This window comes from Haliotis rufescens, unplaced genomic scaffold (assembly GCF_023055435.1).
Source record: "Haliotis rufescens isolate VD_foot unplaced genomic scaffold, xgHalRufe1.0.p SCAF_17, whole genome shotgun sequence".
NCBI lineage: Eukaryota > Metazoa > Mollusca > Gastropoda > Lepetellida > Haliotidae > Haliotis > Haliotis rufescens.
In genome coordinates, this window is record NW_025963857.1 from 19186661 (window position 1) to 19309159 (window position 122499).

General features: G+C 41.4%; 4 protein-coding genes across 9 annotated transcripts; 2 read left to right on the forward strand and 2 right to left on the reverse strand.

Moving 5' to 3' along the window:
- The first annotated feature begins 4118 nt into the window (after nucleotides 1–4118).
- LOC124138009 (endonuclease/exonuclease/phosphatase family domain-containing protein 1-like) lies at nucleotides 4119–72400 on the forward strand. 6 transcript variants are annotated; one of them, XM_046504516.2, is made up of 9 exons: nucleotides 4119–4217; nucleotides 40660–41777; nucleotides 53056–53107; nucleotides 53935–54042; nucleotides 54784–54912; nucleotides 61555–61693; nucleotides 63369–63422; nucleotides 65778–65918; nucleotides 68309–72400. In XM_046504516.2, the coding sequence occupies exons 2-9, from the start codon at nucleotides 40810–40812 to the stop codon at nucleotides 68494–68496; spliced, it is 1779 nt and encodes a 592-aa protein (XP_046360472.2). In that variant the 5' UTR covers nucleotides 4119–4217; nucleotides 40660–40809; the 3' UTR covers nucleotides 68497–72400. The 6 variants fall into 6 exon arrangements, with proteins under 6 accessions (XP_046360472.2, XP_046360474.2, XP_046360476.2 ...); XM_046504518.2 differs by lacking the exon at nucleotides 4119–4217 and adding an exon at nucleotides 11705–11826; XM_046504520.2 differs by lacking the exon at nucleotides 4119–4217 and adding an exon at nucleotides 20424–20557.
- Nucleotides 72401–77356: 4956 nt separating this feature from the next.
- LOC124138015 (ankyrin repeat and protein kinase domain-containing protein 1-like) lies at nucleotides 77357–79700 on the reverse strand. Its single transcript, XM_046504526.2, has 2 exons — nucleotides 79600–79700; nucleotides 77357–79220 (listed from the first exon to the last, which is right to left on the reverse strand). The coding sequence occupies exon 2, from the start codon at nucleotides 79213–79215 to the stop codon at nucleotides 78313–78315; it is 903 nt and encodes a 300-aa protein (XP_046360482.1). The 5' UTR covers nucleotides 79216–79220; nucleotides 79600–79700; the 3' UTR covers nucleotides 77357–78312.
- A 2413-nt stretch (nucleotides 79701–82113) lies between these two features.
- Nucleotides 82114–87156, reverse strand: LOC124138012 (ankyrin repeat domain-containing protein 50-like). Its single transcript, XM_046504522.2, has one exon. The coding sequence runs from the start codon at nucleotides 86925–86927 to the stop codon at nucleotides 85827–85829; it is 1101 nt and encodes a 366-aa protein (XP_046360478.2). The 5' UTR covers nucleotides 86928–87156; the 3' UTR covers nucleotides 82114–85826.
- A 5073-nt stretch (nucleotides 87157–92229) lies between these two features.
- On the forward strand, nucleotides 92230–114179 carry LOC124138013 (sodium- and chloride-dependent glycine transporter 1-like). Its single transcript, XM_046504523.2, has 15 exons — nucleotides 92230–92287; nucleotides 102437–102564; nucleotides 103231–103362; nucleotides 103664–103828; nucleotides 104513–104630; nucleotides 105493–105625; nucleotides 105764–105898; nucleotides 106358–106461; nucleotides 107440–107564; nucleotides 107689–107801; nucleotides 108781–108921; nucleotides 110628–110727; nucleotides 111330–111430; nucleotides 112703–112864; nucleotides 113027–114179. The coding sequence occupies exons 2-15, from the start codon at nucleotides 102444–102446 to the stop codon at nucleotides 114104–114106; spliced, it is 2730 nt and encodes a 909-aa protein (XP_046360479.2). The 5' UTR covers nucleotides 92230–92287; nucleotides 102437–102443; the 3' UTR covers nucleotides 114107–114179.
- Nucleotides 114180–122499: the final 8320 nt, after the last annotated feature.

Below are 122499 nucleotides of genomic sequence, written 5' to 3' on the forward strand. Positions count from 1 at the left end.
TAACAACAGCTAATGGCTGGTGAAAGACAGGAGCTATGCGGGGTTTAAATTAAGAACTGTAATCGATCGTATCTAGCCTAAATACTGATTTTAGATCTTAGGAAAAATGTCAGTTTTGAACGATGAATGTCATAAACGAAAACCCGTCGTTCGAATGTAGTGCAGGAGCTGCATGTCCTGGTCGGGCGTTGAGTTGTTTCTCCCCTTTACAAAAAATCTCGCTTTGTCAATTTCGTAATCTTTTGAAGCCCAGGTGTATAATTTCGAATACACGCTTTTAAGTTGTTTGTTTAATACAACATATTTTTATTATTTTGTCAGGTACAGAGGTATGCGGTATACATGCAGATCACGTTCTCATATAAACTTGCGTCGTAGGGTGGCCCAGTCTTCTTAGGCGCCGCAATTCGCTGTGCAGAGTTGCATCCCTTGGGCACGCCAGACACCTATGATTGTGGGTTCGAATCCCGGTTAGCCCCGATTATGTTTCTAGGTTTGTCAGCACCATACCCGTGCTCGTGGGTTTCACAGGATTTGTAGACCTGCATCACTTCGGGCTTTCCTCCCACATTAAGCTGACACGCCGTGATATGACTGGAATACTGTTAAAAGCGACGTTAAACACAACTCACTCACTCATATAAACGTGCAAATATAGGCCAATTACAGTGTATTGATTTACAATGTGTGAATTACACTTGATACATGTTTACAATTATGTTTCTATTTGTTCAGAGGTTCGTAATCAGGACATAGTTGTGATGATTAACTGGAATTTATATTGGTTGGTAAAACTCTCGCCTGTCACCCCTGCCTCGTAAATATAATAAAAATCATAACCCCTGACTAGAAGTATTAACGAAGCATGTACATGTATGCAGTTTAGGGTAAGGGAAAGGGTTAGGGTGCCCTAACCAGTGCAGGCAAAATTCGAAACAGGGTTTACGGGCGGAAATCTTTCCTGTTTTTGCTTATAAACAGGGGGAAAAACACACAAATTGTTGACTTTATTCTAAAAGAAAGGAGGTAGAAGGACCAGTCGTTTTACAAAACACATGCTAAACACCTTCACTAGCCAGCAAATAAACAACCAACGTCAGGCCTTTTTTCAGTGCTTGTCTTTTATTGCTTTTTTTTCAAATAATTATTATTTATCTTTTATTACTTGGTTTACTGGTATATAGTTCACAAAAATAATATTGCAAAAACAATATATTATTAATTGGTCACTGAATAGTATAATCAGAAGAGTAAGAGAACAAAAATACGAGAATAGCTTTACAACTATTAAAGCACTGCCCCTGAACCAAACATTTATTTATGCAAATTTAATTATACTTTGCGTGACACCTCTCGGCGGGAATAAAAACCACGTAGCTTCTCATATTTTTATTTTAATTATTCAGCGTATCGGTAATCAAATACAAAATACAAATACCACCTTTATTTACAATGAAGTGAAAAACGGAGATCTGGATACAGACTTAGTAATCGGCATTTGGAACATTGATTTTGTATTTCAGTCATGTCTTTATTATCTTCATGGAACAACGAATCTTAAACTTTCACTGAGAAACAATATCAGATCACCTTCTTTATATTTGAAAACAGTTAAAACATTGTTCCAGTTCGAAAACGTAAAATGGTATGGGTTTCTACAGGGTCGCAATCTTGCACTCCAAATCCATTACCAATTGTTGCTTTTCATTTCGTCCAGTTTCGATGAACTGTGCACAAATTATGTAGGCAAGTTGATTGGTTGGTTTATTGTTTAAAGGCGCTCTCAACAATATTCCAGCTATATGACGGCGGTCTGTAAATAATCGAGTCTGGGCCAGACAATTCAGTGATTAATATCATGAGCATCAATCCACACAATTGGGATCGATGACATGCATCAACCAAATCAGCAAGCCTGACCACCTGATCCCGTTAGTCACCTCTTACGACAAGTATAGTCGCCTTTTACAGCAAGCATGGGTTGCTGAAGGCCTATTCTACCCCGGATCTTCACGGGTCTGTAGGCAAGTGTTAAGGTGGAGATATGTATATGGTTTCTAAAAATATATGTTTATTGTATGCAATATTCCAGCTAAATGACGGCGGTCTGTAAATAATCGTGTCTGGACCATGCAGACAAGCAAGTGATTATGAGCATCAATCTACGCAAATGGGATGCGATGACATGCATCAACCAAGTCAGCGGGCCATCTGAAAACCTGGTCCCGTTAGTCGCCTCTTACGGCAAGCTTGGGTTTGCTGCAAGACGAATTCTAACCCGGATCTCAACGGGTGCTGTTCACCCTGTAGCCCCAGTGGTGACATAAAGTGTATTCTGACTCCCATATACACTGTATAACGTATAACTCCCGCACTTTAAACAGATCTACAATATCCTTAACACTAAGGTCGCTTTGATCGCTAAGGAGATAACTGCCCAAGAGGAGAGGGAGTGACGCAGCGAGACTTTTCCTAAAAAGCGGCGTCAACCGAAACTCACTCACTCAGTGTCTAGGCTGTAATGCTGCAAAATCATATATACTGTAATGATTTAATCTCAACTATAACAACCCTACCCGTACAAATAAAACATGTCTGAAATAGTGAGCATCACCTCCGAAGTCTTCACGATCGAAGCTCACGTAAAATCACTCCTCGAGAAACGTATTTCGCATCATAAGTAGCTTTATTTTATATTCTGTTTCATGTTAAGTTAATGATATAATTTATGACATTATATTTTAATATGTCTTTCTCTCATAAATCGCAAAGCGATTAGTTCTAAACATGTTTTATGCACAGGAACTCGATAGCGTGTATACCATAATTTATCCGTATAGTAAAAAATCACACCCCTCTATATACATAGAGACTCTATGTATATATATATGGGTGTGTGTTTTTCTCTCTACACGAATATATTATGTTATACACGCTATCATCGAATTCCTGTGGTTTTATGTGGACCATTTTGTGAGCTGTTTCGACCAATCTTGGCTGTTCCCTCCAATGCCGGTGACCACTTTCAAACTACATGTTCTAAACCGCTGTGTTGGTAATAACAAAAACTATTCTTCACACTTATTTTGTCTCTAAGCTGAACATTACGCTGCTGCAGATTATCTATTTCACGGAGTCTTGAGTAGCATGCGTTGATCAATGCTCTGTCTGGGCAGTGGTGTAACCGAGTGGTTATAACGTTCGCTCGTCACGCCAAAAGGCACTGGTTCAATTCCTAACATGGTACCTTGTGTGGAGCGTTTTTCTGGTGTTCCCGGATGTGATATTGTTGGAATATTATGTGAATGCATGTTACTGTAACATTGCCCCAGGTAGTCGGTTTGTTCTACGGCGGTCTTAAGTTAGCCTTGCTCCAAGGCTGTACTGAATGATAAATCCATGGGTATATAGTAAGTCTTACCTTATAATAGGCAAATCTAGATACGCGGACGGACGCCAGTCCCTTATAGGAACAACTTGTTCTTATTATTTATATAATCTAGAAATTATGATTGAAACTAATACATAATTATTGCTTTTAGACTTGTGCAAGTCTATTCGTAAACAAATACTTCATGCTTGCCTTTCAAACCTAACTAAAATGGTGATCGGATAGGCAAACTGTGTGACCTAGATCATAGCACCGTACCCCGATTGTAATTTCTCGTGTTTTCAGTCATTTGTTTGCCTGGTTCAAACTCGTTTATCTACAAGCTGTCGTTAGATATAGCTTGAATACTGCCACGGGGTTAAACAACAGTCAGACACTCACCATGTCAAAATACGGGAGTTAGTAACTGGCTATGGATTATAGGGGTGGGGATGGTGGTGGCGGTCAGTCTCGAGAGAACTCAGATATGATTTTACTGAGAATGGGATGGCGGTAGGATTGGTCTTAATTTGGACTCAACTGTATATATTTTGACGCCCCCTACCCATTTTATGTAACAGTTTTCCATGGACCCCTCATATACATGTAACAGATATACCAGTCCCTAAATAATGTTCAAATTTGTTTTAAAAATATTTTAAAATAAGGACCGTGCCATGTTCCTATCAAATATCAAAATAAACACACCACAGCAAGTCTAGAATATAATTCTGTATACGCATGCGTTAGGTGACCTTTGACCTACAGAGGTAGTGTACTACGTCCGATCGCGAACAAGATTAAATGGAATTTCGCAGTTTGTAGAAGAACGTGTTAACACAGTAGCGTGAGTATGCCTGAAAATATTCCTAGAGATCGTATTTTGTTATAATTTCACATCCCATTTGTCCTTTGTACACTTTTGAAGTTTGACAGCACACTGTGTAGTGACTAGTAGTAGTGTTGAGAGCGAACCTTGTGACATGCCACGAGAAATAACGATAGTCCCACTGGACAAACGAAAAACATAGGTCTATCCATATGAATGATTTCTGACTTATTTGGTCTCACGGGGGCGTAGTCGCAGGTCGGAGTGTAAGTCATACTATTTGTTCGACGAGAACAGGTGTCCGTGAAAACCCAAGTCAGATGGTGGGTTGTGATTCAGGGGCAGATAACTGCGGTTGCCTTTGTAAGTGTTAGTAATTTTAGGATCAGCACTTTTCATTGAGGATAGAGTGAACCACATCAATTAGAAGCTGTTAGTAAAACACTAGTTTCATGACCCATGTACTCACACTCACCTCAATTCTCTCCCAGTTTATTATTGATGTAGAACATTTCATTTTAAACAAATTTGTTGGTGCTCCAAAACATTAAAATGATTATACCAGTGCTCCAGATAAGCTTTTGGTGTTGTGGGTATTTTACCCATGCATTTTAAAATCATTGGGTATCAGTAATTCTATCTGCGTATTCAAATTTCTGTTACCCACTAGTTTTTACACATGTGGGTATTTAAGTTAAATATTTAAAACACTATTCATCTAGTCCCTACAAACTGGTGTCATGTGGGTTTGAGAGCTTAATAGGACTCAAAAATACCACGATACTTCCACAAGAAAGTGTGATGGCCAATGATCATGATGTAACTGTCATCGTGGAGTTTGGCAAGGTTGACGGAATGCTCGTTTATAATTTCAAAATAAGTTGCTGATTTGCTAATCGAATACGCAGGGTTACTTCACAATATTTTGATGATACGCACAAGTTTTATTTATGTAGCGTATCTGTAATGTTAGTTGCGTATTTGATACGCTTGGATTATATTTTACTGTGTATTTCTGCTTTTCTGATGCGTATTTCACGCAGATACGCATCTTATCTGGAGCTCTGTATACTATGTTCCAATGTTTTCCATTTTCAAAAAAGTTGTGGACATTATGAGTGCCTTGCGTCACTAAACAACCTTGGCTGTGTGTTAATCTACATTCTATTAGCTGTTCCCAGAGGTTGTCAATAATGTGCTTTTTACTTATTCCGTCAATACAGGTACAAAATACAATTTCCAAGTGTGCTTTAATAAGTTATGGATTTATGCATAAAGGGGAAAAATTCAGCATATGCAGATGTCTAACTTTACCCAACCTTTTGGTGAGATATTTTAGACAATGGGCATTAAACAAAACAGGAATCCATTCAGCTAAGAAACACTCATCATGCAAGTGAGGTAATCAAGGTATTGAAAACATAGACGATTCCGACTTGCCCCTTGTTATCATGCCAGATAACTTATTTATGAACTGTTGCTGGATACTAGTAAATACTTCATGTCAGTGATTTTCTACAATGCAGTGATAAAGGGTGTGTTGGATTCAACAAACAGCAAAACAGTGGAAGACAGTTATGTTTTAGAATTTCTGGACAAAGTTTTGTCCTGTGTTTCTGGCGCAATAAACCAGCTTGAACTCAAACTCCATTAGTATTCAGTAAAATGAATATAATTCTTTTTACATAGTAATTCTGTTTACCAATGTTCTGGTTTTAATGGTGCTGAAAATTTCACTGTCGCCTTTATCAGGCTGAAGAGCAAGAGGTCCCAGGTTTCGAACCCTGTTAGTGTTATTTAGAATAAAGCTTTATTACCCCGAGGGAAATTTGGATTATATTTGAAGTGAAAAGAGTATACATACACTCATTACAAACAATACAATTTCAGACCAACACATATATCTACACTCATACATAACACTCCATGCAAACTTACATAACACTCCATGCATACAAACATACACACAGAACATACATGCATAACATAAAGCAACAAAATATGCACTATTAAAGAAGATAAAATATGAATTAACACTAGCACATAAGAATTAAACAATGATTAAGAGACAGGTTGACTTGGTTCATCATTTAAAAATAAAATACTAACAGGAACAAATGAAGATTTGGCTCTATTTGATTTAAAACAAGGTACACGATATCTTCTTCCAGATGGTAAAACGTCATAACAAGGGTATAAATAGTGATTTGGTTGGTCTTAAATTCTATTTGCAAGCTGTAAAATTGTTGATTGTAAAGAGAGTCCAGACTGTTGAATTTGCATCCTGAGATTTTGCTAGCCACTGTAGTTATTTTAGTTATTTAACCCAAGGGCTGACATTAGTACAGGTCCTAAAAGTGTTGTCGCAAGCATAGCCTGCAGTTCACAACCCTGTGCTCTAAACAGAATCCGCTCATCAGTTGGTAAATGAACAGATGACGGAAACAGTACTCACGTATATATCTTCCACTGAAACAGGAGTTGAAAAACTTGCGGCGTCACCTTTGGCAAGTGATCTTGTTCATGCATGCCTCTGTCCACAAACAGTAAATGGGTACCAAGGCGTTAATGTGGTAATGGTAATGGGAATGGGTAATCTTCTCGTGCCTGACAGGCAGCTTTGGTTGCATATTTCACATGTAGCTGGGAAGTTATGGAATGCAAAATATACGGACCTCTGATCGGGGCAAGAAACGCCATGAGCACGCACAGATATATGCGCTATATACGTTGTAAATATTCTTTATAATATACTTGGCAGTGAGCGACTGAGGATTCTTGATGACAGAAAAGTGATATGTCACTGCAACCATGATAAGGAGAACGACTGCCGTTCAAGTTTACAGTGCAGACCTGATAGAAATAAACTAGCAAAGTGTGTTTCAACTAGCAATGTGACGTATTGTTCCTGAAGACAGTTGGAAGATTTTAGGATTCGCTGATTTACCTCAAATACACAACAACAAAATAAAAAAACAAAACAACACATACCCTACTAAATAAATATATAATAAATAAAACATTTCATTTCGTCAGTGACAAAAGGCTGATCTGATCTGTCGAGTGACAGATCCGCCATATCTCACTGTCGAAATGAACTATCCTCAATTTATTAAAATTAAGAATGTATGGCGTGGGGAAATTAGGCTTGGGGGGAAATTCCACTCTCTGACACCGGCTCAAAGCTACCAGTCAATGACTACAATTATTGGATTTTCACTTGTCCTCAACACAATTTAGTTGCCTCAGGCTTGCTGACTAGCTTGAATTTCAAAGGCGGAAGGTACAGGGGTGACTAATGGGAACAGGTGGTCAGGCTCGCTGACTTGGTTGATGCATGCCATCTTATCCCAATTGCGTGGATCGATGCTCATGATGTCAATCACTGGATTTTCTGGTCCAGACTTGATTATTTACAGACTGCCGTCATATAGCTGGAACATTCCTGTGTGTGGCATCGAACAACAAACAAAACCATTCACCAGGTATGAAGGTGGATTAAAAGTAGTATTTTTCATCTTGCTGGCACACTTTGAATCCAAAGAGTGCACCCTAACACCTTTGTCAGTGCCCTGTAGCACCCTGTTCAAATAGCTGAGCACAAGTTTAGACGATATATTTCGCTGTTTGACTATGGATAAACAAATAGGAATCTGATCTTGCATTTATCTGTACTCAAAATTATGATAAGTTTGCATCTCTACTGTTTATCATGTTTGCATATTACAGATGTGACATTGACTTCATTATAATATGTATTATCATGGCATCTGTCAAAATTAACATGTTTTGAAACACTGGATACCATGTCCCTTGCAACCAAGTGATAATGATAGCAGGTTAATAAAACACAGATTAAGAGTAAAAATACATTAGTATATTACAGATAAGACATTCCAGGGTTGCCTCCCTTTGTCATGAGAGGATACTCTGTTCATGGGTTTAAATCCCAGTTCCTACTGATTATCGTATGATCCTTGGTTTGTTGGCACTCTACCCATGCTCTGTGATTTCAAGAATGAGGTTATCTCCAACAAATCATGTCGCATACGCCCACACTAATAATCTTAGACAGTGTAAATATAACCATTTCACTTTACCCATGTGGGGATTCCCGGAATCAAACCAGGGTCTTCGGCATGATCTGCAAGCACTTTAACCACTAGGCTACCCCATCGCCACACCAATCAAGAGGAAACAACTTTGATGCTAACGTCAATGTTAAAAGACTACATTAAAATACAAATCTGAATTTAGGAAAAAAAGAGCAATAAGGAATTCTCAATACATAACATGTACAATGTATATTTATTTTGTTTCTAATTTGATTGCCAATAAACCCCTGCCCCCTAAATACCCTTGATGATTGATGAATGAACTCAAGTAGATCCGTCCCAGTCTGTTGTGTTAGTTCATTGAGAGATATGGCAATCAGTGCTGAGGGTCTGTAAGATAGTGCTTGTGCTGTAACAGAGGTCAAGGGGGGTAGGGAGTTGACAGGACATACAATGTAGAAGTGTCCAGTCTGACCTGTTGGACAAGCCACTTATGGATTATGATTATTATCACATTCATTCAATCGATTCATCATTGTTCCTCCAGGACTTTCAACCTTCAGAAAATAGGTCAGAAAAGGTTGTCGCCAGTCGGTCAATTAATACTCAGGATCACGTGGTTTGGGTCTGTGACTTTGCTGATCTCACTGTGCCCCAGTCGTATGGATCACTGTTCATGCTTTGAGTCACTGGTATGCCAGGTCAAGATTCAATAATATACAGGCTGGTGTGGGTAGCTTGGGTGGCACAGTTGTCTAAGGTATCACGATTTGCTGTGCAGAGTTGCATCCCTTGGGCACGCCAGAAACGTGTTTCTGGGTTCGAATCCCAGTTCGACCCGTTTATGAGTCTAGGTTTACCACAAAAGTAGTACACATCTGAGACCTGCATCTCTTCAGGCATTCCTCCCACAATGACATAAAGCTGACACGCCGCGATACAACTGGAAGACTTATTTTACAGTTCAAAGCGGCGGTAAACCCAACTCTGGGCGGATCAGGCCGGAGGTGTCCAAAATATTAAAATCTTCTCTCAGATAATTTTACTGTCTACAACATACTGGATTTGGTTTTCAAAAGGGGGAAGGAGTCCAGATGATTTTTTATGAAATGGGAAATTAGTTCATAGTTAGATCATATACTGAACAAAATGTGTTTGGGATCATGAATATTTTGGGGGTATTTTTGTGAAATCATTGTTTCAGCTACACCTGCTCAGAGCCCAATATTTGTCCCCAAGTCTGCAACAAATGTCATGAAAAATTCCTAAATAGGAATAAATAATTTCCCAGTTCTTGTTTATGATATATATAACTAATACCTGGTAACTAATTTTATGGCTTTGTTGTGAGAATCTCTATTTCACTAATAACAGGGCCAATAACTACAATGTTAAAATACCGCTGAAGTATAAATCCTTTGATATCCTTTAAATAATGTTAAATAACTGAAGTCAGAAATATTGTTTTGTAGTCTGATTCTAACGTAGTTAATGTAGTTAAAGCTTATCTATGATCTTTACATTTTACTGCTGAGCATCCTCCTTAGGCGACGCTGCTTGTCCTAAGAGGCAACTAACGGGATCGGGTGGTCAGGCTCGATGACTTGGTTGATGAATGTCATCGATCCCAATTTCGTGGATCGATGCTCATGATATTAATCACTGGATTGTCTGGTCCAGACTCGATTATTTACAGTCTGCCGTCATATAGCTGGAATATTGCTGTGTGCAGTGTTAAACAACAAACCAACCAACCTTCTTTAGTACAAATTTATCTTTAATAAGTCCTAAATGTTTTAGTTTGTGGAAGCTATCAGTGTTTACTTGATCACTTTCAAAGAGAATTACATTTCTAAATTTGATTTGAAGAGGTTCATAGAATTTTGAGCAAGAGGCATTTTCACTATTGGATTTGGGAAATAGGTGTGCCATGATCACATGTTTAATAGAAGATGCCCAGGACATTTATGATGAGGCCAAAAGAATATCCTCCTCCTGGTACGCATCATGTAGAAGCCTGTCACATTCCAAGCCTCTCAGGAGCTGGTAATATTTATACTTGGACATTTATTTATGTACAGAAAGAGGGTACAGTCCTAATTCACCGAGGCATCCAATATTACTAGTCTTTTTTGGCACTCCCAGGATCTGTTTTGCTATTTTGATTGTGATCTCATCACTTATAAATAATCTTAGTAATCATGGTGATGACAATTCTGTGTAAGAGTCGAACATCAGAGCCCTGCTTATCTCACACTTCAGATAACTCATGTATGTATTTTCAGTGGTCCAAGGGATCATCAGTTAACAAGGTTTAACTGTTGTTAAGTTTCCAACTAACCGTCCCTCACATAAGCTGTGTTACTGCATGTCCTCAGATACAAATATATCCAATACAGCCCAAGCAAGTCTATAATGTTTGGCAAGTCTAGATTACTGCATTATCAGGAAGAGAATCTCTGGGCTCCTTTTTATTATATTTTTGTTAAGATAATTTAACAACTGTTTTTTCTGTAAGATTTGTTCATTTCAGAGACTAGATGTTAGTCTAGTCCTCTAGTCTGTCATACAGACCCTGACACAAATATATTCAATACAGCCCATGCAAGTCTCTAATGTTTGGCAAGTCTAGATTACTGCGGTATCAGGAAGATAGTCTCTGGGCTCCTTTTTATTATCTTTTTATGAAGATAATTTAACAACTGGTTTTTTTTCTGTAAGATATGTTCATTTTAGAGACAAGATGTTAGTCTAGTCCTCTAGTCTGTCATACAGACCCTGATACAAATATATCCAATACAGCCCAAGCAAGTATATATGTTTGGCAAGTCTAGATTACTGCATTATCAGGAAGAGAATCTCTGGGCTCCTTTTTATTATATTTTTATTAAGATAATTTAACAACTGTTTTTTTTTCTGTAAGATATGTTCATTTTAGAGACTAGATGTTAGTCTAGTCCTCTAGTCTGTCATACAGACCCTGATACAAATATATCAAATACAACCCATGCAAGTCTATAATGTTTGGCAAGTCTAGATTACTGCATTATCAGGAAGAGGATCTCTTGGCTCCTTTTTATTATATTATTATCAAGATAATTTAACAACTGTTTTTTTCTGTAAGATATGTTCATTTCAGAGACTAGGTGTTTAGTCTACATGTCCTCTTATTGTATGTTCTTCAATTAAAGGACAATTGCTGTCCGCCCGAACCCATTTCACCATGTTCACGCGGAGATAGACATCATTATTACTCAGATCAAAGTCCATCCTTCTTTATTCCTGTTTTCAGTTCACATTTACTTTATCACAGACAGCATTCAGGATAAGATGTCAACACAGGTTGACTGCTGGTTTGTGTTCTCTTTGTACATGTTGTAAGGAGCTTGCTGAACTAGATATTTTATCCCTTGCTGAGAGGCGGTGGGGCATGATGAATGGGTGATGTTGGGAGCTTTGTGACTAAGTGTGTGGGGGTGGGGGTGCGGACGGTGCACTGACACATTATCGACATTACCGGGATAAAGTACTCAGAGTCTTGGAACATGGATGCTTGATCATGGTGATATGTGGTATGTATTTTCTTTGAAAAAATGAGATTTTGACATTTGTTTAGTGAATGGTTTTATGTTGTTTAGAAAATGTACCATTTCCTTTGGATGGGAATGTTTTTGTATTGAGAGACATCACCGATATGTTGTGCTCTCCTTGCAATGGGAATATTTTTGTATTGAGAGACGTCACCGATATGTTGTGCTGACTCCTTGTGATAGGAATGTTTTTTGCATTGAGAGACGTCACCAATATGTGGTGCTGACTCCTTGTGATAGGAATGTTTTTTGCATTGAGAGACGTCACCAATATGTGGTGCTGACTCCTTGTGATAGGAATGTTTTTTGCATTGACAGACATCACCAATATGTGGTGCTGACTCCTTGTGATAGGAATGTTTTTTGCATTGAGAGACGTCACCAATATGTGGTGTTCTCCTTGTGATAGGAATGTTATTGTATTGAGAGATGTCACCAATATGTGGTGCTCTCCTTGTGATGTTCTCATCACAGAAGTATAATGTTGGAATATTTTTCATCTGTGTTTGGGTTGTCATGTTTTTGGGGAGAACAAACATTCCAAATATTTAATATAATGTGACATCTGTCTAAACCAGACTTCTGTGTGACCCAGAGTTTAGTCCAGTTTAGGCAGAAACTGGATTAGTGGAATACAGATGTGACATCTGTCTAAACCAGACTTCTGTGTGACCCAGAGTTTAGTCCAGTTTAGGCAGAAACTGGATTAGTGGAATACAGATGTGACATCTGTCTAAACCAGACTTCTGTGTGACCCAGAGTTTAGTCCAGTTTAGGCAGAAACACGATTAGTGGAATACAGATGTGACATCTGTCTAAACCAGACTTCTGTGTGACCCAGAGTTTAGTCCAGTTTAGGCAGAAACTGGATTAGTGGAATACAGATGTGACATCTGTCTAAACCAGACTTCTGTGTGACCCAGAGTTTAGTCCAGTTTAGGCAGAAACACGATTAGTGGAATACAGATGTGACATCTGTCTAAACCAGACTTCTGTGTGACCCAGAGTTTTGTCCAGTTTAGGCAGAAACACGATTAGTGGAATACAGATGTGACATCTGTCTAAACCAGACTTCTGTGTGACCCAGAGTTTAGTCCAGTTTAGGCAGAAACACGATTAGTGGAATACAGATGTGACATCTGTCTAAACCAGACTTCTGTGTGACCCAGAGTTTAGTCCAGTTTAGGCAGAAACTGGATTAGTGGAATACAGATGTGACATCTGTCTAAACCAGACTTCTGTGTGACCCAGAGTTTAGTCCAGTTTAGGCAGAAACACGATTAGTGGAATACAGATGTGACATCTGTCTAAACCAGACTTCTGTGTGACCCAGAGTTTAGTCCAGTTTAGACAGAAACTGGATTAGTGGAATACAGATGTGACATCTGTCTAAACCAGACTTCTGTGTGACCCAGAGTTTAGTCCAGTTTAGACAGAAACACGATTAGTGGAATACAGATGTGACATCTGTCTAAACCAGACTTCTGTGTGACCCAGAGTTTAGTCCAGTTTAGACAGAAACTGGATTAGTGGAATACAGATGTGACATCTGTCTAAACCAGACTTCTGTGTGACCCAGAGTTTAGTCCAGTTTAGGCAGAAACACGATTAGTGGAATACAGATGTGACATCTGTCTAAACCAGACTTCTGTGTGACCCAGAGTTTAGTCCAGTTTAGGCAGAAACTGGATTAGTGGAATACAGATGTGACATCTGTCTAAACCAGACTTCTGTGTGACCCAGAGTTTAGTCCAGTTTAGGCAGAAACTGGATTAGTGGAATACAGATGTGACATCTGTCTAAACCAGACTTCTGTGTGACCCAGAGTTTAGTCCAGTTTAGACAGAAACTGGATTAGTGGAATACAGATGTGACATCTGTCTAAACCAGACTTCTGTGTGACCCAGAGTTTTGTCCAGTTTAGACAGAAACTGGATCAGTGGAATACAGATGGAGATGAAGAAATTGCACACATAAATAAGGTTGTAGAAAATATACATGGTAAATGTGGTCAGGGAGGGACACAGCCTCTAGTTCGTTAGTCAGAGACAAGTAAAAATTGAGGTGGAGTTGTTTTATCCCAAAATCTAGTTAATTTATATAACCACTGAGTTATAAGCAGCAGACTAGGTTGTTATGACCCTTGGTCTAGACCCTGGTGTCTCTGACATGAACAAATCTTGAAGAAAAAAAACAAGTTGTTAATTAATCTTGATAAAATATAATTAAAAGGAGCCCAGAGACCCTCTTCATTTCTTCAGGGGCACGGGTGGCCCAGGCGTCTTAAGGCGCCATGACTCACTGTGCAGAGTTGTGTCCCTTGGGCACGCCAGAAGCCTATGATGGTGGGTTCAAATCCCGGTTTGCCCCGATAATGTTTCTAGGTTTGTCAGCACCATACCCGTGCTCGTGGGTTTCACCGAAGTGGTCAACGTCTGAGACCTGCATCACTTCGGGTTTTCCTTTCACATTTAGCTGACACGCCGCGATATAACTGGAATACTGTTAAAAGCTGTGTTATAAACCCAACTCACTCACTCACTCTTCATTTCTTCAGAGCTTGGAATTTCAAATAAACATGTAAATATAATGATTGTAAAGAAACTGCAGTAATCAGACTTGCCCACTATTATAGACTTGAGTGGACTGTTTTGGATATATTTATTTCAGGGTCTGTAGTGGTAGAAATCCAGATTAGTCAGGTCCATGTTTGATAGATTCCTCTTCTCTACCCTGCTGTCACTTTGTGTAGATATTAGGTGTTAATCGTCATGATCATGTTCAACAATATGTTGTTTCCAGCAGGGATATCGACTCCTTGTACATCTATCTGATTACCTAGTGAAAGAATAATAAAGCCGTCACATCACCTAGAGAACTGCAGACCAGGCGGTGTGGATATTGTTCCATTTGATGTACATGATGTATGAAGTTTTGCTCCATAAATATTTCTAAGTGTACAGGGGGAATATTTCTGGACTAGAATAATAAATAGAGATTATTATATGAGCATGGATATCATTCTGATTTTACAAAATGAGTGTCAGGATTCCTGTACTAACCGAGCGAGAGAGAGGGTAAAAATACATGTTTCTTACCTAAGTTTTGTAAAATCAGTAAACCACACATCCAATTCTGGACCAAACCAGTGTCCGAAATAACTGCCTTCCCACCTGCCCGTGGCTGGTAACTTTTCTGTTGGGCTGCATGAAGTTTTCCTCCAACTACCCGACTGTCTTACAGCCTATTTTAAGACTACTTATGTATTCAGTTTTATTATCATGATTATATCTCCTTGTAGATTCTCAAGTGATTGCAATAATTCAACTGATTCAAGACGCGATTTGTCTCTTATTTTTTGCGATTTTTCAATATTTATGATGTCTAAAATCAGGCAGATAACTTTGAAGATCGGCAGGAAGTACTTATGGGACACCTGCCTGGCTGTCTAGTTGGCTTTTATAATTATTTCAAACACTGAATACAAGTGTCTACAATTAAGTTGGGATTTTTTCACTCAGTGTCTTCCCTGCAACCTATGCTGATCATATGAAGTGACTAAATGGAGGGGTGGTCGTGCTCGGTGACTTGGTAGATTGTCTGCCATCGGGGGATGTTGCTCTGATCGTAACTTCAACCACTGATTGTCTTCCCCAGACTCAATTATTGTCAGGCCTTAGTCAATTACCGTAAGTCGGAAAATCCTGAGACCGAGTGTGGTATTAAGCAAAACAAAAACCAGATAGATTAGATAGCGTATGTACTGAGATGTCAACGATGTTTTTAAACAGGGTGACTGATAATACTTCAGTGTCACGGAATCACAAAAACTAATATCCTTGTAAAGATGAAATAAGTTATCGTATGATAAGGTAGAAATGATGTTCAGTTTATCAACATGTTCGCAGTGGTCCACTCATCGTGATCTTTTGAGCCATTGAGTATTAACACAAATTATCATAACAATGGATATTGACAGTATTCTTCACGTTCCGTATTTGACGTAATAAGCGCTCGTCTCTAATAAGCGCCCACGGCAATATTTGCTAATATATTGGCTCACAATCCCAAATAGCACCCCGTCCGAATGATCAATGTACACAAGATTTATTCATTCGCATATAGAACGCACTCATGTGTTATATGCACCCTTAATTATGGGCAATTAAATTCTGGAAAAATATATAAGTCGTATATAAACATTTCAGGCTGTCAGCATAAACCACGAAATGTATCTTTCAACTCTGTTTTTTTCACCGAAATGATATTCTAATAAGAGTCCCCTATTTCTAATTTTGAGAGTGCCCTGGGCACTTATTATGTCGAATACGGTATTCAATGTATTTTACACTCCCTTGGTTCCAGTCTATTGTCTATTGTTTATTTCAATGAGTTGACATTTTAATAAATGATTCTGTTTAACATGTTTAAATGCTGTACTTTTAATTTGTATCAGTTCGTGTGCTGCCCCGAGTGTGTAACATATCGCACAATCTCACAACAGTGATATATTTTATTTTAGCACCTTGTTTATCATGTGTTTATGCAATATTCACAGCAGTAGACTGGAGTTCATGTATGTGGGATGCCGGTAAACATGGTAAATCAATCAGTAAATAGACATCAGGAATGAGCTATAAACACAAGTTGAAAGGGATACACTCAGGCTGATTACACAGAGGGTTGTTATACCATGTATGCTATTGGTGTTTTAAAAAAATTTGGAAAATGGTGATTTATTTTTTGTATTTTAGGAAAATATGCAGCTAATGTGGAACTCCGTATTCAAAAGTCAATTTAGCTTTTTGACATTATGAACTAAACTATGTTTGTTTGTTTGTTGTTTAACACTGCACTCAGCAGTAATTCCAGCTATATGACGGCGTTATATAACCAATCGAGTCTGGACCAGACAATCCAGTGATTGACATCATGAACATCGATCCACGCAATTGGGATTGAACTAAACCATGACCATGATGACTTATATCATGTTATATATGAATCAGGGTATGAAACTCCAAAAAATTTCAGCCAGACCACAGGACTGGCTAGCTGAAATACTTGCCAGCCCTGACCAAAACCTGCCTGCCCACCATAATCATATGTTTCTCAGGATAATTTAATTAAAACTTTAAATTGAATTCATTGAACATGAAGTAATGCAAGAAAAGAAATAGCAAACACTTTTAGGTTAGATTTGTATTTAATATCCTAGAATACATCATGTAAATAATGCTTATCATCGGGAAATATTTAGAATATTTTTACATATGAAATATAACCCGACCGTCGGGCAGGGGGATTTGAAAATCTGGCAGCCCGAGTTGAAATCAACCCGTCTTGGACGGTCGGGCAGGCAGGTATTTTGAACACTGATATTGAATGTTACAATAACCTACATACATGTTATTTCAGTAGGTTATTCTATATTAAAAAGTGTTAACTCAACCATGAATTACTTTAGTGACCAAATAAAACTGTTTTTAAGCAATATGGTCACTGTAACAATTTATTGTTGGAGTCTTTTGGATTAATTTTTCTTATAATTTTGAAGGAAATAGGGTTACTGGATCTGTCGTCCAACCAGTACAAAATGATAGCCTTAGGTAAATAACAATGGAGGAAGTTTGAACGAAGGATAAAATGAGGCTTTATCATCATCCCACTTTCCTGAATGACAAGGCTGATCTAGATAATGAAATGTATTTCCGAACATGAAATCAGATTAAGTACTTCTCTTGCCTGTTGACAGGACCATGTCGTGAAGTGAGTGACTTCGACTCACTTGCCGCCCCTATCACTAGTAACAGTGATAACAGGATGTCTCTTCATATTTATACATGACGGATAGAGCTGGATATAGACCAGCTTGTATTTGTGATTCGTAAAGTTTATTTGTGTCTGTTTGTTTTTATGTGCACAGTGCTAAGGTATGAAAATTCTATGCCATTTCCAGATATGACAGTCAGTGTTCAAAGCTTTTGTGTCTACTACAGCCTGAACTTGTTTTTAGGAATTAGTATTTTGACATTCTTGACAACTTATTTACAGGAGCTGTGGGTTTACGTGGCCACCAAACCCAAAATTTGAAATAAGAACAAATGTTTTGGCCAACTGTTTTACAGTTATAGGTAACAAGGAATTTCAAGCAGCAAGATTTAATCGCCCCTGTTTGTAAGAAATGGTGGATATTATCAGTGTTCGAAATACCTGCCTGCCCGACCGTCCGAGACGGGTTGATTTCAACTCGGGCTGCCAGATTTTCAAATCCCCCTGCCCGACGATCGGGTTATATTTCATATTTAAAAATGTTCTAAATATTTCCCGATGATAAGCATTATTTATATGATGTATTCTAGGATATTAAATACAAATCAGACCTAAAAAGTGTTTGCTATTTCTTTTCTTGCATTACTTCATGTTCAATGAATTCGATTTAAAGTTTTAATTAAATTATCCTGAGAAACATATGATTATGGTGGGCAGGCAGGTTTTGGTCAGGGCTGGCAAGTATTTCAGCTAGCCAGTCCTGTGGTCTGGCTGAAAATTTTAGGAGTTTCATACCCTGATATTATGGCAGGATTGAGAAAACTGCCACTCAAAGATACAAAAGATCATTTTTATTTGTACACAGTTGAAAATACTTTATGTTGTCATTCAACGTCCCCACATAGGTACTGAGCGCAATGTGCGAGGCTCCCTTTGGCGTCCAGTGTCGGGACATGGCATTGGATATTGAAGTGTTTTAAAACCATACTCACTTACCAGCTTACTTTTTTAAACGATTTTATTTACTGAATGCTTAATGAAACTCATTACTGAAACATACAGGTCTGTCATTTGAGGTTAGAGGGCAAATCCTATCAATTTGATTGTGGGAAATGTTCATTTAGACAATAGTATTTTGATATAATGCTTAAAACTGATCTTACATTTTTACATTGGGCTATGACTGAGCATGCATGCGCGTCCTCACTTAAGTCAGCTGTGCCCAATCACCTAACCTCAGCGTGTTTATTCATTCTGTTGCATAAGCTGCTCTAATCATATAAGTGACATGTCACGTACACTTGAGTACCGGCCGGCCTAGAATCGTATTTATTCCAAGGCACATTTGGCCCAGTGATCTGGGGTGCCAGAATTCCCAAAACAGAATTGTGCCCCTTCGTCCCATGAGGATCTGCTGACGTTAGGCTTGAATCTAAGATTATTATTGACTATGATCCTTGGTTTGTTGTGGATTTTACCACATTGGTAAACATCTTGATCTACATATAAGTATAAGTTTTTAACCTTGCACATCTTTCTCTCTTTCGGGGCTTGGTTGGCCCAGTCGTTGAAGCTGCTACAGTTAGACCCTAGATTCAAGTACTAGAGTGGTAAATCTGGTTTGTTTGTTTGTTGTTTAAGCCGGCACTCGGTAATATTCCAGCTATATGAAGGCAGTAGGGCTGGGACAGGTAACTCGGGTACCTGGGTCGGGTTGGTACTAAGTAGGACCCGGGTACCCACAGGACTATCCGGACCCGTGGTTAGTCACATGATTATATTGTTTAATGGCAAAAATTAACTCTATGGTTACACTATGAGTGATAAATGTGCACATTTCTTTCTGACTTTGCACACATTCCTTCTGACTTTATATGTTTGCATAATGATAAACGTCAGTCAACTTCAGTGTATGCATGACCAGATTGGTGTATCTAAATTTATTTTGACAGGAGAAACTATTCTGAATCGACCCCGTAGGGTCGGGTAATAAGGGGGTGGGCACCCAGGTAGTAAATTTGGACTCGTCCCAGCCCTAGAAGGCAGTCTGTAAATAATCAAGTCTGGACCAGACAATCCAGTGATTGACATCATGAGCATTGATCCACACAACTGGGATACGATGACATGCATCAACCAAGTCAGCGAGCCTCAGACCACCGGATCCCATTAGTCGCCTCTTACGACAAGCCTAGTCGCCTTCTGTGGCAAGCTTTATCTGGGTTACTGAAGACCTATTTCACCCCGGATCTTCACGGGTTCAGTAAATCTGGAGAACAACAAGACCCCCTTAGGGCTATGTCTTAAATAATGATGATGCAACGTTAAGTTTTAATTCACTCATGCTCTCTCTAAGTCTAACACAGTGTTAAGTGTTCTAACACTGTTCGTGTTCTCAAAACTCACATCATGCCATGCTGATGGCTTATGTCATGCTGGAATATATGTCACATGAAATGGATCCAAATAAAGAACAAATATTGATACATTAAAAATAGCACATAAAAAGATAACATCAGCTGATAGTCATTTTCAAGTAAAAGAATTGCCTGTAATGAAGTAAGTAGATAGACAAGTATTATATGTGTTTGTGAATGTCCAGCTCGCCACTGTAATAAGGCGGAGTTATTCTTTATAATGCAATCTATTTTAAAAAAATAATTCAAAGTCCATTGTGGGTGTGTTTGTTGGAATTTCAATTGTGGTGTTGAAACTTAAAAAAGGTACTCCTCACTATAACATGAATGGAGATTTTTATGTCGCCCTGGTTTGTTGTTATAGTGAAGGCATGAGGCCACTGCTCAAAACACCTGATCGGAATAAGTGACTGTAGACTACACTTTGCCGGGCTGGCCATATGTGAGGTTCATTCAGTAAATTCTCCAGTCAGAAAAAAAAGTTGTGAAGCATTAAATGGACCACGGCGATTTTTAAGAATCAGGTAAGGTTGGAATCCAAAATGTCCTGAATATTTTGTACAAGTTAAGTAATGATCAGGATGATACTGAAGAATATTTCATCAAAGGTTGATAACATCGTGACAGTGTCATCATGTCATTTGACATCTAAATAGAATATTTAATGGTGGTTGTCAAATGTACTGTTTATCTCATTGAGTGGCCTCCTCCTTGATATTCAGCTGGAATATTGCTAATTGATGAGTAAAACCACTCACTCACTCACTCACTCACTCACTCACTCACTCACTCACTCACTCACTCATCTAGTTACCTGATTCAAAATATTATGTTCACAAATGGCAGAGATCAAAAGCGTATTTGACATCTGTCATTAAATATTCTATTTAAAAAATAATTAGAACTGATTTTGCCTTACTTCTCAAACTAAGTGCTCCTACTGAAACCAATTCTGGACCAAACCAGTGTCCGAAATAACTGCCTACCCGCCTGCCCATAGCTGTTAACTTTTCTTTCGGGTTGCATGAAAATTTCCTCCACATGCCCGACTGTCTGACAGATAAGTTTAAGGCTACTTACGTATTCAGTTTTATCATAACTCCTCGTAGATTCTCAAACATCTGTTTGCATTATTTCAATTAAATCATGACATGATTTGTCGTGATGTTTTATATGTCAAATTGTAAAACTTATTTGATACTTACTAAGCAATCTGAAGAAAAACATATTCATACTTGTATGGAGTGTATAATCGACCCTTAAACCCAACTCACTCACTCACTTTTACCAATTTTAAGATGTCTTTTGAGCCATAATGTGGCAGTGATCACCTCTTTGGTCATCCTGACCTTGAGACATGACAAGTGACCTTGAACTTGGGACAGTGGATATATTGATTTCTCCCTTGAGAGTGATTATATCAGTTTATCGTCACTCGGCATATACAGGGGATTTGTTTCAGAGATAGATGTAATTGTCATTGCCAAGGATATAATAAACATGACAAATAAATTTATCCCAATGAGACCAGCAGGGAGTGGATATTGGACCATGGTACCTTGTCCGACTCTGGAACCCTGAAGTCTAAACCAAGGTTAAAGGGGGTCGTAACCTGGTTGACTGTGTGTGTCATGATGTGGATTTTTGCAGACTAGACTGGTGAAAAGAAAAAACATACACTTGCAAACTAATTGTAAGGTTTTGACAAAAAAGAAAGGAATAAGATGTAAGGAATTTCAAAACTTGTTCTTAGTAATATGTCTTGTCAATTTGCAGTATTTGTTTTATTAATTAAGACATCACAGTTAATCACATAGCCATAATAAGTTTTACTCTTGTCTAACAAAATGCATTGTCCTCCCAACATGTCCGACCATAAGGGGGCGGTGGGGCAACCTTGTGTTTAAAGCGTTCATTCGTCACGCCGAAGGTCCAGGTTCTATTCCCCACATGGGTACAATGTTTAAAGCCCATTTCTTGTATTGCTGGAATATTGCCTAAAGTGGCGAAAAACCAAACTCACTCAATCACTCCAACCATACAGTCCCATAGTGAAGAACTGTGATTCAACCGTTAAGAAGTTTAGCCAAATGCAGAAAATAATACATGTCATTTAACCATTTTGTAGGACAGGAATCTAACAAGAATCCTGATAAAAACAGGGTTCTATATATATATGTTTGTCTTGGAGGTGTTGAAGCCAGACGTGGTATTCCCTTCATCTCATTCTAAGCAGTCAGCAGGGAAACTCTATCTCCTCGTGATGGACTGGCAACTGCTGCACTGCAAGAATGCAGCTCAGAGGGAACTGCATTTCAGTGGTTGCCACCTGTTGGGGTTCTCTCTGTGAGCAGGCAGGCTTGTCCACTGGTGGGGGAAGGGGTGGCTTTAATCTGATATGCTGGGAGTAATTCGAAACAGTTGCTGTAAACCATACGGTGCCACATATGGAGAGGAGATCAGCAAAACTTACTTTGAATGTGGCCGGAAGAATGTTCTGAGCTGCCAGACGGATGACACAAGCCTTGGATTTACTGGGGTCTGAGTGTGAGGTGGGTAGAAGGTGTTTTTTGTGTGTAGGATTGTGGTCTTTTCGGCATGTCAAGTGATGGTGTTAAATGAATATTCTCACGTTTGGTCTGGTTACCGTGGCGATTGGTCAAATGTAATTGTCTGCAGTTCGGACTTCTAAGGTTATATACCTGAAGATATGGATCATGGCATATTTTCAACAGTCCCGTGGCTGAGATAAAGTTATATCTATCATTTTCATGATTTGACTAAATTTTGGAATGAGTGAATAATTAGTGACTTGATAATTACACTGCGAGAGGTGATAGATGAGAATCATGATTATGTGGGAATGGGTGGTATGGTGGTTTATGGCACTGCAATTCAGTTTGTTACAAAGAGTTGCTTCCCTTAGCTGCAGCGCCACATATTATGGACGCTGACATGCCATGACAAGACTGACGAAATTTCACTTTCTATGTCCCTGTGGGGATTCCAGGTTAGAATTTGTCTCGAACAAGCTACCTATGCTGGTCCTAAGAGGCGACTAAAAGGGGTGGTCAAACTCCCTGACATGTTGTTGGGATGTTATTATACACCACTGGAATGGATCGTTGTCAGAATATCAATCACTGGATTGTCTGGTCCATACTCGATTCTTTATAGAGCACCGCAATATAGCTGGAATATTACAAGACATACTCTAAAGATCTGTGGTTCTATTGAGGACAAATAGCATTAGGACATTTCCAAGATTTTATACACTTTTAATCACATTCATCTTTTTTATGACTAAATTTGAAAAAAATCATCAGAACATTTTGGATGACAATAAATGTCCTAGAAAATGAACCAATCTAAAACTCTGAAATCTGAATCCAAAACGAGAAATGCCCTGAATGCTGACACAATAATATTATGTCTAGATATAGGTAATGTCTGTTTAGAAATCTATTTACGTTTGGCAAGTACTTCAGTATAATTTGCCCCTCACAGCATTTTCTGAGACTTGTCTGGGTAAATACTTTGGCAGTGTTGTTGTTTTCACATGGCAACACACTCTCATGCTTGGCAGGCATCCTACTGGGAAAAGCATCAAGTCTACTGTTTTTGACATGATTTAAGCCATAAGTCACACTGGTTGTGTGATGTTTACATGGTAGTGAATGGTGAAAGGGGGTTGAATGTCACGTCCCAAGATTATTGCACTTATATAGCAATGTGCATGCATGTGTGTGTGCATGTGCATGTACTAGTCCAAACTTATGCCATTTTAGTGCTAGCCCACTAAGATACCTATAATGCCGAAGTTAAACATGAATAACCTACTCAGACACAATATACTGACACCAAGCCAACCAGTCTTTGTTTTTGTCCCTGGCCGAGGGCCAGGCAGGATAACAACAAGTACCATCTTTTAATGTCTTTTGGTATGATGCGGCCGGGGATCGAACTCCGGCCCTTCTGCTCTCCAGGTGGACGCTCTACCACTAGACAACGGAGGCAGTTGTGTGGCAGACTGACATAATTAACACCTGCTTTTGATGCATAATCAGATAGATTCCTCAGTTAAAAGTCTGGATCCAGTTACATTATAATTAAGCTTGTCGTGAGTCTTCAGGCAACTAACAGGAGCAGGTGGTCAGGCTCTCTGACTTCCCAGTTGACTATCAATAGCATAACATTCTATGTCCTGTAGCCTATATGTTTCTGCCGTTCTATATATGCTATATGCCATCTTCGATCTCTGAAATTTATAAACAAATGATTCAGGGTTGTGATTCACCTGAAAAAAATGTAAACTTTTGAAAAACAAGCAAGGTTCAGGATACAGATCATTTTGCACCCATACATCATGTACATAGTACCGGGGATACGTATCGTATCTCAACCCCACTGTATTGGTACTCCTCTAATGATCAAGCTGATTATGTGTCATCATAACCTGTCTGTGCGGGGGCTGCTCTTCTTGTTTCACAGGGGCTGTTACTTACTGGCCACAGTGATACAATTCAATATTGCTGACTGTGGCATTGTATGATAGCGTGGGACGCACCAGGATGTGAGATGTGGACAGGATCCTGGTGTGGGAGGCAGTCATTCCTCCGATGCTAGGTGGTTACTATCTATTGCATGGTTGGAATATATTAGTGTTGGCTTAAATGTACTGGCAGGACAGTAAGTAGAGATTCATTATGCAGTTGATGTATTCTGATCATGTTTATTATGTTTATCTTGTTTATAAGGCCAGATGTTTAGTATTTCTTGTTCAAGGATTATTTTCATAAAAATTATGGTTCGATATTAAATGTTAGGGAAAACATAAAGTAAAGACATTTTTGCTGTTGTGATTTCTGAATTTGATGCATTTAATACACTTTTATTTATTTTGGTGTGGGTATGTTTAATATGTTTAGGGGGCAATCATGAAAGTTGTCATGATGTCTTTTGTGTAATGTAACAAAGAACTGGCCATTGCAACCCTGTCAATGAGAACAGAATAATAAAAAAAAACATTCACAATTAAACAAGCATTTAATAATTATTTTAGGCACGATTTCTAGTTTTCTGTAAAACATCCAAGTTTTAAAATGGCCAGTGATTATTCAATAGGACAACAGCTGGTTTATAGAATAGTTTATGATTGAATAACTGCTTTAATAATCAAAACTTTTTTTAGTATTTTAGTAGTATGACATGGCATATGATTGAAACGGAGTAAGGGTTTATGTATGTACGTGTCATTATCAGGAATGTGCTGATTCAGCAGTCTGTGACTTTAACCACTCTTCCGAAGCATGAGTGTAGAAAAACTTTTTTTGTCTGGTTAGTTTTGATAATGTATGTCTTTTAGTTAGACTAAAATATAATGGATGTGAAACAAATATCAGTGGACCAGTTAGATGAGACAGTCAACTGACTGTTCATGATATTTTGGGACAAAACCATTATGATCAGACAGTGTGGTGGATTTCAGATGATAACGGTAGGGTGTGACAGAGTAGTTGTATGGTGATCAAGTGATGTGGAGATGATTAATACAATTTGTGGAACTATGTATTGATTATTCAGAACAGAGAGTGTGTTGTATCACATTGTAGAGTTCATTAGTGCATTACTTGTGGTGCATGCTGGGCGGGAGTCATCGACCATGACCGTGAGGCTGTGAAATATGGTTGTAATTTTTATGAAACCAAAACCAGTCTAGATTATAAAAAAGGACATATAGCCAGCTCTATCCGCACATGAATTCAACATCAGGAAAATATATTTTCAGAGGAGTGAGTATAGTTTTCACCACTTTTAGCAATATTCCAGTAATATGGCAGAGGACACCAGAAATGGGGTTCACACATTGTACCCATGTGGGGAATTGAACCTGGGTCCTTGGTGTGCATCTTCTCGAGGCAAGTGAGTTAACTGACTATAAAAGTTCAGTTTCCACCCTTGCAGAACTAGGCTGGAATTCCTGGGCTCGATCGGAGCGCCACCAGTGGCTATTACGAGTTATGTGGCTTCTATGCCTCTCCTATGGACCAATCAGATTCCACCTCTCGTATCACTTGCATTTGTTTCAAACAAAACGACGGCGCCCAGTCAAGACGATCTGATCGATAATCAAGATCTTTATTTTGATAAAAAACGTGTCTTACATCGCGAAATGCATCAAATCACGTGAGCACCTTGATTAAAAACATGAAAAGATTTAGAAAATATCTGTTGACAACGAGTTAGCGGTGCACATGTTTTGCAAATCCTGCAATCAACAGAAATCTGCACAATAGTTTACGAACCGGATTTCGATTTCGGTGCACGATTTTGATTGAACTATGCATAGACGCGTTAGTCCAGCCAAAATGTAACTCCATAATAACAGCCTAGTTCGGCAAGGGTGGAAACTGGACTTTTAAAGTCAGTTAACTCTCTTGCCTCGGGAAGATGTTGGTGTGATGAGCAAACGCTTAAACCACTAGGTTATTATTTATCCAACCGCCTCATTTTAGAGGAGAAAAATATATTGTGTAATAACAGATTTTATAGACCACCCGATCCCGTTAGTCGCCACTTATACCACAAGCATAAAAGGCGACTATGCTTGTCGTAAGAGGCGACTAACAGGATCGGGTGATCAGGCTCGCTGACTTTGTTGATGCAATTGTCATTAATCCCAATTGCGTGGATCAATGCTCATGATATTATATTAATCACTTGATTGTCTGGTCTAGACTCGAATATTTACAGGCCGCCGTCACATAGCTGGAATATTGCTGAGTGTGGTGTTAAACAACAAACCAACCAACCAACTAGGTAGGAGGCTTCAGCCATAGATACATGACAGCGATTCCTTAATAGGAAAAAGTCTTCAAGAGATTGGTTTGGTCTGCAAATATTTAATTTATCATGATTATTGCTTGTGTATTTTGTGAGGCTAGAGTTAAATGAAATTTATTTAAATGTGTTGTTTAATTGAAAATACGCTCTTTCAACTTGTTTAATACTTAATATATTTGTTAAAACATTAATTGAAGATGTTTTTTAGTATAATTATGTGAAATCAATCAAGATAACATCTATCAGCATTTTGTTTTGCATGTGGAATATTACATTAAGAAACAAGAAATCCCACTGGTCTGGCCCTAGGATTGCTTGTCACGACTTCACTTCAGTTCCAAAAGCTTTGAAGAAAAAAGGAGGGAAATAGTAGACCATATGTGTAAACTCCAGGAAATCAGATTGTTTGCCCGGGCTTATCAATAAGGGTGCCATAGATGTGAACCGAAGAACCGGGTCTCAGGAGGGAGATAAACTGGCAACATGTGTTACATTCTGGCTAAATCATTGGATCATATCGCCTGGTGCCTGATTTTGGAGGTCAATGTCCTGTTCAGATTACCTCAGGTTTGCAAGTGACATTGACTGCCTTGAAAATCTGGTTATAAGATATGCTCTCGGCATGCTCAGTGTCATGCATAGCTCATTTCAAATTTGTGCCCCCCTCATCGTGCTTGTTTGAAAATATAGACAAGACAACATGGGTTTGTGTTTAAAATCAAATGCATGTTTAGAAGATTAGATTTGTTTGTTGGTTGTTTTATGCCACACTCAGCAATATTCCAGCTGTATGACGGCGGTCTGTAAATAATCGCGTCTGGACCAGACAATCCAGTGACTGACATCATGAGCATCGATCCACACAATTGGGATACAATGACATGCATCAACCAAGTCATCGAGCCTGACCACCCGATCCTGTTAGTCGCCTCTTTCGACAAGCATAGTCGCCTTTTATGGCAAGCATGGGTTACTGAAGACCTATTCTACTCCTGATCTTCACGGGAATACCTCAATGAGTGTGTAGGTGATTACGAAGAGATGAATAATTTTCTTTTGCATTTTACGTTTATTACGGTAAGTTTGATTGGATAGAAGATGAGAAGTTATATGCATAAAATATCATCTTATTAAACATTCATCACCTTGGTACCCTAGGCTATAACTAATTATCAGTAGTGGGTCAGGTAGCAGCGTAACCTTGACATACATCTTGTGTGTAGCGTAATGTGTGTGTACACCATGAATGCTTGCAGCGTTAAGAACATGTGTACTTAGACATGTTAGAAGCAACACACACACATAGATTTGTGATCTATTTAGCTTCATGCAGTCATTATGCATGTACATATATATATTAACTCAATACACTTACTGACGCAATTGGGATGGATGACATGCATCAACCAAGTCAGCAAGCCTCAGACCACCCAATCCTGTTAGAGGCGACTCATGGGATAGGGTGGTCAGGCTCGCTGACTTGATTGATGCATGTCATCCATTCCAATTGCGTGGATCAATGCTCGTGATATCAGTCACTGGATTGTCTGGTCCAGACTCGAATATTTACAGACCGCCGTCATATAGCTGGAATATTGCTGAGCGTTAAACAACAAACAAACAAACAAACCAAATTACTAATGTATTCCCCTGATGAGGGGCATTGAGTAGCCCTAAAGGTTGTTACATTGTTTAATAATGTCAAAGCGGATTAAGAACTTTGTTCAACACTAAGCCCACTAGCCCAGGGCTAATACAAACATGTAAGGGGCATTTTATCTTTACCTTGGGAAGTAATTAGCTTTTAATTTTCTTTCTAACCCTGAATCTGCTGTGTGATAAATGTCATATACCATGCATGGATATATATTTATCTTTACCTATTGTACTTTAATATATTCCCAGTACATTGATACTGGTGGTGAAGCAGTCTCAGTGTACTTGATGCAAGCTAAGTAATGCATGCTTGTCATTGATTGCGGTTCCCCATGAAGATCCTCAGGTTAGAACTGGTCTTCAGCAAACCATGCTTGTCATAAGAGGTGACTAACAGGATCGGGTGATCAGGCTTGCTGACTTGTCATTGTATCCCATTTGGAAAGATCAATTCTCATGATTATTAATGATATGACTTGATTATTTTTTTACCGCTGTCATATAGCTGGAATATTGCTGAGTGCTGTGTGCTGTGTTAAACAACAAACAAAACAAACATTTTGGGATCTGATATATGATACTTTCTGTGAAACACTTTATTCGTGGCAATGGTATGAGTGCCCATGATCCCCATGTAGATGCCATATTGTCTGCATCAGAAGGAGAGGCAAATACAGCCTGTGTTGAAATGCCAAGCTCCTCTGTTGTGTAACAAACTGAAAATAGATCTTGCACACTTTCCTGCAAACATACATACATACATGAGGATGCCATTACACAAATAATCACCACCTGTAGAGTGTAGACTTGCCTCGTCCTCCTGCTGCTCAAAAGGAGGCATCGGTGTAACATGTGGTGGTATGTCAAGGTTTTACGCGGCACAGAAATGAGCATCAAGTAGGCACAAATGTACCGAATGACGCAGAAAAAAAGTACATTGTGCGTCCAATAATATTCATTGTACCAAATTCTTTGCAAGAAATATAAAGCTCCTGTCAATAAGGTAATTATTAAATCTTACAGTACAGTACACTACCGATTTCATTACTTTACTGGACCATTTATTGGATTACCGTATTCGATGTAATAAGCACCCAGGTCGCTCTCAAAATTAGAAATGGGGGCTCTTATCAGAATATTATTTTGGTGAAAAAAAAGAGAGTTGAAAGATAAATTTCGTGGTTTATGCTGACAGCCTGAAATGTTTATATGCAACAGATATATTTTTCCTGAATTTAATTGCCCATAATTAAGGGTGTATATAACACATGAGTGCGTATTATACGCGAATAAATAAGTCTTTTGTACATTGATCAATTGGAAGGGGTGCTAATTGGGATTGTTCACTAGCCAATATATTAGCAAATAACGCTGTGGGCGCTTATTAGAGCGGGGCGCTTATTACGTCGAATACAGTACTTTATTTTTCCCTTGAAATTAGTAATTGTGGGTCATCTAGACCCTTAGCTTTGTAGGGCAACGTATGAGCCTGGTACGTGTTTATACGTAAGTGGCAACTACGATTTGTTTGTTTGTTTGTTTGGTAGTTTAACGCCGCACTCAGAAATATTCCAGCTATTTGACGGTGGTCTGTAAATAATCGAGTCAGGACCAGACAATCCAGTGAGTGATATCATGAGCATCGATCGAAACATTTCAACTGCACATGTTGGTTCAAAATGTCTGCATCATCATGATCATCATAAGCATCATAAGCACTGTTTTACACATTCTACCAGCTAGCCTGACCATCTTACGACAAGCATAATAAGTCTCCTTTTACGACAAGCATGGTTGCTGAAGACCTATTCTACCCCGGATGGCGACTTCGAGGATCGGGTGGTCAGGTTGGCCGCTGGTAGAATGTGTAAAACAGTGCTAATGATGCTTATTATGATCATGATGATGCAGACATTTTGAACCAACATGTGCATTTGTATGTTTCTTTTTTACCTTATTCAGCACTGAAGGGATGCTGTATAAGATGAAGTTAATTCCACTTGGAAATGCCACAAAATTTTGCTTGTTTTCTAAGATTTTAAGATTTGACATTTACGACCAAATGAAAATGATGTGTAATAAATGTAATTTTGAGAAAAATGATATTCAATGCTTGAGGTATAAATTTAATAAAATATTAGGAAATGATGAAAATATATTCTATAACAGTTCTAGATGTGCACTTTAATTTTGGTCAGTATCATGTTATTTACATAAATAGATAGACTTGCATACGTCTCTAAGGCAATAATTATTAGTTTTAATCATAAGTTCTAGATTATGTAAATAATAAGAACAAGTTGTCCCTAATCAAGAGACTGGAGTCCTTACTCCTATCCACATATCTAGACTAATGTCTATTAGGAGGGGGCGGTCGGGTAGCCTAGTGGTTAAAGCGTTCGCTCGTCATGCATAGAAAACCCAATTGTATTAAAACATATTTTTCTAAGTCTACAAGTATCCACTCTATTGTCAGGACTCAGGGGATAGACAGAGGGGAGGGGGGGTGGGGGGGCAGCAGGTTAGCCTAATTGGTTAAAGCGTTACCTTGTCATGCTGAAGACTTGGTTTCGATTCACGACATGGGTACAATGTGTGAAGCCCATTTCTGGTGTCCCCCGCCGTGATATTGCTGGAATATTGCTAAAAGCGGCGTAAAACCATACTCACTCACTCACTCTATTAGGAGGATAGAATTACCACACATCCATGGATTTTTCTTTCAGTACAGCCTTGGAGCAAGGCTAATAAATAGATTACTGACATGACAACGGATTTGCTTAGGTTTCAAATTATAAACCATATTCTTGATTCTATATACTTTACTTCAGTAAATGCAACATTGTTTCCATGGAAACTGTGCATTCAGTATTATGCGGCAAGTTTTTCCTGTGTGTAAATATTATAACCTTTCACCATAAAGGAAGGAATGTGTCCCAAGTCTACATACCTACCCACGACTGTGAGGCAGCCACAAACTATGTATAGTGTTACTGTGATGGTGATGTCAACATGCAATATAACAGACTGTTCAACCTGAAAGGAATGTAGAGCACTGCCAATGACTCTCCAAATCTGTTAACACGCATGCTGTGCTCATGGGTGTTTAGTTGTCATTTGTGATCTTTCAGTCCACGTTGTCAAATCTGCCCACTTCATTCTGGTCATCCTCCACGTAATTTTGCTGGGATTTTGCTAACAGTGGTGTTAAATCCAACTCATTGACTCTCTCATCCTCCAACTGCAAGGTTCTCGACTGATGCAAGTGATGCCAGGACATATTGATTGTGTTTGAATCTCACTTTCTCCCCGATTTGTTTTCCTTGGTTTGTCAGCACCAGATAATTGGCATACACCAATACACCAATACAGACTGCGATAGAAATGAAACATTGTTCAAGGCAGCGTTAACACAACTCACTCACTCACTCACTCACTCACTCACTCACTCACTCACTAGAATGTGGATCAGGAGATCTGGTGACCTTAGAAGACTATTGATAGGATGACAGTAATTGACTCCCTCACTCACTCACTCACTCACTCACTCACTCACTCACTCACTAGAATGTGGATCAGGAGATCTGGTGAGCTTAGAAGACTATTGATAGGATGACAGTAATTGACTCCCTCACTCACTCACTCACTCACTCACTCACTCACTCACTCACTCACTCACTTACTAGAATGTGGATTAGGAGATCTGGTGAGCTATTGATAGGATGACAGTAATTGAATACAAAAAGGTCTCTTTGCTTGAATTTCAGTTAGTCTGAGTGAACTAGAACAGCTGATGTATGGAGAACAAATTCTCAGTCTCTGGCGACTTGAATTAGCCACTTCACTTTGTGTGTCCAGGACAACTTTTGACCAGCTGCCTTAAAAATTTGTTTTTTTTAGAAACTGTTCCTGCATGTCCAGAGAATTTCGTTCACGAGTCATCATAGATTGTAGTTGGTTCTGCTTGAATGAGACAAATATGTTTTCATTTTCTGTCAGTTTTATTCCATCCCAATTTGCCGCAAAACTGAATCTTCGAGAACTGGTTCAGAATTATATTATCAGTCAATGAGGACTACCATTATTGGATTTTTACTTGTCCTGAGCGCAATTTAGTAGTCTCCGGCTTGCGGACTAGCATGAACTTTTGAAGGCTGGAACAGGAAAATAGATGAGAGGCAAAAGTATATTTGCTGTATAACACCATGTCATGTTACTGAGCAACCGTTTGATTTTCATTAGGAGGGGTAGGGAGGACAGGATTATTTTGTAAAAAGTAATCAAACATTTTTTAGATATGCCTTGCATTGGTGGTGGGGGGGTAGGGGAATAATGTGCTCATTTTTGCAATCAAATGTCTGAAGAAAACAGTTTGTTATTTTTATGTTTTTTATAAAACTAATTGAGCACCTATTTTTGTTGAATTTTTTTTTTAAATAATTGAGCTCAATAACATTACAAAAAAGGTGAATTTCAAACAAATGGTTGTTTCTTTCCAGTAGGCTGGGTGATGGTAACAGTACTCACTGTGTTATACAGGTCAAAAACATCCTGTAATAAATGGATGTCGTGGTAGTGTCAACAGGAACCTAACTTGCCTCTAGGACAATGTGGGGATGGTTCGTACTCGTCTAATTTTACACACAGCTTGTTGTGGACTTTAGACATCTCACTTTAATTAGATAGTTATCAGCATATGACAGTGTTGTGGGAATCCTGACTCTCTGCAATGTGGCCACAGACTCGTGAATCCAGGGTAGAATAGGTCTTGAGTGGGTGAGTGAGTGAGTGAATACGGTTTTACGCCGCTTTTGGCAATATTACAGCAATATCACGGCGGGGGACACCAGAAATGGGCTTCACACATTGTACCCATGTCGGGAATCGAACCCGGGTCTTCGGCGTGACGAGCGAACGCTTTAACCACTAGGCTACCCGACCGCCCCTGTCTTGAGCAATCCATGCTTGCCATAAAAAGCGACTGTTTGTCTTAAGAGGCAACTCAGGGGATCGGGTGGTCAGGCTCGCTGACTTGATTGATGCATGTCATTATCATTAATTATATGCCAATTTACGTGGATCGATGTTCATGATTGTCTGGTCCAGCCTCAATTACTTACTGCCTTCATATAGCTGGAATATTTCTGAGTGCGGCGTTAAACAACAAACAAACAAAAACAATATGGTAACAATTGTGAGTTAATAAATTGTTGTCCTTCCCTGCCTTTAGTAATATTCCAGCTGTATCAAAACAGGTGTGTAAATAATGAGCTTGTCCCATGAAACCTGTGGTTGACATCAGGGGCAACAATCCACACCATCAGGGTATGACGACACACTCGGCTAGGTCATACAATGTGACCACCTGATTCTCTTATGGTCCTGTCTGATTTGAGCCCACAGATTCAGGGTCAGTATGGTACATATATATCTGATGCTGAGTGAGTGAGTGAGTGAGTTAGGTTTTACGCCACTTTTAGCAATATCAAGGCGGGGAACACCACAATTGGGCTTCACACATTGTACCCATGTCGGGAATCGAACCCGGGTCTTCGACGTGACGCCCCGTATCTGATACTAAACTAAAGCTAACACTAATGAACTAATTTTCTAAATGAAAATTGTTATTTGTGAATTTAAAGTTGTTAGTATGTTATTTTGATACTGTTAGTTTAATGAGTAGAGGGGCAGTCACTAAATAATATTTTGGCTGTATTCAAGAAAAGGTCAAAGCCATTGTCAGCCTAAATGTGGACCAAATTACTAATCACTAGATAACCAGATAATTTTCCCCGTCAGTGAAGATAAATATTTACAGACTTATCAACATCAATTATTTCTACTCTTATCAAAGGTCACATGGTCAAGGTGTGATCTAAGTCATGTTTCATCTCTCCTTGATTAACATTCATGTTGACGAAGTATTATATATAAGCAGCAGTTTTCGACAGTAGGTTAAGGGGTGTTTACCGAACCCTTCATGTTACATGTTAACCATCTAAGGGACCCACGATTAGAATGAGTGAGTGAGTATGGTTTTATGCTGCTTTTAGCAATATTCCAGCTAATAATATCATGGCGGGGAACACCAGAAATGGGCTTCACACATTGTGACCATGTAGGGAATCGAAACCAAGTCTTCAGCGTGACAAGGGAACGCTTTAACCACTTAGTCTACCCCCCCCAAAAGATTGGAATATTTAAAATATTAAATCCTCAGGTTAGACTTAAAGACCCCTCTGTCTGTCCCCTGAGTTCTGACATTGAGCATATACTTATCATGCTTATAGACTTATATGAAAAAATATTTTTAGAAAAATATGTCTTAATACAATTGGGTTTTCTAGGAAAGACTAGGCCCCAAGAAGCTGTTTGTCTTGAGAGTCAATTGAGGTAGATCTATTTGCTGGGCACAGTGACTTGGCTGACCGGGTGTCATCATGCCCCTGTTGTGTACATCTTTCCTGTTAAACAGATGGTCCAGGTTCAATTACTTGGCATGCTGTGATGTGGCTGGAACATTCATGAGAATTTTAACCTCTCTTGAAATGCAGTATTATTACCCCATGGGGAAAACATATGGGTGTGAATGTTATGATATTTGAACAGTGTGCACAATTGCTTTTCAGTTATTCCAGGCATTTGATTGGCACAATTATCACGTGTCTCAGTCCGTCCACTCCCTCCCTCCACCCTCCAAACACACACACAAATTCATGTGCCCCCCACACCCCATCCACTGCAATCATGTATCTCTCCTACCCCCATCTCCCTCCCTCCGCCCTCATCCCCACTCCCACCCCCATCTCCCTCCCTCCACCCTCATCCCAACCTCCCACAACAATCATGTATCCCCTAACACCACACAACCACATTCATGTGTCTCCTACCCCCCTTCTCCCTCCCTCCACCCTCAACCCCCACGAGATTCCACCCACCACAACAATCATGTATCTCTCCTACCCCCATCTCCCTCCCTCCGCCCTAAACCTCACTCCCCACACCCCAACAACCATGTATCCCCCAACACCACATAACCACATTCATGTGTCTCCTACCCCCATTCTCCCTCCCTCCACCCTCAACCCCACTCCTACCCCCATCTCCCTCCCTCCACCCTCATCCCAACCTCCCACAACAATCATGTATCCCCTAACACCACACAACCACATTCATGTGTCTCCTACCCCCCTTCTCCCTCCCTCCACCCTCAACCCCCACGAGATTCCACCCACCACAACAATCATGTATCTCTCCTACCCCCATCTCCCTCCCTCCGCCCTAAACCTCACTCCCCACCCCCCAACAACCATGTATCCCCCAACACCACATAACCACATTCATGTGTCTCCTACCCCCATTCTCCCTCCCTCCACCCTCAACCCCCACCCCCACAATATTAATGTATCCCCCAACACCACACCCACAACATTCTTGGGACTCCCACACCCAAAACACAGCAACCATGTGTCCCCCCACACTTGCACATCAGCAATTCTTCTATCAAGGCGAACAGTGCACCTTTAACAGACTTAATTAGCAGGTGAGCCAGAAAGTATAATGGCTGCTGGGAGTTCACAGAGGAATTCATTAGATCTACACTTGTCCATGAGTTGCTGGCCTGGTGTTGGAGGGCTGGTACAAGCAGGCATGACCAGAGTAGTGGAATGAGCACGGTACAGTCACTAGGTCGGGCGTCATGGGTCACTAGGCACAGCAAGCCCTGCTGGAAGAACCAGCTTGAGTATGAAAAGCGGAGTAAGCGTGCTGCACTTGAATTAAACAGCACATGTTACAGCTCAATAGTGGCTGTTCAATACACCAGGACTCACAGTGCTGTATGCTGGGACGTACGTACGTGTTATGGGGTGTTGACACTGCTGCAGTTGGGCTTGGCTTTGTATTGAGACAGTGTAGCTTGTGCAGCACACTGTAGACTGTCAGGTGTAGCGGATACATTATCAGCAGGTTGTGGGGACCATCAGGTGAGTGGTCAATTTCAGCAGATCTGTGTTATCAGGGGTAATCTTTGTTGTCAGTTGCAGCAGAATGAGTGTTGATTTGTTACATGTACCGGTACAATGCAACAGGGTTTGTGTTAGATGCTAGAAATTTGATTGCTACCCATGCTCAGAATGTAGTCCATGTGTGGAGGTATTATGATTCTGTTCCCTCAGAGTGTGGACTGATGGACTCCCATTAATAATAATAATATAATGATAATTATAATTATAATAATATTATTACCGTATTCGACGTAATAAGCGCCCCGCTCTAATAAGCGCCCACGGCGATATTTGCTAATATATTGGCTAGTGAACAATCCCAATTAGCACTCCTTCCGATTGATCAATGTACACAAGACTTATTTATTCGCGTATAATACGCACTCGTGTGTTATATGCATTCTTAATTATGGGCAATTAAATTCTGGAAAAATGTATCTGTCGCATATAAACATTTCAGTGTGTCAGCAGAAACCACGAAATTTACCTTTCAACTCTCTTTTTTCCACCAAAATAATATTCTTATAAGAGCCCCCTATTTCTAATTTTGAGAGCGCCCTGGGCGCTTATTACGTCAAATACGGTATTATTAATAATAATAATAATAATAATAATAATAATATTATTATAATAATTATATAATATAATTTTAAATAAAAAGTCTGATGATTTATTGGTTGAACGTATCGCATGTACCAGATTATTAAAACACAACTACCTCCATGAACCCTGATGTCTGTGGATAATATAACAGAGACATCTTGTCACCTCATAATCCTAAGTTCAGTCAAAAATATATGTTGACTTAGTTGAAGACCAGCAGAGTGCAGGTATGTAGAATTAACGGAGTTAGTCTTGTGTACATTTATTATTTCATACTGAAAGAATCAAATGTAAAAAGGGAGATTTGTTGCAATAATATGTCAGAAAAAAGGTATTGATTCTTATCCACTATTATAAAACGAAACTGTTGTAAGCCAGTAATTTCTAAATAATTTTACGGGCTCATTTGATTGCCAGCATTATTCCTTTGTCCCTACATTGGCCAAAGCGTGGAAGCGGTACTTGCAGGTAGTCATTGTTATCCCGATGGAGCCACTATTCATGGCCGTTATGGTTTGATATGCAAATTACTATGACTCACATGTGTCGATGCATGGTCTGTGGAGTAGATTATGGAATATTTCAGAATGGAGACAGCTCGCTTATTGTTGTGTTGCAGATTTACTGTTGTGTCTTGAGGTGGTAATCAACAATAAGAGAGTGTGGTTTAACGCTGCTTTGAACGTTATTCCCGTATGAATCACGGTGTGTCAGCTTGATGTGGTAGGAAACTCCTGAATGATTCTAATCAAAAGAGAGCACACCAACGGATGTAGAGGGCGCCGTTGTACAAAGCGATCTTAGCGCTGAGGTGATTGTAACTACCATCCCTTAACACACCAACTGATGTAGAGTGCGCCGTTGTACAAAGCAATCTTAGCGCTGAGGTGATCGTAACTGCCATACCTTAACACACCAACTGATTTAGAGGGCGCTGTTGTACAAAGCGATCTTAGCGCTGAGGTGATCGTAACTGCCATACCTTAACACACCAACTGATGTAGAGGGCGCCGTTGTACAAAGCGATCTTAGCGCTGAGGTGATCGTAACTGCCATACCTTAACACACCAACTGATGTAGAGGGCGCCGTTGTACAAAGCGATCTTAGCGCTGTGGTGATCGTAACTGCCATCCCTTAACACACCAACTGATGTAGAGGGCGCCGTTGTACAAAGCGATCTTAGCGCTAAGGTGATCGTAACTCCCATACCTTAACATACGACAGTCATAGCGCTAAGGTTGTTTTGTACAACGGTACACTGTTCTAGATTCAGAACAGTGAGCACGGGGATAGGGCCTGAGGTACCAACTGTGTAACATTTTGGAGGATGGGGAAAAAATAAAAATGTGAAAACAAATTTTCCTCAAGTTTTACCCCAAAAGGCATGCTGGGTGTCCTTAAATAAGATGTGCTGTGAAAATAATTATATTGTTTTGCTCCATATTCCACTGGAAATAACTGTTTGTGTTTTGAAGCAGTGAACCAAAATATATGCTGTTGCTCACAGAACTGTAGATGCTCTCTAGATAAGCGAGCCTAGACCAGACAATCCAAAGATTGACATCATGAACATTGATCCACGTAATTCGGATACAGTGATATGCAACAACCAAGTCAGGGTGCCTGACCACCCGATCCCATTAGTGGCCTTTTGCGGCAAGCATGGGTCCCGCCAAAGACCCAAGTTTGATTCTCCACATGGGTCCAATAAGTGAAGCCCATTTCTGGTGCCCCCTGCCGTGATATTGCTGGAATATTGCTGAAACTCACTCACGACACTTACTCACTTACTCATCTTCAATAAAATGTTATTGATCATGATAAATTAATTATAAGATTTTCATCCTGGCTCAGCATGAAGATCTGTTTATTGTCCCCTACCTCCTGTCATGGAGACCTGGTGACAATTTACGCCATTTATACGCAGTCTTACCAAACATTCATGCTTCAGTCGTCATGTAGTAGCATGATCAGATATCATTATTAGTCAATTATATGACGTCTCTACATACTTAGCGATAAGGCCAGGCTTTTTTTATTTTTAGGATTACGGATTTTTCAGCCCAAAGTCCCGGGTTGGAGGAGGGGGAAAAAAAGGCGAGATGCATTTTTTTAAAATGCAGAATGCCTTTGGCATACTTTATGAACATATTCTGTGCTCAAAATTTTTTTTATTAAAAGGTGATGATAACAAATGAAATAACTGACTACGTGGCTATCGGCTGGGGAAAAAAAATGGAAATCTGGTTTTATTTTTTTTACATTTTCTCAAACAATTAGAGTCGGCGGGTTTGTAATCCGCAAAATATGTAACACCTGGCCTAACCCATGTCTTGTTTCGTAACATGATGTAGCCCAGTCGTCTATGGTGTCACAATTCACTGTGCAGAGTTGAGTCCCTTTAGCACGCCCGAAACTGTAATGATTTATAAATCCTGGTTGGCCCCGATGATATTTCTCGGTTTGTCAGTGCCATACCCATGCTCGTGGCTTTCACCGAGTATTAAATTTCAGTCTTACCTCCAACATTAGGCTGATATGCCTTGATATAACTGGAATACTGTTAGAAGCAGCATTGAAGCCAACTTACTAACTCTTAACATGGGGGACACGGGTGGCCCAGTCGTCTAAGGCGCTGCAATTCACTGTGCAGAGTTGAGTCCCTTGGGCGCGCTAGAAACCTATGATTGTGGGTCCGAATCCCAGTTCACCTTAATTATGTACCAAGGTTTGTTAGCACCATACCCATGCTTGTGGGTTTCACCGAAGTGGTAAACGTCTGAGACCTGCATCACTTCAGGCTCTCCTCCCACATTAAGCTGACACGCCGTGATATAACTGGAATAGTGTTAAAAGCGGCGTTAAACCCAACTCACTCCCACTCTTATCATGATGAAATGTTTAACATCAGGCATGACAACATGCAGCAGGAGGCTGTATATATTTTCACAGATTCCCGACTGATGAAATGATTACAACTGCACCTGTTGCATTCCAATAATTTGTCTGTCGAGAATAGACTTGTCAAGCTGTGAACCACATATATATCGACAGTTCACATCCATTTTTTTCTTTTGTCTGACATTATTTTTAACAAATTGGTGAAATTCTAGTAACTAATTCATTGTGGCCTTATTGAGTATATTTTGTAAAGAATGAGAAATTGTTACCAGTGATTGAATGGGTTTCATTCTTCTACTTTGAGGTCAGCCATATTGGTGGACATCTGCTTGTTGTGAGTTGTCATTGTTTGATGGAGGTATCAGCAGCTATAAAACAGATACTGTATTCCCAGTCATGATATACACACTAAGACGGGGAACGCACAAGTTTCACCGAAGTGGTAAACGTCTGGGACCTGTATCACTTCGGACTTTCCTCACACATTAAGCTGACACGCCGTGATATAACTGGATATAACTGGAATAATGTTAAAAACGGCGTTAAACCCAACTCACTCACTCACTCTGATCTTGTTTTCATGCAATAATATTTTTTTTTAATTCTGCCATTTCAGAAAATGGCCCAAAGCAGGAACAAGACTGTACAAGGACATGAACATATGAAGGAAACAAAACAATAGGACAGAAGACTAATAGAAAATCCTCCCAATGAAGGACGTCACATGACCAGCTGAGATTTGCGGCCATATTACAAACAGAACAAGATGGGTGCAGTAAACAGTTGCTGCATACCTCGACGATCGTTCGAGGAATGCAGGGAAAACAAGATCAGCACACCACGTGTCAAAGGTCATCGACGCAATTTAAGCGCTACATTTAATTTTTCATTCGGTGACGATGATAGCGGGGATACAAATACCACCTTGCTTAACATCAATGTGGCTACGGAGGAAGAGCTTATGACATTGCCGGGGATTAACAGATCAACGGCACAAAATATTATCGACTACCGAAGACAGATTAGCAATTTCAAGAAAATTGAGGACCTTGCCTTGGTATCGGGAGTTGGTGCCACAAAATTAAGTCATATTCGATCCGAGATTTGTGTCAGTAGTAAACGTACTCCCAGCTTACACAGCAATTCACCAGATGGCAGTAAGTCGGATCTGAACAGCAGCACAACGTCAAGCTACCGTGAGAGGAAGAAAACAAACGGGATGTCCCCTGTCAAGGTCAACGTGAACTCCGCCAATGTCTTCCAGTTGATGAAGGTCAAAGGTCTTGGTCAGAGTCTTGCTGAAAATATTGTGATATATCGTGACAAGAAGGGTCCGTTTAAGTCTATCGATGATCTAGTCAAGGTGAAGGGCATTGGCCCCAGTATACTCAGTGCAATACAGCATAGTTTGACATTAGATGACAGCGATGCTGCCAAGAAACCGTCTAGTGTGTACATAAACGGAGGATTGCCAAATAATAGCAATACTGATAGCCATTGTGAATGTAATGATATTGGAAGAAATAGTTCCAGAGCTTCCATGGATAACTTGGTGGATATACTCGGTCCGCTTTCCAAGAAACCCTTTCGGGCGGAAGTAGTGCCATTTAATTTTAAGTGGAAAAACAGACGAGTGTTTCGTATTGCCAGTTGGAATCTTGAACAGTTTTCTGAGGAAAAAAGCAGGAATCCAGGTGTGCAGGAAGTGGTGGCCTTGACCTTGCTGGAAAATGGGTAGGTAATTTAATGATAATTATTGTCACAACAATAGTTGTGTCATTACAGGCCACACATAATAACATGTTATTCCACTCGAGAAATAACAGGCAACTATGCTTGTCGTAAGAGGCGACTAACAGGATCGGGTTGTCAGGCTCACTGACTTGGATTATACATGTCATCATATTCCAATTGTGTGGATCGATGCTGATGATGTCAATCACTGGATTGTTTGGGCCAGACTCGATTATTTACAGACCATCATCATATAGCTGGAATATTGTTGAGTGTAGCATGAAACAACAAACAAACAAACAAGGGAAATAATACATTATGCTGGAACTGCATTCAGTCTGCCTCAATCATAATGTATCATAATGGTTTCCAGAAGACTGTCATATTATTTTGAAACATGTATAAACACTTGCCATGATAGAAATCGTATTCCTGACTTTAGCCAAGCATTATATCTGATAAAGAATTTTACAACATAGAGATATATATACCTCAGACAGTGTTAAGATAAATGAAAAATGATCAATACTTAACTAAGATCAGATAATGATATTATCCTATCTCCTCCTCCACCTCCTCCTACTCATACTCCTCCTCCTCCTCCTCCTCCTACTCCTCCTCCTCCACCTCCTCCTACTTCTCCTCCTACTCCTACTACTCCTCCACCTCATACTCATACTCCTCCTCCTACTCCTCCACCTCCTCCTACTCCTACTCCTCCTCCCCCGACTCCTACTCCTCCTCCACCTCCTCCTACTCCTACTACTACTCCTCCACCTCCTACTCCTCCTACTCCTACTCCACCTCCTCCTACTACTACTCCTCCTCCACCTCCTACTCCTCCTCCACCTCCTACTCCTCCTCCTCCACCTCCTCCTCCTCCACCTCCTCCTCTCCTCCTCCACCTCCTCCTACTCCTCCACCTCCTCCTACTCCTCCTACTCCTACTCCCCCTCCTACACCTCCTCCTCCTACTCCTACTCCTCCTCCTCCTCCTCCTACTCCTCCACCTCTTCCACCTCATCCTACTCCTCCTCCACCTACTCCTCCTCCTCCTCCTCCACCTACTCCTTCTCCTCCTCCTACTCCTCCACCTCCACCTCCTCCTCCTACTCCTCCACCTCCTCCGCACCCTTCTTTTCTGGGGCATAACCTCTCGATTGGTCAATAGGAGGGACAAATAAGGGACATATTAGCAAACATTTCAGGCTTATAGCATGAAAGGAAGCAAGAGAGTTGCTACAATTGTGAAAGCTAGGTCCAGCATGCCTAGAGCAGGGGGGTAACACAGTGTATATGCCCCATGCATGAGTACACTGACACCCTGTAGGTAACCCAGCCACACCTCATCCGTGTTTTTTTTTAAAGGTAGGTCACAGTCACGGTGTACACATGAAGCAAGGGGCTGTGGGGCTGTGGGGAAACTACTGAATGATAGAGCTTGGCATGTTCAGTCCTCACCCTTTAAGTCGTTGGTGTGAATGTCATTATGTTCATGACATGCATCGCCTATCATGTATTCCTATTCATGGTACACCTGTACAGCTTGCACAAATTTCAATGTGTTAGGAGCAAGTGAGTGAGTGAGTTAAAAGTTTAACGTCGCATCAGCATTTTTTCAGCCACATAGTGATTTTGGGAGCAAGTGAAAAGTTTGATGTATAAATATCTTAATTCTTTAAGTTTAGGGGTGGGGTAGAGAATAAATTAGAAAAATGAATCCAACTCAAGTCTAGAATGCCTCATCCTGAAATAAAGCATTGTTCTGGGCTCCATTTGGATTATATTTTTATATTTTTTAGATGTATGTTTTTCAGTAAGATGACTATATTTCTGAGACTAAATGTAAGTCCAGGGATGGGGAGGTTCACACTGGTTTTCCATCTGACAAAATCAGTTGGTTTTTTTACATTTTTAGTGTATTGTAACCATGGTAACAGTTCAAGTCTTTTCCATTTTTAGGATGATTACATTCACCTTCCAGTTGATAAAAGTACAAAATGTCCGATAGGGAATAGTTTGACGATAGCCCTGGCAAAATGTAGTTAGATACACGTATGAAGCGATCTGGTCATGCACACGCTGAAATTGACTGAAGTTTTATCTTGATTCAAACATATTAAACTTCAGAAGCAGGGGTCCGGAGAATTTAAAATCCCAATCGGACATTTGCATTTAGGCCACGCCCCCTTCAAATAGTATATTTTAGTACGACTTCACACACATAACAAGTTGTTACGTAAATGTTCCCTCGTTATTGCGCGCTTTGGTTATAGTGTGCGGTAAAGCATGGCTCCCAAAATTTATTTCCAATGGCATGATGTTTTCCCCCATTTCAGAAAACATTATCAGCTAATTTCCGGCTTAGTTTAAATTACGAGAAAATACACACGGTAATCGTAATCTCTGCATATAAAACAATGCCTTGGAGAGCAGGAAATACATTTTCAATGGTAAATCATGTCTCGTGATGTTTTATATCAAATTTCATACTTTTATTGACCAAGTTTGTTTTACCTGTTTATTCACCTGAATTCGCTGAAGGGATAAGATAACGCTCATCAATTTTTTTTACCCCGAAGGTAGCGTCGTTTGTTTTTTAAAATGTCCGGACAGAAAAATTTAAATGTCCGGTAAGCAATATTTTAAACTGGACATTTGAGATTCCCAATCGGACATGTCCCGTGCATATGACCGTTGCCGGACCCCTGGTCAGAAGGAATGTACAGTAGCATGGAGTTCTAGATAATTTTTGTCATTAATCAATATATCACGTGACTAACCACTGGTCCGGGTTACCCGTCCCAGCCCTAGTGCTTGAGTTTCTTTTAATGAAGAGATCTATGCAAATAATCAAGTTCGTCATTATCAATGATCATTTGATCATATTTGAAATGCTGTTAGGTTAAATGTTGAAAGAAGTGTATTTGAGTGCACAGCGCATAATTCAATACTCTTTTTGTTACTATAGCAATAAGCACACAGGACCAGTCTGATAATGAATCTCAAGAAAACTGCACCGTCATCAAATAGGCAGATACTCTTTATGTTATAGAGTTAGGAAAACGTGGAGGACTCCATCAACCCAGGACGTGCTGTGTCGTGATGACCTTTAATTAAACACTTAGAATAGGTCACAAGAGTTGTCGGATGAGTGTCACGCTGAACTTGCTCCAGTATTTACTGTTTCAGTATCTGATCCTCAGAGTCAATAAATTATTAATTAACGGTGCACTTTTATGAAGCTATTTCAAGCTTCCAGTTGTTTTATTTATACATGAAGGGTAGCTAAGAGATAGATATCAACCATGTTTGGTTGGAAGCAATGTCTCCGGTGGTGAGGATTCAAAATTGGACAAATGGGGGGTGGGGTGGGGGGGCTGACCCCCCTGAGGGGCTGAGGGGTGGGGTGGGGGTGAAATAGGAGTAATTTGGCGTTATTGCTTTAAACAACTTCTTCTCTGGAACGAAGAGATAGATACCAACCATATTTGGTTGGAAGCATTCTCTGATGACGATGATTCAAAATTGTACAAAAAATGGTGGGGCTGACCCCCTAAGGGGCGGAGGGACAGGGTGAAATAGGAGTAATTTGGCGTTATTGCTTTAAACAACTTCTTCTCTTGAACTGAGAGATAGATATCAACCATATTTGGTTGGAAGCATTCTCTGGTGGTCAGGATTCAAAATTGTACAAAAAATGGTGGGGCTGACCCCCTAAGGTGCGGAGGGACAGGGTGAAATAGGAGTAATTTGGCGTTATTGCTTTAAACAACTTCTTCTCTTGAACTGAGAGATAGATATCAACCATATTTGGTTGGAAGCATTCTCTGGTGGTGAGGATTCAAAATTGTACAAAAAATGGTGGGGCTGACCCCCTAAGGGGCGGAGGGACAGGGTGAAATAGGAGTAATTTGGCGTTATTGCTTTAAACAACTTCTTCTCTTGAACTGAGAGATAGATATCAACCATATTTGGTTGGAAGCATTCTCAGGTGGTGAGGATTCAAAATTGTACAAAAAATGGTGGGGCTGGGAAATATTGGCAGTATTATATACATGTACAATGCATATGTATATTTTGTCATGATTGCGTAATTATCCAGGTGAGCGATACAGGCCGTATGGGCCTCTTGTTTTCTATAAAAAAAAATTGAGCAAACATGCAAATAGTAATAAATTTGAAATTTGAAATTTTTTGGTTTATGATTTATTTGGGTCAGATTGGTCAGATACATAAACTGAAATTTAAAAACATGTCCCTAAGCTACTACTATGAAATAGTGTGATTATAAAGACATGATAATTTTCTGGACTGTTGACATGCTGATGGCTGAGAGCTGGTCTGTAATAAAACAGCAATGTTGCTGAATTTTATTCAAAATATACTTTATCAGGACATCTTTCCTTAAGATTTACAGTTATTTCAAGAAGGCATTTGTCAGGAAAGGAATCTCAAGACAACTCTGACATGTTCTATTTCTTCTATTTTGCATCCTGTTGGTGGTACATGTACTTGGCATTAGGAGTGGACTATCTGTGAAAAACGAAATTCATTTGGTCTGACCTGAAAGTTATGAATACAGATTGCCACTGGTGTCTTTTTCTCATGTTGATATCAAATATATCAATGCTCATCAATTAAAGTTTTAAATTATGAGGTAGTTTTAACCTTTTTTATCGACAAGTGTTGATATATTTGATATTTTAAAAATAGGCAGATCTAAAATCATTCTTCCCATTTTTTTAGTAATAACAATGTTAAAAGTAGAGCAACCAGCTGAGATTAGTGATGTCATTTGATTGTGATGTCATGGTAACTGATCTCTGCAAAGTGATATCTCCCGTTTTGGTTGATAAATCAGTACTCTTTATGCAGATCATTTCAGTTCAATAGGTATAGTATTTTGCATTATGAAAATTGCTATGTAAATTCAACTCAGGTGCCTAACAACAGCTCAATTAAGTGTTTCATCATGTGGAAAATCAGCAGTATTTAAGTACATGTCATGAATATATTGTATAGTGACCTAATATATCACAGAGCTCCAGATAAGCTGCGTATCTGTGTAAAATACGCATCAGAAATGCAGAAATACGCAGTAAAACAAAATCCAAGCGTATCAAATACGCATTACAGATACGCTACAAAAATAAAACTTGTGCGTATCATCAAAATATTGTGAAGTAACCCTGCGTATTCGATTGGCAAATCAGCAACTTATTTTGAAATTATAAACGGGCATTCCGTCAACCTTGCCAAACTCCACGATGACAGGTACATCATGATCATTTGCCATCACACTTTCTTGTGGAAGTATCGTGGTATTTTTGAGTCCTATAAAGCTCTCGAACCCACACGAAACCAGTTTGCAGGGACTAGATGAATAGTGTTTTTAAATATTTAACTTAAATACCCACATTTGTAAAAACTAGTGGGTAACAGAAATTTGAATACCCCGATAGAATTACTGATACCCAATGATGTTAAAATGCATGGGTAAAATACCCACAAAGCCAAAAGCTTATCTGGAGCTCTGTATCACCAACTGTAGCAGAAGCTTTTGAGTGTACCTGTTGCATGAATTATGGAGCAGGTACTCTGTGTTTTGGTGTTATGTGCAATCCACATGCAATGTGTTCTGTAGAAGCTTACCCCAGTCAGGCATTTTGTCATGAAAGATTGAAATTAACGAGCTATTGATCTATGTGATATTGGACAGTGTCTTCAAATGATGCTGCCACATCTTTGGAATTTGTTTTGAAAAATTAGTTCGTTTCACAGTAGAAAATGGTCTTGAGAATGATATTGGATTAACTATTCTTTATAGAGAGAATCAAAGAGAGGTGGTTAGCCTATTTTCATGTGATAAATGCAGCTGTATTTCTCATGATCAAAGTAAATTTTCTACTTTCCTAGCAGAGGAAGAAGTATTAAGGTAGATTTATCTAAACCTCATCTGTTATCCCTCTTTTGGAAGTTGTCTGGTATTGCCATTTGTAGCCAGTGTTCAAGGACAATTTCAGGGCGGTTGGGTAACCTTGTGGTTAAAGCGTTTGCTCATCATGCCTAAGAAAATTAATGATTACTCAATAGTCGGGGTGGGTGGGTGTAGATTCATTGTTAGAATAGGTCCCCTCCAAGCTATGCTTGTTGTTCACATCAAGGCAACTAGGTGGATTGGTTGATGATGCTTTGTCACGTGGTTGGTTGCAGGGCTTTGTATTCTCATAATATCAATCACAAGTTGTCCGGTCCAGACTTGAATATTCCTTGCTGAGTGTATAACTTATAAGTCAACAATGGAATCAACAATAAATGTATGCAAATAATAATTATGGAGTCACTCTTACGTCTCACAAATGATAATGACCCATGAAGATCCGGGGTAGAATAGGTCTTCAGCAACCCATGCTTGCCGTAACAGAGGCGACTATGCTTGTCGTAAGAGACGACTAACAGGATCGGGTGGTCAGGCTTGCTGACTTGGTTGATGCATGTCATCGTGTCAAGTTTTCCTTGAGCTTCTAGTCAGATGACATTACTTATATAAGCCTGTGTTACCTACATACCTATATACAGAAAGTGATTGGTACCATCTCTGCTGGTGAGATGGCTGGTGCGTGCATCTGGAACAAGACACTCTACCCTGTAATATAAGAACATGGCTCTATTTCACATGAAATCAGAATTAACAATGTTTTTCTTCTAATATCAACTACAGGTTTATCTGGTCAAGACTTAATTATTTACATTTATTTATATATACTTATTTATAAATATAGCCGGAATGTAGCTAACAAGGCCATACCGACCTGTCCCAAAGTTGTTATTCCATATATCATGTATGGAATATTCAAATACAATTTGCTAATTTAGTTGTACAAAATGGCTAAACTATGACATCAATAGTATTGTACATCATAAATGAGACAAAAACACACCTGTGATTAGTCTTATAGGTCTTGTAACCATGGTAACTCTGGAGCTAGACTTGCACAACTCTCTATGGCATTTATGATTATAAGATTAATCGATTCCAAGATTATACAAAAAAGAAAAACAAGTTGTCCCCATAAAAGACAGGCATCCTCAGAACTGTCTGCTTATCTTGACTTGCCTGTTACGTGGATAGAATTTCAATACAAACATGGACTAATCATTCAGTTTAGACTTGGAGCCAGGCTTTCCTGTTGGGCATGCTGGGAATTATTTTGAAATGTTTAGAGGCCGATATTCAGCCCCAAGTCTGCAGCAAATGTCATTAAAAATACTCAAAATGGAATTTGATGTTTCCCAACTTATGTTAATATATATAACAAATAGCTAATATTTTTGGCTTTTTAGAAATAACCTGTTTTCACTGATAACAGGACCAATAAATAGGAAGAGGTTGTGATGTTTAGTTATTGATATTGCATTGAATGCAATGTCAAAATATAATGTTAAAATAGGCATACCTCTTAATTTATGGAAAAAGGAAACTTTGAACAAAATAACGATTTTTTTCCAATTTGCCTGCCAGGGACACTTAGTTAAATATTAAGTCAACAACAAGAGTCAACTCTGTAGCCATAATCCACACAGTGTTCATATGGGGACAGTGTCCTCCATATATTCCCCATGTTTATAAACACCATGATATGTCATGTATATATATACATGAGATAACTACCTGAGATATCAATGTTATCATACACCTGCATGAGGTGGGTTATCACTGTTATCATTCTCATAGTGATAAGTTTGATTGCATTTCATATGTTGGCCAAGAGTGTCTGGTACAATAACCTCAGCTGATTGTAGATCTGTGTGTGGTATGTCATCATGTCGTCTGCTGCTGCTTGTTGACTTTTTACCAGGGCAGACGCAATGCATGTAGCATGTGTGTTGATATCCAGACTTGTTGAACAAGGTCGTTGCAACCCAACAATACTTGCACAGTGCTATCTGCCTCAGGATTGTGCATGTAGAATATCACTCGTGTGTTGACATCATAATCTGCATTTACCCAGCTGTGTCTGTGGTGCAGATATTCTGGTATAATTTCAACCTTGGTCAGGCCATGTGATAACTTGGGAAGTGTGGTCAAAACAAATTTTATGTCTAGAGGGAGCACGGGTGGCCCAGTCGTCTAAGGTGCCGCGATTCGCTGTGCAGAGTTGCGTCCCTTGGGCAGGCCATAAACCTATGGTTGTGGGTTCGAATCCCGGTTCGCCCCGATTATGTTACTAGGTTTATCAGCACCATACCCGTGCTCGTGGGTTTCACCGAAGTGGTAAACGTCTGAGACCTGCATCACTTCGGGCTTTCCTCCCACATTAAGCTGACACGCCGTGATATAACTGGAATAATGTTAAAAGCGGCGTTAAACCCAACCAACTAACTAGACTGAAAATGTCCTTTTATATGCAGTAAACTACTGTTATAATGAACTCAAAGGGACCATTAATTGTAGTTCATTATAACCGTAGTTTGTTATAAGCATATATACAGCATAAAAACAGCAAATGTCCGGGACCAAAAAACATTTGGTTATTTCCGTCAGTTCGTTATAAACGTAGTTTACTGTACTACTGAAAAGGAAGTACATAACACCCGATTCTGTCCTTAATTTCTATAGTTAATCTGTCATTTGTATAGTGTACGTTCACAGCCCATTCACAGAACAAGCATCTTACTTGTTGAGCCTGCCTATATTTTTGTAGAAGTGAAAAAGAAATAGAAAAAATATTATTCTGATCGATTGAAAATATGAATCTTGAATACCATTTTGCATTGTTTTGTTGGTTTATTTTTTTTAGCTTTTATATAAAGAGCTTTTTTTACGAAATCAGATTGGGGCTTATACATGTTATGGGCAGCCATGTTCTGAAAAGCTTCCTGTAATCTTAAGTTAATGCCATTACCAAGATTATAGTACATTCACTTATTTTGTACAGTTAAAGATCAAGCGATTCGTTGCATGATACATGAAAACTTGACACTATCATCAATTGGAATAAATATAAGTATGACATTTCTTGTAGATGGTAGGGCTGGGATGAGTCCAACTTTACTACCCGGGTACCCACCCCCCTATTACCCAACCCTACCTGGGCACCCCCTGTAGGTCTAAGGAGATGTCTCAAATGTCCGATTGGGAACATTTTTAGCATAGCCCTGGCAAAATGTATTAAGATATATGTATTAAATAATCTGGTCATTCATACACTGAAGTTATATCTTTATTCAACTATATGAAAAATGAGAAGGAATGGGTGCACAATCAGAAAGAAATGCAAACATTAGTAACATTGTCATCAAACAATATATCACGTGACTAACCACGGGTCGGGATAGTCCTGTGGGTACCCGGGTACTACTCAGTACCCACCCGACCCGGGTACCCGAGTTACCCGTCCCAGCCATAGTAGATGGCTTGCTACCTCAGGCACATATGGGCAGGTATTAATAGTTTACAATTAGTGCTAATGCAATCTTATATGCTACTCATTACAAGTTAGAGAACAACCACAATTGGGAGGCTGTGTGTTGCAATGCCCTCCATCAATGACAGATTAACTATAGTCATATGAAAAGAATCCTGTGTTCTTTAACATCTTTTGAGTTGTACTGATTTGTGTCACTTTTCATCAATACATGACCTCATGATATGATATTCTTGGCATAGTCATGTAATGCACTAAATATTCGTTGATTCTTTACACCCTAACTGACTATTTTTGAAATTCTTCAGACTTATATATAAGTTGCATCCATGCATTCACTGTATTCAGGGAGCCACAGACTCAAACACCTGATGCATTAGGTATACATGTATATTTTGTCATTATTGTCATCCACCTGTGAAGATCTGGGTTAAATCAGGTCTTCAGCAACCCATGCTTGCCATTAAAGGCAACTACCGTATTTTCTTGAGTATAGTGCGCACCCATGTATAATGCGCACCCCCCTCTAGCGGGTTCAATATTTTGGAAAAAAAGAAATTTGAATATTATGCGCAGAATTTTTTTACACCGTTCCCTTTCAGCGAAGTCCGGCAAACGAACGGATGCTGAGAAACTTTGTCAGTACAAATTCGAAATTTGAGATAAAAAATCACCAGACATGTTTATTTACCGTTTAAATAGTATTTATTGTTCTGCTAGGCATTGTTTTATATTTAGGGATTAAGATTACCTTGCGTATTTTCTCGTAAACTAAGCTGGAATCAGAAATCAGCTGTACACACGTTTTCTTGGAATCGACCGGTGATTCGGTCAAGACACACCCAATGATATAACTTTATAAGATTTTTAATGCAAGGATCGGCAACAATTGTATCTGAAACTATTTTATTTATCAGGAATAATATATTCCATTATTTTCTTAATAATATGCAACCTTTACTAAACATATTTAAAATAATAATAACCCTAAGCGAAGCAGCTGATCGCTATTCTCGGGTATTATTTTTTACATGGAACATGTCTGACCAGTCACCGTCAAGGCTCATGCGCACGTGATCACGTGATCGCGAGAATTTCATGTTGACATAGAATCGTCAAACAAAAACAAATATGACTTTTAACGAGTCAAAGTATGTCATTTATGATATATGTATCCATTCTCTGCCAACTAAAGTTTGTTTCAAGGCGTCAATAGCGGTATTCTGACCGTGGTTGCTGTTAATAACGGTGAGTTGTGCGATCTTCCGATCGCTTCACACACGATTTCGCCGAAATTAATAAAAACAATATTATAAGGAATTTTGAATAAAATCAATGAAATAAGTTACAAACATAAGTCCAGATATACAAAGAACACTTTTTATAGCCAGACAGTGTAATTACATAATTATTTTGCGTACTTCAGTATGGATTTGTTGACATGGTATTCCCGGTGTTTCGTGCTCACGGTAATGTCTTTCCATGGGGGAAAAAACATCCAAACTCATAATTCGTGTATAATGCGCACTCCCTTCTACACAGCTGTGTTTTTTCGAAAAAAAGTGTGCACTATACTCAAGAAAATACGGTATGCCTGTCGTTAGAAGCCACTAATGGGATCGGGTGGTCAGACGCGCTGGCTTGGATGATGAATGTCATTGTGTCCCAATTGCATAGATCAATGCTCATGATGTCAATCATTGAATTGTCTGGTCCAGACTCGATTATTTACAGACCCCCATCATATAGCTGGGATATTGCTGAGTGTGGTGTTAAACAACAAACAACAACATTATTGTCATCCAAGTGAAATATGTTTTCTGAAAACATTTTCTTGTATTCAACAGGTTTGGTATTGTAGCGCTCCAGGAATTAGCCAGTGAAAAAGCCTTAGAAAGAGTGAGTATTCGTTATGTACCTTTTTTAGATGATTTACTGTAGATTTCTGAACTTGGTGAGTAAATAAGGAAACGTACAACTTTATTGATAACTTTCCGTTTTTTGCATTTAGTGATGTTTCAATGTAGATTCTTACATCGTTTTCAAGCTACAGTCCAACCTGATAATGCTGTAAGAATCTACGTCAAAACGTCACTATATGCAAGAGTTGTTATCCATAAAGTTATACATTTACTTACATTGCCAGACTCAGCAGGTCATGTTTTGTGTACTGATGTAACCAGACTCAGCAGGTTTTGTGTACTGATGTAACCAGACTCAGCAGGTTTTGTGTACTGATGTAACCAGACTCAGCAGGTCATGTTTTGTGTACTGATGTAACCAGACTCAGCAGGTTTTGTGTACTGATGTAACCAGACTCAGCAGGTTTTGTGTACTGACGTAACCAGACTCAGCAGGTTTTGTGTACTGATGTAACCAGACTCAGCAGGTCAGGTTTTGTGTACTGATGTAACCAGACTCAGCAGGTCAGGTTTTGTGTACTGATGTAACCAGACTCAGCAGGTTTTGTGTACTGATGTAACCAGACTCAGCAGGTCAGGTTTTGTGTACTGACATTACCAGACTCAGCAGGTCAGGTTTTGTGTACTGATATTACCAGACTCAACAGGTCAGGTTTTGTGTACTGATGTAACCAGACTCAGCAGGTTTTGTGTACTGATGTAACCAGACTCAGCAGGTTTTGTGTACTGATGTAACCAGACTCAGCAGGTCAGGTTTTGTGTACTGACATTACCAGACTCAGCAAGTCATGTTTTGTGCTGTAGATCTGTGATGAACTCAACACTCCTACATCAGCGAACAACAAGAAGTGGGCAGGTCACCGTGGCAACTGGAGGTGTTCAGTCTCAGAAGCCACTGGAAGGATGTACAGAGTGAGTGCAGATTACTCCCTGGTACAAACTGCTTGAAACAAATAACACTCCCTTTATTGTTTTAATTGAAACTGAACAAATGCTTATTTCTTGTGTGATTTGACAGATTGATTTTATCATGCTGAAAAATTCATCCAATCAAACTTACGGTAATAAACGTAATGTGTTACAGAATGCAAAAGAAAATTATTCATCTCTTCGTAATCACTACACACTCATTGAGGTATTCCCTTGTAGATCCGGAGTAGAATAGGTCTTCAGTAACCCATGCTTGCCGTAAAAGGCGACTATGCTTGTCGTAAGAGGCGACTAATGGGATTGGGTGGTCAGGCTCACTGACTTGGTTGATGCATGTCATCGTATCCTAATTGCATGGATCGATGCTCATGATGTCAATCACTGGAATGTCTGGTCCAGACTCAATTATTTTTCAGACCCCCGTCATATAGCTGAAATATTGCTGAGTGCAGCATTAAACAACAAACAAACAAACAAACAGTGAGGTATTCAAATAGTTACAGTTATTGTATTATTTTTTCCCAATTCACTTACTAAGTATCTCTAAGAAAGAAATTTGAAATATGCATATACAATGTACCTGACCACCAAGAACATTTTATGAACAACAGAAACTTGAGTGCTAAAGCATATCACAAGGCTCCCTTTGTTTAATATGAGAAAACAGTTCTTTCTATTCAAATCAAATCAAATCATCCTATTTCAATATGATGTGTGTTTCAGAGCATGGAGTACAATGCGTTTTTGTACGACACATCACAGAATATTGAGCTAGTTAGCTGCTCTCTGTTGAAGAAACCAGAGTCAGGAACATTTCCCTTTGTGAGGCGGCCGTTCTTGGGGGTGTTCAAGGTGGGTATTGATTCGCAACCATATCAACAACCAGATCGCCACACTTGTTCGCTTCAATGATCCGATGATTGTGTTTTTCAATCTCGGAAATTTCTTTGTTGATACGAGTCCCTGTCAGTCTGTAGTAGGTCACAGTAGAGATGTCTCTGGATAACAGGGGGGCCATTGATTGGAAGGTGAGGTGAGGTGAAACGTCGCGTCCAAGATTTTTGCACTTATATAGCGAAATAGCGTGTGTGTTTGTATGTGGCTGCTTGTACTAGCCCGGACTGATGCCAATTTATAGTGCTAACCCACTGAGATACCATCGCAGTTTAACATGAATACCCCACTCAGACACAGTATACTGACTCCAAGCCGACCAGTCCTTGTTTTAGCCCCTTAATGCCGAGCTCTAGACAGGTACAACAAGTACTATCTTTTAACGTCTTTTGGTATGATGTGGCCGAGCGGTCTATTGATTGGAAAGTTTAGTGTTGTTATAAATATTAAGAACAAAATTAATGATCTTTATGTGTACCGATAAAAAAAATGTCCATTTTAGACCTATAATTAATCAACTTAATACTTGGCTGATACGTTAATGTTTATTAAATATTGTATTTTCTGCCTTCTCTTTGAATACCTGTACCATCATATGTAACAAATGTAAACATTTCTGTGGCAGTGAATAATTTCTTTAGTGTCGATATTCATAACTTTTGTCTGGTCCAGACTCAATTATTTACAGACCGCCGTCATACAGCTGGAATATTGCTGAGTGTGGTAGGAAAATACAGTAGTAGGTGATTATCTAATTCTTAATTACTTATGCCATGAATGGTGTGGTTGTTTCAAGTACTGTAGACAGTATTTATGAGTGACCCCCAGGGACACTGGTCAGTGCACCAGACACAACAATGCAGGCTGCTGTATAGATGTTATGGATAGTTATGTATGAAAGAGACTGTCCAGAGAGGTAGGGCTAAAGGGTGTGCAAACCCCCTACCACCTTCCCGACACTGCACCCCCCAAACACACTGCACCCCTCTAACACACTGCACCCCCCAAACACACTGCACCACCCTAACACACTGCACCACCCTAACACACTGCACCACCCTAACACACTGCACCACCCTAACACACTGCACACTGCACCACCCTAACACACTGCACCCCCCTAACACACTGCTACCCCCTAACACACTGCACCCCCCTAACACACTGCACCCCCCTAACACACTGCACCCCCCAAACACACTGCACCCCTCTAACACACTGCACCCCTCTAACACACTGCACCCCCCAAACACACTGCACCACCCTAACACACTGCACCACCCTAACACACTGCACCACCCTAACACACTGCACCACCCTAACACACTGCACACTGCACCACCCTAACACACTGCACCCCCCTAACACACTGCTACCCCCTAACACACTGCACCCCCCTAACACACTGCACCCCCCTAACACACTGCACCCCCCAAACACACTGCACCCCTCTAACACACTGCACCCCTCTAACACACTGCACCCCCCTAACACACTGCACCCCCTAACACACTGCACCAAACTAACACACTGCACCCCCCTAACACACTGCACCCCCCTAACACACTGCACCCCCCTAACACACTGCACCACCCTAACACACTGCACCCCCCTAACACACTGCACCACCCTAACACACTGCACCACCCTAACACACTGCACCCCCCTAACACACTGCACCACCCTAACACACTGCACCCCCCTAACACACTGCACCCCCCTAACACACTGCACCCCCCTAACACACTGCACCCCCCTAACACACTGCACCCCCCCAAACACACTGCACCCCCCTAACACACTGCACCACCCTAACACACTGCACCACCCTAACACACTGCACCCCCCTAACACACTGCACCACCCTAACACACTGCACCACCCTAACACACTGCACCACCCTAACACACTGCACCACCCTAACACACTGTACACCCCTAACACACTGCACCACCCTAACACACTGCACCACCCTAACACACTGCACCCCCCTAACACACTGCACCCCCCTAACACACTGCACCCCCCTAACACACTGCACCCCCCTAACACACTGCACCCCCCTAACACACCGCTAAATAAGTCAATTTATCATATAATGGGTAGGTTTCTCGGCAGGATAAAGATAACGGATAAAAACGATATCCGTTGGGGTCATATGCGGATAGAGATGCAAATATCAAACTGAAAGGTCAAGTAGGGACTACTTTCAGTATTTACAAACAACATGGCGTCACCCTTGTCATTCGGCGATCGAGTCAGAATTAACCATCGGGAATCTGGATAAACTAAAGGGATAATTGCTATCATTATTAAAAGAACAGTCTAATATACTGAAAATCAGTGTCTAACTGTGATATAGCTAAGGCATTTTATAACTTTTGGCAACTTTGGAGATATAAATTTCGAAACAATTTTGCGAGGGCACTAGGCCCAGCCAAGCGGGATCAGTAGCCATATCTGTGCTTGTCGACCTCTGCAGCTTGAAACCTTTTCCACAAATTGAAATAGTTGGATTTGGCCGAAATATGTTTGAATTGTTACCTTGTTTCGTTTTGTCACTCTGTGTACATCTGACTGTGGTCACTGTACTTGACGTTATGACAGGACAGACCGACTGTCAACAACGCCTGAACGTGGCTGTGACTTCTCAAAGACTAGGGTTAGAGTAGTTTCCCTTTGACAAAGGGCAGTTACTCTAGCGGACAGACCGATGGATTGCCGCGAAATGCAAGTAAAAACAATTATTGTTGTTTTGCGTATATGTTGCTTCGCCACTGTATAAGAAACAGATTTTAGTTGGAGCTATATTGGCTACTGTCACAGTCCGACTGACACATCACTTACCCTGTGACGTAATAAATATTAATGCGCGCATTCCAGGAAAACTCGCAATGTTTCGGTAATGTTTGTGAGAGAGGGAGAGCTATTTTCAAGCACAGAATTAAAGAATGACATTATATGATAAAGAGGTTATCACACGTGTGTTTGGGAATGGTAAATATCCTGTATTAGGAATAAACACTATGTATTTAGCTCCCCAAGGCTCGCTAAATACAATGTTTATTCCTAATGCAGGATATTTACCATCCCCAAACACACTCGCGTGATAACCTCTATGTATACAAGACGTATTTATTTGTGTATAATATGTGTGTTATATGTCTCCTTAATTATGGGCAATTAAAATCTGGAAAAATATATCTGTCGTATATAAACATTTCAGGCTGTCAGCATGAACCAGGAAATTTACGATCTTTCAACTCCATTTTTTTATCACTTAAATAATATTCTAATAAGAGCTCCCTGTTTCTAATTTTGAGAGCGCCCTGGGCGCTTATTATGTCGAATACGGTAACTATTTACCTTCTTCACTTATGTGTACACTGCATGCCAGTTGCAACAGGCCAAATGTAATCAGTCTAACCAGGGTCTGTCTGCAGTGTAAATGAGGCCAGCAATGAATTCTTATGCAGCATGGGATGTGTACAAAATGCTGTAAATATACATAGCGAGATCAGGTCTTGGACGTGTGTTAATTTCATTGAAATTGATTTGATCCTAATTTGAATTCTGTGAAATTATGGTTACTCAGAGGTATGAGTGTTCACGACAAGGTTTTTGTGAAGTTGGAGAGTAATTAACTCTTTTATGGCTATAACGATCAATGAAAGTCATCAACAGCCAGATAATGGCCTACTTGGATTTTTTCTCTCTTCCCAAGAATTTATTTCCCTACAGCATGACGCTTTGTCAATAGTGTTTATTACTGTTTAGAAATACAGCCTAAATATGGCAGCATTTCAACAGCAACACAACAGCTACATAACAGAATATGTACAGCAACATTACAGCAGCATAATAATGTGGGTACAGCAACATAATAGTATATGTACAGCAACATCATAGCATATGTACAGCAACATTACAGCAACATATTAATATATGTTCAGCAACATAATAGTATATGTACAGCAACATAATAGTATATGTACAGCAACATAATAGCATATGTACAGCAACATTACAGCAACATATTAATATATGTACAGCAACATTACAGCAACGTCATAGCATATGTACAGCAACGTCATAGCATATGTACAGCAACGTCATAGCATATGTACAGCAACGTTACAGCAACATAATAATAGATGTACAGCAACATTACAGCAACATAATAGTGTAGGTACAGCAACATCATAGCATATGTACAGCAACGTCATAGCATATGTACAGCAACATTACAGCAACATATTAATATATGTACAGCAACATTACAGCAACATCATAGCATATGTACAGCAACATTACAGCAACATCATAGCATATGTACAGCAACATTACAGCAACATTAATATATGTACAGCAACATTACAGCAACATTAATATATGTACAGCAACATTACAGCAACATAATAATAGATGTACAGCAACATTACAGCAACATAATAGTGTAGGTACAGCAACATCATAGCATATGTACAGCAACGTTACAGCAACATTAATATATGTACAGCAACATTACAGCAACATAATAATAGATGTACAGCAACATTACAGCAACATAATAGTGTAGGTACAGCAACATCATAGCATATGTACAGCAACATTACAGCAACATTAATATATGTACAGCAACATTACAGCAACATATTAATATATGTACAGCAACATTACAGCAACGTCATAGCATATGTACAGCAACGTTACAGCAACATATTAATAGATGTACAGCAACATTACAGCAACATCATAGCATATGTACAGCAACATTACAGCAACATTAATATATGTACAGCAACATTACAGCAACATTAATATATGTACAGCAACATTACAGCAACATAATAATAGATGTACAGCAACATTACAGCAACATAATAGTGTAGGTACAGCAACATCATAGCATATGTACAGCAACATTACAGCAACATAATAATAGATGTACAGCAACATTACAGCAACATAATAGTGTAGGTACAGCAACGTCATAGCATATGTACAGCAACATTACAGCAACATAATAATAGATGTACAGCAACATTACAGCAACATAATAGTGTAGGTACAGCAACATCATAGCATATGTACAGCAACATTACAGCAACATTAATATATGTACAGCAACATTACAGCAACATATTTATATATGTACAGCAACATTGCAGCAACATAAAAGTAAGATATATTTGTTGTAGCAGGATCACTCAGGGTACGTGGGGTTTTATGCATCCTACATTAGGTTTTATACCACAAACTGAAACGCCATGTACCCCTCGTGATCTTAGTACAACTTATCATGTGCAGCAACATAAAGCACATGTACAGCAGCCTTACAGCAACAACATGACATCTGTGTACTATTATTGCAGCAACATCGCAACATCACAACATCACAGCCGCGACACGATCTGTGGCAGGCACCCCCTGACTAGCCTCCTGCATGAATCATGAGGTGTTGATCTTATCATGTGCAGGGCATTGTCAGCTGCATGCAGGGCTATGTCAGACCTGCTCATATGTACATGACATAGCGAGTGTCAATACCTGAACATTATGTTGCCAATAAACCTCGTAACTAATGATGAGCAGTGGGAAATATATGCCCAGTTAGTGCAGACCGATACAGTTAATTGTCGTCACTGACTCGAGTGTGCAGACAGGTGGCGGAAATAGCTGTCAATAATGCAGCGAGTTGCTCCAAGATCAATAGGTAGCTGAGGTAGGCCTGCAAGGGCAGTATTGTGAGGCCTTTTGCTGTTTATTAGTTGCTTTACAAAAACTTTGGCCTAAAATTCAATGTAGGTGGTCAAGAAAAAAGAATGAAATTGAAAACAGAGTCGGCCCGGAAACGATTGTCAGAAGTCTTTTCTTTTTTGCTGATTTCAGGGTTCTTTGGTCGGTTGGTGTCCTGATGATTCCGTAATGCTGTTGAAAAGCTAATTAAGCAGGAAAATTTAAAGAAAATGTTTGAAATCCTATATGTTTTACTGCTAGGTATTTGTGTTAAATTCAATGTTAATTCGTTGACAATGCGATCATTGTCAGAGTTAGCTTAAAGGCATCTACTTTACTATGACTAACAGGAGTGAAAACATGTGTTTGGAAACAACTCTGAAGGAAGGAGTAGACACAATCACTCCCATGCTAATTGTGATACCAGTCAGGGCCCCTTTCAGCTTCTAGCTTTGGGCATGCCTGGGTGATTATGTTGATAATGGTTTTACAACTTCACAATACTGGAATCATGAATCTACATTAGCGACCCACTCAAGGGTGATATAGATTTCAACGCAAAAGGTGTTGGCTGAGAGAGATGAATCCATCTCACGCGCAGAGGGGGTGCTAACCGACTAAATGATGCACTTTACGCAATAATGCAAACCACTGAACCAAGGTTGTCTCCCCTCATCAAAATCCAATTGGCCAATGTTGGCATGTGCACGTACCAGGTAGTTACAAAGAATGACAATTGACTGAAACAATGGACAAAACACACTCGGGTGGTATATTGGGATAGAAGATAATGACAAGTATTAAGGAAAAAAGTAATTGAACTGTATTTATGTCAGTAACTGTATAAATGTCTGATCTCAGATAAACAAGAAGTTTGACTGTGTGGTGGTCAGCGTCCATCTGAAGGCAGCAGGACTGCAGGATGAAGCGCTGGACAAGACAAAACAGGAAGTCCGCCAAGTCCCGGCCCTCATTTCTGCAATAGAGCAGCAGGTTCCAGGTAAGACCACTCTCACCAGGGAACAGGATTCGGACACACCTGTCACAGGAATAGAGTATATGGGTGTATGGGGAAGGTTCGAACTAATGGCAGCCTTGCAGAAACTAAACTTAAATATGTCTTTAGCAGGGATCCGGATATATTTTTTTGCCAATCGGACATTTGCATTTTGGTCACGCCCACCTAAACTCATGTGTCACTTTCATAACATATAGTGTTCCCTCGCTATTGCGCCCTTCAATATAGCGCGACCTCGGTTATAGCGTGCGGTAACACATGGCTCCCAAAGTTTACTTACATTCTAAATAAACTCAAGTGTTACACTGACACAATGTTTTTCCCCATCTCAAAAAACTTAATCAGCCGATCACCATGAGCACGTAACACCAGAAATACCAGTCAACAAATTCGAACTTAAGTATGCAATATAATCCCATTATTATTCTCTCTGGTTATAAAAGCGTGTTCCATGTATATCTGCACTTATGTTTGTAATATTTTATTCATATTTTATTCACAATTTCATTCAATATTGTCACGTTAATTTTGGCTAAATTGTGTATGAAGTGATCGGTAGATCGCACAACTCACCGTTATTTACAGCAGCCACGGTCAGATTACTGCTACTGACGTCTAGAAATGAAGTTGAGTTGCCAGAGAATGGATACATATACCATAAATGCCACTCTTTGACTCATTAAAAGTCATATTTGTGGCAAGGTGACTATTTCAGGCTGTCATCATTCATTTTTCGCAAACGAAATACATATAGCGCGGGAAGTCCCTACGGTGCCAGTATGGCATACAGTCAATACCCCACAGGTAGCCATGTGTGCCCCCATGCTTGCCGTAAAAGGCGACTATGCTTGTCGTAAGAGGCAACTAATGTGATCGGGTGGTCAGGATTGCTGACTTGGTTGATGCATGTCATCAATCCCAATTGCGTGGATCGATGCTCGTGATATCAATCACTGGATTGTCTGGTCCAGACTCGATTATTTACAGACTGCCGTCATACAGCTGGAATATTGCAGAGTGCGGCTTTAAACAACAAACAAAGCATGTGTGCACCTGTATGTACCTGCATTTGAGATGAGATGGGTAGTGTAAACAATAGCAGATTATACAGTGTGGCTTCAGAGAGATTAAATATACTACTATGAGAGAATCAAGTATTCTTTAACTTCTTTTGTGTAGTATATATACATTGAACAAATATTAACTTTAATCCCCTTATGTGATTGGTCCAGGGGACAAGCTTTTATACCATTGGTAGATGATTTCATCAGGATGATGTTGTGATGTGATGTTTCAGGGATTTTAGTGCTGCTTCATTCAGTATAATGCCTCCCTTTATTTAGGCCAGACCACAATAATTTCAGATTTCATTGGTCAATATGCAATAGCAGGAAGCAAAATACAAAAATATAAAATTTTGTTGGGCTGTTATTTTCCTGGACAAAAGTTGTGAAATTAAAGTTATAAACAAAATAAAGAAGATTAGATTAAAAATTAAATAAGAGGATATTTGTAGAGCATGTTTATGTTTATATGTAGATATGAAATATATGGAGTAGACAGGATATAAATTGGTTGGGTCTAAGCACTTATTTTTACCTGTGATGTGTATTCCTGTAAGCCGGTCAGTTGAATGAATGGTTGATTTCTGTTGCAGGAGAAAATGACATCATCATCGTAGGAGATTTCAACCTGTCCCCAGATTCTGAAGGTAAGAACGACTGTGTGGTATGTACACAGTGAATAGTTGTAGGTCAGAAATTTATACTCCCCAGGGAGCTGAGAATGACAATGGACTCTGACTGAGCACACTGATCCATTGACAGGTAAATATGATGAAGGGTTATGAGCATACCCACAGGCATGGTATGTGGCACAGTAGAAATGTACTCATTATTATTATTATTATTGTTATTATTGTCGTTATCATTATTGTCATTATCATCATTAAGTGGGGTGAACTTTAGCTGTAGATGGGACTCTTTAGCCTCTAGTACTGTCCCCCATGGAGATTGTGGGTTAAAATAGGTTCCAGTTTCTTTATGTGCTTGTCATAAGGTGGTAAATAATTGGGTGGTCATGTTCAGTGTTTTGGTCATCATACCCTGATAGCGTGAACTTTGCTAAGAATGTTTTTTGTTTTGGGGTTTGTTTTTTTTTGTCTTGTTTGTTTTTTAACGCCGCACTCAGCAATATTCCAGCTATATGACAGCAGTCTTTAAATAATCAAGTCTGGACAAGACAATCCAGTGATTAATATCATGAGCATCGATCCACGCAATTGGGATCGGTGACATGCATCAACCAAGTCAGAGAGCCTGACCACCCGATCCCGTTAGTCACCTTTTACGACAAGCATGGTCACCTTTTACAGCAAGCATTGGTTGCTGAAGACCTATTCTACCCCGGATCTTCACAGGTCTGCTCATAATGTCAATCATTGGGTTGTCAGATTCAATTTTATACAGACTGCCTTAATGTAGCTCAACTCATGTTGACTGCTGCATTAAGTAACAAAGTAAAACTCAAAGTATTGGGTTAATCCTCCTCCAGGCAGCTGCAGTTTCTAAAATAAAAAATCAAGTAATTGGGTAAACAAGGTTCCCGGAAAATGTAAATAGTATTAAATATTTTTGACAAACATTAAGCAGTATGTGTTATTATCTACAAATGTGTGATTTATTACCACATTGGAGATTCTGTGGCAGAATGGTAGAGCCATCTAGTGAGGAAAGGGGCATTCTGTGGCAGAATGGGTCCATAGTACCCCATGCTTGCATTTGTTAGAGCCATGTAATGAGGATTGGGGGATTCTGTGGCAGAATGGGTCCATAGTACCCCATGCTTGCATTTGTTAGATCCATGTAATGAGGATTGGGGGATTCTGTGTCAGAATGGGTCCATAGTACCCCATGCTTGCATTTGTTAGAGCCATGTAATGAGGATTGGGGGATTCTGTGGCAGAATGGGTCCATAGTACCCCATGCTTGCATTTGTTAGAGCCATGTAATGAGGATTGGGGGATTCTGTGGCAGAATGGGTCCATAGTACCCCATGCTTGCATTTGTTAGAGCCATGTAATGAGGATTGGGGGATTCTGTGGCAGTATGTGTACATAGTACCCCATGCTTGCATTTGTTAGAGCCATGTAATGAGGATTGGGGGATTCTGTGGCAGTATGTGTACATAGTACCCCATGCTTGCATTTGTTAGAGCCATGTAATGAGGATTGGGGGATTCTGTGACAGAATGGGTCCATAGTACCCAATGCTTGTTGTTAGAGCCAAATAATGAGGATTGGGGGATTCTGTGGCAGAATGGGTCCATAGTACCCTATGCTTGATGTTAGAGCCATCTAGTGAAGATGACGTGCCTGATTGTGTGTAATTGTACCCAAATCTGCTCATGTCGTCATCCACAGGTTTGCCTTGTATATTTACAGGACTCCCACAGTAAAGGTCGGGGGTAGAATTGGTCCATGCTGTCGTAAGATGCGACTAATTGTATCAAGGGGTCAGACTCGCAGACCTGGTTGATGCTTGTCATCGTATCCCAACTGCATATATTGATGCTAATGGTGTCAATCACTAGATACTCTGGTCCAGATTTGATTATTTACACACTGCTGTCATATGGCTGCAAAATTGCTGAGTGCAGCTTTAAACAACAAATAACAAAATTGACAGGACACAGTGACATAGCTACAATATTGCAGACAATTGATGACTATTGATTAAAACATCATCACTTCACCAAGCCTGTGGGGGGCGGTCGGGTAGCCTAGTGGTTAAAGCGTTTGCTCGTCACGCCGAAGACCCGGATTCGATTCCCGACATGGGTACAATGTGTGAAGCCCATTTCTGGTGTCCCCCGCCGTGATATTGCTGGAATATTGCTAAAAGTGGCGTAAAACCATACTCATTCACTCACTCACTCCAAGCCTGTGGATTGTAAATTGCAATAATCAGGTTGGCAAGCTGAGACATGGAAGTTTCAAGTTGTTCAGGGGTCATGTTTTTGTCTGTTTTCATCAGGAATTTTGATTAAGCTCTGTTTTTGTTTTAAGACTACAAACTGCTGACCTCAAATGGCTACACCCCCTGCATTCCTGCCACCACCCCCACCAACATCAGCAACCGTAACCCCGACGGATCCCGCTGTTACGACAACATTTGGATCAACAGACACACCAAAGAAGTGTATACAGGTAACTGGAATCGGTTTTCTTCTGCCTCATGAAACCGACCCATCAGGTTGGTTTGTTTGTTTGTTGTTTAACGCCGCACTCAGCAATATTCCAGCTATATGACGGCGGTCTGTAAATAATCGAGTCTGGACCAAACAATCCAGTGATTAATATCATGAGCATCGATCCACACAATTGAGATACGATAACATGCATCAACCAAGTCAGCGAGCCTGACCACCCGATCCCGTTGGTCGCCTTTTACGACAAGCATGGTCACCTTTCACGGCAAACATTGGTTGCCGAAGACCTATTCTACCCCGGAATCTTCATGGGTCCCGACCCATCAGGGAAGGTCTGCTATCACTAATGTGTCCTAGAGGGTAATATGTCGATCAAGGCAGGAACTAGGTCACGGTTTCTTGCAGAGTCAATTTGTGATTTTAGCCACTAGTCCGACGCTAAAGAGTTTCATAAGACTTGCATTCAGCAGTGTTCCCCTGGCTTTTGAAACTGCCTGTCCCGGTGGACAGGCAACACTAAACATTACCAGTCTCCTCTAATTTTTGTCAGTCACAACTTTCAACAAATAATAATATGTATGTAAATTACCTGGTTTTAATTCTTTTAACATCATTTTCGATGCAATGACGTCATTTCTGAAGTAACTTAGATCTACATGTCATTCACACAATGTTCAGTCACAAGTTTCTTCGCTTTTTTTAAATTATTTCGAGGCTTAGTCGCTGCAAATATATATTTGACCTCGAAGCAAAGCAATATGTTATTTCCTTGCACTATAGCACAACAAATAGACATTGGGAAACCCTGATGGTAACAGTCAAGCTGACTTTGTTCGAAAAATATGCTGATATCGCGATGTTTTGTTCAACATCAAAGATTTATGAGGTCCTTTTTTCATTTGAATTACCGGTCCAAACCTGATTTTACCGGTAAAAAACTGGTAAATGGAAACACAGTTGTTCAGTATAGCGAGCTCAGCTTGAAGAGCCCACGTGAAGAGTGATGAGTGACAGGTACTGAGATGAAAGTGACCAGTGTTTGGTCCTATTTACTGGTAACACTGAACAGATTTGTCAGGCTTGTCAAGCCTCTTTCTTTCTGTGTCAACTTACAAATATAGGCTGTCTCTGAATGCCACCATTATGCGCCACCACAGCCACTCATAGCAGTTCAAGGGAAATAACTCATTGTATATCCTGTAAGAAAAACAGGACTTGGAAGGTAGGGCTGGGATGAGTCCAAATTTACAACCGGGGTACCCAACCCCCTATCCTGTTACCCTACCCTTCCCGAGTACCCCCTGTAGGTCTCATTAGATAGGTACAAAATATCGGTTTGGGAATAGTTCGACTGTAGTCTTGACAAAATGTAATTAGATACATGTATAAAACGATCTGGTCATGCATACACTGAAGTTGACTGAAGCTTAATCTTTACTCAAACACATTAAAGTCAGAAGGAATGCGTTCATAGTCAGAAAGAAATGTGAACATTAGTGACTTGTAGTGTAACCATAGAGTTCCAGATAATTTTTGTCATTAAACAATATATCACGTGAATAACCACGTCTGGGTTGTCCCCTGGGTACCCGCATCCTACTCAGTATCCACCCGACCCGAGTACCCGAGTATCCCACCCCAGCCCTAGTGGAAGGACACAAATACCGCAATCTACCCAATCTGATGGCTGAGGTTGTGCAGAGTTGTGTTCCTTAGCAGTACCAGGATGTAGGATAAGATCTGATATCTGCCCTGATCATAATGAATCTCGAGGACATGGCTGATGACTTTGATTGTTTCTCATTATATCAATAATTTGATTGTCTCCAGACTCGATTATTTATGGGAGTATAAGTGGAAAATTGTCTCTCACACACACACACACACACACACACACACACACACACACACACAGGGCCAGATTCGATTCCCCACATAGGTACAATGTGTGAATATTGCTGAGAGCAGCGTCAAACCACACAGAGACACAGACACACACACCCTGCCATGATATTGCTGGAATATTGCTGAAAGCGGTGTAAAACCACACACACGAACGCACGCACGCCATCAGGTAGCCATGTGTGCACCCATGCTTGCCGTAAAAGGTGACTATGCTTGTCGTAAGAGGCGACTAATGGGATCCGATGGTCAGCCTCGCTGACTTGGTTAATGCATGTAATCGATCCAAAATGTGTGGATCAATGCTCATGATGTCACTCACTGGATTGACTTGAGTATTTACAGACCGCCGACATATAGCTGGAATATTGCTGAGTGCTGCGTTCAACAACAAACAAACTATAGACAACTACTATTTATTGTTGAAAAGTTCTAGTGCAATTTGAGGACAGAAATCTGAATTCTCCTTTTTCCATCTTTCCCCAGGTCGTTCCAGTGTTGTTCGTGATGGCCTGTCCAACCCATGGATACCAAATGGCTGGTCATGGGGTGGTGTTGTGAGTGACCACTGCCCAGTGTTCACAGAAATCTGCAGCAACAAAGATTTGGACAATGGAAACATAAATGCTGGAATGGATAGTGTTGTTTTCACTGTAGGGGGAGGCGACTCTTGACACCAGAAAATAGTATGATGTGTAAAAAGCTGTCGGCGCCAGCTATTGTGAAGTATTATGGAATGAGAACAGACAGCTTGGGAGAACATGCTGTCAGGGGAGACGACTCATGTCTGAGACCTGCAAATTACATTTCAGAGTTGTCTCCCTGAACAATTGATTGGTCAAGGATACCGGTAATTTAATGTCATGATGAAGATATTTGCACGTTTTGATTGATGTAATAAATGATTTGGCAATACTCAGACTGAATATATTTGAAGATTTCTGAGACAACCCAGCCAGCCTCGAATTCACTCACGGTCCTCAGGGATGAAGATGTGTGCACCCAAGATCCAGTGAGACTGACACTTGGGGTTCTGATGATATTCAGGAGGCAACTGCTTCAAGTTATGACTCCTTGAGACCCCTTGTTCATCTAACAATAGAGGCATGGATTATCATGACCCTTTATTTATGGGAGACAAAAATTGTAAGATTGCCTTTTATTCAGCCGACTGTTGTGAGACATGTTACATGTTTCCAGTAGCTTTCATCACCATCATTGTTTTTTACTCAGATTGTAGTATTTTTCAAATTGAGAAACTGGCAGCAAAAAGCCGTTCATTTTGGTCATTATATATTTCTAACATTGCTACAGACAGTGTATATTTTTCTGTGTGTCTAATAATTAGACAGTGCAAAAATATTTCTGTTAATGATTGAGACCCTCTTCCCTCCTACCCTTCAAAAGCCGAGATGAGTGAATGAAACTATCACGGAAGATTTGTAATGTGTTTTCAAGAGATAATCACAGCAGATTTTCTTGATCACCCTCACACCACAAAATATGTTGAACTTCCTGATTCAAGTTACCAAACCAGACTTTTGCCTTTTTTCCTATTTTTTTTAACAGATTGTTGGCCAAAACATTCAAGTCAGTAGGTCGAAAAATTTATTAATAAAAAGCTTCCAATTTCAATTGTATATTTTTTATTTCCTCAAAATGCTATGTAGATAAAGGAGGAAATGGGAGGAATAGGGAAAGAAACAGTTACAAACAGCAAGGCTGGATTGGCTGTTTAATGCAAAAATAGATTATTCTTAAGTTTTTGATAGGCATTTAGAAGTGATACACATAAGGAAGAGAATTTATGGATGTCAACTTCTTTATTATGAGGAACACAACGTTTCGGAGTAAATGCTTACTCCGAAACGTGTTTGTCACAATAAAGAAGCTCTCATCAATAAATTCTCCTCCTGAGATTATTCTTGTAACTGTTAACCTGCTTTTCAATTTTTTTCACATTTCAATTTTGGGAGTCATAAACCCAGTTTTAAGAAAGTCTTGCCTTCTTGGATCGAGTGTAATTCCCTCATGTCAAGTTACCACTTTGCAAGACTGAAAATAAACCTTTCATCTTTGTTGATACCGGTCAAGGTCAAGGTTATGTTTGGTTCCCTAAGGACCCCTTCTCCAGGTGCTGGATTGATTGTTGTTGTCAAGATTGACAAGATTTTGTTTATCAAGTCATTGTATTTTTCTTAGCTCATTATTTATTCATTTATCAGTTTCTTGTGCAGGGTATTTGTTCTGAGATTATAAATATATTTTATTAATATGATCTTGGGGTCTTCCATGGACAGTCTTGCATTTGTTTTGAGACAAGTTTACAACAGTATGTCATATATGAAAATATTCATGTAATAAAAGCCAAAGTATGAAGTGCTATAAGTTAATTTGGGAAAATATTCTCAAAAACAAATTAATATCTTTTTTTTATTTCAGTTTGTATTAATGGCATTGAGAATGGACAGCAGTGTTGAAGTGTTTGTGTATTGGTCTATGAAATATGTCTCAGTCAATGTCAATGGTATTCAGAGTTTTCATAGTGAGAACCTGTTCATTATGACACTATATAAAGAAGGTGACAATTAAACACAAAAGCAGCTGCCAAATGTGTCTGTTACATTGTTGCACAGCACATGCACAAAACAGTTAGGTATCAATGTGTGAATATGTGAAAGTCTTTTCCTGCAACTTCGAGATGTTGTTGGATACAAATAGCCCAGTGGTATGAGGCACAGCAGCTGGCTGTGCAGAGTTGTGTCCCTTAGTCATGACACGATCTGCTGTTTTGGGTTCAAATCCCAGATTAGTGTCTCATGATTTCACCATGTCCATGTTCATGGGTTTCTCCAACGTTGTTTACATGACCTGCATCACTTTGAGAATCCCACTCACATTCATCCTACATGCCGCCATATAACTGAAATACTGCATAGCATTAAACACAACTGACTGTTTGATTGAGTCTTGCTGCTATCACTACCTTACAGTAGGGACCTGTGAAGATGATTCCGGATAGACTAGGTCTTCAGCAACCCACGCTTGCCGTAAAAGGTGACTATGCTTGTCGTAAAAGGCGACCAACGGGATCGGGTGGTATGGCTCGCTGACTTGGTTGATGCATGTCATCGATCCCAATTGCGTGGATCGATGCTCATGACATTAATCACTGGATTGTCTGGTCCAGACTCGATCATTTACAGACCGCCGTCATATAGCTGGAATATTGCCGAGTGCGGCGTTAAACAACAAACCAACCAACCAAACCAACCTTACAGTAGGCATGGTAGGAGTTGACAGGGAGGGAGACATCAGTCTTTGATTGTATGGGCTGTGGATTAGAAGCAGTGTTTCCTCTAGCCAGGGCCCTGTTCCACCAAACGCTCTTAGTTGTAAGTTGATCGTCACTCCCATGCTTTGACTTACGATCATCGTACTGCTAAGATCCCTTTGTTGAATAAGGTCCAGCAAAAGAAAATAAAATGTATGGCCTAATCTACCTAGTGTCATTTTCACTGAGAAAATGCACACAACTAGTTCAACTGGTTATATTACTGTGAGACCCACCCTCTGGAAAGGGAGAAACATGGTGGGTGTATAATGCTTCTAAATCGGCTTGTTTTCATTGTAATAATTATTCAAGATTTCTCGGTGAAAGATATAAACTTGACAACTGTTTGTTATTTTAAGCTCTCTATGGACATGTTTGACCTGGAACAATACAAATAGACGAGGTCAGATACATGACCATGAGAATAAAGGTAACTGACACCATAATTGTCCTATCCTCAATCATCCAATGTGTTATGTCTTGTAATGAAAAATACACAGGACCCAATCGGCACCATACCTTTGTTCTGGAAGTGCTGTCACCAGCTCCATCTTTTAGCACTAACTTAGCACAGAATTTCTCTCGCTCATGAGCTTTACCTTCCCGAGGCAAGCATGTCCACTAGCCTACTGGGTATATCAAAGCCTAGTTTCTACCCTTGCCACATCAAGACCACTTTTCTTGGCTCGACCCTGGCGCCACCTCACGTAGATCACGAGTTGTGGTATCCACATGGTATCCAATCAGATTGATGTTCTTATCTCATATAGCTTCACAAAAATGGCGACTACCATAGGCGACAGCCTCGTACAACAAAAACATTTGTGATTTCATCCCTGACACAAAAAATAGGCAATCATTGGGGGTTTAAAAGATGAAAAAGACATTTTCGTGTCCTCAACGACAGGCAGCGGTAAATCACTTTCATACGAAGGTGTACCAGTCGTGGATGTTGATTTTGTTAAATGTTCTCTGATCGGACTATCAATATTTGCGATAGTCCAATCATATTTAGCACAGGAATGTGGGCTTGATGCGGCAAGGGTGGAAATAAGACTTTAATAAAAAGGCTAGTGGATGCTCTTGCCTCGGGAAGATGATGAGCTTGAAATCGAACAACATAAAATGTCTCTTCTGAACCGAGTTTGCCATAGATTGACATTCAAAATCATGGTCCCTTCCAAGATATTATATTAAATCACAAGACTCACAAATAATTTTTTTTTTTGATTTTTCTTCCGAGTATAAAGAATGAGCGGGACAACCCTATGCAACGAAACTTGCTGAGATTATGTATCAGACAGCATGTAACAGCCGAGTCATGTCTGGTGATATCGCAACTTGTTCAACCATGAAAGAATGTAATTTGATTGGATGTCTATTTTTAGCATTGTGTCATTCGAACAAGACTCCAAACAAAGCTAAGGTGGTGAGACAGTCTTGGTGAGATGATACACTGGATAATAGAGGATGTATTTGTTTTGGTTGGTTTGGGTTTTTTTTTTCAAAGAAAATACATCACTAACAGGTCTCCACTATCATACCTTTTATTGCTTGAATATTAATTTGCTGTTTACCTTTTGCTCAATGTAGATAGTCATTTTACAAACAGAAGCTATTCTATTTAAGTGTAAATATGTACAGACTATTCATATGAATTTTGTAAACATATAGCAATATTTTTTCACTCCTTTATGTAGATATTGATTTATATGAGGGATCCTGAAGGCTGTGTTTGTTTAATTTAAGGACGTGGTAATAGAAGTGATGCTGTATAGAAAACGTATATTTCAGATATCTGCAAACAAAGCTTTTGTGTTGTCACATTTGACAAGAAAATGTTGTGATAATAAGCAAGACCTGATATGGAAGAACAAATTTATACATATTTCTAGTGACAGTGAACACAAAAGGGAAATGCTGCTTTTGAAGTATACCTGAGTTATTAGATATGGTACAGGACTAGTTTCAGGGGCTAGAGACCGATATTCAGCCCCAAATCTGAAGAAAATGTCAGTAAAATGTCCCAAGTTGGAATTAAACATTTTCCAATTCATGTTCATATGGTTTAACTAATGTGATGGCTTGTACAAGTGACTTGTTTTTCACTGGTAACAGGGCCAATAGAGAGAAGAGACTTACATAATTTCACTGAACGCAACATTAAAATACTTTTGTGGGGGCACGGGTGGCCCAGTCGTCTAAGGCGCCGCGATTTGCTGTGAAGAGTTGCATCCCTTGGGCACTCCAGAAACCTATGATTGTGGGTTCAAATCCCAGTTCGCCCTGATTATGTTTCTAGGTTTGTCAGCACCATACCCGTGCTCGTGGGTTTCACCGAAGTGGTAAACGTCTGAGACCTACATCACTTCAGGCTTTCCTCCCACATTAAGCTGACACGCCGTGATGTAACTGGAATACTGTTAAATGCGGCGTTAAACCCAACTCACTCACTCACTAAAATACTTTTGAATAAATTGAAGAACATAAGACCTTGACCCAATTGTAAACAAACTCCTTATATTTTCCCAGTCTGCCAGCCAAGGGCTGTTGTTTGAAATCCTGCATAAATCCTTGGGTTTATTCTCAATATCAGATTGAAATCATCTGAGCCCATTGGCTGACATGTTTGTTTGTCATGCAGAAGATTCAGAGTTTAATTCCCACATATGGGAGAAGCCGTATCTAGGAGTCCCCAGCCATCATGTGCCTAGACTATTGAGAAAGAGAATGTAAACCGTCTCACTATCGTTTATCATGTTGACAGGTCAAGTTTGGAAAACAAGCTATGAGTACATTAAAACACTTAGTCTGCCCTCCGACTACCCAGTTGCTTTTGTTCATACTGCTGCAATGCAGTTGTGAGTTGCGAGTTGTGATCAAATAATCTGATTGAGGTTTTCAGGGTTTTTAAATATTTTCCTAAACATACAAGATAAGACACTAAACTGATCGTAGTTAAGCCAAGATATGATGAAACAGACAGGCAGGCAGCTCTTTTGAACACTGCCTTTAACCACGGAGACTGCATGGGATCGACCTACAAATAGCAGCAAGTTGATGTAGGTTTCATTGCCAGACATAACTAACAATGAGCCTCATGGTTAGAATTGGTGTCACTGTTTGCATGAAGGTTCTGTTATGTTTCACAATATGGTTTGTTTCACTGTAAAACATGCAAGGAAAGGAAGTTCCTGATGGTGCAATTTTCAGTGAATAAATACATCGAAAACAACTTTCTATTTGTTGTCATTTGCCTTTATTGGGTGTTACAATTTCAACTGTAATAATGTTCGGTCATTGGCTGTCATATATACAATACTTATGTAGCACCTGTGAAGATCCGGGGTAGAATAGGTCTTCAGTAACCCATGCTTTCAGTAAAAGGCAACTATGCTTGACGTAAGAGGCGACTAACAGGATCGGGTGGTCATGCTTGCTGACTTTGTTGATGCATGCCATCGTATCCCAAATGCTTGGATCGATGCACATGATGACCATCACTGGATTGTCTGGTCAAGACTCTATTATTTACAGACTGCCGTCATATAGCTGGAATATTGCTGAGTGCGGCGTTAAACAAACAAACAAAAAACAAACATCCAGAAACTCATGTTTATGTCCACATGGGTCAACAAAAATCTATTCCATGTAGCCTGCAGGAGCAGTACCACAGAAATATTAATGGTCACAGAACATTGCTGAACCACTGAAAGTCAGTATTATACAATCTCTCTAAACAATTTCACTCATGAATGTATTCATTCATCTGATGAAGGGGCAAGTTTGATTTGGTTTGTTTGTTGTTTTACGCCGTACTCAACAATATTCCAGCTATATGACAGTGGTCTGTAAATAATCGAGTCTGGACGAGAAAATCCAGTGATTGATATCATGAGCATCCATCCACGCAATTGGGATTGATGACATGTGTCAACCAAGTCAGCGAGCCTGACCACCCGATCCCGTTTGTCGCCTCCTACGACTAGCATGGTCGCCTTTTACAGCAAGTATGGGTTGCTGAAGACCTATTCTACCCCGGATCTTCATCGGTCTGAAGGAGCAAGAAGTAGCCCTCAAACATGTATGTGAAACAAAGAAGTTCTCCTTCAGAGTAATCATTGTCATGTTTACATCGAACTTCTAAATGCCTATAAACAATGATAAAGAATTTCACTGAACCAGATCATACATAGAAGTCATTTTTAGCTCTTTCATAATCTTCATTCTGTTGAATGGTAAACTAAACATGCTGAAGCGACTGTATGGGTTAAACAGGTGTGTACATGGCAAAAATCTTCAGGAATCGCTGCTCATAAGCCATGAGGCCTCCTTTAGTTTCATGTCTGTTTGTTTGTTGTTTAACACAACACTCAGCAATATTCCAGCCATACGACGGCAGTCTGTAAATAATGAATCTGGACCAGACAATCCAGTGATTGATATCATGAGCATCGATCCATGCAATTGGGATACGATGACGTGCATCAACCAAGTCAGCGAGCTTGACCACCCAGTCACGTTAGTTGCCTCTTATGACTCATCAGTATTCCAGCTACATGATGGCGGTTATATTCGAAATAAGAATCTGATTGGATATCAGGTTTTCATCACTTGGGACACAACTCCCCCTCTACACTGGGTGGTGTCATGATCAATCCAAGAAACATAGGTTTGAAATGGCAAGCGTAGAAACTAGGCTTTGTGGACACTCTTCCCTCAGGAAGATGAGTACGACTTTGAAATCTTAAGGGCTTTTTCAATAGAAAAAATATTCTTCAGTTAATCGTTTAGCATGATCTCAGAAAGTGCAAGGCTCTGGGTTTCAGATTTGATAATCATGATAATGGTGTTTACTTTAGGTCTTTCTTAAAATGTGAAAGAAGCTTTGCTCAGAATATCACGAAGATCAAGCTGATACAGGACATTATGTCCTAAGCTTAAGGGATATTGTATTAATAACATACATTCCTCTCACATACAGACCATTTTATACATCCAATTCACAGCCACTCTCTCCTTACTTGGTGGCTACACAAAACAAGAGGCCCATAGTGCCTGTATTGCTCACCTGGATATTTATGGATTCATGACAAAATATCAGGGTATGAAACTCCAAAAAATTTCAGCCAGACCACAGGACTGGCTAGCTGAAATACTTGCCAGCCCTGACCAAAACCTGCCTGCCCACCATAATCATATGTTTCTCAGGATAATTTAATTAAAACTTTAAATCGAATTCATTGAACATGAAGTAATTCAAGAAAAGAAAAAGCAAACACTTTTGAGGTCAGATTTGTGTTTAATATCCTAGAATACATCATGTTAATATCCTTATTCCTAAATAGGGCCTCATAACATTGATCATTTTAACACCAAAGATGGACAAAATGTTTAATGACTGATCATAATTTGCATGCGAAAATATCGCATTTTGATTTAATAGGAAACCAATATGTAAAAATTTCAATTAAGAACAATATTAAAATTTGTATTTGGAACTTTAAACCAATAAACAGTCATCAGATATATGAATACATAAACCGTTCTTATCAGAATTGAATAGGGCAACTCTGATATGTTATTTAGGTATTTATTTCTCAGCATACGTGCACCGTATTGTAGGTTATTGTCATTGTGGGATCGCTATAAATTGCCTACTGAGGAATATATGACAGGGTTGTCACACATCTATCGCCGTGGAAAAAGCAAAAATGACTTTTTGCGCAATTAATGTCTACATTTTTAGCGAGGCATATATATTATCATTTAATATAATGTAAAATGTACCCAGTAAATAAGATGTGTAAATGATTAAATATTTATTTGCATATATTCGATTTTATCAACAAGTATAATTAAAAACCAGTGTTGTGGGTTCTGACAGTTGCGCAAATGCCGAGATCGATGTGTTGATCTGTGTAGATACTAAGCCTATTAACCGCAAACCGTCTGTTATTTACACGATATCTTGTACATTGTGGAATATGTACTCTTAATGTACACGATATTGTGCGAATAGACACAGCCCTTGTAGCATAAGCGCATGGTTAAATTTTAGGTTGTCTAAAAGCTAAAGGGGTTTCTTTTTGGTTACATTTTATCATTCATCTTTACATGTGAATTAATGCTTATCATCGGGAAATATTTAGAATATTTTCACATATGAAATATATAACCCGACCGTCGGGCAGGGGGATTTGAAAATCTGGCAGCCCGAGTTGAAATCAACCCGTCTCGGACGGTCGGGCAGGCAGGTATTTCGAACACTGCAAAATATGCATTTGCATTGTACATGTATATAATACTGCAAATATTGCGTAATTTTGACACTGTCAGCATTTAAAAGGTGTGGATGGCAAATCTGACAGCATGAACGTGTACTTCTCCAGATACAAATGTAACATAAAGATCTGAACCGTTTCCATGTTATGATCCAGGATCTAGGTTTCCAGAGGCAAGGCTGCATCCCAGGGCGAATCCTATTGGCATAAATGTATTATTCACTTCATAAACAACAAATGTATACAATGTATCTGTTTATTATAGGTTGGGGATAATATCGGTTTGCATGTTATGGTCAAGGTTCTAACACCTTTGGGAGAGCCAGACAGCAATAAACCAATAAGGCCAAATTACCCCTATTTTGCCCCGCCCATCAGCCCCTTGGGGGTTCAGACCCTCCATTTGTACAATTTTGAATCCTAATCACCGGAGAATGCTTCCAACCAAATATGGTTGGTATCTATTTCTTAGTTCCAGAAAGAGGTCATTTAAAGCAATATAGCCAAATTACCCCTACTTGGCTCCGGCCCTCAGTCCCCTGGGGGTCAGCGCTACCATTTGTAGAATTTTTAATCCCCACCACCTACTGATGCTTCCAGTCAAATTTCGTTAATTTCCAATTAGTGGTCCAGAAGAAGACGTCGTTTGAAAAAATTGTTGTACCGACGACGGATGCCACGGTATGGCATGAGCTCACCTTGGGCCTCAGCTCGTTTTGCATGTACCAGGTGAGTAAGAGGGCCTTTGCACTCTCTATTAATATTATCCAAGAGTATGAAAACATCTGTTAAAAAAACTTATGGTACATATAAAAATTTACGCCTTTAACTCTGGACCAATGCATTTGTCCAATCTATATATGAATACCCCTTCAAGGTCTAGAAAATGGTAAGTGGCGGAGCAAAATGAATTCCTTCACAGGCTGGGGTACTGGAAGAAGATTCACTGAAGTCGTTACTCTTGATCCCATTGTTCTTCGAAGTTTAAAACAGGCTAATTCTTGAAGTGAATAAGGTGCAGACATAATGTCTGACAGAAGTTTGAATTCCTCAGATGCACTGTTTATTTCTAACCTATGCATCTCAGTCACTGGCCAGTACCCAACCTTTATAAGCAGCTGCATAACAGCAATGTCCGTCTTTTTCAGCGCAATGAAGAAAGCAGTCTCTCCATTATTATTGACAGCATTTAGCGTGACGCACAGTTCAACAGTTAAATATCTGACAACTCTATAATACCCTTCGCCCACAGCCAGATGTAAGGCAGTGTCTCCGTCTTGATCACACGCTTCAACATCAGCACCTTGAGAGGACAGGAGTCTCATCATTGACACCTTACCAAAACGGCTTGCAGATAGAAACGGTGTTCCTCCTCGACTTGAGAGATTAACGTCAGCCCCTGCCTGTATCAGCTCACATGCTATGTTTACACTTCCTGTCCGTGCAGCCGTCCCAAGCGGTGAGCGTCCAAAATTATCCCTCAAGTTGACGTCTGCACCATAACTCAAGAAAAATTTACAAAGTTCAGGCTTGTAGTGCACAACAGCTAAAATAAGTGGTGGCATCCGGCCACCATTATTCACGTCTGCTCCTGCCTCAAGAAGATATTTGACAACCTCGAACCAGTCATTAAGTGTAGCTAGGTACAATGGAGTGTGGCCTTTACTGTCAACACACATGATGTCCTCATTGTGATCTTCTACTAATGATTGTACAACTGTTAGGTGACCCTCAATGGCTGCATAATGAATCGGCCGTCGGTCTGGGTGGGGCATGAACCCTAAAGAAAGGAGAGTATTTAAAACATTAACATGTCCTGCAATGGCAGCCACAGAGACAGGCACTGACGAAGGGGGTTGATTTTGATAGCAATCTGGATTTACACACTTTGTCCTAATATGATGCAAAATATCATCTACTTTGCCTTTCTCAATTATTGCATTCAGGGCATGTAAGTCACTCATTTTTTATGAATCTTTCTCATAAATCCATACACAATTCAAATCAGCTTCAGTTGACAGACAGTTGAGAGTGATAGCCAGGATAGAGGATGGGCAAATTTGCAACTATCCATGGTGTCGTGTGCCTTTGTCATCGTATATTTAACTTGGTCTATTGGATAAAATATATGGAACAGTGGTACAGATTCTGTCACAGACATTTGAGAAACCAATCTTCTGTAATGTGTGTTTGTCACCTCCTTGATGTTGTTTGGTTCAGACACACACACACTGTTCAAGCTCGAAGTGAGTAACATATGTAAGGGAGGTAACTCTAATTTAAGGTTTCAGTTCACATTTGGACTTAATGTTCAATCCAACCTGCAGTTTCCAAGTTCGACCCCATATATTTATTTATTTATCTTTATATATATTATTTTAACAAATTAGCATTTAAATTTATTTAGCTTGATTTATATATTTTCTTTACAAATTAGCATTAAAACCGGTAGCATAATGCTTCATTATTACACAAGTGATACATAAATACTTCATGTTTATCCTGAACTATGCATTTCGTATATCATCATACAGTAGTGTGCTCCATGTAGATTACAATAAGGTCATTGTTTTGCAGAAAAGTGTGTCAAAGGTAGAAACAGTTTATTCCAAGTGTGCCACAGTAAATTCATACAAAATGTTTAAGTCTGCCCTTTGGAATTAAATATGCCAGGAACATGAAGAAGAAGAATACTTTTCACATACAATCCAGAAATAGGTGTTTGTCCAGTTTACCTAACAATTGCTTTATATAATCAGGTGTGCAGGAACTTATTTTCATTGTGATATTATGAAATTTTACTATGAAATTGGCACCCTAACACAATTTTGAAATATGTTTGTAATCATTTCGTTCCAGCCTATTACCAGTCAAGATATTATTTTATCTACCAAAAAATTGTTCTTAATTTATTGTTTATGTTCCTGGTAGTCTACATCTTGTACTTTATGTACCCCCTCTGACAAGTGTAAATTGGCACGGCTATATGGCACCCCAATAAGTACGAGAATCTGTACTTTACAAAGAAAGTGTTATCCCAAATACAACATTTGTTACATTTGACCACTTTCTAAATGGCATTGTGTGTTCATAGCTTTCGGCCATGGGAGCCGTGCCAATTTACACTTGTCAGAGGGGTACACAAACTATGAGATCTAGACTACCAGTTGTCGGACTTTCATTTTGTGGAAGCCTCGGTGGCTGAGTGAGTTAGATCACTGACATTGTGTGCTGGCTATTAGGTGCCTCACTCTAGGAGTGTGGGTTCGAATCCCGGACGGGACTCAACCCCAAAAAGTACGAGAATCTGTACTTTACAAAGAAAGTGTTATCCCAAATACAACATTTTTTAAAGTAGATATTTACAAAGGATTTCACACACCCATATTCATGATGATGTTGATGATGTTGTTCACACATCAGTTTATGTAATGTGAGATGATGTAACAGTATTTGAAGTCAAGTTGGTCAAATCATCTATGATCATTTCTGAGAAATTGTCTTAAAAACAATGTTTGACATGTCTTGGAGGATCATTCACATGGTACTTAGTAATTATATTTATGTTTATTTTCAGAAAAGCTCAATTAATTTACTTTCAATGGTATGTACTGCTTCAATGCCTGTTATGTGTTCAACATTTTTCAGACATCAAGACATGGGTCAATTTCCTCCACTTTAAAACCTTTAAATAAAATGTTCAAACATGCACATGCCTGACAGGCGATAAGACAACGCTCGCCACTAGCCACTTTATAGGACTGTGTGCATGAGCGCTGGCAGAAACTGCTCTGATTTTCATCGTTTGTCAGGACTATACCCGTGCTTGCAGGTTCATAAAAACAATTCTAAAAAACATGCATGATGTCCATAATTTTGAGTACCCTCCAACATTAAGATGATGTGCTGTGAAATAACTAAAATACTGTTCAAAGCAGCGATAAAACAAAACAGACACATACACCTTGTTCACATACCTGATAGCATGGATAGGATGAGCAGTGTTCTATTCTTGATCACAAGGGGGGCGGTCGGGTAGTCTAGTGGTTAAAGCTTTCGCTCATCACGCCGAAGACCCGGGTTCGATTCCCGACATGGGTACAATGTGTGAAGCCCATTTCTGGTGTCCCCCGCCGTGATATTGCTGGAATATTGCTAAAAGCGGCATAAAACCATACTCACTCACTCACTTGATCACAAGGTAACAGGTGGAAAGAGAGGTTCATGAATTACTGTCAAGATCTGTCTGAACATGCTGAACACTCATTACTGTATTCGACATAATAAGCGCCCAGGGCACTCTCAAAATTAGAAATAGGGGGCTCTTTTTGAATAAAATTTTGGTGAAAAACAACAGAGTTGAAAGATCGTAAATTTCATGGTTTATGCTGACAGCCTGAAATGATACAAAAGAAAAGTCTGTGTGTATTATACACGACAGATATATTTTTCAAGAATTTAATTGCCCATAATTAAGGGTGCATATAATACACGAGTGTGTACTATACACGAATAAATAAGTCTTGTGTACATTGATCAATCGGAAGGAATTGGAATTGTTCACTAGCCAATATATTAGCAAATATCGCTGTGGGCACTTATTAAAGCAGGGCGCTTATTACATCGAATAAGGTATGTTTCAACTAAATACAAAAAAAAACATGGAAAAGGAATGCAGTTACTTGTTTTATTATAGACGATGTTAACCATTCAATTAAAAAAATTCAAAATATTGGAAATCTACTTTTGTTTCATCATAATGATAGCAACAAGCATAAAAGAATCCAATGCTACATGTAGTATTTACATGACTGCAATAGTGTACATATCCTGGAATTTTCAAGATAAGAGGGCTTATATGGTCATTACAAAACATATGACATGTTGCCCTGTTCTATATGCAGTCATTTGAACATATTGTCAAGCACTGAAGCAGGTGTGTGTATGAGTGAGGATCTCAGCAGTATTGAAGCAATATCCTAATTACTGCTTATCAATAACGTGGTCATTCTCAGTGGACAAACTGTGCAGTGTTGCATCCCTTAGCCAGTCTAACCGATGGTTGTAGGTTTCGATCCTAGATATGACACAATAATGAATCTTGGTCAGTCAGTGCCAGTTCCATTTTACCAAAGTTGAAAATGTCAACTCTTTAAAACAGGACCTTCCTCATACATTTAGATGATGCATCGTGATGTAACTGAAATACTGCTAAACAGCACAAATGCTTCAACCACCAGGGGGGCGGTCGGGTAGCCCAGTTGTTAAAGCGTTCACTCGTCACGCCGAAGACCCGGGTTCGATTCCCGACATGGGTACAATGTGTGAAGCCCATTTCTGGTGTCCCCCGCCGTGATATTGCTGGAATATTGCTAAAAGCGGCGTAAAACCATACTCACTCACTCACTCACTACCACCAGGGGCCACTTTCAGAAAGGGATAGTCGTGCTACGACTGTCGTAAGTCTATGCTAAAATATAGAGATATGGCAGTCATAGAACAACATTCACTTTGTGAAACAGTACCCAGACTACCAATACACTCCTTGTCCATGTTGTCAAAGAGGATATATGTCTGAGGTCTCTCATTACTGCCTTTACAGCACTCTACAGTTCATTTCAAATTAGACAACTTATTAACCAGCTTCCATCCACATGATCGGGTCCTACACATCCAACATAGCCACACACAATAGGCTCTATCAATGGATACTTTGTGCTAGTTTCACTCAGTTCACTCCACATGTTGCAAACCCACGTTGTCCAAGAACTTATTCTTTTTATTATGCCAATCCTTTGGTCACGTCAGTCAAGCATTTGACACCTTTCCACAGATAATGTCCCAAAGTCAGCTTTAGTTTCACATATGCACTAATTACAATTTTTGGATGAGCCTTAGAAATTTCAGAGAATTAGTGTCAACAATATTTCACTAGTTTGAACCATCTTCCCGAGGCAAGGATGTCAACTGACTGTACAAGTCCAGTTTCCACCCTTGCAAATCTAGGCTGCAATTATGGAGTTATATTTTGGCTGGACTAACGAGTCTATGCATTCAAAATTGTGTGACGAAAATTACATCCGGTTCGCAAACAACATAGATTTTAACATGCAGATGTCGATCGACTGCAGGATTTGCAAAGTATCTGTACCGTCAACTGTGCGTAGACAGATATTTTCCAAATCTTTTCAGGTTTTTAATCAAGGTGCTCACGTGATTTGATGCAATTCACGAGATGAGACCCGTTTTATTACAATATGTATGTTGAACATCGATCAGATCATCTTGACTAGGCACCACCTTTTTGTTTGAAGCCAACACAAGTATTTTGAGAGGTGGAATCTGATTGGTCAGTAGGAGGGACATACAAGGGACATAGCTTGTAATAGCCACTGGTGGCGCTACGATCGAGCCCAGAAATTCAATCCTACCACGGCAAGGGTGTAAACTGGACTTTTAGAGTCAGTTAACTCCCTTGCCTCGGGATGGTTTAACAGGTGAATGAGGGATAATGCCTCAGTGTCTTGTCCATTTCCAGTTTAAGTCAACAGCCTTCAACATTTATGCTAGTCCAATAGCCTGAGACTACTAACTTGTGCTGAGGACAAGTGAAAATCCAATGATGGTAGTCCTCACTGACTAGTAGCGTTCGGGAAACTCAGCTGATTTTGTCGAGTCGGATTACAATTGTGAATGTCGTGACAGATTCTGCTGTATCTGATCAAAATCGTAACAATGTCCTGTGTTGTCGGGACGGTGTCCTGTGGATCAGGATGCTGTTGTGATGAACGGGCATGAATTTTTCATTGCCTTTTCTTGTCAATTGAGTCCAGATTGCGTCCAGATCTTGCAGAATGTGTTCACTGTCCAGTCACTGTCTGATCTCTGTCTGATGGCATTTGGGAGAATCAGGACGCTTTAGGGACAGACTGGTCATTTTTTACCATGTGGAAGATACAAATCGATCAGATTCGGATTGAGAACGGGAGAATCGGGGCAAATTTGGCTGGAAACGTCTGAATTGGGACTTTTTAGGTAAATGGAAATAAAATATAAAATGATGCAGGAAGTGCCTGAGAACTTTTTTAGCCTAACAAGCATAAGAGACACAAATCTGCACAGCGATAGTATGTTATATCCAAATCCCTTCATGGTCTAGAAGATGGAATGTGACGGAGCAGGATGAACTCCTTAACTGCCCCTGGTAATTGCAGGTGATTCACTGAAGATGTCAACTTTGGTCGTAACGTATTTCGAAGTTTGAAACAGGCTAATTCTTGAAGCAAATATGGCTGTGTTACAACGTCTAAAATAGGCATCAGCAGTTCTTCTGTTGTACCACATGGAAAATCACACAACACATTCAATGGCCATCTACCAGCCTGGTGAAACAGAAGCATAATGTCATAATCCATATTGTCAAGTGCTATGGAGAAAGGTGATTCACAATCCAAGTTAACTGTCTCTACAACGCACAGATCAACAAGGAGATAACGTACAATTTCATAATGACCCTCCCGAACTGCCAGATGTAAGGCTGTGTCTCCCTTGTTATCAATCACATTAACATCTGCATCATGGGTCATGGTCAGTAGGAGGGACATACAAGGGACATAGCTTGTAATAGCCACTGGTGGCGCTACGATCGAGCCCAGAAATTCAATCCTACCACGGCAAGGGTGTAAACTGGACTTTTAGAGTCAGTTAACTCCCTTGCCTCGGGATGGTTTAACAGGTGAATGAGGGATAATGCCTCAGTGTCTTGTCCATTTCCAGTTTAAGTCAACAGCCTTCAACATTTATGCTAGTCCAATAGCCTGAGACTACTAACTTGTGCTGAGGACAAGTGAAAATCCAATGATGGTAGTCCTCACTGACTAGTAGCGTTCGGGAAACTCAGCTGATTTTGTCGAGTCGGATTACAATTGTGAATGTCGTGACAGATTCTGCTGTATCGGATCAAAATCGTAACAATGTCCTGTGTTGTCGGGACGGTGTCCTGTGGATCAGGATGCTGTTGTGATGAACGGGCATGAATTTTTCATTGCCTTTTCTTGTCAATTGAGTCCAGATTGTGTCCAGATCTTGCAGAATGTGTTCACTGTCCAGTCACTGTCTGATCTCTGTCTGATGGCATTTGGGAGAATCAGGACGCTTTCGGGACAGACTGGTCATTTTTTACCATGTGGAAGATACAAATCGATCAGATTCGGATTGAGAACGGGAGAATTGGGGCAAATTTGGCTGGAAACGTCTGAATTGGGACTTTTTTGGTAAATGGAAATAAAATATAAAATGATGCAGGAAGTGCCTGAGAACTTTTTTAGCCGAACAAGCATAAGAGACACAAATCTGCACAGCGATAGTATGTTATATCCAAATCCCTTCATGGTCTAGAAGATGGAATGTGACGGAGCAGGATGAACTCCTTAACTGCCCCTGGTAATTGCAGGTGATTCACTGAAGATGTCAACTTTGGTCGTAACGTATTTCGAAGTTTGAAACAGGCTAATTCTTGAAGCAAATATGGCTGTGTTACAACGTCTAAAATAGGCATCAGCAGTTCTTCTGTTGTACCACATGGAAAATCACACAACACATTCAATGGCCATCTACCAGCCTGGTGAAACAGAAGCATAATGTCATAATCCATATTGTCAAGTGCTATGGAGAAAGGTGATTCACAATCCAAGTTAACTGTCTCTACAACGCACAGATCAACAAGGAGATAACGTACAATTTCATAATGACCCTCCCGAACTGCCAGATGTAAGGCTGTGTCTCCCTTGTTATCAATCACATTAACATCTGCATCATGGGCCACAAGAAATTTCATCACTGACAAATGACCGAACTGGCTTCCTGCCATAAATGGCGACTGTCCATTCCGACACTGTGCGTTTACACATGCCCCTGCTTTCACAAGGGTGCAGGCGATGTCCACATAGCCTTTGCGAGCAGCAGCGCGGAGAGGTGAGCGTCCATATCGGTCCTCCTTGTTCACATCAGCTCCTTGCTTAATAAAGTAGTCACAGATATGAGGATGACAGTGAGCAACAGCAATGACAAGTGGTGGTATTCGACCTCCGAAGTTGACGTCTGCTCCTCTTTCTACAAGAAATTTGACAATATCAAAATGACCTCTGCGTGAGGCTAAGAACAGCGGTGATTCATCGACACTGTCTAAACAATTCACTTCGGTGTTGTGATCTTCCACCAAAGATGTTAGTACAGCCAGACAACCTTCTCTGGCTGCGTAATGAATTGGGTGTCGGTCTGGGTGTGGAGGAAACCCAAGGGAGAGGAGTTTGTTTAGTACGTTCACATGGCCATGTATTGCCGCTACTGAAACTGGCGTTATCACAGCGGGAAGATTGCGATTAAGTCCTGGGGTGATGTTATTTGTCCGAATATGATGTAGGACTTCTTGTTCATCACCATTCTCGATCAGCTGAGCCAGAGAAATCAACTCATTGGAAACCGACATTTCTTTCAACTAAACCTGTGCGTCTTTTTCCGTTATTATATGTGGCAACGGAGTAAATTCATATCTCCCTTAGCCCCCTGCTCTTGTGTAACTTGGTCTTTGCTTCCACAACCTTGGCAGTCAAACATTTCAAATGCAATGCAAGTGCAGTGCTATCAGTTTAGAGTAGCCGACTGATACATATTGTGTACAAAGCGTCACATTCCACCAAAACACGTTCAGAATCAAAACAAACTACATGGGGAGGTAACTCTAATTTCTCTGTGATACCTCCCTTACGACGTGCCAATTATTTTTTATCCGTTCGAACCCTTCGTCGGGCTATAGCTGAACTTGTATTTTTGGATTATAACATGTTTGCACAAAAAAATGTTTTGTAATGAAAAACTATGGGGGTCTAGAGCCTATGAGAACAAATACGAAAAATTAATCTGAGCAGAAAAAATGTCTTCGTGTACTTCGGGCACACAGTACTACAAACTCCAAGAAATGTGCAACAATATCCCTTCTAAACGTATTGATTGTTTGGTAAACAGAAACCTCGTCTCTAATTGTAAGGAAGGGAGTAAGACAGACCACAAGATGATGTATTGAGTCCCTTTATTTAAGTCAGGTAGGTCACAAGGCGATGTCAATCAATGGATTGATTGTCTGGACTCGATTATTTACAGACCTTCGTCAAATAGGTGGAATATTGCTGAGGTAAACAACAACAACAACTTAAGTATGGTAGTCCTCAAAGCGTAGTATTGAATCCCCCTGTTTAAAGGGGCACTGATCTAACGGACTGGTTGTTGCCTTTGTTATTGTTTTTCCCCCGTGAGTACCCGGATGATACGCAACGCAACTGAGCGTGACCAGAGACTGGGGTACCGTCTGCAAGGACAGCTAAATAAACTTGGAGGCTGGAGGCAATATTTGTTTTACGCATTTTTGAACACTGATTGGTTAACTGTGATCTATAAAGATTTCGACAAAGGGCGCATGTTAATTCATTTCTTCAGCCTAAACAAACAGAAAAAAAGAACAAGGGAGCTCATCGGATGTCGTCATTTGGAAATACCCCAGATGGTTATAGTTTATACTAAAAACAGTATCCATGCAGTGAAAGCATTTTCGGATTTCGGCTTGCGTCGATAATACGATTACTACTCCCTTGTTGTCATCCACGTTTTCTCGTATAACCCTACACTTGTGTATTTGTCGTCATTCACTTGATGCTCAGTTAATGAATTTATTACAGGTACAATTAGTGGTAGCACCACTTATATTACCTGACAAAGGTTCCCATTTGGCATTTATTGTGTCTGGGGTAATTATTCAATCTAAATCAAGGTTTGAAGTGAGGTGAAATGTGTGTTATGTAATATGCACGTGGCAGCCCAGCAAGAGATGAATGATCAGTTGATTTACTTTTTTTGTAAATCAACGGATCGTTCTAGTCATCAAAGGATTAACAGAAAATACGTTGATTGATTAATCACTGTTATCTTGCACAGTGGATATGTCAAGAGTGAGTGTTTACATGTCTAGGTTTACTAAAACAAAGGGAATACACTCATACCATGGCGCGAAGTGCCGATGTAAAAACAACATACTTTGTTCAAAGGGTTAACTGATAATACGTTGATTGATTGATCATTGTTATCTATCACTCAATGGAATTTTTAGGAACCGTGGACGCTATGAAAATAGTTGTCACGTGGGCTTTCTCAGCCGACCACTGAGACTTGACACCTATGTAAAACACCTGAAACAATCCAAGCGATCAGTTGAGAAACGAACACGGGTTATAACATCCCGAAACGATAAATATCTTTTAAAATATTTGATTGTTACTGAGACACGTGGCATCGAATAAGTTTCTTTGTACAGCTGCAGACGAGTGGGATATTGTTCCTTTGTGTGGATATTCACGGATACATTCCTCGAACAAGGAAGCTGCCTAAAACTTATACACATAAATTTGGTAGGTTGTAATTATGATATCTGCATTTTGTTTTCCTTCATTTGAACCGATTCGTTCTTGTTTCTCTACGTCTTGGTTGGGAAATTCTTCAATGCGCGATAGACGTTGTTGTCACAGGTCTTTTCCTTTGTAAGCGTGTAAATATTACAGTCAGTTTGTAAAATGTGATTCTCTCAGGCAATTTATAAAATGTGTAAATATTTCAGTCATTTTGACTAAAAAATCTGTCCAGATTGATCAAGACGATCAAAAGGGCCTACAAACATCACAACAGATTATTATGTAGGATTAAAAGCCAAACAACTTAGAAATGTACTTTTCAACGTTACATTTTCAGTCTCTTGGTGATGACATTAAACATCAAAATGTTTGGAATTCGTTGTCATAATAATAAAGATGGAAATGTTTTTCAGTCACTTTGTAAAATAACTGAATATTTAGACGTTTAATAAATTTGTTACACATTTGACAGTAAAAAAATATACACACTATAAAAAAGCATATGCTCAGTAGAAATATATACTTTGTGTTGCAAGTCAAAATAGTGTAAACGAAAATCGCAAAATTACCAAGCAAGTGACTTATCAAAACTTCGACACCATTACCGATGCTATTCACAAAGATACCTACATTTCCTTATTATCTCGAAAACTGTATTTGATTTTGTTGATCAATGTGACCATACGCCCTAATTACTACCCATAAAAGTGACTAATGCGCTTACGAATGGCGCAGCAGAGGTCGCGAACTAGTCTAGATTTCTGCTATACATCCGGGTACTCACTGGGAAAAAACAATAACAAAGGCAACAACCAGTCCCGGGGAATTGCGTTAGATCAGTGCCCCTTTAAGTAAGGTAGGCCACAAGGCGATGTATTCAGTCCGTATATTAAAGTAAGGTAGGCCACAAGGCGATGTAATCAGTCCGTATATCAAAGTAAGGTAGGCCACAAGGCGATGTATTCAGTCCGTATATCAAAGCAAGGTAGGCCACAAGGCGATGTATAAAGTCTCTCCATTTAAGCAAAGGTAGGTCACAAGCCGATGTATTGTGTCTCTCTATTTAAGTAAGGTAGGCCACAAAGCGATGTATTATTGCCTCTGTTTAAGTAAGGTAGGCCACAAGGTGATGTACTGTGTTCCTGTGTTTAAGTAAGCTAGGCCACAAGGCGATGTCATACTCCCTCTATTCAAGTAAGGTAGGCCACAAGGCGATGTCGTACTCCCTCTATTTAAGTAAGGTAGGCCACAAGGCGATGTGATGTGTTCCTGCGTTTAAGTAAGATAGGCCACAAGGCCATCTATTGTGTTCCTGTGTTTAAGTAAGGTAGGCCACAAAGCGATTTATTACTCCTTCTAATCAAGTAAGGTAGGCGACAAGGTGATGTACTGTGTTCCTGTGTTTAAGTAAGGTAGGCCACAAGGCGATGTACTGTGTTCCTGCGTTTAAGTAAGATAGGCCACAAGGCGATCTATTGTGTTCCTGTGTTTAAGTAAGGTAGGCCACAAAGCGATTTATTACTCCCTCTATTCAAGTAAGGTAGGCGACAAGGTGATGTACTGTGCTCCTGTGTTTAAGTAAGGTAGGCCACAAGGCGATGTACTGTGTTCCTATGTTTAAGTAATGTAGGCCACAAGGCGATGTATGAAGTCTCTCTATTTAAGCAAAGGAAGGTCACAAGGCGATCTATTGTGTTCTTGTTTAAGTAATGTAGGCCACAAGGCGATGTACTGTGTTCTTGTGTTTAAGTAAGGTAGGCCACAAGGTGATCTATTGAGTCCCCCTATTTATGTAAGGTAGGCCACAAGGCGATGTACTGTGTTCCTGTGTTTAAGTAATGTAGGCCACAAGGCGTTGTTTTACTCCCCCTATTTAAGTGAGGTAGGCCACAAGGCGATGTACTGTGTTCCTGTGTTTAAGTAATGTAGGCCACAAGGCGATGTTTTACTCCCCCTATTTAAGTAAGGTAGGCCACAAGGCGATGCACTGTGTTCTTGTGTTTAAGTAAGGTAGGCCACAAGGTGATCTATTGAGTCCCCCTATTTATGTAAGGTAGGCCACAAGGCGATGTACTGTGTTCCTGTGTTTAAGTAATGTAGGCCACAAGGCGATGTTTTACTCCCCCTATTTAAGTGAGGTAGGCCACAAGGCGATGTATTATTGCCTCTATTTATGTAAGGTAGGCCACAAGGTGATCAATTGAGTCCCCCTATTTAAGTAAGGTAGGCCACAAGGCGATCTATTGACTCCCCATATTTAAGTAAGGTAGGCCACAATGCGATGTACCGTGTCCCTGTGTTTAAGTAAGGTAGGCCACAAGGCGATGTATTCGTTCCTGTGTTTAAGTAAGGTATGCAACAAGGCGATGTTTTACTCCCCCTATTTAAGTAAGGTAGGCCACAAGGCGATCTATTGAGTCCCCCTATTTATATAAGGTAGGCCACAAGGCGATGTACTGTGTTCCTGTGTTTTCGTAAGGTAGGCCACAAGGCGATATACTGTGTTCCTGTGTTAAAGTACGGTAGGTCGCAAGGCGATGTTTTATTCCCTCTATTTAAGTAAGGGAAGCCGCAATGCGATCTATTGTGTTCCTGTGTTTAAGTAAGGTAGGCCATAAGGCTATTTACTGTGTTCCTGTGTTTAAGTAAGGTAGGCCACAAGGCTATGTACTGTGTTCCTCTGTTTAAGTAAGGTAGGCCACAAGGCTATGTACTGTGTTCCTGTGTTTAAGTAAGGTAGGCCACAAGGCTATGTACTGTGTTCCTGTGTTTAAGTAAGGTAGGCCACAAGGCTATGTACTGTGTTCCTGTGTTTAAGTAAGGTAGGCCACAAGGCTATGTACTATGTTCCTGTGTTTAAGTAAGGTAGGCCATAAGGCGATGTATTACTCCCTCAATTTAAGTAAGGTAGGCCACAAGGCTATGTACTGTGTTCCTCTGTTTAAGTTAGGTTGGGCGCAAGGCAATTTATTGAGTTCCTCCGTTTGAGTAAGAGGTGCCAAAGCAATACATCAACATTCATTCTTTTTGGTGCCTCTAAATCATGAAGCCTATCCTACTTTAACTAAAGGGTGCACCAAAGCTACAAATTGAAAAGAACGTGCCTTCTTATCAACAATTTCACCATGGCCTACTTACATTATGCCACATTAATTTTGTTATATATTCTTTATTGTGATACGCGGCTAAATTGCCATGGTAACCATGGGAAGTATTGCTGGGATATAGTTCATTACTAACTTGGACACATCGTGTATGTTATAAATTCCAACTAACCCAGAACTGAATAGTGAATTTGGTCTGCATGCGGCTCACGTACCCCACGTGCGCGAGTACAACAGTCGACGCACGTCTCCAGCACAGCGTCAGTTGTTGCTCAGGATCCTCAACGGTAAGTTTCATTCTCATCTCCAATGTTGACGATCAGCAAATTGTATCTAGAAATGTTCAGTCCATGTTATATGCTATTGTCACTACTTTGTTTGAAAGACGATTCTCGTTGCTCGATGGCAAAGTAAGCCTAAGGCATGTATATTACAATGGACTTTGCTTGACTTCAGTTTCCATGAAAAATGGTTGGTACACGATGGCTATTTTGGAACCAGTCTCACACGTGACCCATGGGGAGGCATAGTCTCTTCGGTGTATTCATATTCGTATCTTCCATACAAGATAATGTGTTGGGTTTTAATGTTGCTTGTCAGTTATGTCAGGGCGTGGTATTTTTATGCAAGTGGAAAGCCGATGTGATACAAGTCTAAAACGTTTGCAACTTTTTTCGCGGTCATACTAGATATCAACGACGTCAACATGTAGGCGTACCGAATCCAATCTGAGACTACAGGCAACACACGACAAGTACAGTTAGTGTCATGTATATGTTACACGCCACAACGCCCATGAGTGTCATCTATATGTTACACGCCACAACGCCCATGAGTGCCATCTATATGTTACACGCTACAGCACCCATGAGTGCCATCTATATGTTACACGCTACAGCGCCCATGAGTGTCATCTATATGTTACACGCTACAGCGCCCATAAGTGCCATCTACATGCTACACGCTACAGCGCCCATGAGTGTCATCTATATGTTACACGGCTACAGCGCCCATGAGTGTCATATATATGTTAAACGCTACAGCGCCCATGAGTGTCATCTATATGTTACACGGCTACAGCGCCCATGTGTGTCATCTATATGTTACACGGCTACAGCACCCATCATTGTCATCTATATGCTACACGCTACAGCGCCCATGTGTGTCATCTATATGCTACACGCTACAGCGCCCATGAGTGTCATCTATGTGCTACACGCTACAGTGCCCATGAGAGCCATCTATATGCTACACGCTACAGCGCCCATGAGTGTCATCTATGTGCTACACGCTACAGTGCCCATGAGAGTCATCTATATGCTACACGCTACAGCGCCCATGTGTGTCATCTATATGCTACACGCTACAGCGCCCATGAGTGTCATCTATATGTTACACGGCAACAGCACTCATGAATGTCATCTATATGCTACACGCTACAGCGCCCATAAGTGTCATCTATATGTTACACGCCACAACGCCAATAAGTGTCATCTATATGCTACACGCTACAGCGCCCATGAGAGTCATCTATATGCTACACGCTACAGCGCCCATGAGTGTCATCTATGTGCTACACGCTACAGTGCCCATGAGAGTCATCTATATGCTACACGCTACAGCGCCCATGTGTGTCATCTATATGCTACACGCTACAGCGCCCATGAGAGTCATCTATATGCTCCACGCTACAGCGCCCATGAGTGTCATCTATGTGCTACACGCTACAGTGCCCATGAGAGTCATCTATATGCTACACGCTACAGCGCCCATGAGAGTCATCTATATGCTACACGCTACAGCGCCCATGAGTGTCATCTATGTGCTACACGCTACAGTGCCCATGAGAGTCATCTATATGCTACACGCTACAGCGCCCATGAGTGTCATCTATGTGCTACACGCTACAGTGCCCATGAGAGTCATCTATATGCTACACGCTACAGCGCCCATGTGTGTCATCTATGTGCTACACGCTACAGTGCCCATGAGAGTCATCTATATGCTACACGCTACAGCGCCCATGTGTGTCATCTATATGCTACACGCTACAGTGCCCATGAGAGTCATCTATATGCTACACGCTACAGCGCCCATGTGTGTCATCTACATGCTACACGCTACAGCGCCCATGTGTGTCATCTATATGCTACACGCTACAGCGCCCATGAGTGTCATCTATGTGCTACACACTACAGTGCCCATGAGAGTCATCTATATGTTACACGGCTACAGCACTCATGAATGTCATCTATATGCTACACGCTACAGCGCCCATAAGTGTCATCTATATGTTACACGCCACAACGCCAATAAGTGTCATCTATATGATACACGCTACAGCGCCCATGAGTGTCATCTATATGCTACACGCTACAGTGCCCATGAGAGTCATCTATATGCTACACGCTACAGCGCCCATGAGTGTCATCTATGTGCTACACGCTACAGTGCCCATGAGAGTCATCTATATGTTACACGCTACAACGCCCATAAGTGTCATCTATATGCTACACGCTACAGCGCCCATGTGTGTCATCTATATGCTACACGCTACGGTGCCCATGAGTGTCATCTATATGTTACACGGCTACAGCGCCCATGAGTGTCATCTACATGCTACACGCTACAGCGCCCATGAGTGTCATCTATATGCTACACGGCTACAGCGCCCATGTGTGTCATCTATATGTTACACGGCTACAGCGCCCATGATTGTCATCTACATGCTACACGCTACAGCGCCCATGATTGTCATCTATATGCTACACGGCTACAGCGCCCATGATTGTCATCTATATGCTACACGCTACAGCACCCATGAGTGTCATCTATGTGCTACACGCTACAGTGCCCATGAGAGTCATCTATATGCTACACGCTACAGCGCCCATGTGTGTCATCTATATGCTACACGCTACAGCGCCCATGAGTGTCATCTATATGCTACACGCTACAGCGCCACAGAGCGTCACCTATATGCTACACGCTACAGCGCCCATAAGTGTCATCTATATGTTACACGCCACAACGCCAATAAGTGTCATCTATATGCTACACGCTACAGCGCCCATGAGAGTCATCTATATGCTACACGCTACAGCGCCCATGAGTGTCATCTATGTGCTACACGCTACAGTGCCCATGAGAGTCATCTATATGCTACACGCTACAGCGCCCATGTGTGTCATCTATATGCTACACGCTACAGCGCCCATGAGAGTCATCTATATGCTACACGCTACAGCGCCCATGAGTGTCATCTATGTGCTACACGCTACAGTGCCCATGAGAGTCATCTATATGCTACACGCTACAGCGCCCATGAGAGTCATCTATATGCTACACGCTACAGCGCCCATGAGTGTCATCTATGTGCTACACGCTACAGTGCCCATGAGAGTCATCTATATGCTACACGCTACAGCGCCCATGAGTGTCATCTATGTGCTACACGCTACAGTGCCCATGAGAGTCATCTATATGCTACACGCTACAGCGCCCATGTGTGTCATCTATGTGCTACACGCTACAGTGCCCATGAGAGTCATCTATATGCTACACGCTACAGCGCCCATGTGTGTCATCTATATGCTACACGCTACAGTGCCCATGAGAGTCATCTATATGCTACACGCTACAGCGCCCATGTGTGTCATCTACATGCTACACGCTACAGCGCCCATGTGTGTCATCTATATGCTACACGTTACAGCGCCCATGAGTGTCATCTATGTGCTACACACTACAGTGCCCATGAGAGTCATCTATATGTTACACGGCTACAGCACTCATGAATGTCATCTATATGCTACACGCTACAGCGCCCATAAGTGTCATCTATATGTTACACGCCACAACGCCAATAAGTGTCATCTATATGATACACGCTACAGCGCCCATGAGTGTCATCTATATGCTACACGCTACAGTGCCCATGAGAGTCATCTATATGCTACACGCTACAGCGCCCATGAGTGTCATCTATGTGCTACACGCTACAGTGCCCATGAGAGTCATCTATATGTTACACGCTACAACGCCCATAAGTGTCATCTATATGCTACACGCTACAGCGCCCATGTGTGTCATCTATATGCTACACGCTACGGTGCCCATGAGTGTCATCTATATGTTACACGGCTACAGCGCCCATGAGTGTCATCTACATGCTACACGCTACAGCGCCCATGAGTGTCATCTATATGCTACACGGCTACAGCGCCCATGTGTGTCATCTATGTGCTACACGCTACAGTGCCCATGAGAGTCATCTATATGCTACACGCTACAGCGCCCATGAGAGTCATCTATATGCTACACGCTACAGCGCCCATGAGTGTCATCTATGTGCTACACGCTACAGTGCCCATGAGAGTCATCTATATGCTACACGCTACAGCGCCCATGAGTGTCATCTATGTGCTACACGCTACAGTGCCCATGAGAGTCATCTATATGCTACACGCTACAGCGCCCATGTGTGTCATCTATGTGCTACACGCTACAGTGCCCATGAGAGTCATCTATATGCTACACGCTACAGCGCCCATGTGTGTCATCTATATGCTACACGCTACAGTGCCCATGAGAGTCATCTATATGCTACACGCTACAGCGCCCATGTGTGTCATCTACATGCTACACGCTACAGCGCCCATGTGTGTCATCTATATGCTACACGCTACAGCGCCCATGAGTGTCATCTATGTGCTACACACTACAGTGCCCATGAGAGTCATCTATATGTTACACGGCTACAGCACTCATGAATGTCATCTATATGCTACACGCTACAGCGCCCATAAGTGTCATCTATATGTTACACGCCACAACGCCAATAAGTGTCATCTATATGATACACGCTACAGCGCCCATGAGTGTCATCTATATGCTACACGCTACAGTGCCCATGAGAGTCATCTATATGCTACACGCTACAGCGCCCATGAGTGTCATCTATGTGCTACACGCTACAGTGCCCATGAGAGTCATCTATATGTTACACGCTACAACGCCCATAAGTGTCATCTATATGCTACACGCTACAGCGCCCATGTGTGTCATCTATATGCTACACGCTACGGTGCCCATGAGTGTCATCTATATGTTACACGGCTACAGCGCCCATGAGTGTCATCTACATGCTACACGCTACAGCGCCCATGAGTGTCATCTATATGCTACACGGCTACAGCGCCCATGTGTGTCATCTATATGTTACACGCTACAGCGCCCATGATTGTCATCTACATGCTACACGCTACAGCGCCCATGATTGTCATCTATATGCTACACGGCTACAGCGCCCATGTGTGTCATCTATATGCTACACGCTACAGCGCCCATGAGTGTCATCTATGTGCTACACGCTACAGTGCCCATGAGAGTCATCTATATGCTACACGCTACAGCGCCCATGTGTGTCATCTATATGCTACACGCTACAGCGCCCATGAGTGTCATCTATATGCTACACGCTACAGCGCCACAGAGCGTCACCTATATGCTACACGCTACAGCGCCCATGAGTGTTATCTACATGCTACACGCTACAGTGTCCATGAGTGTCATCTATATGCTACACGCTACAGTGCCCATGAGTGTCATCTACATGCTACACGCTACAGTGTCCATGAGTGTCATCTATGTGCTACACGCTACAGTGTCCATGAGTGTCATCTATATGCTACACGCTACAGTGCCCATGAGTGTCATCTATATGCTACACGCTACAGCGCCCATGTGTGTCATCTATATGTTACACGGCTACAGCACTCATGAATGTCATCTATATGCTACACGCTACAGCGCCCATAAGTGTCATCTATATGTTACACGCCACAACGCCAATAAGTGTCATCTATATGATACACGCTACAGCGCCCATGAGTGTCATCTATATGCTACACGCTACAGTGCCCATGAGAGTCATCTATATGCTACACGCTACAGCGCCCATGAGAGTCATCTATATGCTACACGCTACAGCGCCCATGAGTGTCATCTATGTGCTACACGCTACAGTGCCCATGAGAGTCATCTATATGCTACACGCTACAGCGCCCATGAGTGTCATCTATGTGCTACACGCTACAGTGCCCATGAGAGTCATCTATATGCTACACGCTACAGCGCCCATGTGTGTCATCTATGTGCTACACGCTACAGTGTCCATGAGAGTCATCTATATGCTACACGCTACAGCGCCCATGTGTGTCATCTATATGCTACACGCTACAGTGCCCATGAGAGTCATCTATATGATACACGCTACAGCGCCCATGTGTGTCATCTATATGCTACACGCTACAGTGCCCATGAGAGTCATCTATATGCTACACGCTACAGCGCCCATGAGAGTCATCTATATGCTACACGCTACAGCGCCCATGAGTGTCATCTATGTGCTACACGCTACAGTGCCCATGAGAGTCATCTATATGCTACACGCTACAGCGCCCATGAGTGTCATCTATGTGCTACACGCTACAGTGCCCATGAGAGTCATCTATATGCTACACGCTACAGCGCCCATGTGTGTCATCTATATGCTACACGCTACAGTGCCCATGAGAGTCATCTATATGCTACACGCTACAGCGCCCATGAGTGTCATCTATGTGCTACACGCTACAGTGCCCATGAGAGTCATCTATATGTTACACGCTACAACGCCCATGTGTGTCATCTACATGCTACACGCTACAGCGCCCATGTGTGTCATCTATATGCTACACGCTACGGTGCCCATGAGTGTCATCTATGTGCTACACACTACAGTGCCCATGAGAGTCATCTATATGTTACACGGCTACAGCGCCCATGAGTGTCATCTATATGCTACACGCTACAGCGCCCATAAGTGTCATCTATATGTTACACGCCACAACGCCAATAAGTGTCATCTATATGATACACGCTACAGCGCCCATGACTGTCATCTATATGCTACACGCTACAGTGCCCATGAGAGTCATCTATATGCTACACGCTACAGCGCCCATGTGTGTCATCTATGTGCTACACGCTACAGTGCCCATGAGAGTCATCTATATGCTACACGCTACAGCGCCCATGTGTGTCATCTATATGCTACACGCTACAGTGCCCATGAGAGTCATCTATATGCTACACGCTACAGCGCCCATGTGTGTCATCTACATGCTACACGCTACAGCGCCCATGTGTGTCATCTATATGCTACACGCTACAGCGCCCATGAGTGTCATCTATGTGCTACACACTACAGTGCCCATGAGAGTCATCTATATGTTACACGGCTACAGCACTCATGAATGTCATCTATATGCTACACGCTACAGCGCCCATAAGTGTCATCTATATGTTACACGCCACAACGCCAATAAGTGTCATCTATATGATACACGCTACAGCGCCCATGAGTGTCATCTATATGCTACACGCTACAGTGCCCATGAGAGTCATCTATATGCTACACGCTACAGCGCCCATGTGTGTCATCTATATGCTACACGCTACGGTGCCCATGAGTGTCATCTATATGTTACACGGCTACAGCGCCCATGAGTGTCATCTACATGCTACACGCTACAGCGCCCATGAGTGTCATCTATATGCTACACGGCTACAGCGCCCATGTGTGTCATCTATATGTTACACGCTACAGCGCCCATGATTGTCATCTACATGCTACACGCTACAGCGCCCATGATTGTCATCTATATGCTACACGGCTACAGCGCCCATGTGTGTCATCTATATGCTACACGCTACAGCGCCCATGAGTGTCATCTATGTGCTACACGCTACAGTGCCCATGAGAGTCATCTATATGCTACACGCTACAGCGCCCATGTGTGTCATCTATATGCTACACGCTACAGCGCCCATGAGTGTCATCTATATGCTACACGCTACAGCGCCACAGAGCGTCACCTATATGCTACACGCTACAGCGCCCATGAGTGTTATCTACATGCTACACGCTACAGTGTCCATGAGTGTCATCTATATGCTACACGCTACAGTGCCCATGAGTGTCATCTACATGCTACACGCTACAGTGCCCATGAGTGTCATCTATGTGCTACACGCTACAGTGTCCATGAGTGTCATCTATATGCTACACGCTACAGTGCCCATGAGTGTCATCTATATGCTACACGCTACAGCGCCCATGTGTGTCATCTATATGTTACACGGCTACAGCACTCATGAATGTCATCTATATGCTACACGCTACAGCGCCCATAAGTGTCATCTATATGTTACACGCCACAACGCCAATAAGTGTCATCTATATGATACACGCTACAGCGCCCATGAGTGTCATCTATATGCTACACGCTACAGTGCCCATGAGAGTCATCTATATGCTACACGCTACAGCGCCCATGAGTGTCATCTATGTGCTACACGCTACAGTGCCCATGAGAGTCATCTATATGTTACACGCTACAACGCCCATAAGTGTCATCTATATGCTACACGCTACAGCGCCCATGTGTGTCATCTATATGCTACACGCTACGGTGCCCATGAGTGTCATCTATATGTTACACGGCTACAGCGCCCATGAGTGTCATCTACATGCTACACGCTACAGCGCCCATGAGTGTCATCTATATGCTACACGGCTACAGCGCCCATGTGTGTCATCTATATGTTACACGCTACAGCGCCCATGATTGTCATCTACATGCTACACGCTACTGCGCCCATGATTGTCATCTATATGCTACACGGCTACAGCGCCCATGTGTGTCATCTATATGCTACACGCTACAGCGCCCATGAGTGTCATCTATGTGCTACACGCTACAGTGCCCATGAGAGTCATCTATATGCTACACGCTACAGCGCCCATGTGTGTCATCTATATGCTACACGCTACAGCGCCCATGAGTGTCATCTATATGCTACACGCTACAGCGCCACAGAGCGTCACCTATATGCTACACGCTACAGCGCCCATGAGTGTTATCTACATGCTACACGCTACAGTGTCCATGAGTGTCATCTATATGCTACACGCTACAGTGCCCATGAGTGTCATCTACATGCTACACGCTACAGTGCCCATGAGTGTCATCTATGTGCTACACGCTACAGTGTCCATGAGTGTCATCTATATGCTACACGCTACAGTGCCCATGAGTGTCATCTATATGCTACACGCTACAGCGCCCATGTGTGTCATCTATATGCTACACGCTACAGCGCCACAGAGCGTCACCTATTTGCTACACGCTACAGCGCCCATGAGTGTTATCTACATGCTACACGCTACAGTGTCCATGAGTGTCATCTATATGCTACACGCTACAGTGCCCATGAGTGTCATCTACATGCTTCACGCTACAGTGCCCATGAGTGTCATCTATGTGCTACACGCTACAGTGTCCATGAGTGTCATCTATATGCTACACGCTACAGTGCCCATGAGTGTCATCTATATGTTACACGGCTACAGCGCCCATGAGTGTCATCTACATGCTACACGCTACAGTGCCAATGAGTGTCATCTATATGTTACACGGCTACAGCGCCCATGAGTGTCATCTACATGCTACACGCTACAGCGCCCATGAGTGTCATCTATATGTTACACGGCTACAGCGCCCATGTGTGTCATCTATATGTTACACGGCTACAGCGCCCATGATTGTCATCTACATGCTACACGCTACAGCGCCCATGAGTGTCATCTACATGCTACACGCTACAGTGCCCATGAGTGTCATCTATATGCTACACGCTACAGCGCCCATGAGTGTCATATACATGCTACACGCTACAGCGCCACAGAGCGTCGACTATATGCTACACGCTACAGTGCCCATGAGTGTCATCTACATGCTACACGCTACAGTGCCCAGGAGTTTCATCTATATGCTACACGCTACAGTGCCCATGAGTGTCATCTATATGCTACACGCTACAGCGCCCATGAGTGCCATCTACATGCTACACGCTACAGCGCCCATGAGTGTCATCTACATGCTACACGCTACAGTGCCCAGGAGTGTTATCTATATGCTACACGCTTCAGCGCCCATGAGTGCCATCTATATGCTACACGCTACAGTGCCCATGAGTGTCATCTATATGCTACACGCTACAGTGCCCATGAGTGTCATCTACATGCTACACGCTACAGTGTCCATGAGTGTCATCTATATGTTACACGGCTACAGCGCCCATGAGTGTCATCTATATGCTACACGCTACAGTGCCCATGAGAGTCATCTACATGTTACACGCTACAGTGCCCATGAGTGTCATCTATATGCCTCACGCTACAGTGCCCATGAGTGTCATCTACATTCTACACGCTACAGCGCCCATGAGTGTCATCTATACGCTACACTGGTACTATGTCCTTACATATATTCATGATTACATATATGGTAAACAGGTATAGAGTACAGTACTGTCTATATGTTACACAGGTACGCCATGAAGCTGTTACGTGGCAGCTGGGGGACGAAGGTGGAGTTCATCCTCACTTGCGTCGCCTATGCAGTTGGCCTGGGAAACGTGTGGAGGTTTCCATACTTGGCCTTCAAGAATGGTGGAGGTAAGGTGCACACTCACAATGGCCACACACTGTTCATTGTTATTATCAGCCAAAATTGTATAATGTCAGTTCGTATTTCATCAAGTATACATAAGTGAGTGAGTGAGTGAGTATGGTTTTACGCCGCTTTTAGCAATATTCCAGCAATATCACGGCGGGGGACACCAGAAATGGGCTTCGGAAATTGTATCCATGTCGGGAATCGAACCCGGGTCTTCGGCGTGACGAGTGAACGCTTTAACCACTAGGTTACCCGACCGCCCCTCAAGTATACATAAACACACACACACACACACACACACACACACACACACACACACGCACACACACGCACACACACACGCACACGCACGCACGCACGCACGCACGCACGCACACACGCAAGCACACGCACACACGCAGGCACACACACACACACGCAGGCACACACACACACACGCAGGCACACACACACACACACACATACATTCACGCACGCACGCACGCACACAAGTACGCACGCACACACGCACATAGTTCTTTTTACTTACATTAACACATATAACAACACTGCCAGATAAAAAGATCTCTGCCTCAAGCCTTTGCAGTTGCTGATTTACTGTGATGGAAATACGTGTTTGTTTTTTGTCAAGTGATCTGTCACGTGATTGTTCTCTCGTACTTCAGGTGCGTTCCTCATCCCCTACTGGATCATGCAAGTGTTCATAGGCATGCCTCTGTTCTTCATGGAGCTGTCGTTCGGCCAGTTTGCTGGACAAGGCCCTATCACCATCTGGAAGGCCAATCCACTTCTGAAAGGTCGACATACGTTGTTTATTACTTAAGTAAACCACGTTTATAACGAACATGCTTATAACGAACTGACGGATATAACGAAATGTGTTTTGATCCCGTCCATTTGCTGTGTATTTGCTGTTTATATGCTGTATATATGCTTATAACGAACTACGGTTATAACGAACTAAAATAAGTGGTCCTTTGTGTTCGTTATAACACAGTAGTTTACTGTATCTTGAAATGTTTAGTACAAAGTTGACGTTCTGAATCACTTCCGCTGAAATAATTTCATTCTGGGATGACCGTAAATTTGTTTTTGCAGGTATTGGGATCAGCATGGTGATTGTCTGCTCCTTCATCGTCCTTTACTTCACCGTCATCGTCGGCTACATCGCCTTCTACTTCTTCTCCTCCATGCAGTCTCCTCTCCCCTGGTCCCACTGCGGGCATCACTGGAGCAGTCCAAACTGTCGGGTCGATGTACCAGGTAATCCTATAGTTCAACCTCTCAGGGCTCAGTTTGAGTACCGCGTCCATGGTGTAGTGGATACTGCGTCTGCCTGGAGAGCGGAGGATGGTGGTTAGATCCCTCCAGAGCTAAAGTTCAAAGATGGTACTTATGATTGGTATCATACCCAAGCACGGCATTGTACCCAGTACCTGGTCTCGCTTCCGCCATTACTGGACAGGGTGGATATACCAGGTTAACTGTACCCTTTATCAAGCTGAACTGAGATCACTTTACACGAAAATTACAATAATTATGTAGATGTGGCAAGATCCAATGGACTGCATTTTTGCGCGACAGAGAGACGAGTATAGTCATGGCCATTTTTGTTTCATTTTGAGATGCCTGTAAACACCATAAACGAATGTCAATACCAGACCCGACCCGTGAAGAACAGGTCTTCAGCAACCCATGCTTGCTATAAAAGGCGACTATGCTTGTCGTCAGAGGCGACTAACGGGATAGGGTGGTCAGGCTCGCAGACTTGGTTGATGCATGTCATCGTATCCCAATTGCGTGGATCGGTGCTCATGATGTCAATCACTGGATTGCCTGGTCCACACTCGATTATTTTTCTGACCGCGGTCATCTAGCTTGAATATTGCTAAGTGCGGCGTTAAACAAACAAACAAACAATACCAGACGCTGTGTCCCTGTTGGTAGGTGCTGTTGATAACATCACGACAGGGAATCTCACCACCGACCTCCAGGTGGGAAGCATGAACATCAGCAACATCAGCCACTACAACCGGACCATTTCCCCGACTGAAGACTATTTCACGTAGGTATTAGCTAGCCCTGGGTGGATTCCGAGTTAGAATAGTTCCCTAGCAACTTATGTTGGTTGTAAGCGGTGGCTTGATGGATCGGGCCGTCAGGTTCAGTGACAGCGCGGATAGTTGTTCACAATATCAGTCAATCAATTTAACACCGATATAGTAACAGTTATATTTTAAGATACTATAACAGCTCGGTTAAAAATACGCGCGTGGATAAAGAGAAGATTAGGATTAGTGTTGATTGATACAATGAATGGTGGCTGGGCTGAGAGATTGGCAGGCCCTGTTTGTTTGTATCATATCGACATTCATTTCTGAAAATATAACATGCGAACTATCACTTAAATTAAGTTTGGCCTTCTTTAAAATTTGCTATCCGTAGTAATTCAAAGCTATTAAAAGTCCAAGAGTTGTATCAACAATCAACATCAATATTTACATCATTCATTAGTCGGCAGCCGGAACAACCATGGTGAGCATGGATGACTTGGGTAGTATTCGCAAATTGTCGACGGCTGTGTTCACTATACCTCGCTGTGTCACTCGTATTGGATGCACTCACCAACTATATATGCACGTGCAACATGTGACGGTATTGTTAACAGACACGTGTGTCCGTATTTTAAAACACATTAATCTCCGAGACAACTATTCATTTTGTTATTTGCGTGTATCCTTCGGCCCTGAATTGTCACGTATAATTAAGGATAAAACTGTAAAACGATTTTTTTTTTATGTATGTTAGTTTACCTTGTATGTCTCTCTCTCTCTCTCTCTCTCTCTCTCTCTCTCTCTCTCTCTCTCTCTCTCTCTCTCTCTCTCTCTCTCTCTCTCTCTCCCTGTAGTACACGTATAATGTTGTAGAAATTTCGTCCTGGGGATGACGTCGGGACTGGGAGACATGGGCAACCTCAACTGGAAAGTGTGTCTGTGTTGTCTTTTTGCCGGCATTGTCGTATTCCTTGTGCTCATCCGGGGAATCAAGTCACTCGGCAAGGTAACCAAGCGTAAATCCTGCGCTCTTCCGAATATGGTTTACACAGCTCACATATCATATCGGATCAGACACCCTCTAACAAGTACCATTTTTTAACGCCTTTTGGAACAAGTCTCTCTTTAACTTTTTTTTGTGCAGGTCGCATACTTCAACGCCACCTTCCCCTACGTGCTGCTGTTGTCCCTCCTGATCAACGCCAGTCTTCTCCCGGGAGCCACGGAGGGCATCCTGTATTTCCTGACCCCCAAGTGGCACCGCCTGGCGGACGCCTCGGTCAGTACTGTACCTTAGGGATACAAGACAACATACAATTCTGGCTGCAGTACCTAACAATATGTTTGGACCCACGAAACATTTAATGGAGTGCACCAAGTGATCATAATTTTTACGTCATTCCCAGTCGGCGCCGTAAAATGACGTACAAGGTTACGTCCCTTTGCCGTTGCCGGATCGGTTAGTCGAGGGTTCCAATCCCAGATTTGCAACAATTTTAATCCTTGGTCTGTCGGTGCCATAATGGTTTCTATGATAAATGTCTCCGACCTGTGTCAATTTAGGGACCTCTCTCATACGCCGTGGTATAACCGAAATACTGCTTTAAGTGAGGCTAATTACAATTCACCCATCAGCTACTGGCCTGTTAACGCCAATGGTTTGGAAGGGGTCAAGGGCAACCAAAATTTTGCAATTAACCTTTGACACTGACTAATCATGAATGACGTACATTCCTAGGTATGGAGCGATGCTGCAACACAGGTATTCTTCTCTCTCGGTGTCGGCATGGGCGGCCTGAACCTCATGGCGAGCTTCAACAACTTCAAGAACAATTGTTTGAGGTAAGAACAAGGTGTGTGCGGGCAGAAGTGAGCAAATAAAAGTCCTGGGACGCCAAACTGGTGCCTATTATTGTCATGTTTGTTCGCTCGTCACGCCGAAGACCCGGGTTCGATTCCCGACATGGGTACAATGTGTGAAGCCCATTTCTGGTGTCCCCCGCCGTGAAATTGCTGGAATATTGCTAAGAGCGGCGTAAAACCATACTCACTCACTATTGTCATGTTTGTGTGGATATCATTGTCGTATTTTTGTCTAGGGACGCCATACTGGTGCCGTGTGTGGATAGCATTGACTTATTTGTGTCTAGGGACGCCATACTGGTGCCGTGCGTGGCTATCATTGACCTATTTTGGTCTAGGGACGCCATACTGGTGCCGTGATGTGGATTAACATTGTCGTATTTGTGTCTAGGGACGCCATACTGGTGCCGTGCGTGGATATCATTGACCTATTTTGGTCTAGGGACGCCATACTGGTGCCGTGATGTGGATTAACATTGTCGTATTTGTGTCTAGGGACGCCATACTGGTGCCGTGTGTGGATATCATTGTCCTATCTGTGTCTAGGAACGCCATACTGGTGCCGTGCGTGGATATCATTGACCTATTTTGGTCTAGGGACGCCATACTGGTGCCGTGATGTGGATTAACATTGTCGTATTTGTGTTTAGGGACGCCATAATGGTGCCGTGCGTGGATATCATTGACCTATTTTGGTCTAGGGACGCCATACTGGTGCCGTGATGTGGATTAACATTGTCCTATCTGTGTCTAGGGACGCCATACTGGTGCCGTGCGTGGATATCATTGACCTATTTTGGTCTAGGGACGCCATACTGGTGCCCTGTGCGGATATCATTGTCGTATGTGTGTCTAGGGACGCCATACTGGTGCCGTGTCTGGATATCATTGTCGTATTGTGTCTAGGGACGCCATACTGGTGCCGTGTGTGGATATCATTTTCGTATTTGTGTTTAGGGACGCCATACTGGTGCCGTGTGTGGACTGCCTAACCAGCTTCCTGTGCGGCCTGGTAGTGTTCGCCGTCCTGGGGTTCATGGCGCATGACAAGGGGGTTGGTATCGAGGAGGTTGCTGTAGGGGGTAAGTCACACCGCGTGTGTAGTCAGCCGGCACGTGTATAATTGAGTTCCTCTTTGAAATGTAACGGACCATTGTCATGTCGAATAATTCATAATATATGATTCTCAACAACAACATATTGCAGGACCTGGCCTGGCCTTCATTGCGTACCCTGAGGCCCTCTCAAGGATGCCCGTGCCCACCCTCTGGGCCATCCTGTTCTTCTTCATGATGCTCATCATCGGGTTCAGCTCTCTGGTAGGTTGTACAGCTTGCCTATGCAAGGGTGTGTATTGGAGTGGGGACAGGGATTGGAGTGGGTCACGTATGTGGTTTTTACTAAAGTTGACTCATCTTGTTTCAGTTCACCATGACGGAGACGGCGGTGGCCTCGCTCTGTGACGTGAAAATCTGTCATGTTTCAGTTCACCATGACGGAGACGGTGGTGGCCTCGCTCTGTGACGTGTATATCTGTCATGTTTCAGTTCACCATGACGGAGACGGTGGTGGCCTCGCTCTCTCACGTGTATATCTGTCATGTTTCAGTTCACCATGACGGAGATGGTGGTGGCCCCGCTCTGTGACGTGTATATCTGTCATGTTTCAGTTCACCATGACGGAGACGGTGGTGGTCTCGCTCTGTGACGTGTATATCTGTCATGTTTCAGTTCACCATGACGGAGACGGTGGTGGCCTCGCTCTGTGATGTGTATATCTGTCATGTTTCAGTTCATTATGACGGAGACGGTGGTGGCCTCGCTCTGTGACGTGTATATCTGTCATGTTTCAGTTCACCATGACGGAGACGGTGGTGGCCTCGCTCTATGACGTGTATATCTGTCATGTTTCAGTTCACCATGACGGAGACGGTGGTGGTCTCGCTCTGTGATGTGTATATCACAGTATATGTGTCATGTTTCAGTCCACCATGACGGAGACGGTGGTGGCCTCGCTCTGTGACGTGTATATCTGTCATGTTTCAGTTCACCATGACGTAGAGGTGGTGGCCTCGCTCTGTGACGTGTATATCTGTCATGTTTCAGTTCACCATGACGGAGACGGTGGTGGTCTCGCTCTGTGATGTGTATATCACAGTATATGTGTCATGTTTCAGTCCACCATGACGGAGACGGTGGTGGCCTCGCTCTGTGACGTGTATATCTGTCATGTTTCAGTTCACCATGACGGAGACGGTGGTGGCCTCGCTCTGTGACGTGTATATCTGTCATGTTTCAGTTCACCATGACGGAGACGGTGGTGGCATCGCTCTGTGACGAATATCCTTCATTACTGAGGAAGACATGGAAGAGAACTCTCATCTTCCGGGGTATCGTTTCCACCGCTCTCTTCCTGTTAGCGTTGCCAATGACAACAGGGGTATGTGGTTATTGTTACTTTTATTTTAATGTTCAAAAACAATTGACAAGGCAGTTACGGTCATATTCTTACCTGGCGATCTAAAGACGATATAAGCAGCCTTAAATTCGTTCATTCAATACCAAAAGGTAATTGAAACATCAATAGAAATAAAATTATAAAAACGTAATTTACTACTCAAAAGATGTTAAGGACCACCCGATTCTTTCATATTACCTGAAGTTAATTTGTTGTGGCATGAATACTGTTAAAACCGGCGGTAAACCCAACTCACTCAATCATTCCACGACTATATCGTTGACTCTTTGGCTGAGAACTAAACCCAACTCACTCAATCATTCCACGACTATATCGTTGACTCTTTGGCTGAGAAGTAAAGCCAACTCACTCAATCATTCCACGACTATATCGTTGACTCTTTGGCTGAGAAGTAAACCCAACTCACTCAATCATTCCACGACTGTATTGTTGACTCTTTGGCTGAGAAGTAAACCCAACTCACTCAATCATTCCACGACTGTATTGTTGACTCTTTGGCTGAGAAGTAAACCCAACTCACTCAATCATTCCACGACTTGTTCGGGGACTCTTTGGCTGAGAAGTAAACACAACTCACTCAATCATTCCAAGACTATATCGTTGTTTCTATGGCTGAGAAGAAAACCCAACTCATTCAATCATTCCACGACTATATCGTTGACTCTTTCGCTAAGAAGTAAAGCCAAATCACTCAATCATTCCACGACTATATCGTTGACTCTTTGGCTGAGAAGTAAACCCAAATCACTCAATCATTCCACGACTGTATCGTTGACGCTTTGGCTGAGAAGTAAAGCCAACTCACTCAATCATTCCACGACTATATCGTTGACTCTTTGGCTGAGAAGTAAAGCCAACTCACTCAATCATTCCACAACTATATCGTTGACTCTTTGGCTGAGAAGTAAACCCAACTCACTCAATCATTCCACGACTATATCGTTGACTCTTTGACTGAGAAGTAAACCCAACTCACTCAATCATTCCACGACTGTATCGCTGACTCTTTGGCTGAGAAGTAAAGCCAACTCACTCAATCATTCCACGACTATATCGTTGACTCTTTGGCTGAGAAGTAAATCCAACTCACTCACTCAATCATTCCACGACTATATCGTTGACTCTTTGACTGAGAAGTAAACCCAACTAACTCAATCATTCCACGACTGTATCGCTGACTCATTGGCTGAGAAGTAAACCCAACTCACTCAATCATTCCACGACTATATCGTTGACTCTTTGGCTGAGAAGTAAACCCAACTCACTCAATCATTCCACGACTGTATCGCTGACTCTTTGGCTGAGAAGTTAAGCCAACTCACTCAATCATTCCACGACTATATCGTTGACTCTTTGGCTGAGAAGTAAACCGAACTCACTCAATCATTCCACGACTATATCGTTGACTCTTTGGCTGAGAAGTAAACCCAACTAACTCAATCATTCCACGACTATGACGTTGTTTCTATGGCTGAGAAGAAAACCCAACTCACTCAATCATTCCACAACTATATCGTTGACTCTTTGGCTGAGAAGTAAAGGAGTTACCTCCCTTCGTATTTCAATTTGTTTTTGTTTGCTATATTCCACATTTGTGAATTGTTATGTCGACGTACGGCGATCACAGACTTACGCTGCGTGTTATGATCCATGACGCTGTGTTGCAGGCCGGCATCTACCTCCTTGACATCGTCGACTCCTCTGTTGGCGGCTTTCCTCTGCTGTTCATCGCCATCGCCGAGATCGTTGCCATCATGTACATATACGGTGAGAAGATACACCACACACGTCTAGACAATACGTTCCATCAGCACCCTTAAACACATACGGTCGCATTGCGCGTAGTCGCTATTTATAACCAACCAATCAAGCCACGTCCTGCTTCCAACGAGTGTTCTGACCAATATACGCTCAGATTACATTGCATTATCTTCCCGAGGCAAGCGTGTACACTAGCCTACATCAAAGCAAGACTTCGAAAAAAGGCTAGAGGACGCTCTTGCCTCCGGGGGGCGGTCGGGTAGCCTAGTGGTTAAAGCGTTCGCTCGTCACAAGGGACCCGGGTTCGATTCCCGACATGGGTACAATGTGTGAAGCCCATTTCTGGTGTCCCCCGCCGTGATATTGCTGGAATATTGCTAAAAGCGGCGTAACACCATACTCACTCACTCACTCTTGCCTCCGGAAGATGACATTGCATATACGGCGCTATTTCTCAGGATGCTATAGACGTATCCCTATGGCGTTGAACGTTGACCATCATCCACCACTGGTTTGCCTTGACTCGATTATAGATAGGCCCCCAGATATAGCTTGAACAATGCCGTATCTTAAAACAACATGCATTCACCCACTGCGTTCACAACCAGGGTACCGGAGGTTTGCCGAGGACCTTCAGATGATGATGGGGAAGAAACTGTCTGTGTACTGGAAGATGTGCTGGTGTTTTATCGGCCCCGCTATTCTCACTGTAAGTATAGCCAAAGTGAACGTCTACTTAACTTCTCATTCCCGACTTCGAGTCGCCAAGTCAGCTAAAGCGTTGCTATTTGTTGTGCAGAGTTGCGTCCCTTGGGCACGCCAGAAACCTATGGTCGCTCAGAATCCCGCTTCGCCCCGATTATGTTTCTAGGTTTGTCAGCACCATATCGTGCTCGTGGATTTCACCAAAGTGGCAAACGTCTGAGACTTACATCATTTCGGGCTTTCCTCACACATTAAGCTGACACGCCGTGATATAACTGAAATACTGTCCAAAGTCGCGTTAAACCCAACTCACCCACTCAGGTCTGGATAGCTTGCAGAAGGGTGTTCACATTATTAAAGGGGTTGGAATTAGAAAGGTTTGTATCCATTTGTGGAGGCTGCATGTGTTAAGCCTCGGAGACGGTGTTGGTCTAGGATACCTTCCCCTGTTCTATTACTAGTATATGCTTAAACTAACGTCACCCTCTGTTATCAAGCAAAGGATGGACATTCGCAAGATACATCACAAACCTGCTTTATATCACTTCTTGCGCAAGTCAAAGTATACATTCCTCTATCGACCCGTGAAGATCCGGGGTAGAATAGGTCTTCAGCAACCCATGCTTGCCGTAAAAGGCGACTAACGGGATCAGGTGGTCAGGCTCACAGACTTGGTTGATACATGTCATCGTATCCCGTATTGCGTAGATCGATACTCAAGATGTCAATCACTGGAGTTTCTGGTCCAGATTCGATTATTTACAGACTGTCGTCATATAGCTGGAATATTGCTGAGTGCGACGTTTAACAACAAACAAATAAACAAACAAAAATTCCTCTATTATAACTGTTTGATTAACATTTTAGAAGTTGGTGAGTAAATAAGAAAAAGTACACTTTTATGGATAACAAACTCCAACTTTATAACGGTGTAATAATCAACGTGGAAACGCTACATGCATTACACAAGAAGTTGTTATCCATATAGATGAAGGTTTTCTTATTCTTATTTCTTATAGCGGGGCGGTCGGGTAGCCTTGTCACGCCGAAGACCCGGGTTCGAATCCCGACATGGGTACAATGTGTGAAGCCCATTTCTGGTGTCCCCCGCCTTGATATTGATGGAATATTGCTAAAAGTTGCGTAAAACCATACTCACTCACACACTATTCCTATGGCATGCGATAGATCTAGTTTATTTCCGCTTCGTTGAATGAGATAAAAGCATTTACAAATATTCTTCCTAGCTGCTTAAGTATTTGGCCTATGTCTCCAGGGGGTGGTGGTGTTCAAGAGCTGCCGATTCCAGCCCCTGGGCTATGTGGACTACATCTACCCGGCTTGGGCCCAGGCGCTAGGGTGGTTGGTCATGACTGTCTGCATTGTCTTCATCCCGGGTTGGTTCATCGTCTACTTCCTCAGATACGGCGGATGCAAGGTGAGCAACACACACGACGTTACGTTACTAACCCGCTTGAACACTGCCCTCTCTTTAAAACATGTTAAAGTGTTAATGCCTGCATCAATATATTTTGAAATATTTAACTCCGACAAGGCACTAATCAATTAGCCGCTAACAGACATGTGTCTATTGTCACAGATGATTGCTAAAATGTCCCGGCCAGCTCCTGATTGGGGTCCTCGACTACCCGAAAATAGAACCGGCATATACGCGGACGGCGACAGCAACACTGAAGTGACATCTGATATTCCCGCCATCGTTATCAGCGACGTGGACGACCAGGCATCTGGCAATGACATCAAAGGTGTGCGTGCAAAGGGAGGAGATGGCTCCGTCAGAACGAAGCACACGAAGGGCGGGGGGAAACAGGAAACACCAACTGGGCGTAAGGACTCGCCAAGCATGAAAGGGAACAAGATCGGCAGTTTCAAGGGTACTGGAAAGGTCCATGACCTAGAAGACGACTACACTGAAAACGCTTCTAAAACCACCAACAGCATCAAAGGAGCCTCCGTAGAAATGAAACGTGTGGACAGCGTTAAAAGACAGGCCAGTATTAAAGGGGCACCGCAAGGCAGTTTGAAAGGGGCATCTGTAGTATCTGTTAAGGGGGCAGCCGTAACGACCGTTAAAGGAGAACCCATTACTGGCGTGAAAGGGGTACCTGTAGGTGTTAAGGGGACAGCCGTAACGACCGTTAAAGGAGAACCCATTACTGGCGTGAAAGGGGTACCTGTAGGTGTTAAGGGGACAGCCGTAACGACCGTTAAAGGAGAACCCATTACTGGCGTGAAAGGGGTACCTGTAGGTGTTAAGGGGACAGCCGTAACGACCGTTAAAGGAGAACCCATTGCTGGCGTTAAAGGAGTACCCGTAGCAACTGTTAAAGGAGCTACCGTAACCAGTGCAAACAGAGCACCCATTACCAGCGTCAAAGAAGCATCTATGGCCTTCGTCAAAGGAGCGACCGCAGCCAATGTCAAAGGGTCACCCGTAGTCAGTGTCAAGGCGACAGACGTTGCCAGTGTTAAAAATGTACCAACATCCAACATCCAAGAAGCCCCCGAAGTTCCAGTGATCCAAGACTTCAGTGTGGCAGAGGTCATTGGCAAACATGTAGGCGACGTGAGGAAGACACAAGGGGGAGGTAACTCTGTATACGAACTGGAAGATGCCGCCACGACGGATATAATGCCGGGACGAAGAGGGCAGTGGTAACCGAGGAGCTCCATGGCGTTAACTGAAGAAGCATAAGACATTGAGTCAGCCTCCAAGTGGACGATGGAACGCCCAAAACACACCTGTAACCTTTGTATGGGCCTACATCACAAATACCTACATACACAGGCAAAAGCATTAAACAAGCGCATATGTTTGGTTACTTCCGGTTGATTCAGTGATATTGCTTCTTAGCACATACGGCTTTGATACACACACGACAAGTCAATGAAGTACACATAAGCACATTTATTAAAAACCTGACTCACTGCAGTTTAAGCACACAAAACACAGCGTCATTTCTTCGGATATAGACCATTCAGCGGTAAGGCTGCAGCAACGTTGGTAACCAGGGTAGACTTAAGAATACGTTCGGCCTGTCCTTAATCTACATTATGGTTTAGTTCAGACACGATAAGGGTAGACATCAGCGCCTAAACCGTCTTGACATTGACTTGACCTTCACACACCACAATAGACTTGAACTCGACGCGCCACAATAGACAACAGCGCTTGTTGTAGCTCTCGACACATGCTAAACGTTACGCTGTCCACACTATGTATTCTCTGATATAATTTCTTGTCATGCATTTTGCTTTATGCTATGTTAAATATTATAAGTCTATTATGTATTCGTTTAAAAAGTCTTTATTTAAATGCTGTCACATATTTGAGATTCTGTTATAAGAAGTATAAAAACATTTACATTTGCACGTTGTTGAAAAAATAAAGATTTTTATGACACAATCAAGCCTTTTGTCAATATCGCTGAATAGAACAATCGTGTACGGTTATTTTTAACACGTCAGTAAGAGTTATTCAATATAGCCACACTGAAAATTAAATCAAAACAATATTTTTAAGATCCAGTTTAACTATCATTCATTCGTGGCCAAAATTGTGTGGCCCATTCCTTATTCCTTACATTGAACAGCGCAGAAGGTCGTCCACATTTACCTATGGTGAAAACCACGAGCATTCAACTAGCAGTTCCCGGGTCGTAATAGCAGCGATTCTATGAATCGAACTTGAACTGTTTCGTATGATGAAACTGACATTTCAGTTTTGCAAGGTGTTATGTTTTTGTATTACCTTCACGAGGAATACGGACGAAGGAGCCTCGTTCTGATGTACTAGTTCAACCGTCATTAACAAATTGAACTGATACAACGTGTTGGCCATCATACTAGGGCTGGGACGGGTAACTCAGGTACTCGGGTCGGGTGGGTACTGAGTAGGACCCAGGTACCCACAGAACTACCCGGACCCGTACTTAGTCACGTGATTATATTGTTTAATGGCAAAAAATATTTAGAACTCCATGGTTATACTATAAGTGACAAATTTATTTCTGACTATACACACATTCCTTCTGACTTTATATGTTTGCATAATGATATAACTTCAGTCAACTTCAGTGTATGCATGACCAGATCGGATTATACGTGTATCTAAATTTATTTTGACAGGAGTACGGTCAAACGTTTCCCAATCAGACGTTTTGTACCTCTCTCTTGAGACCTGCAGCGGGTACCCGGGTAGGGTCGGGTAATAGGGGGTGGGTACCCCGGTAGTAAATTTGGACTCGTCCCAGCCCTACATCATACACTCACGACTAGCAGATCCTTACACAGTTAAGGGCCGCAAATCTTCACAGCTAATTGCGGCGCAACCTGTGCCCCATCTTTACCGTCACGACTAAGCTCGTCACATCAGTCACTTACATATTAAGTCTTCTACACTCACCAAAAAAAACATTTTCATTTCTAGCTTGTCGATTGATACCATTTACATAGCTTATTTCAGCACTGCAAAACTGTTACAGTATGATTTGAAATTATTGCACCAAATATTTTGAACAGAGGAGTACAAAATACCTTAAAGTTTTAATATTTACTGCTAGTTGGTATAGTCTTGTTGTTTTTGAGACATAAGGCATAACTGGACGTTAGCCGAAACAGCTTTGTTGCAAAAAATGCAAAAGTGACTTTATACACGGTTTGTTGTTTCTTCAAATGGATTGGTCAGCAGGCGTAATGCCTACTTGGAGACCTCTCCGACAATATACATCAATCAGTTACGATTGAAAAACATCTTTCTCATAGCTTCGAAGAGGGCACTTTTGTGAGTCACCATGATCATCCGGGGACTTATACCAATTTTCCTTCATGTAACTGAGTGACAGAACTCCCCTAGAACATGTACGCTCCTTAGTCAAGTTATACAGGTATCAGTGACTAAGTGAGTGAGTTGGGTTGGGTTTTACGTCATTTTCAGCAATATTCCAGTAATGTCACGGCGGGGAATACCGGGAAATGGGCCTTACACCATCTACTCTTGTGGGTACACATCACAAAAACACACGCACGCACGCACGCACGCACGCACGCACGCACGCACGCACGCACGAACACGCACACACACACACACACACACACACACCATCATCATCATCTTTGTTAACCATAATCAGAGATTCTTATGAATATACGTGGCCTCAAAACACATCCTTGGCGAATACCAATAACACATTGAAAATACTCTCACCAGCTACCTTCTATTCTCACAGAGTTAGGTGAGGTGAGGTGAAATTGGGTTTAACGTCGCGTCCAAGATTATTGCACTTATAAAGCGACGTGCATGTGTGTGTGTGGCTGCTTGTACTAGTCCGGACTGATGCCGATTTATAGTGCTAGCTCACTGAGATACCATGCCGCAGTTTAACATGAATACCCCACTCAGACACAGTATACTGACTCCGAGCCGACCAGTCCTTGTTTTAGCCCCTTAATGCCGAGCGCCAGACAGGGTAACAACAAGTACAATCTTTTAACGTCTTTTTGTATGACGCGGCCCGGGATCGAACCCTGGACCTTCCGTTCCGGGCGGACGCTCTACCACAAGACCACGGAGGCGGTCCACAGAGTTAGGAGTATATAGAGCAAGGTATGATAAACCCTATCTATGCCTCGTAGGATATCGTTATTTGTGTCGTACAAGGTCAAGACTAAGCGTCAATGTATTTTCCTATAGTTATTGAAATAATCCTCATTTCCACATTAAATTTTGGGTTTGTATCCTTTAATTGAAAATATAAGTACATCTGGCCTCCTAACTACAGCTAAGTGTTGCATACCGATGCTACCGTAGTTTGCCTCCACAGTATGCAGTGGCCGTCATTATGTAGATTTGATGTTCGCTATATTCATAATGGGCAATTAGTATTGGTCTACACACACAACAGGTACATTTCAGTGTTGATTTACGGATCTTCAAGCGGGCATGGGCGTTTCTCGTATAACATGACCTACCATAAACCTTGATTAGAATTAAAGTTGTCTGGGTTGTCGTTTGATTAAAGATGTATGGTAGGACATACACCTCTGGCACATACACGGTTTCCATCTGTCTCACGTGTCATACTAGTACGTCAGCTTCACCAAGGGGCGACATGGAAGGGTTGCAGTCCTGGGTTCGAGCCCCGCATGGATTCATTTTGGTGTAGTTAGGTTTTCTTTGCTCTAGAATCCGGGGTAGAATAGACCCCAGCAACCTATGCTTTTCGAAAAAAGCAAATAAATGGTCACTTGAAATTAGTTGCTTGCATGTCAGCGTGAGACAGTGTGAGACTATCTATCAATCACTGGTTTGTCTGGTCCAGACATGAATATATCAAGGGCGCTGTATGGAATACCTGAAGGGACATCGTCATGTTGTCGCGCATTTTAAAGCCTTTTCTTACACATTTATATTATACCGTTTAAAATGTCGCGTTGTCGCAGTGTTGCACTTTGGTAAAAGTCAAACATATAAATTAACGCGCGACAACGCTACGAATGGTCAAAATGAGGCATTGTCGCGTTGTCGTGCTTTGGTTAGTTTTGACACGTTTTGCGACTACGCGATAATGTCCTTTCCAGGTTCCATAGCGCCGCCTTATAACTGTAGCTTTGCTGAGTGCTGGCGCTTACTTTGCTTCATTGTTGAAAACGACATTGTATTATTATGTAACAGATCAACGTCAGCATCTTATATTGGAGGTAATTCAACTTATACTCTTAAAAGATAGAGGATACTCGGAAATAACTTAAAAAATCCAAAATTGTAAGAGGTATTAGTTTCTCGTAATAGCTGTATGATTATAATGAATGAGTGAGTGAGTGAGTTGCGTTTAACGCTGCTTTTAACAGTATTCCAGTTATATGGCGGCGTGTCAGCTTAATGTGGGAGGAAAGCCCGAAGTGATGCAGGTCTCAGACGTTTACCACTTCGGTGAAACCCACGAGCACGGGTATGGTGCTGACAAACCTAGAAACATAATCGGTGAAAACCGGGATTCGAACCCACAATCATAGGTTTCTGGCGTGCCCAAGGGACGCAACTCTTCACAGCGAATCGCGGCGCCTTAGACGACTGGGCCACCCGTGTCCCCTCTATCAATGGATGCTTGTCGTCAACACTTATCTTTGTTCTTATACTTGGTAGTAACATTTATATTTCATGCTCCCCGCGTGTTTTAAGAGTATATATAAATTAAAGCATATATGACGTCTCTGTATATCACTGTGGTGAAATGTCACGTGGCAGCAGATATCATGTTTATGTCTACTATATCGGTGTAGAAACGTAATTATGATATGCATGTTTGGTGTATTGTCTCAGTATATCATTGATTTATATCATGGGCTTGCATGGAGTGTCATCTTAGCATATGGAAGTTAAATCAGTATATCATCTATCAGTATATCGTTCATATCATATGATGTGACCTTATATTGTGTGACGTATATTATATCATTGCAGCAGTGCATCACATATGCAGGCATTCTTTGTATATTATTATGTTTATGCTATAACGAGTTACCTTTAGCTCATGCGAGCATAGACTAGCACAAGTACACTTCTCCTGTGAACGACTTAATTACAGACAGACAGACAGACAGACAAATTTATTCGGCACTTCAGGCCACCGGCCCATAATACAATGGAAATATACTGTATATATATTTTTGCATGCTGAGTAGATTTAATAACGATTTACCGTTCAACACTGTGTTTCCGTTCGAATGTTCATGACTTGGAAGAGAAATTTACCTAAGCCTTTTATAATTTCTTCGTTTTCAGCTGACATAAGTCTTATAAAATTCTCAATAGAGGGAGGGGTAACGAGACGCTTGGGAAAAGAGTTTCTTCTTGCTCTAGAATACTGGTCACAAATCATAAGAACATGGAACACCTCCATATATGAGTTATGCCCCTATATATTCTTTTATTTTTAATATTGTTTTTTTTATCTGTGCATTGACCCATCCTCTACAAACCAACTGTACAGAGCTGCGTCCCTTGTGCACGCCAGAAACCTATGATTGTGGGTTCAAATCCCGGTTCTCCCCGATTATGTTTCTAGGTTTGTCAGCACCATACCCGTGCTTTTGGGTTTCTTCGAAGTGGTAAACGTGCAAGACCTGCACATTAAGACCTGCCGTGATAAATACTGTTAAAAGCGGCATCACTCACTCACTCACTCACTCACTCACTCACTCACCCGTCCACCCACCCACTCACTCACCCACTCACTCACTCACTCACTCACTCACTCACTCACTCACTCACTCACTCACTCACTCACTCACTCACTCACTCACTCACTCACTCACTCACTCACTCACTCACTCACTCGGCATCTACAAACCAACTATATCATTCTGACTTGGCCTGACCTTGCCGTGTTCCTGTCAACACGTCCATATGCGGCGTCACATCGGTGCCTTCATGGGCCTTGTTTGATCATCATGAATAAGCATGCTTTCAGAATATCATCCAAGATGTTTGGATTAAGTGTGACGAAAAACAACCATGTCGACTTCACAACCACTACCACCGCTACTACAATTACAACAACCTACAACCACCACCACTACAACTGCTACAGACACTACTGCCACTACCACCACCACTTCAACCACCAACACCACCACTACTACTACTGCTACTACAACTATCACAACCACCGTTTGTGTGAAGCCCATTTCTAGTGTCCCCCGCCGTGATATTGCTTGAATATCGCTAAAAGCGGCGTATAAACCATACTCACTCACTCACTCACTCACTCACTCACTCACTCACTCACTCACTCACTCACAACCAGCGTTAGAATTGATTATACCCATTCTCGTCGTAACGGGACAAACGGGATCGGATGGTCAGGCTCGCTGATTTGGTTGATGCATGTCATCGTATCCCATGATGTCAATCACTGGACTGTCTGGTCCAGATTCGATTATTTACAGACCGCCGTCAAATCTATGGAATATTTCTGAGCGCGGCGGCCCTGAAATGTTGACAGCAGTGCAACCCTGAAGTGTTGACACCAGTGCAACCCTGAAGTGCTGACACCAGTGCAACCCTGAAATGTTGACACCAGTGCAACCCTGTAATGTTGACACCAGTGCAACCCTGAAGTGTTGACACCAGTGCAACCCTGAAATGTTGACACCAGTGCAACCCTGAAGTGTTGACACCAGTGCAACCCTGTAATGTTGACACCAGTGCAACCCTGAAGTGTTGACACCAGTGCAACCCTTAAGTGTCGACACCAGTGCAACCCTGAAATGTTGACACCAGTGCAACCCTTAAGTGTCGACACCAGTGCAACCCTGAAATGTTGACCACAGTGCAACCCTTAAGTGTCGACACCAGTGCAATCCTGAAGTGTTGACAGCAGTGCAACCCTGTAATGTTGACACCAGTGCAACTCTGAAGTGTTGACACCAGTGCAACCCTGAAATGTTGACCACAGTTCAACCCTGAAATGTTGACCACAGTGCAACCCTTAAGTGTCGACACCAGTGCAACCCTGAAGTGTTGACACCAGTGCAACCCTGAAGTGTCGACACCAGTGCAACCCTGTAATGTTGACACCAGTGCAACCCTGAAGTGTTGACACCAGTGCAACCCTGTAATGTTGACACCAGTGCAACCCTGTAATGTTGACACCAGTGCAACCCTGAAGTGTTGACACCAGTGCAACCCTGAAGTGTTGACACCAGTGCAACCCTGAAATGTTGACACTAGTGCCACCCTTAAGTGTCGACACCAGTGCAACCCTGAAATGTTGACACCAGTGCAACCCTTAAGTGTCGACACCAGTGCAACCCTGAAATGTTGACCACAGTGCAACCCTTAAGTGTCGACACCAGTGCAATCCTGAAGTGTTGACAGCAGTGCAACCCTGTAATGTTGACACCAGTGCAACTCTGAAGTGTTGACACCAGTGCAACCCTGAAATGTTGACCACAGTTCAACCCTGAAATGTTGACCACAGTGCAACCCTTAAGTGTCGACACCAGTGCAACCCTGAAGTGTTGACACCAGTGCAACCCTGAAGTGTCGACACCAGTGCAACCCTGTAATGTTGACACCAGTGCAACCCTGAAGTGCTGACACCATTGCACCCCTGAAATGTTGACACCAGTGCAACCCTGAAATGTTGACCACAGTGCAACCCTTAAGTGTCGACACCAGTGCAACCCTGAAGTGTTGACACCAGTGCAACCCTGTAATGTTGACACCAGTGCAACCCTTAAGTGTCGACACTAGTGCAACCCTGAAGTGTTGACACCAGTGCAACCCTGAAGTGTCGACACCAGTGCAACCCTGTAATGATGACACCAGTGCCACCCTTAAGTGTCGACACCAGTGCAACACTGAAATGTTGACACCAGTGCAACCCTGAAATGTTGACACCAGTGCAACCCTGTAATGTTGACACCAGTGCAACCCTGTAATGTTGACACCAGTGCAACCCTTAAGTGTCGACACCAGTGCAACCCTGAAGTGTTGACACCAGTGCAACCCTTAAGTGTCGACACCAGTGCAACCCTGAAATGTTGACACCTGGGCAACCCTGAAATGTTGACCGCAGTGCAACCCTTAAGTGTCGACACCAGTGCAACCCTGAAGTGTTGACACCAGTGCAACCCTGTAATATTGACAACAGTGCAACCCTGAAGTGTTGACACCAGTGCAACCCTGTAATGTTGACACCAGTGCAACCCTTAAGTGTCGACACCAGTGCAACCCTGAAATGTTGACACCAGTGCAACCCTTAAGTGTCAACACCAGTGCAACCCTGAAATGTTGACCACAGTGCAACCCTTAAGTGTCGACACCAGTGCAACCCTGAAGTGTTGACAGCAGTGCAACCCTGTAATGTTGACACCAGTGCACCCTGAAGTGTTGACACCAGTGCAACCCTGTAATGTTGACACCAGTGCAACCCTGAAGTGTTGACACCAGTGCAACCCTGAAATGTTGACCACAGTGCAACCCTTAAGTGTCGACACCAGTGCAACCCTGAAGTGTTGACACCAGTGCAACCCTGTAATGTTGAC

Bases quoted from the DNA above. Each gene is read 5' to 3' on its own strand.
- LOC124138009 (XM_046504516.2), top strand. From the start codon at position 40,810: ATGGGTGCAGTAAACAGTTGCTGCATACCTCGACGATCGTTCGAGGAA. The intron at 61,694-63,368 runs GTAAGACCACTC...TTTCTGTTGCAG, and splicing joins AATAGAGCAGCAGGTTCCAG to GAGAAAATGACATCATCATC. The intron at 65,919-68,308 runs GTAACTGGAATC...ATCTTTCCCCAG, and splicing joins CACCAAAGAAGTGTATACAG to GTCGTTCCAGTGTTGTTCGT.
- LOC124138015 (XM_046504526.2), bottom strand. From the start codon at position 79,215: ATGCCCCACCCAGACCGACGGCCGATTCATTATGCAGCCATTGAGGGT.
- LOC124138012 (XM_046504522.2), bottom strand. From the start codon at position 86,927: ATGTCGGTTTCCAATGAGTTGATTTCTCTGGCTCAGCTGATCGAGAAT.
- LOC124138013 (XM_046504523.2), top strand. From the start codon at position 102,444: ATGAAGCTGTTACGTGGCAGCTGGGGGACGAAGGTGGAGTTCATCCTC. The intron at 103,829-104,512 runs GTAATCCTATAG...CCCTGTTGGTAG, and splicing joins CTGTCGGGTCGATGTACCAG to GTGCTGTTGATAACATCACG. The intron at 108,922-110,627 runs GTATGTGGTTAT...GCTGTGTTGCAG, and splicing joins CGTTGCCAATGACAACAGGG to GCCGGCATCTACCTCCTTGA.